The sequence below is a fragment of the Lytechinus variegatus genome, chromosome 3 (genome assembly GCF_018143015.1).
Source record: "Lytechinus variegatus isolate NC3 chromosome 3, Lvar_3.0, whole genome shotgun sequence".
In the NCBI taxonomy this organism is placed as follows: domain Eukaryota; kingdom Metazoa; phylum Echinodermata; class Echinoidea; order Temnopleuroida; family Toxopneustidae; genus Lytechinus; species Lytechinus variegatus.
Genome location: NC_054742.1, coordinates 53,735,069 through 53,854,653, shown reverse-complemented (window position 1 = coordinate 53,854,653; position 119,585 = coordinate 53,735,069). Strand labels below are relative to the sequence as shown.

General features: G+C 35.1%; 3 protein-coding genes across 3 annotated transcripts; 2 read left to right on the top strand and 1 right to left on the bottom strand.

Moving 5' to 3' along the window:
- Positions 1-1,791: 1,791 nt before the first annotated feature.
- Positions 1,792-22,355, bottom strand: LOC121411364. The gene is made up of 9 exons (XM_041604040.1): positions 22,301-22,355; positions 17,502-17,714; positions 16,165-16,310; positions 13,697-13,957; positions 11,684-12,346; positions 8,900-9,212; positions 7,602-7,815; positions 3,693-4,190; positions 1,792-1,985 (listed from the first exon to the last, which is right to left on the bottom strand). Exons 1-8 carry the CDS (start codon positions 22,340-22,342, stop codon positions 3,730-3,732), a joined length of 2,313 nt encoding a protein of 770 aa, XP_041459974.1. The 5' UTR covers positions 22,343-22,355; the 3' UTR covers positions 1,792-1,985; positions 3,693-3,729.
- A 7,607-nt stretch (positions 22,356-29,962) lies between these two features.
- On the top strand, positions 29,963-83,441 carry LOC121411363 (plexin-A4-like). The gene is made up of 17 exons (XM_041604039.1): positions 29,963-30,603; positions 34,477-35,492; positions 45,810-46,031; positions 48,699-48,827; positions 52,760-52,872; positions 58,750-58,867; positions 60,737-60,893; positions 69,836-69,932; positions 71,858-71,975; positions 73,893-74,012; positions 75,546-75,644; positions 77,025-77,121; positions 77,736-77,929; positions 78,601-78,749; positions 79,468-79,573; positions 81,036-81,179; positions 83,354-83,441. The coding sequence occupies exons 2-16, from the start codon at positions 34,539-34,541 to the stop codon at positions 81,156-81,158; spliced, it is 2,796 nt and encodes a 931-aa protein (XP_041459973.1). The 5' UTR covers positions 29,963-30,603; positions 34,477-34,538; the 3' UTR covers positions 81,159-81,179; positions 83,354-83,441.
- On the top strand, positions 81,261-114,083 carry LOC121412068 (plexin-A4-like). The gene is made up of 23 exons (XM_041604979.1): positions 81,261-81,265; positions 83,354-83,515; positions 84,616-84,709; positions 84,966-85,208; positions 88,035-88,220; positions 88,561-88,792; positions 89,784-89,923; positions 90,613-90,734; positions 92,310-92,375; positions 93,834-93,908; positions 94,600-94,666; positions 95,208-95,354; positions 96,392-96,539; positions 97,355-97,458; positions 98,471-98,564; positions 101,060-101,092; positions 104,187-104,284; positions 104,676-104,816; positions 106,239-106,414; positions 107,482-107,629; positions 110,740-110,880; positions 111,310-111,384; positions 113,478-114,083. The coding sequence occupies exons 1-23, from the start codon at positions 81,261-81,263 to the stop codon at positions 113,574-113,576; spliced, it is 2,796 nt and encodes a 931-aa protein (XP_041460913.1). The 3' UTR covers positions 113,577-114,083.
- Positions 114,084-119,585: the final 5,502 nt, after the last annotated feature.

The window sequence follows — 119,585 nt, the reverse complement described above, 5'->3', positions numbered from 1 at the left end:
AGTGCCTTACAGCCAATCAAAGTCAAGGATTTCACTGAAATTGTCAGCACTGACAATTTAGTCAGTGCTGGAAACTTTCATGAAACACCCATCTGTTTACATGGTTAGGATGACTTTAAAGCTTTGATATAATGGAGTTTAAAGGTAAAGTACAGTGTTGGTAAAAAAAATTGTAAAAAAAATTGATTTCCTTCTACCCGGTATTTCTAATTTTGGATAGACATATGAAGGAAAATAACCACCCAAAAAGGTTTGCTCTGAATATTCTAAGAAATCACATCATAAGTAGTGATTTTAGGGATTTATTGGTGCACCTGGTAAATTAGGCTAATTCACTTTATGATGAATATCTCAAGGATAAAGATGTTTCTGATCTTAGACAGTTTTTTCACATCAGGTACCTTCATATCCATTTCATTGAAATCAGTTGAACTTTACTAAAGTTATTAAACGGAAACCATAATTAGTTATTTTTGCATATTTATTGAGCTATGACCTTTAGACTTTGACGTTCATTCTCAGAAATCAAACTACCCTGTATTTTGATAACAGGTACCTTAAGCTTCATATCAAATTTCATGAAAATTAGGTGAACTTTACTAAAGTTATTGAACAGAAATCATGATTACCTATTTTCGCATAGTTAATGAGCTAAGACCTTCAACCTTTGACCTACATCCTAGGAAATCAAACTTAATATTGTATTTTGATATTGAGTCCCTCCATATCTAATTTTGTTACAATCTGTCACAACTCTCTCCGACTTCGTCGACCGAGGGGATAATAATACTCAAAATAGGTAGGTCTGTTGGTTCCTAAAAACCCTGAAACCAACACAAATTCCCGGTATAAATCTCAAACAGCTACTTTGTAAATTAAATTTCGGCCCGAGATTTAATTAGATGTCCCTGGTCTATGGGGGAAATGATAGATTTTTGCTTTTTTAAGGCACTATAAAATGAAAAATTTTGAATTTGTTCAGAGCCTTATTATTATGCCATAACAGTGACATCTGTAGCATGTAGAACCATCCATTTAAGAATTTTTAAGTCGCAAAAATGATGAACGATGCCTTAAAACGGACTAACACAAATATTTTGTTTGGACTATAGTAACTGCGCACATGAGTGAGAATCAATGCCGACTGGCATAACAAAAATATATGAAAATGTTATTTCAGAGATTACTAGTTTATTTTGTACTTCTACTCAAAATCGTTTCAGGAGCATGTGTTATTTAGGATACTACTCTCAGATTATTTGCAGATACATGTGCTAAATTTTCACAAATGCAAATACGTACAGCATATATCTACTATATACTACTAAATTTATATCCTATTGGACAACCGCATATTCAGCTTGAGTAAAGTGGGCCTTTGACCTGTAAATATGACATTTGACCCTTACATTTACAAATGTACGTTCAGTGATTTGAAGTATAATAGTCTTCCTATTTCAATACTACTAGGAAGTTTTAACTCAAGTTCTAGATGGAAAAGCATATCTAGCTTAAGTTATGTGACATTGAAGTTCAATTCTAACTTCAATATTTTCATGAAAATCTAAAATCTTCCTACAAAAATTTCACTCAACATTTCTAACTCGAGTACAAGTTGAAAATTGGCAATGGTAACAAAAATTCACTGAACTCTGACCCTTTTATAAGGCCTTGACATTTGGCAAATTTCTCTAAAAACTATGCCATGAAGTATCTTTGTTTCATACATGCACAGAATCTGTAAATTCTCCTGAATGGTATAGACTTAAGGTCAGATCTAGGGTGTGCGGCTCGACGGACCATCCAAAAACATGCCTTCAAATACCTTCATGTTAATTTTGAGCATATATAATCAGTGCCTCAATTTCAAATTTGTATCAAGATTGGAGACAAGTCACGGGCAACGCCACAGTTAAATGAGAGACTCTTGTGCAATTATAGGCTGGATGTTGATGAAAGAATTCTCATTTGTACCTTGCGATTGGGTGCTATCAGGGTTGGCGATTTTTTTGATTTTTTTAAAAAAATCAAAAAAATCGGATTTATTTGATTTAAATCAGATTTTTTTTATTTAAATCAGATTTTTTTGATTTTTTTAAAAGTTCCTTCGAAAAAAAGGGTAATTATCCCCCCCCCCCCTTACTCTTAGAATGACATCAATATTGATGTTATACATTTCACCCCTAATATTGTTCTTAACCACATATTTTGTAATTAAAATCCAGTAAAAATGGACAATTAAAAATAAATTTGAGGAATCATGTATCTGAACTTAATTATATCATACATAGGCCTATGAAGGAATATTCCATAGGGAATTCCCAGTGAGTAGAGAAAATTCCCTTCTGGGATTTTTCATTCAAATATTTAAAAAATCCAAGAGAAAAAATCCCTTATCAAAACTGCCAACAAACCCTTTGCCAATTACTAGTATTCATGTATATTGTAAGAGAAATAATTCAAATCAATTATTTTTTTCAATTAGTCACAGCTTTACAATAGTCAAAGAGAGACTACAACTGTATATGTTTAGGATCTTTTTGATAAAAAGCTCTTCTCTTGCTACAGATATCTTGCAAAACTCAGTTTTGGAGAACAATATAGGAGATAGCTTAGTCAAAGGGTGACTATACTACATTTTGTTACTGTGATTTTTTTTACATTAATCTACAATTTTCATTCCCATATTCTCTACAAAAAAAATCTGTTTGATCCATGAAGTATGAAAAAGAATCTACTTACTTTTAACTTAAAGGATAAAAACTGCAAAACTGCTTAAATTACAACATATGTATTACAAAAAGAAGTATTTTATTGTAAATGAGACACAGCTTACAACTGCCAATGATTGTAACTGAAGTACCTGCATCTTAACATTAAAATGCAGTGTTAAATGTTTATTCTGAGTTTTGCAAATTGTGGTTATAGAGCTCTTTCCATTATTACATGCAGATACAAAACTTCCATTATTTGTAGCACTGAACATAAAATGGGCTACAGTGACTTAAAAGGTTTATAAGAGAAAGCTTATGACTGTACTACATTATGTTAATGTGATTTTTATAATTATGTTATTTAAAACATCAAATGTATGATAAATGTAACAATGCGAAATAAGAGGCATGTTAAATATGTTGATTACATTCAGGTATCATTTTTTTTATTTTACATGACAGAAGTAGTTATGTGTAGGCGAAGGATCAAAACTGGAAAACTGCCAACAAACCTTTTCTCATTGACTTTTATATATTATATATTTTTTTTTACAAACTGCTCTCTAAAAAGTTGGATTATGTGAAAACTTTATGTTAAGAAAGAAATTGACTAATAATAACTGACAAAGAATGTAAAATTTCAGAAGAAAAACTCGACATAATTTACAAAAAATGAGTACGTATTGACAACATACATCTGTAGTTTTTAAGGAATTACCTGATTTTATTAATTTGATTTTAATTTGTTTTAAGTAGATATGAAGACTTTGTTGATCTTTTATTGATATAAAGTTAATTCAAAGTTTTTCAGTTGACTTGAAGAATTAAAACTGCATTGAACAAATACTTTGTCCATGATTTGTACATGTTTCAATGGAAGTGATTTAAATCAATGATTTTTTTAAAAAAATCATGGTGATTTAAATCGCGATTTAAATCACGATTTAAATCAACGTGATTTAAATCCGCCAACCCTGGGTGCTATACGATTGCATTGCCTTTGTTTTTTGTTTCTTCACTTAGCACTATGGGTCTTTCCCAGAGATTTATTCCGAGAAACTGCATGGCTAAGGCAGTGTGGTGCAGGGTTTCTTTGCCTGCTTGGTACCGGGAGTACTGCAGATGTAGAAGCACTTTGATTATGAGCATTAGCATAGGCATGTTCCCCCACATGGGAAGATTTAGTAGGTCGCCCAGAATGTAACCGCTTGCCTCCTCTTCCCATGTGGGGACGACGACGAGCCGTTGCTGTTGGTTGAACACCGATCTGGCCCGTACGTCGCATGCGGCCACCCTTTCGTAGAACTACTCCAGATTTACCGAAGCAGTGCATAGCAGACAGAAGACTTGCATCTGTCTTGATGTTTGTGTACGCCTGCACCATGGCATTCATCGCAGGCTTGAACACGTCTGGATATTTGTTCGCCTTTTGCGCCATATCGTCGCACATGGCATGGAACTTGTCCAGGAGATCATCTGAAAACAAAAGAGAAAAAAAAGAAAGAAATTAGCCACTTACACAAGCAAGAAGGTATTCCAAACTTAAAAGATGTTATTGGTTCAAAATTTGCCATGGCAAATGGGGTATGGGGCAAGGTATTTTCAACTATCATACAATGTTTATTAAGTTTGAAATACATCCCTCGTATAAATATTTGAAATATTCTCAGATTTGACAAAGGACCTGGATCATAATTGTACATCTGATGTTAGTGCTTTTGATTGTATACATTAATAAGCTCAACCTATAGAATAGGAAAAACAACAGGACATAAATATGTAGGATTAGTACTGGCTTTTGTGGATTGGGGCATGTCGCCCCCCTAGGAAATTTATGGTAAAACAGCACATAATCCTTGGATTTTCATGAAGTTCTCTGAAAATGATGATGAAAATGATATACTTTATAACCTAAAATTTTCGCATACAGATATTTTTACGGTTTTTAACTAGCACAAAATAGCGAGTTGTTGATTTCGCAATTTTGTTAGCATTGAAGTGGTAATTTTTGCAAGGTTATGGCTTGAGAAATTTGCAAAAATTTCAACCCCTACATTATTCAAATTAGAATGGCGACGGTTGTCATTTCATATAACAGACTCGTATGTCTGTGATTGTATTAAGTTGCTGCAGGTCACAAATACACAACCTACAGAAGAGCATGCAAGAATGTGATTAAGACATTAACAACCAGCAAACATGCAATTAAAGCTGGCATAACAGTAGGAAAAGTGACTGAAGTAGCACCGGCAAACATGCGACTAAAGCCGGCATAACAGTAGGGAAAGTGACTGTAGAAGCACCGGCAAACATTCTACTAAAGCCGGCACAACAGTAGGGAAAGTGACTGAAATAACTTGCAAGGCTTGCAAGGAGTGGATATTGTGCTCCATGGCTGGTAGAAGGTTCAGCCTCATCCATCTCCCAAATTCATCTCGTCATTTATCACCAACGTTGGTGTCAAAACCCTCAAGTACATGAAGATCTTACGGCAATTAACTAAGTATAAGAATTGCAGCTTTTTAATGTTGTCAATATAAAGTGCAACTCCCTGACGCTGTCACAACTGGAGTCAACTTAGCGTCACATCATCTGCTAAATGATAAGACAAACTTATTCAAGTGTGATTAAAAGTTGGGATAAAATTGAAAGTGATATTAGAATGGCAATGGTCTGTGATTGTGTTAAGTTGCTGCAGGTCACAACGCACAAATACACAACCTACAGCAGAGCATGCAAAAATATGATAAAGACATTAACAACCGGCAAACATGCGACTAAAGCCGGCATAACAGAAGGGAAAGAGACTGAAGTAGCACCGTTGGTACTAGAAGACTGCTGTGAAGGGAAACCTCTCAGACTGAACTGATTCTGAAGAGATGCCTGTGCATGAAGGCTTTCAAGGACTGGATTTTGTGATCCATGGCTGGTAGAAGGTTCAGCCTCATCCATCTCTGTATCTCCCACATTCACCTCCTCATCTATCAGTGAATGTTCCTCATTCACCTCCTCATCTATCAGTGAATGTTCCTCATTCACAGCTGCGGAGGATGAAGGCTGATCCAATAGCCCACTAAAGAAGCCAGTTGGAACATTGCACTTCCCTATTGTGGGAAAGTATACATGTATGTAACATGAAAATTGGTACCCAAGGCATGTTGCTTGTATACTATCATAGCTAGGGTTTAATTTCATATGTTGCAAAAATGAAAAGTCAATGTATTTACTAAACATTTATAAATTAGCACAATTCATTCATATGATGGTTGTGCAATCAGTGGGCGCAATAATTATGGTCCCCCTCCCTCAGCTGTATTAAACTATCAACTACCCTGCATAGGCCTTTTTCTGTAAAAAATACATGTTTATAAAAGTATACTATGACATGGAAATTGAGGTAGAGCTGGAAGAGCATTTTGCCATGACGGTCAGATCCAAAATCTGCTTGATATTAAAAGTTCCATCTATTACTAGAACTTAGAACTAAGAGAAAGATAAGAACAGAGATTGGAAAGACAAACAGTTTATTCAACAACTTTGATAGTTAATTAATAGATTATAGACATGAAAGGAGTACATGTAGACTAGTACATGTAACAGCAATGAAAACCCAAGTGCAGAAAATGAAACAAGGGGTATAAACTAGTTCTAAGTGACAGTTCTATTAAAGACAGAATATCACCATGGTCTGTAGGATTAACCCTTATTCCATTGGGATAGTTGGAGGACATGGGGCGGGGGGCTATTTTGGCACCCCCCCCCCCCTCAGAACTTGGCAATGAATGCACTAATCGACTTGAAAATTGGCACAGACTTTTAAAGAATAAGAATTTTAACATGAAATAAATAAATTCAACAATTATTTTTAATAATTAATATCTAAATATGCAAATTTGTGATGATTTTGGGGAAAAAATGATATTCCTATAAAATATTCAGAAATTATTTAATTTCTTCAGCTTTTCTTTCAAAATACTTTCAAATAATGTCTTTCATTGTGGGGTCATTCAATATCAATTCATCCCCCCAAAATTAAATTTTATACCCCAACCCCCTTAGAATGTCTTCAAATTTGGTACACATCAAATTTTAAAATGTGCAAAGCTTATCAAAAAAGAAAAAAAAAGTGAAATCTGCCCATTGGTTGCCGTGCTATGGCCCAACCTTTTTTTTGTGGTTGTTGTTTTAGCATAAATGGGTATGGCCACCAACTTTCAAACAGCCATTGCGCAGGAACGGGTTGACCAATTTTCATGAAATTGATGTCATTGCAAATAAAATGAATGGAGGAATTCAAAAAGTGCATTAAAAAGCGAGTTCACATTTTTTTTTTCATTTGATAAGCTTAACACATTTCAAATTTAATGTATACCAAATTTGAACACCTTCTGAAAAGGTTGGGTGTAACTCATTGGGTGAAGCCAGATGGAATGACCGTGTGATAAAAAATACTACTAATTTGCATAAATTATGCAAATATTTGCAAGAATCACAATATTTCATCATGTTTTTTATGCATTTTATTGTTTTTGTTGTTATGTATTTTTTGTTTTTAGAAACCTGTACAAAATGTGCATTTGTTTGTGACTGTCAAGCGATTATCGACCTGTAAAATCAGTTCTACACGGACAACTGGGGTGAATCATACATCAAAATATGCAGGAGACTCGAGAGGAAAAAGTCATGAAGTTCAAGCGCGAAATTGCGATCGGTCTAGATGTACCGCAAAGAAAAATTGACAGGGGGGCCATAATGCCCCCCCCCCCAATGGAATAAGGGTTAAAGTTGGTTTCTACGTAGCTAAAGACAAATAAGCAATTATGTAGGAGTTTAAAATTTTCAACAAACTCCCTTGACTACTAGAAGATATTTACTACATAACATTACCTGTAGCAATCTTGTACAACTGAAGCCTCATGTTCATGTCATTCACAGGGACAAAATTCGTGGAAGACTTCTTGAAGTGCTTGACCACAGCTGCCTGGTGCTTGCACGGGCCACCTGTTTTGCCAACTGGGCATGAGCAGTGGCCGATCATGGTGTCCACGTGGTAGTTAGTGTCTCCTGACTGGCTCTTAACCTTGAATTGGCTCGGTGAAACCTAACAAACAAAAGTAAATGAAATCTAAATTTGGTGCTAAATCCTGATGAAGGCACCTGGACCATAAAATATTCACAACTGCATCACCTGAAATACATTATTAAATACATGTATTTTGATAAAGCTAGTACATCCATCGGGTGCTCGTCAGCAAAAAAAAGTCATAACAACATATACAATGTATCAAATCACAAATTTTACCACTGTATCATACACATCATGTTTACATATAAGCATTTATTTAAATGCAATCATTGTTTCATGATTTCGACCCATGATTTCCACCTAATTGAAAGAATCAATTTATTTTGCTATACAATATATACATGAATGTTTGCATATGTATGTGTACTTCTGTAAACATCCACTTTTGTTGAGAACTATCACACCAGGATAGGGCCCTCAGTTGAACTCATCCCATTCTGAATACAGGATAGTCATGTTTCATGTGAGAAGACTTAAATATTAATTCAGTGTCCCTCATGCCAAAAAGATGACACCAATTTTACAAAGTTTGCATCTTTATGCTTCTTTAGTGAAACAATGTTGTTTCTGATAAATGTTTGCATTTCAGGAGTATCACAAACTATAGGTATGTGCAGGGTGCATATATCCTAAAATTCTGCCAAATATGCATAAATCATACTTTCTGCTGTAATTTATTACAAGGTCCTAGAATGCTAAAGTTTGGTGAAAATACTCTTTGTAGCATTCCAAACAATCGTATTAGAATTAATTTTTCATGTATTTTGTTTTTCTTTTTTTGACCTTTTCTTTGGGGGGGGGGGGCAAAGTCTATTGCAGAACCTTTTAAAAGAATAATTATGCTGAAACAAATTAATTTCAGCCAGTTCAACTGAAAATAATATCTTTACAGCTTGTGTGAGAAAACTCCATTTGCATTGACATTGAATATTACAAAATCATATTTTCATCATTTTCGGTCTGATGGATATTTTTTTTTTAATCCTGCAGTGTCGCAATGCCCGATTTTTTTTTTTAAATGGTTTTAAAACTGAAGATGAGCAAAACATTTTCTAGGCTACCCTGTATAAGATAGCAAAAGTTGGAGACTGCTTCATACCTGCTCGATGTTTTCCTTGGTGATGGTCCTATCTGGAAGCATGAACCTTGATGTCACCACATACTCCAGCCGACCATTGGCTACATCAATGAGGCGCTGATAGTAGTGGTCCTGGAGAAATGTGGACACAAAATCCACCAGCTGTGGGACACTAAATGCCTTGGTGCGCTCTAGAACTTTGTCTTTGAGGACCCTCATTGCAGCTTCACAGAAGTTATTCGTGTTGTTGCCCCGAATATTAAGGTCATTGCGCAGGCATATAGCCCACATGTTCTTTCGAGTCATGTAAGTCGTTAGATGCTTCTTGAATTTCCTGAAATGTTTAAAGGATAAATCCAAAATTTAAAAAAAATATACATTTGTGGAAAAAAGAATTCAGTCTGTCGCAACAACAATTTGTAACACTAGATTCTAATCATCAGGGTAAAAAATGTTATAATATACAAATTACGATTTCATTGTCATCCTCTCACGATATCATGTAAAATTTATATAAATATATTTTTGATAAATGAAGTCTAGATAAGAATTATTTGGTCATGTAATTGGCAATACACAATATACAGTTGGAAGATTATAGATCTTAAATCATAGATTAATTAACCCTAATCCCGCAGTACATCTAGACCAATCACAATTTCGCGCTTTTTTCCTCTCGAGTCTCCTGCATATTTTGATGTATGATTCACCCCAGTTTTAAGTGTAGATCTGATATTACAGGTCAGTAATCGCTTGACCAAAAAATGCACATTTTGTACAGGTTTCTAACTCCAGCTATCTTATAATCATTCATAACATTGAGTTAGAATTTTGATATTTTCATGTTATCAGTTTATTTCATAAACTTAAGATACAAATTCATCTAAAAAAAAATAAAAAAATAAAATACATGAGAATAAAAACAAAGAAAAACATAAGAAATAAGGAAATATTTGCATAACTTATGCAAATTAGTGATACTTTTTATCCCAATAAAAGACATGAATATGTTGAATTACATCATTTTAAAGTATTTTGACAGAAAAACTGAAGAAATGAAGTAACTTCTTATAAAATGATTTTAGATAAAAATAAAAATATTTTCCCAAATCATCAAAAATTTGCATTTTTAAAAATAAATTATAAAAAAAAAGAATTATATATATATATATATATATTTTAGATTCTTATTCTTTATGATGTGTTCTACCACTGTGCCAATTTTTGAGTCAATTGGTGCATTCATTGCCGAGATCTGAGGGGGGCCAAAATAGCCCCCCCCCCCTACAGATGTAGTAAGACCCCTGGTTGGTTTTAGTAAATTAGTATTTAATTTTTCTATAGTTATCCCAGATATGGAAAATATAATAATTTTCTATTTCTGAACAACTTGTTTAAAACCAAAGCTTTATTAAAGGACAAGTCCACCCCAACAAAAAGTTGATTTGAATAAAAAGAGAAAAATTCAACAAGTATAACACTGAAAATTTCATCAAAATCGGATGTAAAATAAGAAAGTTATGACATTTTAAAGTTTCGCTTATTTTTAACAAAACAGTGATATGAACGAGCCAGTTACATCCAAATGAGAGAGTTGATGATGTCACTCACTCACTATTTCTTTTGTTTTATATTGTTTGAAATATGAAATATTTTGATTTTCTCGTCATTGTCATGTGAAAAGAAGTTTCATTCCTCCCTGAACACATGGAATTCCATTATTTTAACATTTTGTGCGTCAGGCAAGGAGGTCCTAATCATTAAATTCGTAAAAATTGAAATATTGTATAATTCAAACAATAAAATACAAAAGAAATAGTGAGTGAGTGACATCATCGACTCTCTCATTTGGATGTAACTGGCTCGTTCATATAACTCTTTTGTTGAAAATAAGCGAAACTTTGAAATGTCATAACTTTCTTATTTTACATCCGATTTTGATGAAATCTTCAGCATTGTGCTTGTCTGATTTTTCTCTATTGATTCAAATCAACATTTTTCTGAGGTGGACTTGATCTTTAACCATCAATAGACGGGGGGGGGGTACCTTTCTTGCAATAATTTTGCAAAATGTTTGTTTCACGCATTTCAAGTCTTGCGCAACTTTTGAAACTACAAGTGTTTTTTTTTTAATCGGATGTACTGTCTCCATGTTACCCTAAATTATGTAATCACATGTCAGCTCAAAATTTGAGAATTTTAGGGATTGAAGTACAAAATTTCCATTTTGGGCAATAAAATGGTGTTATTTGCTTTTATAATACTTCGTATTACTGTAAAACCTGCTGATATTCAATACCAAAAGTATTCCAATTGAAAAAAACAAAAAAATACTTAAGACATAAAAACCAATAAAAAATAAATTATTAGAAATTTGTCATTTTTTTCTTCAGGACTTTGTAAAATAAGTTTGCAACAAAATAAAAACAACTATCCGCATTAAAAAATTTTCAAATTCAGTCTATATAAAATTAAAATGCAATTTAAGAATAAAATCAGCATGAATAACTTCCATAACAATTCAAATAAAAATGTTGCACCCCAAAAAATTCTTCTTGACATGTTCTATGTAGATGCCAAATTTCATAATTTTATGTCACTTGGCAGCCAAGATCTGGGGGGGGGGGTCAAAATAAGTTTCAAAATAGCCTGGGCTATCAAGGGTTAACATTTCAATAATTATTTGGTTTAAATAGATTTTGCCAGTGGCAGACAGGTAGCAGTTTTCCAACCATGTCAACTTCATTGCTAACATAGTGCCAACATCATTTTATTTACAAATGTAGGTCAGACAATTTTTCTTACACTGAGATGCTAGGATCCTGGAGGCTCTGCTGATACAGCTGCTCCAGCTGCTCGGCCGTGTCCGCATAGATGAGCCGCTTCATGTGCTGTAGATGGTTTGGCCTTTGATGTTTCTGCACACCATTTTTGGCATCCCAGAGCCACCTCCACGTCGCTTGTAAAACGTGGAAAACACAGAGCAGAATGGTGCTTGAGGGGAACATCTGTTGAAGGGCATGTTGTTCAGCTGCACAATCGTCAGTCATGAAGACCGCTGGACCTTGCAGACCTTTCCCTCCAAAGCTGTCATCAGAGAGCAGGGTGGTGTAGAGCTGCAGGGCTGCCTTGATGACAACTTCAGACTCAGAGGTTGTCACCAGCACACCAAGGGGTATCCCTCCGATACAGCTATGGGTCAACATTAGGAAGATGTTGCACCCATGCCGATCCATATTGGACGAGGCGTCCATGAACACCAACTCTCCAGAATGCTTGAGTTCCTCATGTACTCTTTTCATTAAGGGTGTACATATGGCAACAACTAACTGGTTGTCATTGACATCCATCGCCATGCATGTCGAACCTGCCTCTGCATTGAATTGGTTGATTCTCTCACGGAGACTGTTCAGCATATCTTCTCCACAAGACTCCCCATACTCCTCTTTGAAAACTTTGCGATACAACCTACAATACATACAAAGAGAATTAAACAAAAAAATCATGTATTTTTATATATTTAATTATGAAAAGGTAATATGACTAAATTTTTAAGACACTTTAACATTGGGGATTGTACAAAACGGATGTGGAATAAGCATACAGTGCAGTCCTGTGTATTATAGCCATGGTACTGCAATGTACATTGCTTGTAAAGTAAAGGCACGTACGTGCATTGCTTAGATATATCGCGTGATAAGAAGAGCACCATACTATCCTGTACAAATCACGCAATCCAAGGTAAACGGTCAACAGAGGGCACCCGGCGTTTGATTTTTAAAAAGCTAAGGGCTGGACAAAACTGTTTTGAGAGCTGAGATATATCAAAGAAACTTGGGGTTAGTTTTAAATTCATTTCAAAGCAATTAAAAAATGTAGGACTTTAAGATCTCAGAAATATCTTCAGTATTGTCTAATGTTGACTCAAGCCAAGTTCTAGAACGTTTCAAGAAGTGTCCAATTGAGAGCTACTACCTTTAATTGTTTATTTGATTATACCAGGTGTCCCAATAAAAAATGGAACGGTCAATTTTTAGGACTTTGTTCTATTCAAACAGTTGTTCTTCTCACCTTGCTCAATAGAGCATCTTCTCTTCTTTATAACAACTTCAAATTTGGTTGAGAACTTTTTACTTCATGATTTATATCTTATGCACTGTTATTTTTGGGCTTTGCCATTACTTTGCCCATGGTGGGTGGACCATGGACCCTCAAATAAAGGATCACTTGATTTTTTTTTTGCTCTGGTCAATTTCTCCCCATACTGTTTAAAAAATGTTTCATCCATTATAATGACACTCAGATTATCAAATTTGGTTGGAAACTTTTTATTTCAAGATTAATTTCTTGTAGATTGTAGTTTTTGTAAGTTATCTTGCCTCAAATCTCAGAAAATCGGGCAAATGCCGAAAATGACAGTCCATGAGACAAAAGAAATTTGATGATTTTGGGGTCATGCTGATGGGAAAAGGTTGCTCTATCCCATAAGATGAACAAATATTAACTGTTGAATAGAGCAAACTCCTGAATATCAACTTAAAGGTCAAACACAGTTTTGGTCAAGGTCATGTATGTGGTTGAAATTTGTTTTACAAGGAAAAATGGGTCCAAAAAGCTATAAAACGACGACAGTCGGCGATTACAGTGATAGAATCCAAATTACCCAACAAATTTTCGAATTAAGTATCATTCTCTCCTGTGGAGGATGCTTTATGCAATGATGTAAAAATATTGACAACTTTTAGCTCACAATGTACTGAAAATCCACCGTTCCATTATTTATTGACACATGACATGTATTAATACATCCTAAAATACCTGTGGGCAAACTGGATATCCGGACAGACAGCTCGATCTGCTGCCTTCACATGGTAGTCATCGCCGTGCTTCAATTGAAGGTCGAATTTCAGCATTTCTACTGCTTGTGTTGGCCCGTATTTTCGCTGAAATAAGTCAGTCAGCATTGCTTTAGTGGTTTCCGATACATCTCTATGCTTTAGAGCGTCTGCACACTCAACCGGATGGTTATGCATGTTGTTTAGTACAATTTGTGCCTGATAATCCGGGTGATCTTTGCTTCTGTAAAGATAAGTTTGATTAATTGATTAATATTACTCAATTATTTCCCTCTGTAATCATTAACAAATTTCAATGATATATGCGCAAGGGGTTAAAAATAAGTAAGTTATTGGGTTTTTATGCCTCCGCAGTCCGCACTGAAGGTGCCGGAGGCATTGTTTTCGGGTTGTCCGTCTGTCCGGATTTTTCGTTTATGCCATAACTCGAGTATTACTAGATGGAATTTTTTCAAATTTGGTCAGAAAGTCAAGTTGGATGTGGCAATTAACTGATTACATTTCCAGCGAGATCTGCTGAAGGTCAAAGGTCAATGAACTTTGTCTGGATTTTTCCGTTTATGCCATAACTCGAGTATTACTAGATGGAATTTTTTCAAATTTGGTCAGAAAGTCAAGTTGGATGTGGCAATTAACTGATTACATTTCCAGCGAGATCTGCTGAAGGTCAAAGGTCAATGAACTTTGTCTGGATTTTTCCGTTTATGCCATAACTCGAGTATTACTAGATGGAATTTTTTCAAATTTGGTCAGAAAGTCAAGTTGGATGTGGCAATTAACTGATTACATTTTCAGCGAGATCTGCTGAAGGTCAAAGTTTAAAGGTCAATGAACTTTGTCTGGATTTTTCCGTTTACGCGATAACTCAAACATTACTTGATGGAATTTCATTAAAAACTTGGTCAAGGGGTAAAGTTGGATGTGGCAATTAACTGATTAGATTTTCAGTGAGATCTGCTGAAGGTAAAAGGTCAATGAGATTTATTTGAACAAGGTTATAGGTCAAAGGTCAATGAGCTTTATTTGAACAAGGTTATAGGTCAAAGGTCAATGAACTTTGGATTTTCCCTTTATGCAATAACTCGTGTATTACGTGATGGAATTTCATCAAATTTGGTCAGGTCAAGTTGGATGTGGCAATTAGCTGATTAGATTTTTTGCAAGATCCACTGAAGGTCAATCACCTTTATCCGTTTGTCCGTATTTTTCCATTTACGCGATAACTCAAGTATTACTTGATAGAATTTCATCAAACTTGGTCAAAATATCAAGTTGGAACTTGGAAGTGACAATTAGCTGATTAGATATTCGGCGAGAACCACCCAAGGTTAAAGGTCAATGTTTTTCCGTTCATGCGATATCTCACGTATTACTCAATAGAATTTCATCAAATTCAAGTATACTTGATGGAATTTCATTAAATTTGGTCAGAAGGTCAAGCTGCCCATGGGGGGGGATCAGAACTCGAGTATTACCGGTACTTAAGTTTTCATCAAATGTGGTCAGAACGTGAAGTTGGCTGTGAGATCGAACCCAGTAGATTTTGAGTTTGACTGCTTACCGGGTGGGGGGGGGGTCAATGGGCAGAGGCATTCCAGTCGACTGTGCGCAGTTGAATATTTCTGGTTTAATTTTCATTATATTTTTTACACCATGTGGATGTTTATCCTGAGTTGAATAAGCTTCACAACTCTCGGTATATTATGTAAGACCCAAGTCTAAGATTATGGTTAATTAAATTCATGCTCATACTCTACATGTACATGTATACCTCATAGTTAAATATAATGAGAATGAACAGAGTGCACATCTGTATTTTGAGATAGCCAGCTTTAGAATTGTAATAAGTGACAAGAAAAAAAAAGCCCCATAAGTACTGTGCATTAAACACAACGAAGTATAGCTTGCATCATTTACATGTACATCATTAGATGCAAAAATAATAAAGAATCTGTTTCACACTTCATGTGGTAGTATGAAGAGCCTCAAAAATGGGTTACTTCATTTCAGATCTTGCCCCGAAGAATCTAGTTAAGAGTCTTTGAACGCAGATCACGATTATGTTGCAATATCTACAGGAATTGAGAAAACATAAATTGGAGATGTCTTGTGGCTCAGTAGATATAATTCCATAGACTCTCACCCCATCATGTTTGCTTGCTCTGGCAGGGGCAGGTTTCTGTTCCCATGGGCAAGGTACTTTATCCTCACTGCCATTGCTCTTGGTCTCCTGGTTACTTGTTTAACAAGCAACTTGCTTTCTTCGCAGCAGGTAAGATAAATCACATTAAATCTGGCTGGAAGAGGGAGATTTTAGCTAGAAGGCATGATGATGTGTCCCCCCCCCCAACAATTAAGGGTATATGACACTCCAGGAGGTTATTTTCTATAAGACATAATGAAAAAACACGAAATAGAATAAAAATATACCTGCTGCGTTTGTGTACTTCAAATTTCGACACTCTGATCTTCACCATCATGTCAGCCTTGCAATTGGTATTCTTGGATGCAACACGTTGTTTCGAATTTGTGGAGGCTTTCGCTGGTAGTGTATTGTGCTGGCAACGATAGGATTTCTGAAATGAAAAATAATTCAATAGATATGGTGAATAGAAATACATGTCAGTCCAAACAAATAACCAACTTTCATTAAAAGTTATTAAATCACATTTGTAGCCTGCTCTATCTAAACACCATGGAATTTGACATGAAGGAAGAATGTATTTTGATAAAAATACAGTAACTATTACTTCTACTACTACTTAAAGGGAAGTTCAGTAGTGGGTGAGAGGGCGCTTCAGGAAGAAAATTATTTCAGCATTTGGAATAGAAACTGCCACAAATATTGATGCATAATGATAACTTACAAATGAAATTGATCTTTGTTTGAGGAAAATCCATTCAGGAATGGCTGAAATATCAAATACATTAATCGAGTAAAAGACGTGGCCGTCGTTTTTTACTCGAATTCGAATGAGCCGTTTTAAAGAAAATCTGCACTATTTACACATATTTCGTTATTCTTGATTGATTTCAATACTACTTTTGTGTCAATACATGTTATCAATGATGCCATACAACAGCAGATACCTTTTTAATACTTTGTAAAAGATTGTCATTGAATCGATCATAGATGATCGATTACAACACATTTATTCAGTTTTGGCCCAAACATCGCTTCTAGAAGGAAAAATTAAATTACCAAATAGTTTCAAATGGTGTTTATAAGCAGTTTATCAATAAAATTTACTGTTAAAATGAGGTTTGGAGAAAATTTTGAGTTCGGATCCACTACTGAACAATCCCTTTAAAAATAATAATAGTAATAATAATAATAATAATAGTAATGATGAAAATGATGAAGATAGTGGATTCTTATAAAGTTTAACGTACTTAGAAATTAAAACAAAACATTCTTTATAATACTATGAAATTTATATTCCATTAAGTTTATTTCCAGTTACATATTTTCTTTATAATTTTTTTCATTATGGTATTAAGTTACAAAAAGGTATGTACACAGGTAGGATATTTTATATCTATAACATTTAGCCTAATCACTATTAGGCCTATATTTTTTCAGTGTCAAGTTTTGGGCTGCAATTGAAAAACACTACATCTTTAACAGGCATGATAGTGGGCAACAAGAAAAAAATATACAAAAGCTGGGGATCACAAGGACTGCCCTCATAGGGACCATGGGTTCAGTCCCTAGTGGGGGTCAGGGTCTCAGGGACATTAAACATGAACAAAGTTAGAGTGAATACCTTGAACAATACTTTAACTCCGTCTGTTGGAACTGTCCGCCTGACCCGCCAAGTCACGTGAGAAGTCTCTTGAAAACTTTGCAACCATTCTTCAAATTCTTCTTTGGTGCTCAGATTCAGCCACAGAGTTGTACGAAAATGAACTTCATTCTCATTGAAGGATTCAATTTCAAGATTACAAGCATGGTAAGTAATGCCACTGGGGAGGACAGCCTGAAATGTAAAATAAAAATCACAATTATAGATTATGTTTGTTTCTGTTTGAAGTTTATGCCTCATTCAAAGTTTTCTCCAAATTGCATCTTCATGAAAACAACAAGGTGTGAAAAAGTTCAGAGTCCCTAGTTAGAATCTACATTTTTCATATCTTGCCTCTTGAGTCTTGGCATAATTTTACATGAAAGCAAGTTAATATTCAAGCAAGTTCAGACTTCTTCTTTTTTTTCTGAAAGCATGCTGCACTTTAGTTATCAAGTACATGATCAGCATCAGGAACAAAATGGAGTCTTTTCAGTGTTTCATTCATTATTTGGTTAAATTGCAAGGTAGATCTAGATCTAGTATTAGTAGATTCAATTTAAATGCATTGAAATCAATGGATAGGATATGCTAGACAATTACAAGAACTCTTATTTAGCAATTTTAGAAAATTATGATTTTTATATTGTAGACTGCTTTTGCGTATTAGAGAACAAAATGGGTTGAATCAATGAACAATCGATTATAATTATGATCGATTCATATATTTATAAATTTCCTCCAAATACATGTATGGATACTTTGATAGTCAATTCAAATTTTCAACGATGTATTAGAAAATACATGTTATGATGTTTGCTAATGTAAAATGACCATAATCCTCACATATAAATGATTTAAAATTACCCAAAAATAGCCCAATCAGCACATACGTTTAGCATGTAAATAATGTTCTGCTATTTTCAAATCAGAATTGTCGTCTGAGGATTCTCGGACGATAATTTGAATATTTTTTTCTTGTTATATCAGCCATTTTTGGACCAATTTTCCTCAAATGGCAAAGTGTCTTTGTAAATTAATATTCGGCTTCAATATTCATAATCATAGAGCAGGTTTCCTACTATTTTGTATTTTTGTACCTGCTAGCTAAAATAATTTTCTTCTTTGGGAGCCCTCTAGTCTACCCTACCAGACTAGATCTACTGAACATCACTTTAACTTGTAATTGTATTGGCTTTTGCCTTGGCTTTAGGTTATCTAGAGACTATTTTTTTTTAATAATGTTTTTATTCTGATTTCATGAACAAATAGTTACATAACATTTCAATTTAACATTTCAAATCATATACTTTACACTTCATATTTTCACTTTTTTCCACTAACTTAACAAAATCATGAGTCATATCTTTAAAAAAAACAATGAAATCAGTTATTATAAAAATGCTTAAAGACCAAACTTCCCCCTCCCCCACCACAACACACCCAAAAACACATACACACACACACCCAACACACCACTGCCCAGAAGATCTGCTCACACTCATTATAAACAAATCATGTTTAAAAGTACAAAAACAATTCGATGAACAATTTTGAATATAACAAGCTCACGGGAGAGGCATTACATGTATTGAAAGTAAATAAAGACTTACAACTTAACCTTGTCACAATTTTACTGTTTCCCATTTTTGCAAGTGCCGCCCTAATTTCCCCATTTTAATAGCTATTTTCTTTTCTTGATCCTTATATTCTAAAATAAGTTGATGTATATCATCAATGGTTGGTAAAACCCCCTCCTTTCTAAATATAAATATATATTTTACCATAAAGATAATAGTATTACAACTTTTTATTCTATTTGTATTGCCTGACAAACCAACAAATATATCCCGCCAATTCAAGTCCTTTATTTCATCTAATTCAAATCGCTGTATCAAAGGTTCCCATATCAGTTTGACCTTTAAGCAAGACAAAAATATATATGAATATGTTTCCGTTTCCCGTTTACAGTACGAACAGAGATTATCTTCGACAAATCCAAATCTAAATAAATTAACTTTAGTGTAAGTTGCCCCATGCAGAGGCTTAAATTGAAATTCCCTGTCTCCCAATTAATAATGTTATTCTTGGTCTAAAAAAACATTCACTAATTTCTTTCTCTGTATAATTATAATTATTTTGTCCATCTCTTATCTGTAAATCATATGACTTTTGCAATTCTTTAATAATATATTCATATATTTTTCTTGATAATACCTCCTTAAAGCTAATTTCCCTCCCCAACAGAAGCAAGTTTATGCCTATATTATAATTAAGTCTATCTCACAAAATTGTATCGAACCTAAATCATTTCTCCAATCACCTGGAATTGCATGATATATTTCACCTATTGTGAGACACACATGTATCACATGTATTTTTTTTTTTCATATTGTTTTATTCTGATTCCATGAACAAAAATATATAACATTTCAATTTAACATTTCAAAACACATAATATTTTACATTTCATATTTGGACTTTTTTCACTAACTTAATACAAGCATAAATCATATATAACTTAAAGGAGAAACAATGAAATCAGTTATAAAAATGGTTGAAACACCACTCCTCCCCCCCCCCCCCCCCCCCCGCCCCAATCAAAAAGTCTTCCCTTGCACATTTGTGGAGGGCTATTTATACATGGAATACAAAGAAAGAACAAAACAAAGTAGACCCAAATCCAAAACAAACCAATTAACAAATAGATATACTGACACTAGGATCCCCTTAAAAAATACATATAATATGCCTAACACTTTTCCTTTCATGTATCAAATATTCAACAATGATTTAAAACTATATGAGATTACTTGGCTTGCACTCATCAAAAACAAAGCAAATCAAAAAAAGAAATCGACAAGTAAAAAAAAAAAAAACATCCCAAAGAATCACCCATCCCAAAGGAAAACTTCATTATCCCTCCCCCAAAACACACATACACACACCCTCACATACACACACTCACCCTCACACACGTACACACCTACACAGTCACTTTCTCCCAAATCACACCTGGATATCGCCCTCAGTCCTGCCATTTCGGTACATTCTCTCCCATTTTAATAAATGCTTGTCTAACTTGTTCCTTTTAATAGCTATTGCTTTTTCTTCATTTCGATATTCTACGACTCTCTGAATACTCTCTTCTTGAGTAGGAACTCTACCTTCTGACCTTGATCTAAAAATGATATATTTCATTAAAAAGATTACCGTGTTACAAAATTTCACTTCAAGATCGGATCCATTAATTCCCACATGTATATCTTTCCACTCTGCATTTTGAAGCTTTATCAAATTAAGTTTTTCAATGACCCTCTGCCATAAAGCTTTAACATCATTACAAAGCCAGAATAAATGTTCATAAGATTCCGGGTTATGTATACAGTGAGACACACATGTATCACACACACACACACACACGCACACAGTATGAAAGTTGAAACACAGTTTTTTTGCATGGAACTTGGATGGAAGTCGGCTCCCATGTAAAATGGGATTGGACCAGAGATGCCAAGTTCAAAGACCAGCTATGCGTGAGATTTTCTGTGAATCTGAGTAAGATCACAGACATTGTGTACAATGTATAGCCTATAGGCCTAGTATAGTATGACTATGCTATGGGGATAGGCTGTGACTGTGAGTTCCATGACAACAAGTTCCATGACAACATTACCAAAAAGGGAATGAAGACACTTGGCTTCTTAAGGAGAAACTTGCCCGGTAAGTCATGCTCCAAGGAAACCAAAGCTGCCTGTTACAACACACTTGTTCGACCTATCGTGGAGTATGCAAGTTGTGTGTGGGATCCCCACACCAGCAAAGCCATTTCCAAGGCAGAATCTGTGCAACGGAGTGCAGCTCGCTATGTGATGAACAATTACTCAAGACGATGTAGCGTCACAACCATGATTGATGCGCTTCAGTGGAAGACCCTGCAACATCGTAGAGCAGTGTCAAAGCTTACTATGATGTACCGAATCACCAACCATCTGATTGACATCCCCGACGACCAGTTGGTACCGCTCAACACTCCAACCAGAGGCCACAGCAAGAGATTTCTAATCCACGATCACGCACATCACTACTGAAGGATACGTTCTTCCCAAACACCATCCGTTTGTGGAACGGTCTACCTGAAAATGTGGTCATCTCACCATCAATCGACATCTTCAAGACACGAGTCAGAGATGTCGTCTTAAACTAACTCAAAATATGAGAACAATTTGTATATAGTGTATATGCGTTCGTTTTTGGACTTATTTTCATCGAGCTTTGCTACGAGCAACACGTTTAATTAGCCGATAGACAACCAACTGTTGTGCGACGATACTCCGTGGAGGTTTATGCACACTACTGGAAGAAGAAGAAGTGAGACAGAGAATTGAGAGGATGAACAAGTCAAGAGTCCAAAATACTTTAAATAGCTCTGTTGCAATGGACCTGATTGTCCTTGAAGTTGAAAATGATTGGTCTTAATTTGAAGTCATTTTTAAAAATTTTAGATCTAAAAAAAGTTAGAGCCTAGGGCTAGGGCCTAACTATAAAATTATAGGCCTAGCTATAGGCCTAGATTATAGTGCTAGGCCTAGGCTAGGGCCTAGGCTATACTATTACTAGGGCTAGGCCTACTACTAGATCCAGCCTATATCCATGATGATATCTGAATTGATAATTCGATCTCATTCTATTTTAAATTAAACTCACGTTAGATCTAGTTAGACCTATATTACAAAACTGCAATAACAAAACAAGAGTCAAGACAGAGAGAGTTAACATACCAGTACTCTTTCAGGGATAGTGACACCTTTACATTCAGCCATGCTTGCACTGTTGCAGCGTAAGTATTCGTACTATACTACGCTACTATACTATATAGTTAAGTTGAAGACGTTTGAAGTCCACGCGCATGCGTACTGCGTGTGTTCTGTGTAGCCTCTCGCACAAGTCGCTTCCTGGGTGAAATTCTGCAATTTTACGCAATAACGGTAGGGAAAAAAAATTGTGAGTTCCGCGCGATCCGCGGATCCGTTGTATGGTATCGGCAATCAATTTCTAGTGTTGCCAATGACAAATATTTCACGTCCAATGCTCTATCTTCCAAATCAGTTTCATAACAATTAAAGTATATTTTTTAACTATCTTTGACATATCTGTGTTTGAATCTCAAAGAAAGATAATAAAACTCCATAAACTCCACTACCGGTACTTTTTCCAGCCCCGGTTTCCAGCTTAGATCAAACTGAAATCCGACTCCCCAACGCGGTGCACCGGCCACGCCCCTCCTGTAAATATGAAGTTTTGTGCTCAGGGTCACGATCTTGTCAGTTTTTTCTTCTTTCTTTTCTCATTTTTCTTTTTCATTTTTAATAGAAAAGGAAGATAGGAAATGACAAGTCTTCTTTAGTGAAATGATTTATAAACCTATCCCTTATGTTGATAAGTACTTGTCCAGTTTAAGTGTTACTGCGTGGTTACCTTGGTGTGTACATGTATTCAGTGGCGTAACAGGCGGGGGCAAAGGGGCAAGCTGCCCCCCCCCCCCAGCGGATTTCACTTGGAAAAAATTTCGAGAAAGAAAGAAAGAAAGAGAGAGGGAGAGAGAGAGAAAGAAAGAAAGAAAGAAAGAAAATGTGAAAAGAAAAGCACAGGAAAAAGAATACAGAGAGAGAAAATTGAAAGAAAGCGGGAAAAGGAAGAAAAGAACATTTGAGAAAGTACAAGGTATCCTGAAATACTATTACATTAGCATGATTAGCAAGAGAGGGATATAAAATCAAATATGACTCAAGCAAGCAAGAATGTCGGGGAAATGGGAGAAAGAGGCAAAGTGAAACGAGAAATGAAGGCAGAGCCAAAGGCTAAATTGAAAAATCAGAATATGAAGAAACGGGACAAGAAAGTTAATAACACAACCGGGCTGCTGAATATTGAAAAATATAAGGAACGGGGAAGACAGGTGGATGAGCTTGTTAAACTTATGCATTAATGGTCGCAATCAGGAAAAAATCCTTAGCCAATGGCTAGTTATATCCCCTATAATTTAAACTTTACGCCTACCAGATTTACCATGAAACACCTTCTATCACTATAACTATACTATCGTGATAGGTCATGAAAAAGAAAAAAAATACTATCACATAACTAGAGTTTCATTTCAAAATCATTTCAAATGGCCAAATTTTTCTTGCTCGCAACGCTCGCTTGCAACTTTTTTACAAATTTACCACATTTGCTATATTGTATTGCCTCAAAATGTTTTGTTTATTATCCGCAACTGCTTTGAAGTTATGTGTTGTGTATGTTACCGCGGTTTGATAAAAAAAAATGGCCATCTGCAATGTTTAAAAATATTAGAAGAACTTCCGGGGCTCCGCATCAGTAATAGTACCACGGGGGAACGGGGGCGTTTGTCCCCAGTGGATTGGCCCCCTCTTGCTCCCCCTAAATTTTGAAAAATAAAAAAAAATGTAGAGTAAATGTTGTCATAAGCACTAAAGCTGATTCTCATCCATTCGCTGTTAGCTCCCAACAATTTTTGTCAACATAAATCTTCAGTTCATTCAAATTTCGCTAGCGCTACGGGCTCTAAAATTAAGTAAATCATCTGTTCACATGGGGCTTAAAAATCCAGTGTTAAAGTCAATGGCCCGTATTCACAAAGGTCGACTAAAGTTATACCGGGGTTAAATTTAGTCGGGGGTAACACCCGGGTATAAAGTTAGTCCACCGCGCTATTCATAAACGGTGGACTAACTAATCCATGGACTAACTTAAGCACCCGGGGTTAATTAACCCACAGCTGAGTTATACCCCGGTGCTAACTTTAGTCCATTGATTAAAATGACGTCAAATGACGCGTTTTATACCCCAGGTATAATTTAGTCCACCTTGTGAATTCGGGCCAATATGCTTCTCGCGATTAAAGTATTCATTATTATTTTTAGCGAGATACTTATCCTGCATGTGTAATCATAATTTTAATAAACCAAAGATTTTCAGCTCGCACTATACCCGGCTATATACGCACTCGCATTATTGTTTAGTTAGATAGCCGTCCACTTCATGATAACAAAAAGTGCTTATAAGAACGTCCGGTTATCCTCTAAGGATATCAACAAATTTCGGCTCGCGCTTCGTGCTAGCATTATTTATTCAGTGGTGAAATAGCATCTTCATGATCCAATGCAAACAGCTTGTCCCTTTTCAAGTCAGTAGTGCCTACATTTCAAATAACAATATTAGATCACGCTTCTCGCTCAATTATGTGGAGTACCGGTAGGCAAAAGGTGTGTTGATCCCCCCCCCTTGGTGCCACCACTGCCTCGGACCCTATTCTGAATAGCACTGGCCCTAAAAATTTCTACAAACGAGAACAAAAAAGGAAAGGAAGATGATAATATACGATGTTATTTTCTGAATACCTTGTCAAAATCAATCTCAAAGTTAGATTTTCATGAAAATTTTATTTTCTTGTCGCTCGCTCGGGACTTTGGCCACCGACCCTGTTATACGCCCTTGTGCGTATTATTGTGTATTTGTAGTTTATCACCGTACCGTATGTAAATGTTGATGTCACTGGAAGAAACGAATAAAATGATATCTTTAAATTACATATACAATACACAGACATTTAAAATGGACCCTACTTCGATCTCCGATCCTACTCAGGTACTCCATATAAAATATATATATGTACATGTATATATTTAAAGCTCCCCCACGTATTTTGGCGTAGAATAGATCTATACACAACAAAAAAAAGTAAGTTCCCCCTTGAACAAACATCAATAATTTCCGAACCAATTCGTGTTTTTGATATATTTTTACATGAGCGTGTAGGTAATTTTATAAGCTACCCTCTGAGTAAATGTTATGGACGTATTTTACGTCATGCTTCAGTGAGCACCGTCAGAAGGCAAAAATGTCACTTTTCAAAAGTCACAAGCCAATTATTATGACTTTGTTTCCATTTTATTGGAACTGATTCCTCATTCTCATCATGAAAAATAGTCAGAAGGCTTGTAAAAGGTACTTTCTAAAAGACAATACAACTTTTTTGGCTAAATTTCACGGTTGAATAAACACAAGTCCAAATTTGCTATAATTGGATTTTTAACACATTTTTATCAATCAAAGTGATAGAATATGGTGACAGTTATTTTGGGAATTAAGAGTATTTGCAACGATATTCATCTTTTCACGGTTCAATGAACATTAATTGAAAATAAAAATACGATTTTCAAATATCATTGTCAAGTATTGTTTCATTTTGGTAACTGAAAATGATCTTCTATCAACTTTTTCGTTATGTTCATGACCAATTAACATGCTTCAATGATTCAAAGGCGTTTAATTAAACATTCACGCTTGAATGAACATGTGGAATGTCATTAACTCTTTTTTACGTTATTGGAAAAAATGCAATTTGTAACGATGAATATCTGTCACAAACCTCCTTGCATGGTTCATTTGATTTTATTTTTATAGAAATTTCGATGTTTAATGCATCAGTGAGCACACAATATTTGAAAATTATGCAGATGAGAAGAAAATTCAAGGCCTTGGCCCCACTCTGTGCCGTATCGAATGGTTATTTTGGTGTGCGCACCTTTTGGATAGTGTTACTCTGAAGCCATGTGCGAAGTTTCATGAGATAACTGTTGGCAGAAGTAACAAAAACCGTCCATGAAACAAACCCTCATTTCATATTTGTTAAAATGTTGACTTCCTCTCTCATAGACTTGTGTACATTATGGGTGCATATGTTTAAGAATAAGTAACCCCTTATTCAATATGGTGGAACTTTTTTCAAGGCTGTCTTTAGCAATGTCATTTGGCAGTAATGTTTATCAACCTATGGGCAGAATTCTGTGCAAAAATGAAATCGATTTGTTTATTTATGGATGAGTGAGCACGCATCAAAGTGGTAAAATGGGTATTTTCAATGTCACAGACTCATTGTAAAGGGTAATAAGGTGAATATTGGGGGCAAATTCGGTTTCAAATGTGACTTTAATTGCTGTTGTTTTTATCATCCATCATTTCTATCACCACACACTTTCCGAACTTTTAACATTTTCATGGTTGAGCGAGCACATTCGAAAACTTAGAATGAATACTCTTTATACTGCATAAATGTATTCCTTTCCTAACATTTTCTTATGATCAGTTTTGTTTATGGACAAATCAGTGGTGGATCCAGAATCAAAACATGGGAGAGGGGCCTGCAATCTGGGGAGCCACCAATATTTTCAAACTTTAATACGACCTAACAAGTTGTAGAGGATACTACCCCAAAACCGCTATGATGATACATCACAATACAGGGGCCGCGGAACTGTTTTCAAAATGTGGGGGAGGGGCTGAGCCAAAGTGGGGGGGGGCTGACCATGCAAAAAATCACAATTGTATGGTCACTTTTAAATTTTTGTACATGCTTTGGGAAAAAGTGGGCCCCCCGCTTCCGCGGCCCCTGCAATATTGTGCTCACTCAACCATGAACATACGATATCAAAATTGTGCGTGGAGTGGCTAAATGATGGATATAGTAAACCAGCATTCACACCATAAAATGCACCTAAAAACAACTTTTGCCTTACTTTGTATTTGCACAATCTGAAAAACGACTCTTGTGACTTTCAAAAATGGTCACTTTTGATTCAATCTTTAATTACTCATGCATGACTCAACCGATCAATCCCATTTTCCCCCAGGAGTTGCTTAAAGGGGAAGTTCACCCTGAAGAAAACTTTGTTGTAAAAATAGCAGAGAAAATAGTAAAAATTATTGGTGAAGGTTTGAGGAAAATCCGTTAAAGAGTAAGAAAGTTATTAGAGTTTAAAATTCTGGATTTGTGACGTCATAAACGAGCAGCTGCCCCATGTGTTATGTAATATAAAATGCATGAATTTCAAATTTTGTATGGTTCCTGATGACTTAATTTTGTTTTCTATTCATGATCGGGTGTGAAACGATTTGTCTATTGATATACAAAAGTTACAGTGAAAACCATTTTCAATTTTCTGAGAAAATGACATTTCATTGATTTTTTACCATTCGCTATGTAGGAATGCTGCTCGCATATGACGTCACAAATCAAATAATTGAAATTCTAATAACTTTTTAATTATTTGATGAATTTTTCTCAAACCCTCGGCAATATTTTTTATTATTTTTTCTGCTATTTTTACAATAAACTTTTTGTCAGGGTGAACTTCCCCTTTAATGAGTGTAGAAAACCACCTACCAAATATCATCATATCTCAAAATGATTCCGTTCAAAAGTTACAGCAATTTGATTTAAATTAGGGGGGACTTACTTTTTTTGTTGTGTATATATATATATATATATAGAATATGATTCATATTTTCATGATAGGGTATCTTTCTTCCACGTATGACTTACCAAAGTTTGAAAAACTACCCTCTTTTCCTCTTTAAGAGTACAATTTCGATAATTTCGTATCTCAATTTTTAGTTCTTTTCATTATGTAGTTTGCAGCACCTGTAAAGGTAGAAAATTAGAATGAAAGAAATACCAGTAGCATAAGTATAAATGATGCAATATGGATATCTTGAATTTAAGAAAATAAAATGGAAACAGTTGTCATTTCTATCACCCAAAAATAATTAAGCGTGCAAAGAGTTACAGGTGGTTGCATAATTATGAACATTAATAGGGGCCGCAGACGATTTTGAAAGCGCCGGGGGGGGGGTGGCTGACCATGCAAAAAATCACAATCTGATGTTAATTTGTCATGTTTTGTCCACGGTCTTGGAGAAGGGGGCTGAAGCCTACCCAGCCCCCCCCCCCGTCTCGAAAACTTATTACAAAAAATTGAGACGTCGGGGCGACGTCTCAATTTGTGACATAAGGGGATAAAACGGAGCGGTATACATTTTTTGACATGCTTACAGGGGCGCTGGGGGCGCAGACGGTTTTGAAAGCTCCGAGGGGGGGGGGTGGCTGACCATGGAAAAAATCACAATCAGATGTTAATTTGTCATGTTTTTGTACCAGGTTTTGGAGAAGGGGCTGAAGCCCACCCAGCCCCCCCCCCCCCGTCTCCATTTTTTTTTGTTATAAGTTTGAAATCAGTAATAAGTAATAAATTGAGACGTCGCGACGTCTCAATTTGTGACATAAGGGGATAAAACGGAGGGGTATACATTTTTTTGACATGCCTACAGGGGCGTTTTTGTAAATGTGCTCATTGATAGGTTGAATAACTTCACATCAAATAATTAAAGAAATGTGAACACCTGTAGCTGTGTCCATTTGATTTTAATAAGGGGAGGTGAATGTGTCGTCTTGCAACCCAGCATCCCCTCACTAAACTACCTGAATCCATACACTGTAGCTCCATGCATGCTCTAAAAATTGATTGTTGAGAAAATACATGTAGATGTAATTTATTAAAGGTTCGAGGAAAATCTATTAACAATAGCAGAATTATGTGTTTCCAGAAGTTTAAGTGTATGACACCAGCCATTTTTTTAGTTCAAGATGACTAAAAATCATTTTCTCGTAATGAAGTGATATGTTTCAGATTCAGAACCGAAACCCTGACAAAAAAAATGCTGCAGGTTTAGAAGCATGGCTCTAATTGTCTTGTCTTTTCTTTTGCCTAGACACAAAGGCAGACAGACAAGAGTAGTAGAAGAAGAAGAAGCAGAAGAAAAAGAAGAAGAAGAAGAAAAGGAGGAGCAGGAGGAGAAGAAATATAAGAGAAAGAAGAATAAGAAGAAAAAGATGGAAGAAGAAGGGAAACGAAAAAGAAAGAAGGAAAAGAAGACAAATTGTTTATTCAACCGACAGGGGAGAGAAAAGACAATGCAGGCAAGATCAACCGTATAACCCCCCCCCCCGGGGGGAGGCGTATAACAACGTTTTACATTTTCCCTTGACTCTCAAGGGAAATATATTTTACAAATTTCCTCTTAATATGGACAAAATGATACATATCAATAGTTCATGTCTTTCAATCCCCCTGGACCTGACATTTACCAAACTCATTGATTCAACTTTTGCAGTGATACCTGCCGGTCTCCGAACAGCGGAGGAACTGAAACGAGAGAGAGGTCATCGGGGAGAGTTTCAATGTTTTATAGTATTGTAATAAAACGAGTTACCACTTCTACCCTTTCTGGTATACTGAAGTTGCATAGTTGTTTCTTGTATATAGTTATTTAATTCAGTAACAAGATTAAAATTAGATAAAAAAATTAATTCGAATTTTATGCACGTGATGCAAAATTATACTCTTTATATCATTCGACTTCAAGAACATGGTGAATATGATGATGAGGGTAATTCATAATGATGATAATAATCAAGCCCGGGAATCAAGCACTCCTCATATTGTTTTGCTTTTGCGCCCTCACAAGCTTTATTAGATAAAGGGATTTTCCCCAAGGTTTATGCGTCGCGCGTGGAGGTGGAAGTTCCGCTTCCGCAATACAGGTGAATTTGCTATTTTGGCGGTGTTTTGGTACTTTTGATGTGCAAGTGAATCCATGGAAACCATGATTAACCAGATGATGATTCAGAATATTCAAATTTAATCATTTTACATTGAACTGGAATTTCTCTGATCATTCAGATATCGAAATTCAAGCAACGAATTTCGTCTCTCCTTTATTTCCTGAGTCACACCCCTCCAGAAGTTTGGTATTGTCTCAATGCGGAAGTAAGCACGGTATTGCTCTGAGCGGTATACGCTGTGAGCCTAGCCTGTGTGTGACCGTGGTTAATCAATGCGCTGACTGAGAAACTTTTCAAGAATAGTTATAACTTTATAAAACCTGTATCCATCTGAAATAAATATCAGGATTGTCAAGCAAGGCCAAGGATTCAATGGAACAATGATTTTCTGTCGTGCATGCTAACGCCGACCGATCCGAAGAGCTAAACTAAAGGCAAAGCTGCAATTGCGTATAAAATCTTATTTCCAGATATTCGATCATAAGTCTAAGACTCGTTTTTGGTTGCATTCATGGCTTAGTCTTTACTTTTACCACCATAATTTAAGGCACCAAGTTCAAGTAAAGACTGATTTTGGAATCGGAGTCTAGTAGAACGGTAAGTCCAATTTGATCTTGAAATGTTGAATTCATAGAATCATCCTTTCGGTTTTAGTCCATGGCATAGATCCATGTTTTCTCCATGAAAATTTAAGAAAAAATATATAAGGGAAACACTTGGTTTATAATGTTGTATAGATCTGTCAAATATCTAGAGAAGGAACCCTTTCACTGCTATAGATATTAGCCTATGTCATGTGTAATTGTTCTTTCAATCTGAAGACATTGATTGGTAACATTTTTATTACAAATGTCTTATTAAACAACGATTCCTGAACTTTGTGTTTTCTGCATTCTGGTAAATTTATTTCCGGATTTTCTGAAGCACAAAAATGAATAATGATTTTCATGGTTTCATATTTATAACGTATCACAAAAGTAAGTACCAAATACAACAGCTCAGATCTTTAAATTGTCAATTAATGTGAATTTCAAACAATGTTTAAAAAAAACGCTGAATGTGCCACCCCATTTTCATGAACAATCTTCAGAAAATATTTTGAGCAATTGATACATGGCAAATTTAAAATAGCTCTCATAACTACCTCAGTTCAACAAAGTGAACTTGGCATTCCATTTTTTAGGCCTATAGGCTATGTCCTTGTCTAGTTCTGAAGTGCATGCATGAAGACACAGTTACATGATTTATGTATGTTTTAATTATAATCACTCTAAATTGACACCTCATACTTTATAAAAAGTATACATGTTAATTTCTATTAGCACCTGATTGAAAATTTTGCCAATATATTTTCACATCCATTCCAGGGGGCCCTTTAATAAAGCTGTTCGTAAGTTAAGAGCGACTGGCGAACCTTTTTTACGCGCTATATAATCACCAGTGAACATAACCCAGGGGCTCCCGGCCGCGTAGCGGTCGGGAGCCCAGGATCGTACGTGCAATTTGGCATAATCACCTGACAAGCGTGAAGTATGGTCAAAATAATTCTCCGAATAAATAGTTAAAACAGAAATCAAGCACTTACCACGATTATATGGATGATGGTGTAACGAGTGGCAGTTTTTCTGACATCTGGGCACAGACTGGAACCTCAAAAAACAAAAAGTTCTCTCCTTCTACCCCGTCTCGATCGGCCATTTTTGTTATGAATTGTAACAAAATGGCCGATCGAGACGGGGATAGAAGGAGAGAACTTTTCGTTTTTCGAGGGGCCAGTCTGTGCCCAGATGTCAGAAAAACTGCCACGCCCACTCGTTAGACCATCATCCATATAATCGTGGTAAGTGCTTGATTTCTGTTTGAACTATTTATTCGGAGAATTATTTTGACCATACTTCACGCTTGTCAGGTGAATATGCTATATTGCACAATTGTGGCCGGGAGCCCCCTGGGTTACAATGAACATTAATTTACCATAATTTACCATAGGAGAGGATCACCAGTCGTTCTTAAAGTTGCTCTTAACTTACGAACAGCTTTATGAAACACCCGCCAGGTAAACACACATTTTGCTATGTCAGGTTGTATCCCTGTATGATCCCGAAAAGTTGTTCCAAAGAGCTTCTTGTGCATAATAGTGATTGTATGTTAATTAGCTTAGTAGTATCTAATCCATGGCATACTGCTGATGTGTAAATCAGGGGAGCATTTCATGAAATGACTTGTCAGATGTTTTATCCAACTTATCCTGATTTATCTGACAGTTACCATAGTAACAGTGCCAAGCGGCAATCAGAATCAAGAAAAATTGTTCACAAAATGTTAAAAAATGTTGATAAAAAATATTGATGAAACGCTCCCCAGGCAAGATGTCCTGAAGATAAATAAGATTGAGCTGACTCAAGCTGAGTATTCTTACATCAAATCCAGCCTGATCACACATATTTTCTTATGCTGATTGTTTTGTGACATTTTATCTCTAAGGTTATTGGCAAATACTCTTAGAGCTATACAGAAATTTTATTTGAATTCCAGAGTGTCTATTTCATCTTGGAGTTCAATGTAGACGTTTGCAGCCTGGAATAAGTTGGTTGTTATTGCTGTTTGCATTAATTTTTTTTTCTCAGTTATTCTATTTTTTTCCTTCATTTTTTTTTCATAACAAACAAAAATAGAAGAGAGGTCAGTAGAAAGAGTACAAGTTTAAAGACAAAAACAAGGGAAAACCAATGCCAAATGAAACATAAAAAAGGAACAGACTAGGTGTAGGCTATATGCATTGGCTCATTTAGGTGTGGCGGGGTATACACACTAAGTAATACAGGACATGTATTTGTTTTGGTCATATAAACACTTCTGCAGTTATACATCAATGTCAGTTTAAATCGAGTATTATAGAAAAGCTAAAGGTATAAAAAAGAAAGAAAAAAAAGAAATACAAAGGGAATGAAACAAATGTCAATTACAAATATATGTACAAACTATAGTATTTGAATGTCCCTTGTATTCATCTTTCTCCTCTCTTCACATTATTTTTGTTCATTTTCATGTTTTTTCTTCTTCCTATTTGAAAAAAATATTTTACTCCGTATTTCTTTGAATTCTTTCATGTCATGTGCATGAAACCCCCTTACTAAACTTGGCATGGTGAGGATATGATAAAACATCTGTACTTGTTGAAAAGTTGAAAAAAAAATTGAGGCATGATTTTTAGGGGCTAATTTTCACAACTTACTGCTTAAATCTGCAGCATCAAACAAGCGTCAATATTACAATGAAAGGGGATTTCCAGGGCTCCTTTTTTAGTTTCTAGGATTCTTATGAGAATTTGGGGGGCAAAATCGCCTAAGCCCCCATGTATGTTTTCCCTGCTGGCATTACTAATCATTGTATATGTTAGTCTGAATATTTACATGTAGTTACTCTGTATTCATGTATATAGTATCCTGGACATTTCTTTCAAAGATCATATATTTTGAAGTCTGAATCATTCAAGAAGGAGTCAAACCCTGTTTCACTTTGTAATAAGGAAAGAAAATAAGATATACATGTATGTCATATAAATAACTATATTGTGTGGGTGATGTCAACAGTTACCTTGTTGGCATACAGACCAGGGGGGGGGTGTTTCACAACTTTAGATTTAAGTATTATGTAGAATCACACTTAAATGCTGATGCGTATACAATATGCAACGCGCAATCTTATACCCCTTTCATAAACCCATCCTCCAATTATCCGCCTAAGAGTAATGCGGATAATTCAATAAAAATTGCATTCACAAACTCCAAAAATAATCTGCACTATTTTTTACGAGCGCCCGACCTGAAAAAGGCGGATAATTGTCATGGCAACTGCACACACCCCCTCCGATGGGATCGTGTTGGAAAAGGGTGACCTTGTGACCGCACCATGGCAATTATCCGCATTACTTTGGAAATGCATTCATAAAGTCAAAATCTGGTCCCGATGCCGCTATTATGCGGATAATTGCAGCATCGAAATAATGCAGATAACTCTGGTCCCGCTCCGATTTTACGACCAAATTATGCGGATATTATCCGCATATTTGGGTTTATGAAAGGGGTATTATATTAATAAGCAATAGTGCAAGTCCTCTTGGCATGATCTTACTAATGTGGGCATTGAGTGTAGTTTCTAACTCAGACTTGAATCTTTGTGAAACACCCTTCGAATGTGCATACTACATGTAGTATAATTTTTTTTTGAAATTTAGCAAAACTTAAATAACTTTAATGCCATCTGATTTTCTTGAAATTTTTAGCAACCATATTCAAATCAGCTTTTTGTGGGGTGAAGAGGGGGGAGGGGATTAATTAAAGTATAAGAAATGCAGTGTAAAATGAACCAGTTATCAAAAAAAAATTAAAAGGCTTACAATATGATTATTTAAATACCATTAATTGTTATAAAGTTGTAAAATATGTCTGTAATTCCTCTTTCTTTCAGGTTGTTGTATGGAAGTTCAGAAGGCTCTTCTTGTCTAGATCAACCAGACATTGCTTATTAACATGGCTTCCTTGATGAAAGTAAGATGGTTGCCCTGCCTAGTGATCACTTCCCTGATATTGATAGGAAGAATAGGTGGAAGCAGGAACGGAGAGCTTGCATCATACTTTAGAGATGATTTCCGAGGTGAATCACTCAGCCAGATGGTGGTCAGTAATGCAAGCGGGATAGAGTTTGTGTACGTTGGAGGGGACTCCACTATCTACCGGCTCAACACAGATTTGAACCAATTGAGGGAGGAGGCAACCTGTCTTGACCCAGGATGTGATGCAAAGATTTTGGAGGTTGCTCCGTCTCCTGTTAATAAACTTATTTACTGTGGGAGTTCTGATGGGAAATGTGGATTCAGAGACTTAACCAGTCTTTTAAGTGATAATGTGGATTACATGCATACATTTGTTCAAGAAGGGATGTCTGTTGGTGTGGTCACAGAGAAATCAGCAAGAGAGTTGATAATGTTTGTTGCCCAATCACACTCGGCTGCTACTGATCGCCTTTATCCAATTTCCCAGACTGAACTGCAAGGTCCTAAAACCCTTGTTCTTTCACAATCGATACGACAAGTTGATGGCGATGCTACAGTAGAGTATATTCAAGGAGTTTCTTGGAAGAATTACTCCTACTTCATTGTACATAGTGGCAGTGAAAACACCAGACTTGGTAGAATCTGTGCACAGAATGAACAAGGTGACCTTGATGCATACTCAGAAATCATACTATCATGCCAGGATACCTCATATGACAGTCTTGAAGCAGTCGACATTGATCTGATTAATGATACTTTGTATGGTGTCTTCACAAATGGAACAAGTTCAGTTTTGTGTTCGTATGCAATGATTGATATTCAGGAGAAGTTTATTGATGCTACTTGTGGCTGTGCACGCTCAGAGTCTGATGATGCAGGTTGTGATGGAAAACGGATATCATACTTATCCAACTCAGAGTGCTTCTCAAGAGTAAGTACTATCTGTTTCCATTCAATCAAGGTACATTCAGATTATTTGTTTTTCTGTTTCAAACACAGGAAAAGGAAAACAGAAAATTGAGCAAACACGGTTTCTATTTTCATCATTTTAAACAGAAAAACGGTTGTATTTTAATGATTTTTATCAGGGAAAATAATTTGAAAAATTAAAAATTGGAAAAACAAACTGTTTTTGTTTTTTCATTGTTTTATCAATTTATTGTTTTCCTTTCTACTATTCATAAATTGAAAATTAAACATGTTGCTCATTCAGTTTTCCTGTTTTAAGTATGCAAACTTGAAAATTAAACGTTACTCATTCAGCTTTCCTGTTTAAAAAATGCAAAATTTAAAATCAAATACCGTTTTGATTTTGTTTTTCTGATTTTACTTTTACAAACAGGAAATTGAACAAAGTTCCGTTCAGATTTTCTTTTACCGTTTTTGCTTTTAAAAGTTGAAAATCAGAAAATTAAAGACCCCTCAATGCCGAGGGCAGATCTATTATAGTTTAGATACTATACACAACAAAAAAAGTAAGTCCTTCCTTAAACAAACATCAATAATTTCCGAACCAATGTGAGTTTTTAATATATTTTTACATGAGCGTGTAGGTAATTTTATAAGCTACCCCCTGAGTAAATGTTATGGACGTATTTTACATCCTGCTTCAGTGAGCACCGTCACAAGGAAAAAATTTCACTTTTCAAAAGTCACAAAAGCCAAATATCATGACTTTGCTTCCATTTATTGGAACTAATTCCACATTCTCATCATGGAAAATAGTCAGAAGGCTTGTAAAATGTACTTTCTAAAAGACGATGCAACTTTTTTATATGAATTTCACAGTTGAATAAACACAAGTTCAAATTTGCTATAATTGGAAGTTTTACACATTTCTATCAATAAAAATGATAGAATATGATAACAGTTATTTTGGGGAAGAGTTTCTTCAACAGTATTCATCGTTTCACGGTTCAATGAACATTTATTGAAAACAAAGCTATGATTTTCAAATATCATAGGCAAGTATTGTTTCATTTTAGTAACTGAAAAAGATCTTTTCTCAACTTTTTCATTACATGTTCATGACCAATTAACATGCTTCAATGATTCAAAGGCGTTTAATTAAACATTCACACTTGAATGAACATGTGGAATGTGATTGGCTCTTTTTTATGTTATTGGAAAAAATGCAATTTGTAACTATGGATATCTGTCACAAACCTCCTTGCATAGTTCATTTGATTTGATTTTTATGAAAATCCTGATGTTTGATACATCAGTGAGCACACAAAACTCGAAAATTATGCAAATGAGAAGAAAGTTAGAGACCTTGGCCCCACTTTGTGCCATATCGAATGGTTATTTTGGTGTGCGCGTCTTTTGGATAGTGTTACTCTGAAGCCATATGCGAAGTTTCATGAAATAACTGTTGGCAGAAGTAACAAAAACCGTCCATGAAACAAACTCTCATTTCATATTTGTTAAAATTTTGACTTCCTCTCTTATAGACTTGTGTACATTATGGGTGCATATGTTTAAGAATAAGTAACCCCTTATTCAATATGGTGAAACTTTTTTTCAAGGCTGTCTTTAGCAATGTCGTTTGGCAGTAATGTTTATCAATTTATGGGCAAAATCCCTTGCAAAAATGAAATTGATTTGTTTATTTATGGATGAGTGAGCATGCATCAAAATGGGAAAATTGGTATTTTAAATGTCACAGACTCATTTAAAGGGTAATAAAGTGAATATTGGGGGCAAATTCGGTTTGAAATGTGACTTTAATTGCTGTTGTTTTTATCATCCATCATTTCTATCACCACAAACTTTCCGAACTTTAAACATTTTCATGTTTGAGCGAGCACATTCTAAAACTTAGGAATGAATACTTTTTATACTGCATAAATGTATTCTTTTCCTAGCAATTTCTCAGGATCAGTTGAGTGTATGGACAATCGGTGGTGGATTCAGAATTTTTAAATGGGGAAGGGGCCTATAATCGGAGGAGCCACCAACATTTTCAAATTTTAACATGATCTAACAAGTTGTAGAGGAAACCCGTATGATGATACGTCACAATACAGGGGCCGCAGAACGGTTTTCAAAGTTGGAGGGGGGAGGACTGAGCCAAAAATGAGGGGGGGGGGGCTGACCATGCAAAAAATAACAATTGTATGGTCATTTTTACATTTTTGTACATGCTTTTGGAAAAAAGTGGGGGGCTGAAGCCCAACCCCCCCCCCACTTTCGCAGCCCCTTCAATACATTGTGCTCACTCAACCATGAACATACAATATCAAAATCTGGTCTGAAGTGGTTAAATGGTGGATAGTAAAACAGCATAACACCATAAAAGTCACCTAAAAACAACTTTTGCCCAACTTTGTATTTGAACAAACTGAAAAACGACTCTGGTGAGTTTTAAAGGTGGTCATTTTTAATTTAATCTTTAATTACTCATGCATGACTCAACCGATCAATCTCATTTTCCCCCAGGAGTTGCGTAATGAGTGCAAAAAACCACCTGTCAAATATCATATCTCAAAATAATTCGGTTCAAAAGTTACATCATTTTGATTTAGGGGGGACTTACTTTTTTGTTGTGTATAGTTTATTTTAAGCAGGAAAGGGGAAAACACATTTCTTTCAACTATAATATTGATATTTTTCTGTATTATGAATAATAATGATAATTAATAACAGTATATTTACCCAGGGTAGCCACTTTAGTTCCAAAAACTGTTCTCCCTTCAGGCCCTGCTATTATTATTATTATTTTTTTAATTACCGGTAAAAAAATGTCATGTGACAGTTGACACGAATAAAGGTACAAATAGATTAGTCATTTTTCTGTTTCAGTCACGAAAAAGGAAACAGAATTTGGTTCTGTGGTTCTGTTTTTAAAAACACAAAAAGTAAATCGCAACACGCTTTTCGCTCTTGTGATTTTGTTTTCGCACAATCGCACTGCATACATCAAAATTGCCATCGGCTCTGATTTGCTTTTCGTTCATCAATATTAAGGAATTATCTTGATAGAATTCAAAGTAAACCGACTTTATAGCATATATAGCCTACACTGGCAAGCCATGGGTGTTGATTGGTATTCGTGGTTGGAGGCTGCTTTGTTGTAAAGGGATTTTTGATTTTTTTTAGTTTGGGCGGAGGTCAGTGGCATAATGAGTCTAAAGTTTTAGGGGCAAGACATGACATGAAGGGCAAAACTTATTTTAAAATGCTGTGAGCGAGGGAAGAGAGCGAGCCAAAAAATTGCCTTTTTTAATACAAAAATAAATTTTTGTAACAGATTTTGAAATGATATTTAAAACATAGATCATATCAAATCATTGAGTTTAATCTGATGTTGTAAATCGGATCAAAGATCAGATCGAAAATCGGATCGGCAGTTAAGCTTCTAAAATCAAAATCTAATCGAAAATCAAATGGGTGATTTAATTTTGTTCACGGTCGTATGCATCTTTCTTACAAAGTCACAAAGACGAATGCATTGGAATGGAAGTTGCCAACATGCACAATCGTTTGGAACATGTTTTAAAAGGGTTTTGAGGTGTTACTGCCCTTAAAATAAACCAAGTGATTTTTATTAGAAGATAAACGAATGACGCATCCCCCGAGCAAAGTCGCAAATGAAAATAAAATTAAAATAATTCTCATTAATGACAGTTTAATGAACGATCAGCGGGACATTTTTGGGTGCTTGTGATTTGGAATTATTGGAATGATCTCTTGATCTTGTACGACGCATCATCTTAACTCATTGAGTGCTTCGTGCACGCTACGTATCCTACTATAATATGCCACACTCGTGCTCACACGCTATATTGATTGCTTTGTGCTTGCATTGTTTCCTACCATCGTCTGCTTCGTGCATGACTGCGCACATTCGGAATTACAATCATTGTTACGCCGTTTTGCATTGTATTGCGCATCGCATGCACGCCGTAATTAGCACTTTTGTGTGCAGTGCGAACTCTGCTTTCTGACAGATCAACTTACTCACGCGGTTTACATTCGACTTTTTCGAGTATTTCTACATTTTTTACAAGATATGGCTCCGCCTCTGAGAGGGAAGAGACCTAGGTTTTTTGATCCATACAAAACACTCCACAAAATGGAACTACTTGATACAACTCATATTTTAGCGGTAAAGATAATAACCAATCCATATATTGAGGACACCATTATAAAGGGTATGAAATTTCCTCCAACTTTACTACACAATATTTTGTGGATAAACTAATTGTTAGAGAGTTACAAGCAATTGTAATCATGACTATTGAAAGGAGTGAATACGACTCGCGATCCCAAAATCAATGTGGCACAGGGGGGTTTTGTGGCTGGCACAGGGGATTAGCATCGGATTAGCACTGTGGCGTTGGGTTAGTAGTGTGCGTGGCATGTTAAGAGTTAAAGTCGCAAGTGCAATTAAAACTTAGTAGAAGTCACAAGCACGCGCGAATAATTCAGATAATGTTGTTAAAATGTTTTGAGGAGCTAGCGTTTTCAGATAAATTGATTACTATAGAGAAATGAACTTTTGATATCCAAGAAGAAATATAAAAGAAGCATCTCCCGATGAAGTTGCAAAGACAAATACATTGTAAATTGAGGTTGAAGAGGAGATGTCTATAATCATAAAGGAGGAAAGAGAGTAATGCAATGAGCTCCGTCAGTATGATATTTAAAAGTTAACGGCAGCATCCGCTTTCACCACGAGGTTGAAGAGAAGATGTCTATCATCATGAACGATGTAAGAGAGTAGCGCAATGATGTTCGTCAATAAAACAACCTTTAAAAGATCACGGCAGCGTCCACTATCACCACGAAGTTGAAGAGAAGATTTATATCATCATAAACGATGTAAGAGAGTAGCGCGATGAGCTCAGTCAGTAGTACAATTCTTTATTGTCTCACCTGCGAAGCAAAGTGAGACTATAGGCGCCGCTTTTCCGACGGCGACGGCGGCGGCGGCGGCGGCGTCAACATCAAATCTTAACCTGAGGTTAAGTTTTTGAAATGATGTCATAACTTATAAAGTATATGGACCTAGTTAATAAAACTTGGCCATAAGGTTAATCAAGTATTACTGAACATCCTATCAGAGTTTCATGTCACATGACCAAGGTCAAAGGTCATTTAGGGTCAATGAACTTAGACCATGTTGGAGGAATCAACATCGAAATCTTAACCTGAGGTTAAGTTTTTGAAATGTCATCATAACTTAGAAAATATATGGACCTAGTTCATGAAACTTGGACATAAGGTTAATCAAGTATCACTGAACATCCTGCATGAGTTTCACGTCACATGACCAAGGTCAAAGGTCATTTAGGGTCAATGAACTTTGGCCGAATTGGGGATATCTGTTGAATTCCCATCATAACTTTGAAAATATATGGACCTAGTTCATGAAACTTGGACATAAGGTTAATCAAGTATCACTGAACATCCTGCATGAGTTTCACGTCACATGACCAAGGTCAAAGGTCATTTAGGGTCAATGAACTTTGGCCGAATTGGGGATATCTGTTGAATTCCCATCATAACTTTGAAAGTTTATGGATCTGATTCATGAAACTTGGACATAATAGTAATCAAGTATCACAGAACATCCTGTGCGCGTTTCAGGTCTCATGATTAAGGTCAAAGGTCAATGAACTTTGGCCGAATCGGGGGTATCTGTTGAATTACCATCATAACTTTGAAAGTTTGTTGGTCTAGTTCATTAAACTTGGACATTAGAGTAATCAAGTATCACTGAACATCCTGTTCGAGTTTCAGGTCACATGATCAAGGTCAAAGGTCATGTAAGGTTAATGAACTTTGGCCATGTTGGGGTTTTTTGTTGAATAACCATCATATCTCTGTAAGTTTATTTGTCTAGTTCATAAAAAAGGGAAATAAGAGTAACCATGTATCACTGAACATCTTGTGCGAGTTAGAGTAGTATTCAAAGTGAGCACTGCTGCTATATTGAACCGCGTGATGCAGGTGAGACGGCCAGAGGCATTCCACTTGTTTAAGTTCACAGCGGGGTCCGTTATCACCATGAAGTTGAAGAAAAGATGTACATGTATATCATAATAAATGATGTAAGAGAGTAGCGCAGTGATCTCCGCCAGTAATGTGACCTTTAATGCATCTGCTATCACCACAAGGTTGAAGAGAAGATGTCCATCACCATAAACGATGTAAGAGAGTAGCGTAGTGATCTCCGTCAGCAATTCACCCTTTCACCATGAGGTTAAAGAGGAGATTCTATCCTCGTTTATATCGTCACAGATAATACCACGTCTTTCTCCCTGATTTATGCGACTTCTGAATAGCTATCACCTCAAAAAAATCTTGAAATATGTTTTGAACGATCACTCGCTGTAACTATATAGATCTACACCGATTTTCTATTTCCGATTTTTTCCTTCAAGGGGCATGATCAAAGATCGGAAGGTGATCGCCGATTGTGTTAAAATTTGATAAAATCGGGAGCCGATTTTGAAATTGGTTACAGCCTTAGTTTAGTCCGTCCCACCTCTCACACCTTGCGTGAATCGTACTCTAAACACGTAGTGTTGACTGTTGAGGCAAAAAGTGTAAAATTCTTTATAAACATTTTATTTTTTTATGCCCTCGCAAATTTGACCCTAACACGTAGCTTTCCTAGCGAAATAGATGCCCTTTTTAGGTGGTCTGTCTTTATTATTTATTTATTATTTTTCACACCTATGTTTGTCGCCAACTTTTCTCTGAATTGGCTGAATGAATTTTGCTTATTTTTTCGTCATACTGTATATAGAGTCTATCATAGAGACGGCATACAATTTTTTTCAAGGTCATATGGGCATGATGACGTCATCTACGCGCCATTTTGTAAAATTATTCATTTGATCATATCTTCATTATCAATTATCAAAAATTAACAATATTTACATGACATTAACTTCAGGTCAAGGGTCAACTGTCAATGTCATCAAAGGTCATGTAAAGGTCATGACGCGCGCGTCAAAGATAAAAAAAATCCTCCAGTTGGCCCATAAAAATTTTGGGGGAAGTTTCAGGTCATTTTAAGCATTTCAAAAATTTGCGCGCGTAACGCCTTAACGCAATGCAGAAATACCGTTTTTTTATGTCATTGCATTGATAATAAAATTCTGAGCAATTTGATACCTTGATCAACCTTCTACGACCATTAATAACGAAATTAACACCCGTTAAAGTTTGCAGCACGTGTGCGCGCGAGCTCTCACTATAAGCCATATATGGGCAAAAACATGCCTATTGAAAATTCACTGAAGCTCTTTAAATAGTTGGTTGACCCCCAATTTTTTTTCATATTTCGATAGAGTATAAATTGCAGATTTGATTTCACATGACGAAAAATCTTGCTTTGAAGAGGAGTATACCCCAGTTTCCCGGGCAGTTTCCCTTATCATCAAATCTCTTCTCCCAGTACTACAAACCCTATTGCCCTCAAGCATGAAATTTAAGTATAGAAACACCTGTTTCTTGACCTCGGTCCGAAGATAATACACCCCAGCATCAACGGTCACAGCAGGGGGCCACACACGATGGATTGCAATGTGTGTAGTGCATGGAGTTCCATGTATACACGCGTTGATAGAAACTTTTTCTTCCGTCCTTCCTTCCTTCCTTCCTCCCTCCCTCCCTCCCTCCCTCCCTCCCTCCCTCCCTCCCTCCCTCCCTCCCTCCCTCCCTCGCTCTCTCTCTTCCTTCCTTTCTTTCGTTAAGACTGTATCATTGCGTGAGTGAACGGCATGCATCCCATATTTTCTTGCTGGATGGACAGAAACTATATGGGATGCATCGCGGTCCTTGCATGCTAAGCATACCGTAATTTTTATTCCGCTTACTTTCCTTATTTCGAGGTCGATTTTCTTCGTTCGAAATTGAAAATGGACTAGTATTGGATGTCTGAATGTAATATGCCTTTGAAAACGTGATTAATATCGAATACAATAATTTCATTCCGAAGATCCTTCTACAGGCAGACAAGTCTTACGTAATAGCACAGCTGTTGTTTATCATTTCGTCCTTGGCTCAACGCTCGTTTAGCTGGCCCGTGGTGGTGAAATTGAGACAAGGGGATTACCTGGCCAAGATGGGTTTATCGGGGTTGGAAATGTTGTTTGAGATTTTCCAAACGAAAAACGGGGTATCCGACCGCAGTTTGCAGTCCGAAGTGCGGTCGAGAATCAAACAGGAAATTTTCGTAATGCATGTCACCATTGTCCCTCAATTTGATCATGACATCATCAAAATGGCATTGGAAGTCAAAATATCCATTTTCCTTGTTATGACATCATAACAATTATGCAAATTAGGCTTTAACTCTGTGAATATTGGTCAATTTTCGCCCAATTTTCGATATGATGTAGCTTAGGTTTTACTCTTTCTGAATATTGCCTTTATTTTTCATTCGGATAAACGAATCATCCTGAAAAATTGCAAATAATAAAGGCATATCATTTTTCCTCATTTTGCGTGTAATTCGACATTCCTCTATTTCGTGAGCCATATCTCCATTTTTTCTTGTCAGTTTTCCCTGAGCTTTTAGTATGTTGTAGCTGAGATTCTGAGCTTTCGCGAGTGTCCCCTCCATTTTTTGATCAGATGCCGGGATCATGCTATTATTTCGCATGCAAAATTGGATTTGTAATTCTCAAATTTGCTTACGTGTTATCTCTATGGGGAATATCGTGGCTCAGTGGATAACGCACTTGACTTGCGTTCTCGGGGGCGCAGGATCAAGTCCTGGGGTAAACAAGACAATTTTTTTTTCATTTTTTTTCTTTACACCACCTTGTACATGATCCTTTATGATAATTAAAAGGTATAAAAGTTAAAATTTAGCAAGATAAAACAGATTATAATTACTTTTTTCATATCACATGTATTGTCATACATGTATATCAAAGAGACCTTTTTACAGTGCTTTATCATCTCCCGTCTTTCACAAGTATTATATACATAATGAACATTCCATTGTCATCATGAAGATCATATTGATCTGCATGAACATGGTAATAGTGATCATGATGGCGAGAATAAGGACAGACCACCTAATTCGTCCGCGTAACGAATTAAAATCTAGTCAAAAATTATTTTAGTGTTTTTGACGCCCTTATTACGTTACATAACATGCCCTATCTTGAAAAAGACATCCTTTTTACTTTTTTTTTTGTCCAGCATGGTATCCACTCATCAATGTAAGTGGCCCCCCCTCCCGGGAATGAACCTAGTATTTTATCTTCATGTGAATGGTGTTTGTAAATGATTATTTCATAACCGTTTTCAAAGTCAGCACTGCTGCTATATTGAATCGTGTAATGCAGTCGAGACTGCCAGAGGTGCTCCACTTGTTCCAGATAGTGTATGAACTATGAATCGTAGATTTTATTACAATTTACAAGGATCATTTGACCCTCTATTAGATGATGTCATAACGATGGTATCAAATTTGCAATAAGAATTATAAAAAAATCCCTATATTAAAGCTTGTGTATAGTTTTGGTAAATCCACCAAAATGCACCTATCACTATTCCAATTCATTGCTAGCTAATATGAATGGATATGCCCTATAACAATTATGATGTGGAGGATATGAAATGAAAATGTGTTTTACAGGATAAATTTTGCGATTTTACATGGAAATTTAAATTGATCGGGTCACCCGATCAAATTAAAATATCTGTGTGTTTTGTCTTTCAATTAAATCCTATTCCAAATCATGGAATGGGGCTGAAACTTTCAAGATATGTTCTTTGTCTGTAACTTTTGGATATCTAATCACTAAATTTATAAGATAAGTGCTTAAATGCCCATTTTTTTAATTTAAAACAAGCATCGCCGAGAGAGGGCGCTATATATCCAAGATTTGAATATTTGAAATTTTCTCAGAGAAGTGCAGTTGGAAAAATATCTAACGGTCTCTACGCTTCAGTAAGACTGTCATATTAGATGATATTCGATTATGAATCACATTATTGACCCTTTACCAAAGCTATACACAGGCTTTAAGCTCATTCCCATTGGTTATTAATCAAAGATTCTGAATATTTACATGTATAATATAATGAGAGTCAGAACGATTGGACCATATTCTAGACCAATGTGTGCATGTAACCATTGTTTATCTTAACTGTGTACCTCCTTTGTATCTACATGTACATTACATTATTAAACAATGAACGTAATTAGAACTGCACACTGTATTATGAAATCAGGACCATATAAAGAAGCACAAATTTTCACTTTTGTCACCAGGTTAATGATAGAAATGGTGTTAAGGACTCTCAGTGTGTATCCCTTGGAGATCAAGGTCAAAAACTGTATCAATATGCTGAGGCCAGAAGTGCCCTCAATGGAACTGTTCTAGATTTTAATCTTCCTGGACAACATTCATCTCTTGTCATCTTTAATAAAGAAATCATCACTGTTGCCTTGGTAATCACTTCATCATCACCATCATCTGCTACTCTCAACAAGGTAATGTCTTTTTTGTCTTCTGATCTTTTTTTTTTTTTTACTTTTGGCTATATCAGAGCTGCCAAGTAGTACTGATTTTCCGTATTTAGTACTGAAAATAGAGAAGAATACTGATGGTTTCATGCAAAATACTGATTTCTTAAGTTTCAGTTTATGTGTTGACCTATGGTATTCCTGTGAAAATACTAATTTCCTCACCAAAATACTCATTTTCAGCCTTGAAAATACTGAAATGTTCTTGTTCAGGTTGGCAGCTCTGATATATAAGAGTAAAACCTGTACCAGGGGTCTGTTGCATAAAACTTTTTACCTGAGAAAACTCAGGTTGTTTTTACCAGAGTTTTTGCCCTGTGTTAAAGTCAAAGGCAGATATCAGACTAACCTTAGTTTTCAGTTTTTACCAGAGATTTCTCAGGTAAAAAGTTTTATGCAACAGACCCATGGTGTATGCGAATGACTTGAAAAAAAGAAAGACCAATTAAAGTTACTTGTGGTATTAATTCTCTGTATTAAAGTGATAGTCCGGGCTGAAAATATTTACATAGAGTAAAATTCACTGAGCAAAATGCTGAAAATTTCATCAAAATTGGATAACAAATAATAAAGTTATTTAAGTTAAATTTCAGCAATATTTTTTGGATATATTTTTCATGAATATTTATTAGGTGGGCTGATGATGTCACATCTCCACTTTCCATTTTTATGTTATTACATAAAATCATATTTTTTTCATTATTTCATACTTGTGTGAATAATTTGTATCTCTTATAAATGAAATAAGTTGCAGCAATAAATATCTAATGCACTAACTCAGTTGTCAATCCAATTTTTCTAGTTCTTGAGGAAAAAAATTGAATAAACCTAATTTCATATAATAAAATACAAAAGAACAAGTGAAGATGTGATATCATCAGCCCACCTAATGAATATTCATGACGACTGTTTTCACAAAATATTGCTAAAATTTAAAATTCAATAACTGTTATTTGTCATCTGATTTTGATGAAATTTTTGGCATTCTGCTCAGTGAATTCTACTCTATTTATTAACCTATAAATACTTTCAGCCCGGATCGTCCCTTTAACTGTCAAGTGAATTTGGCTGCACCTTATATTTGTTGATCCTGCAAATTAGCTTGGTGGTGGATGACCCATCCGTGCACATTCTCAGCACACTGATTTCCACGGGTTAAGCTTAGCCCACTTCGTTTTCACACTACATTTTATCAAAGTGGGCTAGCACGGTAAATACATGTAGTACGGTACTATCTGGCCCTGCAAAAAAGCAGGGTTAGCTGGCTTATTGTGGTGCTAGCACCACAATTGCGGTGCTAAAGCCCCTTTTACACCTTCACGGAAGCAACACGGATCATCCCGGATTGTCAATCCGGGGTCATCCATGTACAGTCCGGGACTAACGTGTACACTCCGGCTACTCATCCGGCGCCATCCTTGATCCCCTACAGAAATTTAAGCGTGCCGCTTGCTAGTAACTAGCATGCGACTAGCAGGGCGCTCGCTTAATAAGCGAGTGCATGCTAGCGAACAGTCCCTGCTCGCTAAAAGATCGCTTAACTATTACTCTGCATGCATATTACACGCTTATTAAGCTAGCCGCATGCTAGTTACTAGCATGCCGCAAGCTTGCGCAAGCTAGTCGCACGCTTCCCGCAAGCTTGGAAATTTCTGTAGGGGATGTACCGGCATGTCCGGAGAAAAATTGAACATGTTCAATTTTTCATCCCGGAGTACACGGACTGATAATCATCCGTGTTCATCCTTGTAGCCTCCTTGTACATCCGTGTAGCTACCGAATGCATCCGGGAGGCTCCTTGTAAGAACCGGGTGATCCTTGTTGATACCGGCTTTATCCGGGGTCAAATGTTTGTATTGTTTGCGTACATGAACAAAGGTCTGTATTCATAACCAAGCATGAGCATGCTCCAGATGCTGCAAAAAGGGACGAAACTTCATTCTAGCCAGTACAGAATGTGAGCAACCGTGAAGGTCCGTGTACATGTAAAGACCCAGTAACATCCGTGATCATCCGGGTATTCCGTGTTGGCTCCGGGAGCATATCAAACAGGATCGCTATTGCTACCTTGCCTATCCTTGTAGACTCCGTACTTTTCCGTACATATCCGTGTTAATAACCAGTTAACTCCGTACTCACCCCGAGAATGCTAGGAAAATACAAATTTGGCACCCCGGATCATCACGGACTGAGATCCGTGATGATCCGTGTTGCATCCGTGAAGGTGTAAAAGGGGCTTTAGAGATGCAATGTGAAACCAAATCAGGCTAAGGAAAAGTGGGGCACAGCATTAGCCTATCACAGAAGTCAAAATTGCATGTTTATCACGCTCTGCATGGCAAAATCATCAGCTGTGCAATAGTCCAAAGTTTAAGCATTTACCCTGCTAAGCAAATAGCATGGGGTAAAAAAAAAGAAGACTGTGTGAAACAAAAAAAAAGATTGTATGGGGTTAAGGAAATGCAGTGTGAAAAGCATATATGAAAAGCACATCAAACTTTGATGAAAGATAATAAGTTACAGTAATTTGATGTTTAGGTCCAATGAATCAGTGATTCTTCAACAAAAAAATGTAATTGTTGGCAAAGTACTTTTTTTAAATAGCAATTGTATCTTTTTTTTTGTGATAATTAGATTCATATACAATCTGACAATAGTGGAAGACGTTATGAGATGGTTGAACTTGATACTAATGGTGACCTCCTAAAAGATGCTTATATCAACAATGAGAGTGAGGAGCTCTATATTCTGACAACAGGAGAGGTATGTTCCATTTCAATTAAAGGACAAGTCCACCCCAACAAAAACTTGATTTGAATAAGAGAAGAATTCAACAAGCATAACACTGAAAATTTCATCAAAATCGGATGTAAAATAAGAAAGTTACGGCATTTTAAAGTTTCGCTTATTTTCAACAAAATAGTTAAATGAACGAGCCAGTTACATCCAAATGAGAGAGTTGATGACATCACTCACTCACTATTTCTTTTGTATTTTATTATATGAAATATGAAATATTTTGATTTTCTCATCATTGTCATGTGAAATGAAGTTTCATTCCTCCCTGAACACGTGGAATTCCATTATTTTAACATTTTGTGCTTCAGGCAAGGAGTTCCTAATCGTCAAATTCGTAAAAATTGAAACATTGTATAATTCAAACAATAAAAAACAAAAGAAATAGTGAGTGAGTGACATCATCGACTCTCTCATTTGGATGTAACTGGCTCGTTCATATAACTATTTGTTGTTGAATAAGCGAAACTTTTAAATGTCATAACTTTCTTATTTTACATCCGATTTTGATAAAATTTTCAGCATTATGCTTGTCTGATTTTTCTCTATTGATTCAAATCAACATTTTTCTGAGGTGGACTTGACCTTTAAATATGGATTATCAATCTTGATTTATTTGTATATCTCATATGCATATCCAGCAGGAGTAGATAATATTTTTTAGGTGCCAACTTTTAATGTGCATAAACAATATGGCCCCTAAAATGGTATTACTTCTAACCCAGCTGGATATGCCAATACTTTTCTATTACTGATTTATATAATACCTGGGCTCCATAACACAAAGGTTAGCGATTAATCGCTAAAATGAAATGGCCTATCATATTCCGGTGCCCAGGTCATTTGTTTGTCCATTTAGTGAGAAGAACTCTTAAAGTTGAGAGAATCTTGCACTATTATTATGACACCAAGAGAATTGATGATGTAAGGGGACTTTAGCCACATGAAAGGGGGTAGACCTGTAGGCTTTAATCAGAAAATAGCCCATATTTTATTTTGTGCAGTAATACAAACATGTCAATCATTGTTACAATTTTGTGAGTCCATGGTCAGCATTCTAAATCGGATTATTTTGAGAATGAGAAACTGTATTTTACACTAAAATAAGATTTAAAAACCTCCCCAGGCCAAGACTGATCTAAATTTCACCCTGAACAGACATTTAGCTCAGCATCAAATTCATTGGGATATGAGTTAACAAAAATTGTTGCAGAGACAGGAGGCTGATTTTTGTTGATTGGTAAAAAGATATGTAGGGAAGGCGGGGTAAGTTGAGCATAGGGGCAAGTTGAGCCACCAGTCCCAGGCCAATAATGAATGAGTCAGACATTGTGGTGGTGTCATGTATTGATGACCCATAGCATAACCCCTAACCCCACCACATTGTTTTCAACTTTGAAACAAAAAGTAGTTTTTTAGAGGGAAAAATATGAATTTCAGCCAAAAAAAGTAAAAAAGAGTGTGAAATAGATAAGTGCATTATAAACACACACTTCTTTAAATATAATAAAGACATGACAACAGCATTATTAGTCCAGGTATGGATCTTCATTCTTGTCATAGTCTTTTATATGATGGATGCATAATAAATGTGTGGATACAAAATTATCGCACTAAGCTCGTACTGGGGTAAGTTGAGCCAAACAGCATGGGGCAAGTTGAGCCATGGTAATTCCTATGGTAATGTATCTTAAAAAAACAAACAGATCATAAAAATCGATTGAAATGCTGGCTGAAAGGAGCAAATTTACATGATTGCTCTTTTCCTTTTAAAGGATGTTAGTATTTATAGAGAATTGGCACGTGAAAAGACTTTAAACAAAAAATTGACATGCTGGTTCTCCCTCATACATTTTGTACATAATTTTTGTGGCTCAACTTACCCCAGAAGGTGGCTCAAACTTACCCCATATATGGGGCAAGTTGAGCCATTTGACATCGTTTTTTTCAAAGGTCACGATGACTTTCAGTGTGGGGATAGAAAGTTATATATAGGTGGAAAATACTTCAGAAGAATTAAATTTCAAGGCAAGGTACTTATTTCCAAAGGTTATTAATCATATCAATTCTAACATGCAAAAAGCAAAAACTGTCACAACTTACCCCGCCTTCCCCTACTGTGTAATCATGTGTCTGCAAGTTAAAAAGAAAATGAAACCTTTAGAACAAGGTAGCTTGTGCAAAAACATAAAAATCAAAGAAACAGATGAACGAAAATTTGGGGAAAATGAATAAATATTAAAGTTATGAGCATTTGAAGTTAAGATTATTATTGCAATGTAGATCTTCCCTTTGGCAATGCAACAAAGATGAGCGATATCACATGTGAACAACTTTCCCATCACTTTTGTATATATTTCACTTAAACTGCCTCTTATCACATTTTTCCATAGATCATGCATGCTTTTTATATGAGGTCATGTTATACACATTTTCAGAGAATACATTATGGATAAAGAGTTTGTATCACCATAAGAAATAGCAAAAAGAGACATTTTGGGGATATTTTTTAGTCCATCAAAGGAAAAGTTATTCACATGTGACATCGCACATCTTTGTCGCATTGCCAGTAGGAGGATCTCCATAGCATTTAATAGTGATCGCAATATTCAAATGCTCATAATTTTCTCATTTGTCTGATATTTCTCAAACTTTCTTTGATCTTATTTGATTTTTCTGTTTCCACACAAGCCCACTTGTTCCAAAGATTTAATTCCCCTTAAAAAAAAAACTTGTGGCACAGTGTATTCTTAAACATTGTGCAGACAAACTCCTGGCTTCATCATTGTGAATCTGTCATTGCAACTTAAAAAAATCTATAGACTTATATACTACTGTATATATTGCATGTTTCTTGAAAGTGGATAGATTTGTCTCTTCATATCAATGAATGAATGCTGTAGTGAATGAGCTGTCCCACCATTTCTAAAGGAGGTATTTGTTGTAGATGAACGTTCCAGAGATACTGTCCGAAGATATGTTTCAAAGTTCTATAGATGTACATGTAGATGTTTTCATAGATGACAGCTGCTGTCATAAAGACATTTGCAGATGCACCTGAATGGAAATGAAATTAATTTTAGATTGACTAGAAACAACTGAATTTAAAGTATGCAATGACACTGCACCAATCCAATTGATTTTCCAGGATGAGATTCCGTATGTGATACAAATATATATAAAATGTGCCTCAAATGTGTGCATCATACTTCCCACCCAACATTTTTTAAACGGTCTAGAGAATTGAAAAGCACAAAATACGCAAACTTCTGAAAAGAAACTTTATATATGAAAATTTTCTCCACTATGCCTTATATGTGTTTTAAATCCTTTGCCATTTAAATGTCCCTTAAATCTTTTTTTAAATAGAAAAATGATGAAAAATTATCAAAAACACAATTTCGAAGTCTTTATATCCTCAAAACAATAAAATATGGTCAAAATAGTCATGAGTGACTTTGTCGTTTTCCCAACTTTTCCCATAGAAAACACGTTCGGTAATACGATACCTTTTCAAGTGACAAAAATATTTCACTTGCGAAGAGGGGTTTGATTGGAAGCTGATGTCATAAAAATGAAAAACAATTTCGGCAAAATTTCTGCATATTTATATTTTGTAGGTATTTGTGTATTTATGGTGAAAGTTTGGTGAATTTTATTGGAATAATGTGTTTGATATGATCAAATTCATGAAAAGTGTAATACAATCCACTACCATACAATGTAACATTACAAATTTTGCATGAATGAATCTGTCATGATTAGATATTCATACCTTCAACAGCTCTTATGAAAATGTGTATTACCATCAAGCTGATGTTGTCAATATGTAGATGATACAAAACAATATTTTTTTTTCTATTGAGATGGCTGATTTTTCATATCTTTTCTGGTTAAAGGTTATGAAACTAGCTGTTGTCAACTGCAGCCAGTATGAGACCTGTGGTGAATGCCTTGGCCCATCCAATGATGAAGGAGACCCTTTCTGTGGATGGTGCATCTTTGAGACAAAGTAAGCATCCTTAAGTATCGTCCTTGTGAAAATAAAACCACTTTGTTAATGAGAAAAAGTTATGCTGAAACCTGTCATACTGTATATGTATAACTTTGCTATTACTTTAAAAAGGCACCCGATGTTATATAAAAAGTAATGTTTGAAGAAAAAAAAATTCTTTCCAGCACCATTTTATACCAGTTTTATGTGGCAAGTATTTACACTGAAATGAATGAGAATAATTTTTGTGAAAGTATGAAAATAGACACTGCAGAAAATATTCACTGAGCTCCACTGCAAATGCAGCTTTCAAAAAGTCATTATTTTGTGTTAACTAAAATCACCCAAGCTTTTTAAAATGATACAACGAAGTCTGCTCATCAGAGCATGAATTTTCACTGCACAAAATTGGAATTTAATAATGCAGAAATTGATTCTATTATGATTGATTGTGTTCACATATAGAAAAGTAATCAATTATTTTGTAAATGTAATATTTTTCCGACTCATTGTTAAGTACTGAATGTGTGCAGTGCTCTTTGCTAATGTAGGCCTACAAGGAGTGCAGTCTCTGGTTCTCATCACTGTTGTAGATAATGAGCATCATGAATTGTCAGAGCAACAGCCTCCTGTTTTATCACTTAAAACATCCCGGAAAAAGAATAGACCAGTTCGTAGTTACTTCATGGACAATTTTGGTCAAATGACCTTTCATTTCTTTCATTATGATAGGCAGATTTCAAAGCAAGATATTACGTAAGCTTGCCTTACATAGCAGGATGAATAAATTTAATAGACCAGGTGACTAGAATAGCACACCAATGAACACTTTATGAAGGTATTTGGTGCATTCCTATTTTGAAAGGATATCATAGCATGTTGCACAATGTACTTGGCAAACTGTGAAATACCAGTCGTTCGTGGATGCATTGTTGTTTTTTGTGGATGTAAATGAAAACCACTATTCAAAAGAATATATGAATAATCAAGACATCAAACTTGGTGCTTATCTGATTAGATTTTAAACCACCATGTCACTTTAGTACAAATGACCTTCCTCTGATCATGCGCAGAAAGGAACTACGAACTGGCTTATTCATAAAGTATCATTTTTTGTCTCGACGCATCGCAGAGCGAGTATAGGCACTGCTTTTCCGACGTCAGCAGTGATGGCAGCGTCGTCAACATTGAAATCTTAACCAAACGATTAAGTTTTTGAAATGTCATCATAACCTAGAAAGTATATGGACCTAGTTCATGAAACTTTAGTTCATTAAACATAAGGGTAATCAAGTATTATTGAAGACCCTGCTTGAGTTTCAGGTCACATGACCAAGGTTAAATGTCATTTATAGTCGATGAACGTAGATAATGTTGGGGGAATCAATATGAAATCTATAATTTTTATGAAATGTCAGAACTTTGAAAGTAAATAGATCTAGTTCATGAAACTTGGACATAGGAGTAATCAACTATCAGTGAACATCCTGCGTGAGTTTCAGGTCCCATGACCAAGATCAAAGGTCATTTAAGGTCGATGAACTTTGGCCATATAAATTGCCATCATAACTTTGAAAGTTTAAGGATAATTTATGAAATGTGGACATAGGGATAATCAAGTATCACTGATCATCTTGCACAAATCTTAGGTCACATGATCAAGGTCAAATTATTCTATAGTCTTTTTCAAAGTCAATCAGCACTGCTGCTATATTGAATCATGTAATGCAAGCGAGACTGCCAGACGTGCTTCACTTGTTTAAAAACCAAATTAACAAGTACATGATCAAGAAAGATTGATGTGGTGTCATTCCAAGGAGTTTGCAGTGTGTAATTAATCCTTCTCACAGGGTTTCGCTTGAGTGCTAAGTGCTTCATTTTAATTATATCATAATGACATTATATTTTGAATATCCTGGCTTGTCATGCTTCAATGGAATCTTAATTCGAATGAAAGTATTTAGCCTGATTATTGTGAAATGGAATGAGAAAAAAAATTGTACAGTTCAAATTATGTTCTGGAGGTCTCCTGGTCATGATTTTTAGCATGATGGAGCAAAACACTTGTGGTTTGTCATCCAATTTGGGCTTGATTTGTGATGATTCGAGATATATAGGCCAAGCTCATTTCATCCCTCCCCACTAATAATAACGAATATAATAGAAATAGATATAAAAAATATGAAAAGCTTTTCATTCATATATATGTTGAAGGGATTTAAAGTTGAAGTGAATTGCCTGTTGTGAATAAGCCATACACTATTAAAGTAGAAATAGACTGAAAATCTATTTTTATTGAAAGAAAAAGGACCTGAGTTGGATATACAGCAGAAATGGAGGACAAAAATAAAACTAGAATTTTAATTCGTCATGAGGACGAATTAGGTGATCTGTCTCTGATTCTCTTGATCATGAATATGATCACCATGTTAATTCAGATCAATATGATAATCATGATGAAAACCAAAATATGTTGATAGCTCTTGCAATTCGGGAAATGAGGTGAAGCGGGGGTTGGTTATAATTATGATGAAATGGTAATAAGCCAATCTCAACTTACCGACAGACAATCATCCAATATATCAGAAGTGTTTCAATTATTGTATGATCCCAATATTTGACACAATATACGCAAAATCGCACAGATATTATTACAAACCTAATTTGGCTAGCACAAACCGTATCTTGGATTTTTCTCTAGGTGAAATGACAGAGAAAAGGGGTAGTACGGACTTGAAAATGAGATGACGTAGAAAACACAATGTATGAAGTTTGCTTCAGGTGAGATGATACCAGCCCACAGAAGTACATGTAGTAATTTGAAGACGTTCTCAAAACATGTGCCTCTTAGAGTAGAAAACTTTGATAAGTGTGTCAGAAAGGAAAGTTGCAGTTGCAACCGTCTTGTGATGATGTAAAAAAAACAAAGAGATAGGGCAGAGAGGGAGAAAGAGAGGTAGAGAGAGAGCTAGTACCAAATAAGAGACTTTATATATAGTGAGTCACAGGTCAAAGGTGAGTGTGCTGTGTAAGATCAAATACTGACATATTGCCAAGGACTCTTTACACATAAGCAAATTAAGAGGATCTCTAATCCAATTTTGCAAGTGAAATTAAGGCATAACGCTGGCATCTGATCGGCAAATAAAGACAACTTCGCGATAGCTTACAATCTCAGCTACAACATACTCCAAGCTCAGAGAAAACCAACAAATAGAAATGGAGATATGGCTCGCGAAATAGAGGAATGTAAAATCCAGTTTTGAGAAAAAGTCATTTCCCATAGAGATTGCACACAAAATGAGCGAAAATGACATGCCTCTATAACTTGCCATTTTTCAGGATGATTCGATTCTTAAAATGTAAATATACCCATCTCAATAGAAAGAGTATGTCCTCAGCTACAACGTAGAAAAAAACTGAGCAAAAATTGACCAATATTAACAGAGTTAGAGTCAAATTTGCATAATTATGATGACGTCATAAGTAGCAAAATGGGAATTTTGAGTTCCGACGCCATTTTGATGACGTCACGATAAAATTTCGGGTCAAATGTGACATGAAATCACATCTCCCATCCATACTCTATTCGAATATGAAAAAAAAAATGGGGTCAATGGACTATCTTAAGAGCTATAATGAATTTTGTATAGGCATGTTTTTGCACATATATTGTCTATGGTTAGTGCGCGCGCTCGTGCTGTAAACTTTGATGGAGGCTAATTCCTTTATTACTTGTCGTAGAAGGTTGATCAAGGTATCAAATTGTTCAGAATTATATTATCGGTGCATTGATATGAAAAAAATGGCGATCTTATGTTTTATAGTGCCGCTACGCGCGGGAACGCGCGCGTAACTGTGCGCGCGCGCAAATTTTTGAAATGCTTAAAATCACCTGAAACATACTCTACTTTGGTCAAAAAGCGATTTTGAGCATTTTAAAATTTTGACGCGCGCGTACGCGCACGTCGTGACCTTTACATGACCTTTGATGACATGGACAGTTGACCCTTGACCTGAAGTTAATGTGATGTAAATATGGTTAATTCTTGATAATTGATAATGAAGATATGATTGATAATGTGATTTTACAAAATGGCGTCTAGATGACGTCATGATGACCTTTTGACCTTGAACTTGCTTTATACACATCACATGATAAGTCCCCATATCTGATGATATTTTGAAGATAATTGATGATGTAGATTTGGAGATTTTGTGCTAACAAGAAAAGGGCGGAAAAATAAAAATAAATAAAGAAATAAAGAAAAAAGAAAATTCGTACGAAATTAATAGTTGATCTGTCGATTGACAGATCACCTAAAAAAGTGTTACGTGGAAACACACATAAAATAGGAAAGGGTAGAAGAGATAGATTTGTTCCTTGATGCTTTTAATAGCACCAATATGGCGGCTCAGCTACAGCTGGGGTAATAATATGATATCAAGTGCATTTGAGTACATGCACATAAATGATAATGATGACGGTCTATTTACCCAGGGAAACCACTTGAGCTCTGAAAACTGTTCTCCCAGCAGGCCCTTCTATTATTATTACCACAGATTTAGTTTGGCTTCAAGCATTCAAGGAATTTATTCCGGTACCCATTCACTTCACCTGGGTTGAGTGCTGTGCAGCTTAATGTGGATAAATTTCTTGCTAAAGAAAACACACCATGGCTAGGAATCGAACCCGCATCCCTCAGATTGACAGACGAGGGTCATAATCGCTAGAACTCAACGCCCCCCAATGGACATACTATTGTTATTTTCATAAGCCCAATTCACCTTTTTTTTTGAGATTTGTTAGCAATGCTATGAATTTCCGAAACACTAAACAAAAAGAATCCATCAAGCCTCTTTAAAGTCATGCTTATGGACCAAAATAGTGTTATTGAAGCATTGTCTAATGTACTTTCTAGGAGAATTGGTGAGCTGTCATAAAGGTTTTTGAAAAATATACAATAGATTCTCAGAATAATGAAATCAAATTGTGGAGATGAGATTTGATTAAATATATAGATGCATTGTATGAGCAAAAGTAGAGTGTTGAAAACTGATGTTGGTGTGGAAATACTTGCACCAGCCAAAATGCAAACTTGAAATGGGGATGATGAATGTTAATTCAGCTACATTTGATTGATGGTCATTCTTGTAAGCTAGGATATTTGGATTTGAAGGTTGGACACCGTTCTCAGTACCTTCCTAAAACTAGTTTCTTGGAAACTAGTTTAACGTGTAGTGAGAATGGCCGAAGCGATCTTGGAAGCGATCTTCCAAACCAGTTCAGAAAACCACCTCGGAATGTAGTTTTCAAGATCACTTTGCCGTGTTAAACTGGCTTTAGCATAATACCTTGGTCACATTTGATCTACGGCGGCCGTACGGCGAGTCGACAACAGCCGTTTTATTAATTTCAATTCAAACCACCTTATGTAGTTGATACAAATAATGTTGAAACGGCTGTTTCCGACTCGCCGTACGGCCGCCGTAGAGCAAATGTGACCATGGTATAAGTGAGGACACAACCATTCTTCAGGAAGCGATCTTCGCACATTTTGAGCGCGCTACTCCACACGACAGGTCTAGAATGCCTACTCTGCGGTTTTGAATTTTGTGCGAAACGTCTCACCCCACTGAGAGTATTTCCATAGCAACAAGATCGCTTTACGTGAAGATATTTTGAAAATCAATTTTGTGTGATCAAGTGGGAACGTTAGCAAAGAGGTCTTCCAAACTGGTTTTCTGAATCGGTTTCCAGTAAACTAGTTTTTAAAAATGTAATGAGAATGTAATGATAACGAGAGGCAATAATTAATGGTCTTAACACTAACTCCAACACCATTACTGTACTAGATGTCACCCATGATTGTGTATTTTATGTTTGCAATGCAGGTGCAGTAGAGCCAGTGAATGTGGTGACGCTACAAATCGACTTCAGTATAATGAGGACTGCATCGCCATCAACAATTTAAGTTCAGAATACCAGGAAATAGGTGACAATCCTCAGATGGTAAGTGACCCCCACCCCTTTACAACAACTAACTTGAGCCAAGGCACAAATGAATATTACTCTGAGTAAACATGCTATATTGTTTTTTAAAATGATGATGACGCTGATGATAATTATAAAAAAAGTTTATGTAGCGCTGAGCTGTACATGTCAGTGTTTATGGCATTTCAACTAAATACAATGTACATTGAATTAGGAATAAAATAAAAAAAGTACCAGAAATTCTCCTGAACATGCTCAAATTATCAATGAGAAAGTGAAAATGTGTTTTCAGTTTCTGTTGATGAAAGTTTGGGTAATTGGACAATGATTGAAGAGCTTTAATCTTATAACATGAATCCTCATCCATGTTTTATTGTTGATTGTGTGTGTGGGATGATATTTCAAGATAAAGCTGCACAAACATCATATTTACTTGAGAGAGATATGAAACAAACTCTACGATATGAGATTACAATCAGCAATAGGGCTATCAAGCTTATTGAAAGAAGAAGAAACACAATTAGTAGTATCATTTCAGGTTTCAGGTTAGATAATTGAGATATTTTGGATTTGTGTAGATACCATGACTTCTTTAATGTGAAGATGCAAGCATACATCGAGTCTTTAACAAATCATCCAGAACTGTGCAGTATTATGCTTTTATAAATACTGATTTGAGCAAAATAGCCTATGCACTGTTAGGCCCATGATTTTATACAGATATTGCCTACCTAGAGTTTGAATATAACATTTCCTCTCCCCGACGGAGTTATATTTTTCCCAAGGGATTATATTTTGCCCGAAGCGCGCAGCGCTGAGGGAAAATATTATCCCGAGGGAAAAATATAGCTTCGGAGGGGAGTTGAAATGTTATTTATTAAAACGATAGACCAGGCAATATCTGTTATATTATATAGTCTATGTGGATTCGCCATCAGAAATTGCATTCATCATCTGGCTCAAACCCGAAATTCTTGCTACAGCTCTGATCCATCTACGTCATAATAGATTTTTTTTTGGAAAATACATTAAGCGCGTTCTTCATGCAATCGACGCGTTAACATTAGCGCGTACATCATATAAACTACCTTGGTACGCAACTTGTATGCAGCGAGTGACGTCACCTTAGTGAATATAACGCCGCAATTGAAAATACAACGCAGTATATTCCCTAAAGTGACGTCAAAACCTAGAATATAACAAATGCGATCCTCGCAGCTATGGTCACGTGATGGCGTATTGACCTATCACTGATTCGAATCTACATAACCTATGTAATATAATAAAATAACATAGTTTGTATCAAGTAAGTTTTTCACTTCTCATGGTGCAAACAAAGAACCTGGGGCCCGTTTCATATAGGACTTGCAACTGTTGTAACTTTGCCATTATGGCAACTACCATGGTAACAGGGCTCAGCAGCCAATCAGAATCAAGGTTGTCATGGTAGTTGCCATAATGGCAAAGTTACAACAGTAGTAGCTCTTTATGAAACAGGCTCCTGGTTGTACCTAGTCTGTAAGTTTGTTAATATGGACACCTGGGTCATGCACCATCACAATGAGGACCTTTCTATTTTCATCACCTTGACCATGTGTGGTAATACCTCGGTCACATTTGCTTTTTGGCCGCCGGATGGGGAGTCTAAATCAGCCATTTTAACATTTTTTTGTGCCAGCTGCATTTAGGTGGTTTGAATAAAATTGCATACAATGGCTGTTTTCGACTCGCCGTACAGCTGCTGTAGAGCAAATGTGACTGAGGTATAAATATCAGATGTCTGGTCATAGGATTTTGATAGTGTATTGATGGGATTTGAACCCTTTACTTTGTGGTTAGCAGTCGTGATACTCATTCACTTTCTGGACTGTGTATTATATTTTCTAGGTCAGCTTCGATGTCTCTCAACTGCCGATTCCAGTCTCTGATTCTGAATACACTTGTCGGTTTGATGGAATTGAAACTGACACAGATGTTAATGGCATGAGTATTAACTGCTCGACCCCCGCAGTAGGTGATAGGCCTGAAATACAAAATGGTGAAAGTAAGTACATCTTTCAATTCTTTATTCTTGAATTATTTTTTTTCTCATTCCACAATAAAAGACATTCATCTTGAGAAAATAAGTACATAATGACAATAATAACATTCACTGTTATACAAAGTAATAGAATAATGTGAACTATGAGGAACCTATTAAAAAGCATGGCTCATGATCATATGTTCCCATGCATATATATTCTTATTTGATTTCAATAGCTTTTATTCTTCAAATTAGCAGCATTGGAATTTTTGTTTCACCAATGAACCATTCTTCCTAATAAAGTTCATTCATGTTAATTTAAGTGATATTGATGGAAAACGGTTATTTTTTATGTTCTCATTCTTTCTGAAAAATTCATAAATTTGGCAATTCTTTTTCTTTAAACTTTTTTAGCATTTCAAGAAAAAGTATTGATGCGATTGTCTCAGGCATATTGTGTGTATGATTATGGCTTATAGAGCCCAATCACAATGTGTGGTCACTATAAAACCATCTAAATATTCAAAATTGGAATGTCTTTGAATGAGTTCAATCATTCCTCTTCATTCTCAAGCTTCTCTCTCTCTTATTTTACTCCTCCTCTGGCTCTCTTCGTAGACTGTAACTTTATAATGTGCTTTCATTTTACTGTATACACCATATAATATTTTGCTTCCATATATTTGAATGACATTGCTTCAAAACGGGGAATTTACAATCCATTATTTTGCCGTGAATTTTTATGTATAGTATTTGCATTTTCGTGCTCTGTAAGCATGAAATTCATCAAGCAGGAACTCACTACAAACTATTCAGCATATACAAAATATGATATAATTGATATATATATATATATATATACATATACATCTTCTTAAAGGACAAGTCCACTCCAACAAACACTTGATTTGAATAAAAGGAGAAAAATTCAACAAGCATAATACTGAAAATTTCATCAAAATCGGATGTAAAATAAGAAAGTTATGACATTTTAAAGTTTCACTTCATTTCACAAAACAGTTATGTGCATATCTCGATCAGTATTCAAATGAGGGAACTGATGACATCACTCACTATTTCTTTTGTAATTTATTATATAAGATATTTTAATTTTCTCGTCATTGTCATGTGAAATTAAGTTTCATTCCTCCCTAAACACGTGGAATTCCATTATTTTAACATTTTGTGCTTCAGGCAAGGAGGTTCTAATCATCAAATTCGTAAAAAAATTCAAACAATAAAAAAACAAAAGAAATAGTGAGTGAGTGGCATCATCGAATCTGTCATTTGGATGTAACTGGCTCGTTCATATAACTGTTTTGTTAAAAATAAGCGAAACTTTGAAATCTCATAACTTTCTTATTTTACATCCGATTTTGATGAATTTTTTCAGCATTGTGCTTGTCTAATTTTTCTCTATTGATTCAAATCAACATTTCTCTGAGGTGGACTTGTCCTTTACGTGCAACATATTGAATTATCCACAGTTATTTCACATAAAACAAGGTTTTGTTGTATCAATATCAATTTATTCCATTATTCATTATGTTTTGTTAATATAAAAATATTTACTTTGTATACTTTATTTATTTCAATACAATCACGTACCATTCCATTACAACGAAGGTGCGGACGATAGGAAACTTTTTTCAAAAAATTGAGTAATAAATCTCAAGGACCAGAATAGTCCTGACTATTTGAGTGCTGCAATCGATGGTCCCTGTCTGAACTATACACGTACTTGATATCATCTTATCATTAAATGAACTAGATTCTCGAATAGTGCACATTATCAGGTTAAAGATTACTTGTTTTCTGTGTTCTGTGACACTGCACACTGTGTGTGAGCGAACAGCTTACCAAGATAATAATCCAGACGTGCTCCTCATAACACTTGATATTATATATATCATTTGCAAAAGTTTGAGACCACCAGAGTGTTGTGTATAATAATTGAAATAAACTGTTTAAAAAATTCATTAAAAATTGACCTAATATAATTTGTTGGAGTTGATTCTCTGTTTGATAAGATTGGTTAAAGGGGATTTAGTTTATAGAAATTGTCAAACCTTTTGTTTTCAAAAGTATTTTTACTTTAAAATATTTTTTAGAGAGACAAAAGGGGCCTAAGCTTTCGATCCTAGCAGAATCTTCGTCGGAGGCAAAATGACAAACATATAAAGTGAAAATATTTTTAAAACTAATTTACCTTTAACCATTCAAATTAATCACAGAGGCCCGTATTCTGAAGTCCGTTTTAACTAAGACCATGGTCTAACTCTGTGCAAAAATTATGAGAAGCCAAAAGTGTCAAATTTTTGTCTCACCTGCATAGCAGAGTGAGACTATAGGCGCCGCTTTTCAGACGGCGACGGCGGCGGCATCAACATCAAATCTTAACCTAAGGTTAAGTTTTTGAAATGACATCATAACTTAGAAAGTATATGGACCTAGTTCATGAAACTTGGCCATAAGGTTAATCAAGTATTACTGAACATCCTGCCTGAGTTTCATGTCACATGACCAAGGTCAAAGGTCATTTTGGGTCAATGAACTTAGACCATGTTGGGGGAATCAACATCAAAATCTTAACCTAAGGTTAAGTTTTTGAAATGTCATCATAACTTAGAAAATATATGGACCTAGTTCATGAAACTTGGACATAAGGTTAATCAAGTATCACTAGACATCCTGCCTGAGTTTCACATCACATGACTAAGGTCAAAGGTCATTTAGGGTCAATGAACTTTAGCCAAATTGGGGGTATCTGTTGAATTACCATCGTAACTTTGAAAGTATATTGGTCTAGTTCATAAAACTTGGACATAAGAGTAATCAAGTATCACTGAACATCCTGTGCGCATTTTAGGTCACATGACCAAGGTCAAAGGTCAATGAACTTTGGCCGAATGGGGGTATCTGTTGAATTACCATCATAACATTGAAAGTTTATTGATCTGATCATCTGACTCATGAAACTTGGACATAAGAGTAATCAAGTATCACTGAATATCCTGTGCGAGTTTCAGGTCACATGATCAAGGTCAAGTGTCATGTAAGGTTAATGAACTTTGGCCAGATTGGGGGTATTTGTTGAATTACCATCATATCTCTTTAAGTGTATTGGTATATTTCATAAGACATGGAAATAAGAGTAACCAAGTATCACTGATCTTGTGCGAGTTATAGTAGTTTTCAAAGTCAGCACTGCTGCTATATTGAATTGTGTGATGCAGGTGAGACCGCCAGAGTCATTCCACTTGTTTCTTAAGTTGTATGTTTCTTATGTTTACTGTGCTCTTTCCTGATTCATCGATGATACAGACAATCATGTATTTATACTTCCTACACAATTATGAATTATTTGAGAGCCAAATGAGGTGAAATATTATATCTCTACTGTTAGTGATTTATATAACAATTGGCTATCCACACTTAAACCGGAGTTTAAGTTAAAACCCGACTTCAGAATACGGGCCAAAATCAACACAGGCCAGTTTCAATGAAACAATTGCAGTATATTTCAATTATATGCATGTGCTATACACACAAATATTCAGGTGGTGCTAAACTTTTGCAAATGATGGTAGTGTGGACTATTTCAGAAATAATGAATGCAATTTTCATCACTGGGTCCGAATTATTTTGATATGGACTATTTGAGGGTGAATATTTGAAAGCATTTTATTGAAAGGTGTTCAAGACTACAAGGAAATAACAGGTCTATTAGCGTTAATGATAAGCACTAAAGTATATGTCTAATTTACTGTTAACATTTCTGTTTAGTTGATAGGGGATAATTGATTCCTACATGTAGTTTTGAAATAAAGACATGAATATCTGAAATCATAAACACTCATGATGTTTCAAGTTATAGTGCATTAAATATGTTCAAGATATTATATTACATGGAAACAATAACAAAATATGAATGTACATGTACTTCACATAGATAGATTGTATTCATCAGAGAGGTTCCACTTTTCTCTTGATAAAATGTAGTTTCACTTTTACACATTTCTAAAAGTGTTGTGATATCTCTTTTATTGAACACTTGGTATCAAAAGGTGTTTTTATAATCTTACATGAAAGCATTTAGTTTGTACTCTGTTTTATGGTATTCTAATTTGTATGAGTGTTGAAGAGTAATGGTGGCTGTTTAGTACTGAGTTATTTTATGGTAATGATAATATTGATAATGATAACTCTGTAATATGTTATTGAAAAAAAAATAATTGAAGGGAAGGGGGCTTTTTTTGCAAGAAAGTTTCACTTGTCTGTATTTTACTGATGTCATTTCAACAGAAACATGTTCTTTGATAAATTTAGATTTTTTTTTTTTTTTTTGCATCCTAAACAAAAGTAAGTGGTGGAAAATTTTCCCGACACCGCCCGATTTGTAATAAGAATTTTCAGCTGTTGCCAAATAAAAAAAAATGATCAAAACCCTGACTGCATCATCATGTCCAGCGTGTGGACCAGGGGCGTTGGAAGCCATCTTGGAATGGGGGAGGTGGGAGGGGGGGACATCACGGCGCCCACATTTCAGGGGGAGGGGGCCCTGTGACAAATCAGTCCAATATACAGTAGTACATGCGTTTTCATATTCAAATAAAAGTCCTATGAGAACTCTGAATCCTTCATTATCCTTTCAATCAACAGAAATATTCAACAAAAAAACATAGACTATTTCCACTCTAGGAGTGTACTGATGCCATCCTCCCAATTTGGAATCAGTCATAATATTTTAGGAACTTTGGCTTTGATTTTCCCTGAATCCTCCCTTCATGAGGAATCCTCTATGCTCATTGTATAATTGCCATTCAGCCTGAAAGGTACTCATTATTTGATTAAGATTCACTGGTATATTTGTACTATTGTTATATCTGTGACATAGTTCAGGGCTTCTCCCTCTTCATCTGATTTATAAATCATCAGTTCCTCTTTCAAAAAGTTGTACAGGTTTTCGACTTTTCTTCCTTATCCATGCGTGTACATGGAGGTGAAATACATGAAAGAATGTGATATTCTCAAAAGCCAATGAATTGACTAGTAATAGTAATTTTGGTGTATTTTGTTGTTTGGTGTATTTTGTTGTTTGGTGTGTATTGTTTGATACATGTACATATTGGTTGACAAATTGTCAAATGTATTTCAAAAGCTAGACTATGGTACTGTCTCACAATTGGGGTCAAAGTACAGAATGAATATGAGTAGACATTGTACTATTGTGGGTGTAATTAGGGTCAAAATACAATCTATGTTAATAGGATAAATTATGTGAAGACGTTATTATGTTATATTTCAGTTTAATACATGTATATCCTGTTCTTTTAACAGGAAACACAAAAAAAACGAGATCATATATACAGTTTGATTAATTGCAAGACTGGAGCAAATGGGCTCTCTTTACATGCTTTTCACAAATAGTAATCTTTCTAGATTAGGTTGACAGGCATACTTATATTTTCAATTAATGTTCATATCTCTTTTTTACTCTACAGCGCATATCAAAAAAAAGTTTACACTTTGAAAAAATCCTGTAAAACTATACATTTGTAATATCCTGAAGATTGTTCCACATTTTATGATTGGTACAGGTCCATTAAAGCAAATGACGATATAACTGTCGAAAAATATTTCCGCTTGAGTGAGCACCACTTACTTTTGAAAAGTTAGTGAAAAATGATTTGCGCAGAAATTTGAAATAGTTATGCGAATAAAAGTATACCTTAATCATGAAGAACACATGGAATTTAGCTGGTAAAATTGATTTGAAGATATCTTCTACATTGTTTGACTTGTTTCCTTGCCCAAAACACTTCGAAGGGTGTATTTCACCCCACCCCACTCCCCTACACACAGAGGCCATCGTGACGATATTTGCTTTACACTGAGCTGTGTTTTGCATGGAATGGCTTAAGCTTGATTTTCATTTTGTTAATCATTGCTAAGCATGGGAAAAGTGCGGAGAAACAAGTATTAAATGAAGAATGAAATGTAAACAAACTTTCAATGATAAAAACTTAGTGAAAAAATGCTGGAGATGTCTGATATAAACTTTTGTTCAGATTCAGTTATGTCCTCAGATCCAGCTGGCAAAAATAAGGTAAAGGTTGTGCTTATTAAGTGTTGAAATTTCAATTTGGGTGGCAAAATTGTTACAAAATGCTTGAATTTATCCGTTTTATTCCAATTGACTAAAAGTGCAAGGGAAATGTATGATGAATCTTTCGTAGTGTAAGTTTGATTTCGTCCTTTCCCCTTGACACAGCATGAAAACGAGCATTTCTGCGCAAACAGATTTCTGCGAGCTTTACAGAAATGGACAGTGCTCACTCAAGTGTAACATTCTGTCAAAACTTTTACTTTCATTGGATAGATGAGACCCAAACCCAAGATTATATGTGAAAAAATTACCCGCATGTAGTATATTTTTTAATTCCCAGGGCTTTTTCAAAGTGTAAACTTTTTTTTGATACGCACTGTATAGCTCTACTCTTACTCTATTCTTATGATACCAGTTGAACTTGTACATAGATATCACACCATGGTGACTATTAAAACCAGTTTGGTCTAATCGTTTAGCACAATCGTCATTTAATCTATGATAGGCCTATATTACAGTATCTTTGAATTACCATTATTATTATTATATAACAAGTTTGAGCATTTGGTACTCTCAGCTACCAATTTTTAGCATTTAGGTTTTTTACTCTGTTGGAAGTATATAAAGATGACACATTTTGCCAGCTGGTAATGAATTCATGTAAGAAAATAAAACAAATAATGTACAGATTTAGATTTAGGTTTTTATGTTTGTTGCAATGGATCTCAGGTATGCAGCAAACGTTACCTTTTGCAACATTATAGATACCAGTGTTTTTTCTCCATTGTCTCTGTAACCATGGACCTACCACATGATGTAACACATACTTACTGGTTCATTATGTGTGTAGTGTTATACACTGTATAGATATTATTTGTCTGAAGTTCAGAACTTGTAGCAGAAAGACATTGGACACTTATGAAGTTATCAAAGTCCATGTACAATGCACGTGGAACAAAAATGTTTAAAAAAATTTAATCTCTGAAAATATCATTTCCTTGAGTCCCAACAGGAAAATGTCACTTCTTGTCATGTTTAAAGTTCAAGTCTACCTTTATAGCATCAAGCTCATTGAATGGAGAACATCAAACAAGTACACCATCAGAATCTATCAAAACAAATATCATAAATGATAAATATATAGGCTTCATTGAACAGTGATTTGCATAATGTGGTGGGTATGCAGATGAGAGAGCCAATGATTTAACACACTTGTTATCTTTTTTTTGTATTTTATTGTTAAGGCCCAATTTTCCAATATCCTAAAAAGCAAGATCTTGGTTCTTCTGTTTCTGTTTCTGTATATGGTGACTCCCATGGGAACTCGACAGGACAGTTTTGGTTTTGGTAAATGCCAAGCTGGAATTACCTAGGAAACATTTTACATCTAGGTTAATCAGTCATAGTGACTGACCTTGTAGACGACAGATATTACTCTTGGGCCTTTTCATCAAAGGCAGAGTGGAGATTTGAACTCACAACCTTGCGATTATGAATCAAATTCTCTAACCACTAGACCACATGACCCGTGTTCTTTGCTTGAAATAATAAAAAGCTATTTTATTAATAAATCTGTAATGCAGTTCATATATGCAGATATAAATGTCAATTCATTAATACATGCTAAATATTTTTATATTTGCCCCCATATTGTGTTTTCCTCAAATCCTGTTAACTACATGTTCATCTCATTTTCTTTTCATTTCTCTTGAAAAGTTTGGGAACTGATGGTCTGATATTATTCATCCTGCTATTATCAACTGACTATTAACATCTGTGATTCCCAGCTAGCTTCTCCCTTTTATTCATCATTGAATTCACATTACATCATCAATTTTTTTCTGTTTTATTTTGTTTGTTATTTTCATGCAAACAAAAATACTTAATTGATAATTTGCAATGATCCATACTACCGATAATCATTGAAACACCCCTAATTTTCTATAGAATTGGTGTCTTACCACGTTTCTATCAGCTATACATGTAAAAACCCAGTGACACTGGTAGCATGGCCATATTATACAAAATTTCAAATTTTTCATATTTTATGGATGATAGAGAAACCTACAATTAAATCACATAATAATGATTCTACATATCTTGAGGAAGCAAACCATATTTCAGATAATTAGAACAAGAACTCAAAATATTTAAAAATTTCATGTAAAAGATTAAATGAATCACCATCAATTGGCTCAATTTATTTCCCCATTGCCCTGAGTTTGTGTGCATTTATATTGGTGTTTTGTAGAACTAATGTATACTGTGCTTTCAATCGCCACAACTTCCTTGTTTACATGATATTTTGGCAAAATGTTCTGTGTTATTGCTTGTGGATTGCCCTGTATTTATTTAATTAAGTTGATGTTAGAAGTTGATTTCCCTAAAGAAACCCAGTGAACTATACATGTATATTTCCCCAATAAACTAATCATTTCCTGGAAAGATGACTCATTTTAAAGTGGATGTTTTAAAGTTGAAATTGAAATACTTTATGAAATTGAAATGTTTATTTAACACTCAAGAATATTTCTTTTCATGGAGGCTCATTCAAGATAAAAGGGTCAGTTAAGATTAAAGGGTCGGTAAAGTATATGGATTTTGCTAGTTTCTGTTCATTGTTATTTAAGAAGAAAAAAGGTTATCTTGATTTTGCATTGACAGATGGTGAAATGAAATATACATATTTCAAAAAATCTTTTGTATTCCCTTCTCAAATTCAAAGTAATCACTGACAAATTAAAAAAACAAAAAACTGCAAAATCTAAAGTGCACAATCTTTAAATAGAATGATATGATCTTATTATAAAAGATAGTTCATGGATAAAGTATTTTAATCTCTTTTTTCCTTTAGATTCTGTTACCATGGTGCTTGGTGTTTATTCTAATTCTCAAGATGTTATCATTGTCACAGCAGATTATGACTTCTTTAGTTGCTCAGCAATAAAAAGGTATGTATACACAATGCATATTTTATAAGTAATTTTATGAATAATCCAACTTAAGTTGATGCTTTCTGTCTTAACATGCTAAAGGTGCAAAGACAATAATTCACATATGAAAGCAAAAGCAAAAATGAATGTTTTTATAAATATTCTTTGAATTACTGACCATTTCTCTTTTTTTTCTGTCAAAATTTTCTTGGTTGTTTGTTGTTTCACATTATTGAGCATTCATTGTTTTCTGGATATGGCTGTCCATGATAATTTGATGCTTTTTGGACCATTTCTTTTCTTTTTCTTGACCATAAGTTTTCATATTTGTGGCATATTTTTGTTCATTATAAAATATTTGACAAATTTCCTTCAAACAGTTTATATTTGGTTCATATTCCAGTGATGCCATCTGATACCTGTTTTTAAAAGATTTAAAGAGCCACTTGGTGGATCCACTTCATATGATTAAACCTCATCAATATACACTCATGAGCATCACAGTATACATGTTCATGGTAATGAATATAAAAGTGGCAAGGATATCCAATCAATAGACCCAGTTGAATTTAAATTTGATTCATATAATATATATATATTGACTGATGGGGTGTGTAATATAAACATTCTTTGGACCGCCGAATTTGTATTTTCCCGAGGGGTTATATTTTCCCGAAGCGCGCAGCGCCGAGGGAATATATGATCACGAGGAAAATATTAATACTTTAGGTGGTCCAAAGAATGTTTTGTTTACACATCCCATCAGTCAATATCTGTTATATTAGATAGCCTCTAATGATGAAGATAAACTTAGGCCTAACGATGCGTGTAGCATGTTTATGATATTCACAGTAATTGATTGAGCTGGTATAGATCTAACGTTAGATCTTGATCTATAGATATCTAAGTAACGTTAGTCGAACGCAGTGAATGACCCTTTTCTAATCAAATTAACTTTGTTTAGGCCTAGCCCTAGATCTAACTCTAAGTTCGAGCCCAGTCCAGGTCCAGGACCCAAGGCAGGCTGATAATGAATGGAAACATCTAATCCACAAGAGGGCGCCATACACATAGAAAAATATATTCATGGACCGGTTGGTCAATATCATCATCGAAGGTGGACTGGCTGGGAAAATACATTGATTGCGATCATATCACGTGACGCACTATGGACCAATCGCGCTTGGCTATCTGTCTTGGCTATCTAATATTTGTGCATATGAAAGTGACAATACCTGATCAGGATTTGGAGAGTTTGAAAATTGAGTGTGTAATAAATTTATATGTGGGGCATGTTACATAAAAAGTTACAACTATGAACATATATAGATTCTTCTCATTCATCCAGTCAGTCATGTAAAATATGAAGGAAATGATAAAAAAAACTGGAAATATCAGCTTACTGTTGAGACCAGATACCACTTTTCTTTCTTTGGGCAAATGACGATCCCAATAAAGGAGGAAGCCCTTGCAAAGTTTGAGATTGTGCAGATTCACTGAACGCGCACTGAACTACTTCTCTGCACACTGAACGCGCACTGAACTACTTCTCTGCACACTGAACGCGCACTGAACTACTTCTCTGCACACTGAATGCGCACTGAACTACTTCCAGCATGCGATTTGAATCATGATTCTTCTAGCTTGAGGTCGCATAAACGCAGCCTTATTGACCATTCATATATATTGTTTTCATAGACTATTCATTCATTGACCGTTTGTTGTTTCTCTTTGGGGTTAAATATTCAATTTCAGTGTGTTTCTTAAACATTCATTGTTTTCCTGCCAATTTGTTGTTTGGTCTCACTCATTTGCTTGTTGCATCTTTGACCCCTTTTTCTTGATCATTTTTTGTTGCATTTTTCTGCTTACCCACTTAAGAATTCATTGTTTTTCTTGACCACTAATTTGATTTTTTTTTTGTTTTACTCGATATTTATTAGTTGTTCAGAATGTACGTCAAGTAAATGGGGCTGTGACTGGTGTGTATATGCAGGCAGATGTACATTGAATGGGGTCTCCAGCTGCACCGCAGATGGTGAAAATGTAGTAGAAAATGGAGTAAGTAGAACTTGCATAGAGGTTTGCTTAAACACAACTATAGACGATGTGATCTACAGGTAACCACAAGACTATACCTGTTTTACACACCTTTAAACCACTGGAAGAAACTTTGCAATTAAAGAAAAAGTAGATTTTGACTGATTGGTAGTAGAATGAAGATACTGTTATTGTATATACCTGTTATGATGGTATAGTAATGTTTTGATAAAATGTGTCTGCATTTATTTATTGCTGATCTATTTCTTTTTTATTGTTTTTTTTTTTGCTACAAATTAATAAAATAAAAAAAAGAATGAAAAAAAGATAGATATAATTAAACAAAGAATAAACCAGCTATTAGGACTGAGGTAACTCTTAATTATGTATCTCAAATTGACAATTTGGAGACCAATCGCTGTGCCCCAGCCACCCAACCCACCTATTGGAAATACCACATCTGTCAAAGGATCTCAACTGGCTCTTCTCACATCACGCTCATTACTTGGTCCTGAATGCTCTGTTTGATACGCATGCTGTACTACCTGTAGGTGTTTCGTAAAGTTTGTAAATTTACACACACGTTCAACTGGAACATTTTCTTAGGTCCTTGAATCAGTTACGTATGGATACTGTACATCACTTAGCGCAAGAAAAGGTCACCAGACATGCAGTTTTATGAAACACCCACCTGGAGCCCGTCTTACAAAGAATTGCAATTGATCCAACCAATCACAACTATGGAAAGCCAGCAATGTCAACATCTAAAATACATGTTTGTTCAAAATGTTTTGTATGATTACTTATATTCATACATTCACTGTTTTGCTTGACAATTCAGTATGCTTCTTTCTGTTATAGCAAACTTCCCTCCAAGATATTGATGGATTTCCATATACTTGAGATTTATTGGATCAATCTTAACTCTTTATAAGGCAGGGCCGAGTTCCCTGTAACATAAAGCTCAGGCATTTGATCATGGGCTTGTTTTCTGTGATTGATTCCATGGACTATTGTGTATGATTTTGTGTTTGGTCAATCTTAAAGGACAAGTTCACCACAAGATGAAGTTGATTTGAATAAAAACAGAAAAATCCAACAAGCATAACACTGAAAATGCATAACACTGAAAATTTCATCAAAATCAGATGTAAAATAAGAAAGTTGTGGTATTTTAAAGTTGTGCTTAAATTCACAAAACAGTTATATGCACATCCTGGTCGGTATGCAAATGAGGAGACAGATGACGTCACTCACTCACTATTTCTTTTGTATAATATTGTGAGAAATATGAAATATTCTAATTTTCTCCTCATTGTCAGTTGAAACAATGATTAATTCCTCCCTGAACATGTGGAATTAGCATTGTTTAATACTATATGGTTGATTCAAGTTGGTCCTATTTTCAAATCTGTAAAAAATGAAATATTGTATAATTCAAACAATAGAAAACAAAAGAAAAATGTGAATGAGGGACATCATTGACTGTCCTGTCTCATTTGCATGTCACTGAGTTGTGCCCATCACTGTTTTGTGAAAAATAAATGAAACTTTAAAATGTAACTTTCTTATTTTACATCCAATTTTGATGAAATTTTCAGTGTTATACTGTATAGTTTGATTTTTCTCGATTTATTCAAAGAAAAAATTTCTGGAGGGAACTTGATCTTTAAGCTTTATGCAATGGGGACCCTTGTGTAAAGGCCTTGTCGTGCGTGCGACTTGCAGGTAGCTTATTTTTGCTACCCTCGGTCACACGCAGGTCGCCTGCATTGACAGAAGCGAACCCAAGTCTGATTTGAACGCAGAAAGGTTTTGAACATGCTCAGGACTTTGTTGCGGATGAGTTACGGGCAACTCATCTACACGCCTGACTAGCATGTAACAATGTGACCGGTCCTTGAGTGTAACACCTTGCTTGTTTTAATCTGTGTACAGGAGGAAGGATCGTGTCCTCGATTGGATGATGTGTCAAAGGAAATCTTGATACCTGTTGGTCTGAGACGGGTTATACATCTTACTGGCACCAACCTTCCCAGCACCACCAATCCAACACAGGTGAAAATCACTGCCATATTACAAGGCAGACCCTACATTCTCGTACACAATAGCATGTAACAATTAGGATTTTTTTAAATGGCTAGTTGATGTACATGGCTACAAAGAAAAGGGTATCAGAATTGCTTAATCAAGGAATAAAGTCTTTTTTATTCAACCCTGGATATGTACAAAATGTGAATATAATATATCCAATGATGAAAACTGAACATTTTAAGCATTTTGAGGTGGGAAAAACATAAAAAGAATTGGGTTGGGTACACTTACATGGAAAGGGGTGCGATTTGAAAGTTCATGTATGAAATTAAGTGTCCACCTTGTAATGACAGTCCCCCTATGTGAACTAAACTCTGAAAAATTCCACTCATGTCAGATATGTGCACAATTTTACACTATCTTTCAAGAAAAATATTGGCTGACTTTTGAAAAAGGAAAATCATGTGACAAGTAAAATGGTAAAAATTTGATTATGTGACTGTCACCAGAATTAATGAAAAACATAGCACTTTGAAACTTTATATTGTTCCGTGAAATGTATTCACTTTTCAGATGTGTTTCATTTTTACGGAATAGTATACTTTTCACTTTTTTGTTTTGATAAAAGCAACTTTTTTTATGTGAATGGATGAAGTTTTACACGGGAATTGGTGTTGATATTTATTGGTTGTTGACATAAATTGAATTGTAAAAAAAATCTTCTGTAACCAGTGAAGTACTCCTTCACTGGTGCTTTAATAACAACACTGTATTTTCATTTTCCTGGTTCTATTTGAATAACTTGGCTGTTTGTTTTATTGTACATACGATATATTTCCTTATTAATTTCTTGTTCCTTTTATGAGGTTTGGTATCACTTTCATCAGATACGCACACTGTAATTTTGAATATCCAGGATTATAAATGAAAATAATGATATTATAGTAATAGTCAGGGTTCTTTTGCATTATCATGAATGAATTGAATTATCATATTGATGAGATGTTTTCCTCCAACTTTCATTGGCAACTCAGGTTTGCTAGTCTCGGTTAATCAATTTATTAGTGCACAATGGTATTCTTGGACTCCAAGAATACCATTGTGCTTTTCGTAAAGGGAAAAAGGGGTGTCATGGTCTAGTGGTTAAGACTATTGTCTTTCAATCTGAAGGACATGGGTTTGATTTGCAGCCATGGCATGTTTTCCATCGGCAAGAAAATTACCCACGTTGTGCTACACTCAACCCATGTCAGGTAAATAGGTACTAGCAGGAAGAAATTCCTCAAAATGCTGTGACAACCAGAATAGGTAGAGTAGCTCAGCTGGGGTAATATAGGAGCGCCTTGAGCACCTAACAATTGGATACACATAAAACAAATCCTATTATCCTTTTTTTTTCATTATGATTCGTATACATTAGGAACGTTAATACCTATCAACACTCAAATAGGGAAAGTACAATTAAAAAAACATAAAGAGAACAATAATCAATGCTATCCCCATAGAATCAATAGATTGCACCAAAGAATGAAACAAACTCTTCATTTCTTATTATAGGTGGATTACAAGTGTGTCCTGAGCAGAGATGGAATACCATTCAAAACGGTTTCCGTAAGCAATGTCAATAGCACATTTGTGGAATGTGAGGAAACAGAGGTAAGCACATGCATTTCAATTGGAAAGACCATTTGAATTTACCTTCACCACTCATAAAGTTTTTAGCAATGTTTAAATTTAGGTGCTTTTTAAAAATTTACCTTCACTGCCCATAAAGCTTTAAGCAATGATTAATAGTTGCTTTTTAATCATGTTAATATGAGTGAGTTTCATATCTACCCAGTTCCCACTGATTTTAGGCACTGAGGAAACTCTTTAATTGTTTTATAATTTTTCCCTCATTGGACATTCAGAAGATACATATGAATGAAACTCTGTGTGTTATCACTCATTCACTGTGTATTATACATGGCAAGTCCGAAAAATACCTTTCGATTTTTTTTACTACTAGTAATACAGAGAATGAATGAGCAATTGTGTTTTGTGTGGATAAAAACTGAGATGGCTTTGAGAGGATAGGTACTTGTCTTGTGAATTGGTGTGTTATCATTCAAGTGGGCCTATATTACAAGAGTGCATTGGTCAGAATGTTGCATTGTGGGTAATAAACCTGGCCAAATATGAGAAGTTAAGGACTCGAGATGGGGCTATTACGGCTGCTGGTTTGTATGCCCTTGAAAAAAAATGATGGTTTCTACCCCTACCCCTCCAACAATATTGTCATTAATCAAGGATTTTGAATAGGTCTGTCGTGATTGTGTATGCTTAATGTTATTTAGTTTTTCACTTTTTCAACTTATATATACCATAAACTCAATAAAGTGGAGAGGCATCAGTTTATGGGCCTACATGTATGTTGACGTGCAAAAGAAATCCATTTTCTCAGGTCCAATTAAGCCAATTTTCCAAATACAGCAGTCTTTTTTTAATCATGTATATTAACAAAAAAATCTTAAAAACAACAGCATCTGTAAAAATGACATTTATTTTTATAATATATTTATTCTATTTTGTTTTCATTGTTTTTTCTGTTCATATTTTCATTCAATGCTTAGTTACCAATAAGTTTAGTCATTAATCCATTTTGGGGTACTACATTATATTCCTCTTCCTTCTTCTTCCTCCTCCTCCCCCCCCCCCTCCTTGTCATCCTCATTCTTCTCTTTCTTGTTTTCCTCCTCTTCTTCCTCTTCCTCCTCTCTCCCCCTACCCCTCGTCATCCTCCTCCTCCCCCTCCCCCTCCTCCTTGTCATCCTCATTCTTCTCTTTCTTGTTTTCCTCCTCTTCTTCCTCTTCCTCCTCTCTCCCCCTACCCCTCGTCATCCTCCTCCTCACTGCCCTCCTCCCTTCCTTTTCCTTCTCATTTTCCTCCTCTTCCTTACCTTTTCTTTTTTCCTCATATATCTTTTTCCCTTACTCCCATCATGTTCCTCACTATTCCTATCTCCTTTGTTTTCATGATGTTCTCTCAACTCTCAGTATGATTACAATTCAACGGATGGTCTAGAAATACAAGTCAGCATTAGTGTGGAGTACTTGTCAAGCGGTGTTTTCATTGATAACAGAGATAATACAGGTATTTCTTGCAAACACTATAAAATGGAAGTCTACCCCACTTCAATTTTTATTTAAAAAATCAATCATGGATAATGCAGAAAATTTCATGAAGATTTGATGCAAAATAAGAGTTATGACATAAACAAAATAATGCCAATTTTCACAAATTTGTGATGTGCATAACTACATGATATGCAGATTAGAGCTAGAGTCATATGGTGTAACGGCTCATTATTATATATATTTTTCTAGTGTGAAATATAGAATATTTCAAGTTTTTCCTCATTATAATAAACAAATTTTTATTCCTCTTGAAAGATGTGGAATTGCCATTGTTTTTAAACTATCGTTATTCAATATTGTCAAGTCTGGAAACATTGAAATATTATTTTTAAACAATTTGTATATTGCACTCCTTATGCATATATCCTAATTAAATTATATTTGGAGAAGTCGTAAAGAAGATATAAGGGGTAAAGTGTACTTCACTTCTGAAATATCCAAGATATCCCTCATAACAATCTGTGAATTGCTGCTGAGTTTAATATAAAGTGTAAACTTTGAATGAAGAATGGTACCAATAGGGACAAATTTCTCCTGATAATTTTAAACATCTGTCTTCTGTCTATTCAGTCACCTTGTATAACTGCGCTGTGAATGGAATGAGCTGTCGTAGTTGCGTGACACTGGAAATCAGAGATGTGCTTGAGTGTGGATGGTGCGAGGGAACATCAACCTGTCAAGTGAATGTCGATGATAGACAGTGTGGGAGCAATTTCTTGAGAAGAGGAGATTCTACCAGTTGCCCAAATGCTGCAATTACTAAAGTGAGTATTGGTATTATAGACCTAAATGCATATGATGTCATAATATCATAGCGCCCTCCCTCTAAGGATACAGGAATACATGTAAACTGAGTTGTCAGAGATGTGCCAGCTACAGATCACCAACGCATGCGAGGCAGTGGTTTCAGCCTCTAAGATGGCAGTCTATTCATAGCTACTTGCTCTATGTAATATTCAGATTTTCTTATGAATTCTGACAATCCCATTTGGTCTCTGACTGAATATGCATACTTTTAGGGTAAGCCAGGATTAAGTAATGAGGGTAGCCAACATAAAAGCCAAACTCTATTGCAGTGAGCAAACAGTTTTTAAAAAGTCTTTGAAATTAAGGTAAATTATTATCACCATAAAGATTGTATAGTTGTATGAGTGATGATGGTGTTAGTAGTGATGGTGGTAATGGGAATGGTGGTAGTGGTATGGTGGTAGAGGTGATGATGATGTTGGGGATGGTAGTCGTGGTGGCGGTAATGGTGGTAGTTGTGACCAATTGTAGAAGTGGTAATGGTGTTGGTTACAGTTTTGTTTTAACCATTGTCATTATCACCATAACTATGAGGAACATTGAACTTGGAACTGTAGAGCAACTTGTACATGTAACATTCATCTAATCAATTCAAACATTTAATGTAAAAATTGAATTAATTTTATAGATCTTCCCAGTCTCTGGTCCAATTGAAGGGAATACCACACTGACAATCAGCGGAACAAACCTTGCTGCACAATTTGATGAGATTTCTAATATCACAGTGGCAACAGTTGAATGCATTGCTACCAACCTCACCTTCAACCCTGGAACCAGGTCAGTCAGTTTATATACGATATGTAAAATATTTAGCCCATCGTTGTTAAAAATGACAGATGTATTTCATGAAGTGATGCATGCTCATAGACACCCTCCATTCATTGTGTGTGCATGCCAGCAAAGCATCGAGGTGACATGCTCAGATGAAAGGGTCTGTTTCCCCAGCCTAGCTTCTCTATTGGAACTAAAAACCATTCTTATTATTTTTCAAATCAAGCTGTCAATATCTGCTATCTCAGGATCAGAAGGGGATAAATACACCCCCCCCACCTTCTCTCTAGCCTGTATGATTTCAAAATTTTTACAGGTTTCAGAATCGAATATTTAACTAAGATGACAAACATAAACATTCATCCCGTTCTCATTCATATTTAAATTTCTGTTCAGATTTCAACCAGGGCTCTGTAACACAAAGGTTTGAGATGAATTGCAAATATGAAAGAACCGCACTCATTGGCTCCATTTTAATATTTTAAACGGAGTGCACATTCGACGATGATCTTGATTGGTCATTGGTATTTAGCAGTTGATTGCAAACCTTTGTGTTATGGAGCCCAGATCCCCTTTTAGCCTTACATATTTGTATCATAGATTTGATACATACTACCTACTCATGAATGAATAAAAAGAGAATATTTCCCTCAAAAAGAAATAGTTCTTGTCATCGCAGCAATGATAATGGCAAAAGTTCTTCTTGTTTGATTATTGAGAACAGCATTGACTGTGTGACTGGAAGCTCACATAATGAGACTTTGGAAGGACCTGTAACTGTTGTGTTCAGCTTTGGGTCTGATACGTCAGGTGAATCCTTCTCATACAAGGTAAGCATATCAATTTGTTATTACAGGAACCAGTAAGTGTTTAAAGGTTAACCTTCATAAAACTTGAGTTTGTTGCATTTTGAACAACTGTTATGCTTTTATAAACAATGTATGCATGAAGAAGGAAATATGCGTTTCCCATTTCGAATCATATTACTTGATTCCCCAAGACACATGTAGGCATATGATATCATTTATCTTTGTATAAAAGGGAACAGTGTTATTTACCAGCTCTGCTTTCTGTTTGTTTCTTTTTTTCCTCATCGATGAATTTTAGTGATTATGGATTTTTATCTTGAAATATACATAATGTATGTTTTAAAGATTTGGAAAATAAAATTGTTTTAAAACTTTAAAAATAAAGATTTTAATCCCATATAAAGACTGGAGCCTTGTTTACAAGTTTTTAACATTTTGCATGGTAAAAAAAGAGATATATTCCTTCATAATAATGATAATAGTGATAATGATGATGATGATGATGATAATAATAATAACAATAATAGTAATGATAATAATGATAAAAAATAATAATAATAATAATAATGATATTGATAATAATATAGGATTTGTATAGCACCCATATACACCTTGTTAGGTGCTCATGTAACTCCTATATTACCCAGGCTAAGCTAGTCTACCGATTCCGGTGCTCACAGCTTGTATATTATTATTTACGTTATTATTTCATATTATCATAGTTTTATATTGAAATGGAAAATGCCATTATGATTGGTTGAAGTTTTGTTATATTTCATAAAGCCCTGATCATGTGACTGTGTTTTCAAGAGATTATTATGCTGTTTTGAAAGATTAGGTGTAGTCCCATATATCGTTTACTATGATTTACACACATTGTTCCCCAGCCTTAAAAAAAAAAAATTATTGATTGAAAAATACATGGTTGGAAAGACCAAGAAAATTGCTTGACATTGGTATCTTTATTTGTACACAAAAAGAATCTGAGAAAATATCGCGAAAGAGCTGCACGCTTGTGATTTCGGTTTGAACGGTTTAGATTTTCCCTGTACAAAAATGCCACAGGGGATACAACAACTCTGACCGTGACCACATGCAAAGTCAATGCAGTACCAAAATGATGGTTAGCGCTGGCCGTGTATTTGCATATTTCATGAAAGTGCGCGCAGCAAAGTCAGTGCAGTACCAAAATGATGGTTAGCGCTGGCCGTGTATTTGCATATTACATGAAATTGCGTGCAGCTGTTTGCTTTTTCCCTACAAATCTCAGAAACTAAAATAGATTGCTGCCTAGAAATTCAAGTGTGTTTAGAATAGGACTTTCACCTTCAATTTCTGTAAAAATCTCAAAATCAATTTTATTTTATTTTAAACTAAAATTTACTGATACGACACTTATAATGAACAACGACGATATGTCTATTATATACACGATGCGTTTATTTTTAAATGGGCTTCATGTTCCTACCCGGTTACTTTTCAGAACCCTAGTGTAAGTGAATTCTCACCTGTAACTGGGATAGCAGCTGGAGGAACTGAGCTTGAAATCAGTGGAAATGACTTGAATACTGGAAAGAGATATCAGGGTTTTTGTTGGGAATGCTGAGTGTAAAATCACAGAGAACAGGTTAGTTTATTTGTCACGTAGGTAAGAAATATTTTTCTTGTAAATGTAGAGTATGCTTTATACCCACTTGTAATTGTGAACATGATGTGATTTTAACAGTATACACACTAGAACTACAACTGTAAATAGTCTAGGAATATTCCTATAGAATATGTGAAATCTGTTTCACCAATAGCTAATTTAGGGATATTACTATTTTTCTATTTTTGTTACAATTTTTTGGGGGAAGAAGGCTTCCAAGGTTAGCAATAGACAAAAGGTCATACATCCATTTGATAAAGACAAAAGGTCATACATCCATTTGATAAAGACAAAAGGTCATACATCCATTTGATAAAGCTTGTCAATGTTGACAAGTTGTGTTTCTATGATAGTCAGAATAATGACAATCAGTGACCAGTGTTTTCAGCCAGTGCTGAAAAAGCTAAAAAAAAATTACAGAAATTGTCAGAGTAAGACATTAAGCCTGTTCACGATTGTAAACTGCGCACGAGAAAAAAAAGGTTGTTTGAGATAAACCATGAAGGTAGCTTTAAAATTCATTGACATAGGCATTTGTGATTTGATGATTATTCATGTATTCCTTTCAAAATATTCATTTTATCACATCCAAGCTGAAGAGTCAAATGTGCCAAAGGCAGACAATAAAACAGATTTCCAAACTTTATCCCTGATGTACTATTCTAGTCACCTGGTCTATACCATGCCTTTTGTTCTTAGAATTTGAATACTCTACCTGTAAAGCTTACGCAACATCTACATTTGAAAATGATAGTGCTTATCCTAATGAAAAATCACAAAGGTCATTTGAGAAAAGTTGATCATGAGTTAACCGTGAACTGGCTTATTATATTCTCAGTACTGGCAACTTTGATGAAAAGTTTTCCAAGCATGATCTGCTGTACATTAGAAGATAGGGATTTATGAGGTGTAGCATGTTTATGATTTGATATTAAAATGGTTTGCTGCATGGTATATCCTGATCGTTGTATCATCTTCTTTTATCATTTTTTAAAACCAATAATATAAAATGATGTAGTGTAATATAATAAATATATATAATATTATACAGATATTGCCTACCTAGAGTTTGAATATAACATTTCCTCTCCCCGACGGAGTTATATTTTTCCCAAGGGAATATATTTTGCCCGAAGCGCGCAGCGCTGAGGGAAAATATTATCCCGAGGGAAAAATATAGCTTCGGAAGGGAGTTGAAATGTTATTTATTAAAACGATAGACCAGGCAATATCTGTTATATTATATAGTATATGTGGATTCGCCATCAGAAATTGTATTCATTATCCGGCTCAAACCCGAAATTCTTGCTACTGCTCTGATCCATCTACGTCATAATAGTTTTTTATTTTAAATACATTAAGCGCGTTCTTCATGCAATCGACGCGTTAACACTAGCGCGTACATCAACTACCTTGTTGCGCAACTTGTATGCAGCGAGTGACGTCACCTTAGTGGATATAACGCCGCAATTGAAAATACAACGCAGTATATTCCCTGAGGTGACGTCAAAACCTAGAATATAACAAATGCGATCCTCGCAGCCATGGTCACGTGATGGCGTATTGACCTATCACTGATTCGAATCTACATGACCTATGTAATATAATATAATATTATATAAAATAATATAATATAACATGAAATAATATAATATGATATAATATATACTGGCAATACAAATTAGTATAATCATAAAGCATTGTGACATTGAAAAAAAGAGCACAGAAAATAATAAAAGTAGGCCTATTGAAAGTTTAAGGAGAACCCTTGAAAAAGCAGACCATGTAAGGTTAGTGTCTCTTTTGTGCCAAGTAAGTGATCGAGTACATAGAATATCTTTAAACTAAAAAAACAACTTTAAACTGAACAATAACAATAACAACTTATTATAATATAATAATTAAATGTACTACTGTTAGGTGAAAAGAGCAAACAAGAATATAATTCAGTGATGATATGATTGATGAAGAAATGAAGAAAGAAGGTACATGTATTACAATAAATGTGTTATTCTTGATCTATGTAAAATTGATATAAAAAAAATCCTCAAAAAATGTGATATACGCAATTACTTGTCACTCCAAAGTATAGCAAGGTATTATTGTACATGTACATGTGTAATTAAATATTGATGTTTTATCATTTAATTTAGTATAACATCTGAGCTGATAAGATGTTTAACTGGATCATCTATTGAGGGCAATTTTTCAGTTACCGTGAGCTTTGATGGAGCAGAGAGAGTGTTGCCTGGTGTATATCTGTACGCACCTGATCCTTCTATTGAAGATTACACACCCAAGGAATCCATCATGTCGTAAGTTTTGAGAAAAATAATAATAATGAATTATTATTCTTGCTCGTATAGTGCTTAAGGCCCGGTCTCACTGCACTTACAGATGCAGAGAGGATGTAAAAGGCAAAAGTATCTTGCCATCCTGGAAAACGTTATGTGTCCGTTGTGTACTCTTTGCATCAAGTTTCATACGCTCTACAGTATATCCATTGAACATCCGTCCACTGTGATTTCATTGTTCACCCATTTTGTCCATGGTCTTGAGCAGATAGAAATTTTGCTTGTCTGCTGTATCTCTTATGAATACGTTTTGTGTCCATTTGCTAGTGGGACCAGGCCTTCAACACTTCCTTTACTGAAGCAGTGATGCCGCATAATTACCCTGGCCTTAGCAAAGCAGATGTTATGTGTACTGCAATATAAGGAATAACTTCCTACCAGGTGCCCAATTATCTCACTGGGTTTTAGTGCAGCACATTGTGGATCAAATTTCTTGCTTAAGGAAATAACTGCATGGCTGGGATTCGAACCCATGATCTTCTGTTTCAAATTCCGGATACTAATCCACTTGGCCACAACCCTCTTCAATCATATTGTTTCTAATCTTATAGTTTTACTCTGTAATCAGGGAAGAAATACATTTAGCTGCCATTTTGTCACTTAGGTTCTATGCTTTCCAAATAAGATTTTGTGTGACTGTAATAGCATCTTTTCAGGAGGGCTTCTACTCCAAGTAGGTTTTTGATAATTCAAGGTTGTAAGGGTCCATGAGGATTTTTCGCCTGTCATTATTTTAACATTCCCATGGAAGTTGTGATTGCCATAGAACAGCCCACATTGTGAGAGGCCATTCAAGGAATGTTTTTATCAAGTATTGTGCAATCATTGGTACCAAGTTTAGGAATATAGAGTGAGACATTGTCTTTGTGTAATTTTTAAACACATGTCGACCCCAAAAGTCTCAATTAGTGAGATTTTCCACCACCTTCTTTGTGATGTCAATATAAGTGCTATCCTTTCTCAGCTATGGTTCAGAGTAACAGCTACATCTAGAGTTTCTGTTGATTTGAAAGTTAGTCTCATTTCTTTCACCATTAGTAATTTTTTATCTCTTTCTTTAGTGGTGGAATACAGCTGACTGTGACTGGGACAGGGTTCTCTATTTTACAGACTGCTGAACTACAACTAACGTCCAGTGACACGACAATCATTGAGGTAAAGAACTGGCCAATGATAAAGAATTCATTGTTTATATGAAATAATAGTAGCCCTAGTCTCAAACATGAATAATAAATTAATTTATCATGTATGGCATCAAAATCAATGTAATACAGTGGTCTTTAGAGTATATCTGAGACAATGAGACAAAATAAGACAAAAGTAAGAAGGAGGAGACTAAAAACACTAAAATAAAACATACATGTGATACAGGAAAATAAGTATTAATATACATTGTTTTGTTGATTTCTAGCAGGAATGCGTTATAATCTCTGATTCAGAGATTAACTGCCTGACTCCAAACGTGACTGCATCAGACCTGACACCAGCCTCATCACGCCGCCGAAGACAATCTACATCTACCGATGTAGGAATTTCTTTCATCTTGGATGGTCTGGTTTCCCCAGCTGATGATGATCTGGCATTTTACCCTGATCCTGTGTATAACACAAAGAATGTTGTCATCGGAACCGCCGGAGAAATAGTGACACTTACAGTACGTACTTCATCCTGTTGGAGTAAAAAAAAGAACGAAACATTGATTTGCCTCTAGTGGTAACTTCCAGGAAAAGCCTTTATTTTAGGGAGAGGGGGATGTTGAGCCGTGTTATAGGGTGGCAGCATAGCATAGCAAAGGGATACTATAGGTGCTGCTTTTCCGACGGCGGCAGTATCAACATCAATCTTAACCTATAAGGTTAAAGTAAAATGTCATCATAACTTAGAAAGTATATGGGCCTAGTTCATGAAAATTAGACGATGATACACCAACCTGGTGGACTGTACTTTAACGGATGATGATGATAGACAGTATTACTGAACATCCTGCCTAAGATTCAGGTCACATGACCAAGGGCACAGGTCATTTAGGGTTAATGAACAATGGCCATGTTGTGGTATTTATTGATTTCCATTATAACTTTGAACGTTTATGGATCTGGTTCATGAAACATAAAGAGTAATTAAGTATCACTGAACATCCTTTGTGAATTTCAGGTCACATGACCAAGGTCGAAGGTCATTTACATGTAGGGTCAATAAGCTTAAATTATGTTGGAGAATCAAAATAAAATCTTAGCGAAGGTTAAGTCTTTGAAATGTCATAACTTTATATGTATATGGCCCTAGTTCTTGAAACTGGGACATGAGAGTAACCAAGCATCAGTGAACATCCTGTGTGAGTTTCAGGTCATATGACCAAGGTCAAAGATCTTTGGCCATGTTGGGGTTATTTGGTGGATTGCCATCACAACTTTGAAAGTTTATGGATCTAGTTCTGGATCTAGAAACGTGGACATAAGGGTAATCAAGTATCACTGATCGTCTTGCACAAGTCTTTTGTCACACGATCAAGGTCAAATGTCATTTAGGATCAATGAACATAGTATTTTTATTATCATATGAATGGTGTTTTTTGTGAATAATTATTCTATAGTCGTTTTCAAAGTTGGCACTTCTGCTTTATTGAATCGCGTACAGCTTGAAGTTCAGTGCCTTGTAAATGCTATATATTATTTATTATACCAGCCCTTTTATCACCTTGAGGTCTTAGTGAATGTGCGATAAAAAGTCCTTTCTTGGATGAGCTTATGCCGTGGCGGGGCGTATGTCATCTGAATTTCGAAACTCATTAAATATGCTAATTTATACACATTTTTCAAAATTAACAAAAAAATGCTTCTCCTTTTTTGTTGACCGATTTTGATTTTTTTTTGTTTCCATCTGCTGGAGTTTATGAGGTTTACCAAACTTTTACATAGAATTTTGAAATTTTGACTAGAAAATTATTTATGCTAATATATGTGAAATTCATTCATAATCCCCCCAAAATGCTTCTTCTTTATTTGTTGACCAATTTTGATTTTTTTTTTCATCCATCTGGTAGAGCTGCATGAGGGTCACCAGAATTCAACACAGATTTTTGAAATTTTGACTAGAAATTATTTATGATAATGTATGCAAAATTTATTCATTAATAAAAAAAAAGTTGCTTCCCCTTCATTTGTTGATCAATTTTGATTTTTTTTGTTCCATCTGAGATCTTCATGAGGTTCACCAAGGTTCTACACAAAATTCAGAAATTTTTACTAGAAAATCATAATATGCTACTTAATACGAAACTGATTCATAAATCACAAAAATTGCTTCTTTGTCATTTCTTCATCAATTTCAATTCTGTTTCCTCAATATATGTCACCAATATAATTCACTACAGTGTCAACTAGGCTGAAATTGTGTTAAATTCTGTTGCAAAGATGCCAGATGAGCACCACATCATTGATATGCTAGTTTCCACCACTATCCTCATAATCAGTCAATTTTGTATGATATTTCTTTTTAATTCCTTATTTCTTATGAATCCATGTGTTTTGAAATGGCAAGGTTGGAAGTACTGTGAAGATTGAAAATATTGAAGATACTGTAAGTTACCTGCAATTCAACATGTTTATGGTAATCATGGTGGCTCAGTGGTAGAGCACAAGCCTCATGAACGGGAGGTCGTGGGTTCGATCCCTGGCCGAGTCATACCAAAGACATTCTAGGCGCTCAGCATTTAGATTGGAGAAGGGTAATAATAGCATATATCATTGTCTCACCCACCAGAGGTGAAGGCGAGACTTAGGGATCCAAATTTTGTCCGTCGTCCGTCCGTCACAAATCTGTAATGACACATAACTCCACAACCGTAAGTCGCTTTTCAACCAAACTTGGATGGTAGATGGAATTGGGGGACCTGCATGTCATGCTGCAGTCTGAGGTCACATGATAAGGTCAAAGGTCATTATCAGGTCAACGTTAAAGTTTACATGCAAGACTCTCTCTTATGACACCTAACTCTGCAACCGTAAGTTACTTTTCAACAAAACTTGGATGGTAGATGTACTTAGGCGACCTGCATATTTTGCTGCTGTCGGAGGTCACACGGTAAGGTCAAAGGTCATTTTCAGGTCAACATTAAAGTTTACGTGCAAGGCTCTATGACAAGTGTTATCCCATCCCAGTCATTTCACAATGAAGTTTCAATATAATTCTCTTGCGTGCCCTCGCAAATCACGATATTTCTGGTTATTTTTCATAAGTGGGCGAGACACAAAATTGCTTTTGCCTTGTGTTATGCAGGGCCTGCTGGTAGAGTAGTTTCCTAACTAAAGTGGCTACCCTGGGTAAATAAAACGTTATTAGTATTATTATTCATACTTTATTTCATTCCATTTCATTTATTCCACATTAAAACCAAAAAATCACAGAAAAACAAATAAAGCATTTTACCATGTAAAAAAAGCAGAAATATGATATTTCTTTCTTATTTCTTTCTTTCCAGGGAGAAAACCTCAACATACCATCAGAGAACATTGAGGAGTTTGTGACTGTTTGCATGGGTCAGTCAAAGTGTGAGGTGACCGAGGCCACATCAACTTCATTGAATTTCTTGTCTCCTGCAGAACAACCAAGGAATGGGATATGTAAAGGGAATGCTACCGATCTCCCTAATGCCATCAATATTGTGGTTAGTTCCCTTATTTTTGCCAAAACGTCTGATTATAGTGAAATTCCCAACTTACCCTAGATCCAAAGAACGTCCTAACTCTACCCTATAAGCAGTTTAGGAATTTTGTTTTTAGGGCTACTTTTTTGAAAAATTGAATGAAACAATGCAATCAGTTTATTAATGTATGTATAAAACTGTAAAATATCAAAGGGCAAGGATCGTTACAAATAATAGCAATGTGACATCAATGTTAAAGAGGAATAAAATACAAGTAAGGGTTATTATAGAAAAAATCATTGGACTACATTTATTAGCAAGGGAACCAACATTCTGAATTGCTTGTGTCATTTATCGTCAGGTGTTTCATGGGGAGAACATCAGGCAGTACATAGGCAGTGCCACCTATGACACGAGCGGTACTAACATTGCTATCATCGTTGGTGCGTCCGTTGGAGGTGTTGTCTTCTTCAGTATTGTCCTCTTCCTTGCCTTTGTGGTCATTGGGCATAGGAACTACAGAGCCACGATCATGAAGACTGAAATGGAAATGGAGAACCTTATGAAGAACTCAAGGAGAGAGGTCATGACAGGTATGTGATCAGCCAGGGAATCATTGTCCTGGACCCCGTCTTACAAAGATTTACGATTGATCTGATCAATTGCAACTATGGACAGCCAGCAACATCAACACGTATTATGCATGCTTGTTCAAAATATTTTCTGGCTATGATATAATATTCATGCATTCATTGTTCTCTTGAAAATTCACAGTGGTTCTCTTTGTTTACAAAGGACATTGTGCACATTTCCTGTAGTAAAAATTGTGACACTGATGGATTGCCATAGAGTTACGATCAATTGGATCAATCGTAAGTATTTGTAAGATAGGCCCCTGGAATCACATCGCAATATGCTCCACATTATTTTTGAAGACTGCTCCACAAAAAAAGTCCTTTATCTAGCAGATTTTCCCCTAGGACTATGCAGAGATAATAGTAGCTTTCCTCTAATGTGGAAAGCAAAATTACTCACTGTCACTCTCGAGCATGCAGCTAGCACTGGTATATCACTCTATGAAGAATCAGTTCATAAGGCGATTTGTTAATGAGTTGACTGTTAAAAGCCTTCAAAATCCTTGCATCTTATTCACTGGGGGAGAATTTTTCATTGAAAATAACTAAGAAGATGTTGCATGAAAAACCCCCAAGTTGCCGGATTCTTGGAACAATAGACCTTAAGCGTGTGACATCATAATCTCCTAACGCCCTCCCTCAGAGGATATAGGAATATGTATAAACTGAGTTGTCAGAGATGCACCAGCTGGAGATCACCAGTGCATGCAAGGCAATTGGCTGCAGCCTCTAAGATGGCTGGGAGATAACATCAATACCTAAGGTCTATTACTCTTCGGAAACGTTAGCTGTAACCTCCACATGTATTTCTTTTGTGATGGATTAATTTAAACTTCAAACAATCTTTTCAAATGAAACTAGATAGTTAAGAAATCAAATTACATATATGGAGGAATGATTCTTTTAACTTGGGAAGTAAGATATTCATATTCATGTATTTTATATTTAGGTTTCTTCATTGACCAAGAGATGACTGATATTGAGGATCAGCTCAGGGGGCTAGGTATGCCATTCGTCAGCAACCATGACTACATGAAGAGCATGTTATTCTTTGGTTTGGATGTCAAGCCAGATGATCAAGACCCAGAGGTTAGTCATTTACATTGCACGCATCACACATAATACATGTCATTTTCACTATCATTGTCTGCAGTAATGCAGACAAATTAATGAACATCATATTTTACTTTGCTTTGCTTGAATTTTATTAGTACATTGGGTGAATTCAAGTTTGGTGTTCGGTGTTGGTGTTGAGGGTGTAAGAAGGCTGCTGAACCGAGCTCAAACACCGAGCTTGGTTCAGAAGAACGATGTTGATTGCATTATCGATAGCCTATGATGTCACGTAAGCTGCTATTTAGTTTCAAAATTTTCAGCAAACAAAAGGATAGAATCTAGATTAACACCATTTAAGAATAACAGCATACATGTTCTAAATTTTGGTACCTGTGGTTTACAGTGGCATGTTCATACTGCATACATCTTTCACCTGTATATTTTCCTCCATTGATAGGTGCATATTGTTTGTTAATGCAAGTTCTGCAATATAAATTCTGCAGCAGATGCCTTCCATTTATACAAAAATCTGTACCCCCCCACAAAAATAGTTCAGATTCTCTGAACAGTTTGGTATTAGACTGTTTATTACCTTATCACATAATTTTGAAAATAACTGGTAAGATTGGATGTGTACAAAAACTATTTGGAATATTCCATTGTGATAGTATTAACAGTGCAGATTAGCTGGACTTAATTTCTCTTTTGCATTGACATTGTAGCTACCAAGCGAGTCAGAGGAGATGGCTATGATTGCGTTCTCTAAACTTCTCAGCAACAAAGATTTCCTGCTCATTTTTATTAAAGCACTTGACAAATGCAGGAAAATCACTACAAAAGAAAAGTGAGTAGTTGTTTCCTGATTTTTTATTTGATGCCCTATTTACAGTGATCTCCCATAAGACCCTGGGGCCAGTATTCTGAAGTCGGGTTTAATTTAAACTCGGGTTTAAACTTGAGTTGTGTTTTAACTATGGATAGCCAATAGTGGCATAAATCTGTAACAGCATAATTTAAATGTATCGGCTCATTTTTATCTCAAATCATTTTAACTGTTTCGGGAGGATAGACAAGATAGCTTTCTTCACCATTCACGAGCTAGCAAAGAGTACAGTAAATATAAGAAAAATACAATGTAAGGAAAATTTTGACGTATTTGACTTTCCATAGTTTTAGCACAGAGTTAGACCATGGTTTAAGTTAAACATGACTTGAGAATATGGGCCTGGGTCATCTATCTAGTGTGATTCCTTGTTGACTCTTCTGAACATTGGCAGAGGAGCCTTTGGGTGACCGTTTGTGGGTGTGGGGGCATCGAGGTGTTGTGGCTACGACTCTTGTCTGTCAATCTGAAGGGCGTGGGTTCGATTCCATGCCATTGTGTGTTTTCCTTCAGAAAGAAATTTACCAACATTGTGCTGCACTCAACCCCAGGTGAGGTAAATGGGTACCAGCAAGAAGTAATTCCTCAAAAATCTATGCGCACCGCAATGGATAGACTAGCTTAGCCGGGGTAATATATGAGCGCCTTGAGCACCTAACAAGGTACTCAAATCCTATATTATTTTATGATTGCATGATATTGTGATAAAGTAACAAACTCTTAGCAAGTACATGTAGTGTTTGTTGTGATGTTACAATAAGCCTACATGTATTTGATGTTGCGGTACATTCTGAGATTTCACCTGAGAGTCACCCTAGATGCCCTATATTGCTGCAGAGTCACTCACGATCATAACCTTTAATTTCTCGGGTGAATTTTAACTGGAAATAATTTGGGAGTCACTCTGGAGTCACCCCGGTGACTATAACTTGCTCGGAGAGAGATAAAGGACTGTTTATTTTTCAAGTCTGCAGAGCGTAGACTCTCATTGATCCATAAATTCTTCTATACATTTAAAGCTTCATTTTATTTGTTGCAATCAGATACATTTAAATTAGATATATATATTTCATGATGTATCAATTGCTATGATATTGGAAGATTTCATGATAAAGAGGCTCTTGATTGAATCATACCAAGTTAAATTGAAGACGATTCCAAATATTATTCAGGATAGAATCAAGCCAAGTTTTACATAATGGGAGATAGATTTCTGATCTTTTTTTCCTTACTGTTAATTGCATGTCTTTACATGAAGAGTATATACTGAGTTTAAGAAGTTAATGTAAGAAAATATTTGAAACTGGTCATGGACAACTAGATGACCGTCATATATGACATTCCAGGAATGGATTAACAAACTTTGATGCATTTTTGTCTAACATTTGATGGATTAAAAATGAAAAAAAAAAATCTATCCATCTCCTTCTCATAGACCTACACGTTTACTTCAAATAATTTAATCAAGATTTTGATACCAAATGTTTATGAAAAATGCAAATTACCTAAATAATCTTGTTCACCTTTTGTTAACAGGGCCAATATAGCATCGCTGCTCACGGTAGTTCTAGTCATGGAGAAGAAGTTCAAATATTTCACAGAGTAAGTATGAGAGTGTTTACTCAATGGCCTGTATTCTAACTTGGTTTTAACCCTAATAAGACTGGGGGCTGATTCTGCCCCCCCCCCCTCGACATTTTTCATGATAAATCTGCTGCGCAAAATTTTGGACCGCTTCACTTGCTGACTTTCTATTTTCAAGTCTCGCGCAACTTTTGATACCAAAAAAACAATCCCCGAGTACATGATTTCGGAATTATGCAACACTTTGTAAGTGCATACAGACCAAACATTTGCTTAAAAATTTGAAATTTGTGTACAAATACAATGCAAATAATGTTTTTGACCAAAATTCATGAATGTATCATTATTTTTCATTCACCTATTAAACTCAATTAATTTTATCTTGGTTATGATAAAAATAAAGTCCCTGATAATTTCCATCGAAAAAACAAAGAAATACATAAGAATTTAAGAAAACAATAAAATACATAAGAAAATAATTGTGATATTGAAGTTTTTAAGCACATATGATCAGAATCATATAAAGAGTGTGTGAACAAAAAACCACCATTTTATGAGCCCTATTTAATTGATTAGAGCACAATTTCTATTTTATGCATAAATTAACATAATTGATTAGAAATGAGATTTTGCAAAGAATATGATCTTCCAATTTTGTAGATTATGCCATTGGCAATGTGTGTACCGATTTTCGTCGTGATCGAAGGTCGAGGACATGCTGAATAAGCCCCCCCCCCCCCCCGTCTTCTTAGGCATCAAAAAAGCCCAGCCTGAGTAGAGTTAATTTATAAATTCAGACAATGGTCTAACTATGTGCTGAAGTTACGGGAAGCTAAACATGTCAAAATGTTGTTTACATTGTGTGCTTCTTATTATGTGTACTTTGCTCTTTCCCAACTCCTCAGTGGTTAAAATAATTCTTAATTATCCTCCCCAGATAGTTAAGAATGATTTTGAACCTCTACTGTTAGAGATTTAGTCACAATTGGCTATCCATAGTTAAACCAAAATTTTAGACCCAACTTCAGAATATGGATCAGTGGGTATTAATCCCACTGTGGCCCTATCCTTCTTGAGAAGTGGGAACCCAGTAGGACGTGGAAAGTCAAAATGGTATGCTTAGCCATTTCAGTGCGCTTACTAGCTATTCATGGAATGCTCCCCAGGGAGTGGAAAATGTATCCACCTGCGATATATTTTTCTATCTTATTAACATTGATTTATACCCCAAAATATAGTGTTCCAATCCAATTTATGACATGATTTAAAAAAAAAAGAGTATAAAATGAAACACATTTACATGTAATTGTTACATGTAGATGTACAATGTAATGTAGAATCTTACAATTCTATCCAATATGCATGAAAAGATATGTTTGATATCTATAAGTTTTAATTATTCTGATAAAGATCACATAGAACACCAATTTGTTGAATTATCCTGTAATCAAAACTGTTTATATCTTGGTATTGCAGTGTCCTGACAACTCTAATGAGTGATACAATAGGAGAAGCAGCAGACAGACAGAGGCTAAAACAACTATTTAAAAGGTAGATACACTACTGATCTGTGTATCGCATTGTAGTGATGATGGTGGTGGTGGTGATGGTGATGATAATGATGATGATGATAATGATGATGATGATGATGATGATGGTGATGATGATGATGATGATGGTGATGATGATGATGATGATGACGATGGTGGTGGTGGTGGTGGTGGCGTGGCGTTGTCGATGATGATGATGATGATTATGATGATGATGATGTAATGTTGATGATGATGATGATGGTGGTGGTGGTGATGATGGGGATGATGATGATGATGATGGTAATGTTGATGATGATGATGGTGGTGGTGGTGGCGTGGCGTTGGCGATGATGATTATGATGATGATGATGTTGATGATGATGATGATGGTGGTGGTGGTGATGATGGGGATGATGATGATTATGATGATGATGATGATGATGGTAATGTTGATGATGATGATGATGGTGGTGGTGGTGATGATGGGGATGATGATGATGTTCATGATGGTGCTGGTGGTGGTGATGGGGATGATGATGATGATTAATTTCTTATTCTATCATGTTCAAACTATCCCTGTCTTTTTTTTTTCTTTTAATTCTACTTTTAACTTGGATATGATTTCTTCGGATTGCTATTACTGATTCTGTTGAAATTTATTGATTGCTGCAAATACTACAGCAAGTATTTTTTTGCCTTTTTATTTCTAGGACTGAATCTTTGGAAGATAAAATGCTCAACAACTGGATTGCTTTAGCTATGTTTAAGTTCATTAAGGTAAGTGTGTACATGGAGTATACCTACTTTATCTGTGAATTATTCATGTCCCTATCTCATATTTAGTCTGAGTGATATGTTCATCTCACAATTACACTTTTACAGTTAGATTGTATTCACCTATTGGTATACCCTTATAATGGTTTTATTTTGGTCAAATATATTTTTGAAACTTTATGCCATATTTATGAAGAGAGTGCAAAAATAATGCATTTCAGATGATTTGTTACTTAATAGAGTAAATTTATATAACACCCTCAAAGAGGAGGCTTTCATTGTGGCAATATTGCTGTATTCCTGCATATAAAACATTTGTTTCTGAAACTACTTGTAAGTTGAATTTGGTGTATATTTTATATTCCAGTGAGATGTATATACTGTCATGTTGTTCTATAGTAAGAAAGCAAAAGATTCTAATGCATCCTCAACTTTTTCAATCGTAACCTTTCTCTGACTACGGTAACCATAATGAATTATAAAAATCTCCACAGCAATCCTAAATATTTCCTCTCTTTTTTTTTTGTTGTTTTTTTTTTGCTAGGAATCTGCTGGTGAGCCGTTGTACAAACTCTATCAAGCTATCAAGATTCAATGCGAGAAAGGACCTGTGGATGCCCTGACTGGACAGTCTTTCTTCTCACTCAACTTTGACAATCTCCTCACAGAGAGCCAAGAATTTGAAGAAGTGGTAAATGTTCTCACTATGAATGGCAATTTGGATCCTAATGATATGATTGATTGAAATCTAATCACATGACCAGTCATTTATTTTGCTAGCAGGCAAATGTTTGTTAATGACTGGTACCAGTGACTAGTGTCTATTACCCAGTCACTGATTTAGAGATTTAGAGATTTATTTATTAATTAACTCATTGTAACCATGACAGTTGGATTATTGACAATGCAAAAATGAAAGTGGTACAATTAAATACACAATTACAAATCAATTAAATACTTCAAAACTAGTGAGAAATACATAACAATATACACTGTACATCAATATCAAAACAAACAGGGAAATAATCAGTATGAATAAAGAAAGGCCAGGGTAGACGTTCAAGGAAGGAGAAATATAAAATAACAGAAAAGGAAAATGGGATGTGAAGCAGCAGCAGGAAATGGAAAAAGAATATCTATTCAAAGTTGACAAAATACTCACATGAAACAAGGGGTGGGGGCAAACAAGCTGAACCGCATTTCTTGAAACGGATGCATGAATGGTTTGAATGGTCAAACCAAATCATCAAGAATAAATTAGGATTGTTAATAGGCAATTGAAATGAGAGAGAAGGAGGAAGAGATGGGGGGGAAAAGTAATGAGGAATGTGAGAAAGAAGATGAAAAAGGAGAAGAAGAAAAAAATATGAGGATGGTTTATCATCAAACAAGGACTCACATCGATATCTTGTAAAACATGAAATAAACATCATTTTGATTGGAAAATAGAGAAAATTACACTCACTAGTTACCTTTGAGACAAATAATTGATTCATTGTGATTATATGGCTTTTATTGTGTATAGTAAAATGGATAGTTTCATTTTTTTTTCTGAAAAAAAGAAACTTGTTCATTGGACAAATAAATGACTTTTAAAGTTTCCTCTCCAATTTTGCTTTAATCTATTTCTTAACCTAAAACCTTCTTCCTTCCTCTCTCTTCTCTCTCTCTCTTCTCTCTCTGCCATTGTCTCCACTTTCCTCCTCTGTTCCCTCTTCCGCCCTGTAGACTTTGAATGTAGAAAGTGAGTTGGGACCTGAGGAGGTGAGGGTGTTGGATGTGGACACCATAACACAGGTCAAAGAGAAGATTCTAGATGCCATGTACCGTAAGAAGCACACCAAGTATCAACGCAGCGCTCGAGAGGTGGATCTCGGTAAGCCATATTGGTTGGGTTTACAAAGATGTTTTGACTTTAACCATACTACTAAGTTCAAATCTGGGGGGTTTAACAATGTGTGATGTGTAACTTACAATCACACTTTAATTCACAGTTTGGTGCAGTATAAAATGCATCGTAACATTGGTCAATCATGAAAGAGGACAGGCATTATTGTGTAGTTAATAAATAATAGCTGGATTTATAAAGAGCACTTTGCCTGAGGATAAAAAGCGCTGCTGTTATTACCAAGGCTTTAGCTGCACTGCCCATACATACACTCAAGCATTAGGGGAATTTCTTCCTACAGGATATCCATTCACCGGATACCCATTCATCCACCTGGGTTGAGTGCAGCACAACATGGATACATTTCTTGATGAAGGATATCATGGGAATCAAATCCATGTCCCTCTGATTGAAAGACGGGTCATAACCATTAGACCGAGATGCCCCCACAGTAGTTACATGTAGTAGTAAGGTTATGCATTAGATACCGTGTGCGAGTTGTCATATAAGCATGACTCTATCACACTTTTTTTTAAACACCCCTCAAATGTGCGCTCTGCTTACTCATCCAATAAAAGTACAAAAGTGAATTAAGCTTGTGGTGAAATACAGACTCTATGCACCTTTAGCCCACCGTTACTTTTACCATGGATCCTAATAGAGGATCAATGCTTTTACAGAGAAAGACTGTTTGTATTGAGAAAGGTATGATGAATTTTAGAGGGTCAATTCTAGTATGTTTTTTTCTTTGTTGAGAAATGTCTGCTTTATGTCCACATATTTCTTGATTGTTTTGGTTGTAGTTTTAAGGAGTGGTCAAACCGGACAGCTAGTTCTCAGTGACTATGACACATCATCACACCCATCTATGGGCTGGTGTGAAGTCAATACCATCAAGCATTATGGGGTGAGTTTGTACTGTAGTAATGATAATAATAATATGTCCATTTATATAGTGCAGGTTTTATGTGCATATACTGAACTGTGCTTTGATACTTGGTATCATATCATTACCCCGGCTGTAGCTGAGCCGCCATATTAATAGGCGCTAAAGCGTTCAAGGAATAAATCCTACCGGGTACCCATTCACCTCACCTGAGTCAAGTGCGGCACAATGTGGATAAATTTCTTGCCGAAGGAAATTACGCCATGGCTGGGTTTTGAACCCACAACCCTTTGTTTCAAAGTCCGAAGACTAATCCACTGGGCCACAACGCTCCATGTACAATGTTGACTATCATATAAAAATCCCAAGTATAGTCAAGCATTGATCAACAGGAAGTACCGGTATGTGTTACATACATTTGATTACCCCCATCTAAATCAAAAGAAGGAGGGGGAATGAGTAATTCCTCTCAACATCTTTGCATTGACGCTGTATGAAGCTCTTGCTGGAGTATTTTTTTCAAAGTCTTGTATATTTTAGAGCAAATAAGCAACCTTCTGTTCCACTGTTCTGTATTTCAACATATAATTTTGTAACTGCATGTTGGACAGAAAACTGTTAGTAATTCATGTACACATATAATTCTAAACAAATTGTGTTTTCAGGTATAATTCTTAAATGTGTGAGTATTTTGCTTTTATTATGGGCAGATTATTTCAAAAAGAGAACAAAAAATTGTGAAAAACAATAGACGGTGGATATAGAAAAGTAATCTGAAGTCATATTTTCACATGAATTCTCCAACGTGGAGTTATAAAAAGTCTACCCATGAAGATTTTCATTCTGATTTTATAGATGGGTAGTGTTTGCTGTTTTTCTTTCCCTAAAAATTTCCTTTTTATTTAGAATTTCTTCCAAATAAACATTGTAATTTCTAATCTGAATATTAAGAGGGTTATCTTAATTAATGATAATGAATAAAAAAATATTTTGTATGTACGTCTAGCATTATGTTATGTCTTTTTTTTTTCAGATTCCAACAGGATCACGGGTTGGTCTTACCGACAAACAATCTCAGCCTAACTCTGATCCTGTACCAATGAATGATGCTGCCAATAACCTGTTCAGTGAGTATATGAACGCGAGTCAATATTCATTTCATCTTCTTCACGCAACCCATTGTAACAATGGAAGGCCCTTCCTAAGGTTATATGTGTTCAAATGTATTATAAAATCTTTAAAGATATTTTCTTAAATCCAAATGATAAAGAAAAAATATTAGTCAGTTATTTTGGGGAGTTCATGAAATAAAAGAATTTGTTTCTTCATTTGTGACCAAAAATGTCAAAGTAAATGAAAGGGAAAAAGCAGTGAGATTAACATACCCAAACTTATCCATCAAGCATACAACTTAATGCATGTTTTTAATTGTAATTTGTAAATGAAATAGAATTGAGAAAAAGAACTTTGCATTCAAGTTTTCCTTTTGCATGACATTTTCACTTAGCATTCTAATATATTGATTAATTGATTAATTTTGTTTCAATGTTGTGGGTGAGAGAAAGAGGCATTTTGCTGTTTTTGTTTATTGTTTTTTAATTGCAATTTTGATGTACACATTTAAGGACAAGTCTATCCCAACAGAAAGTTGTTTTTTTAATGAAAAGAGAAAAATCCAACAAGCATAATGCTGAAAATTTCATCAAAATCAGATGTAGAAGTAAAACTTTAAAATGTCATAACTTTCTCATTTTACAACCAATTTTGATGAAATTTTCAGCGTTATGCTTGTTGGATTTGATTCAAATGAACATTTTTCTGGGATGGACTTGACCTTTAAGTTTATGTTGAGAGTTGCAAAATAAAGAAATAAATTGAAATTGGGGATAGAGATAAAACTTATACTTGTTATTTAATGTTTTAATTGGATTTTGATGTACACATTAACATAATGTTAAAACTCGCAAAATAGTGAAATAAATTTAATTTGCGATTGGTAATAGTGAATGTTTTGATGGTAAGCTGTTTGGCTGGATATTGCTTTTTGATTAAAAAAAAATTTCTATGCGTGTATTTGAAATAAAATTCATTCTATGAAAAGCTTTTTTCATGGAGATATTGTATGTAAAGTGGAGATTCGATGTCATGTTAACATATATGTCAAACTATATCATGAACAAGGGGGGGTTCTCGAATTATAACATGAAACGTATGTGCCACACCAAAATAAAAAATAGGGGGCTCTTGAACTAAATCTTGGTCTTGAATGGGGGTCTCCAGAATGGCTCTTGGATCAAAGATTGCTAAAAATGCAATGCTCTGAAACTGACCACAAAAATAGGGGTCTCCTTGACTCGTTATCGTAGCATGGTAGCACACCAGAAGGAGAAACACAAATTTGAGGATCTTTGGAACAGAGAAAAATAAGAATTTCTATGGCTTTCTAAATTGGTGGTGCTCTGGAATGGAAATTCAGGTTGAAAATTTGGGGCCTCAACATACACATCTTACATTTATACTAAGTAGCTCCCACCCCCATCCCCCCGATCATGATGTCATCCAGGTGAGAGGAATATTGAAGATTTCTGGTATTGCAATGAATTTACAAAATGTCTCTTTGCTCTCAACCTCCCACATACTAAAAATTTTGCATGAATATTTAGAAGTCAAGTGGCAAATTGTATATTTTTTTTTTATTTAGCATGATTATGGCCTGCTCGTTTCAACCTCCACTTTGCATGGCATTTCTCACACTTAACAAGATATGGGATTCTATTTTATAATGCATAGAGTTCTTTTCATGGCTCCAAAACAAGGGAAAATCGGGTACTATCTTGCATCTTCCTGCGTTCAGAAATGAATAAATTCATCATAATATTTGAAAATATCAAACTGAAGGGATGAAAGAAACTTTTATTTTTTTGTAGATAGAAAGGTGCTTGGTGGTATAAATTTTGAAGTTTGAAATCGAGAGACACTGAGATACACTTCATATTTTTTGAATATGCACTTACTAGAATCTATGACAAGGATATGGCCAACAAGTATCGGATTATATCTCATACTTGGATAAGAGGAATACTGGTGCCCCTATTTTTTACCAGTCATCCAACACTCAGATATTTTTCACGCATTTCAATATTGTGTCTTTTTATTGAGATTCTGATCATTGAATAAAATCTTAAATATCTACATTTTTTTCATTATGGGAGAATGTATTTTATACTGGATGTCTGGTGTGGTGGGGTGTGTCAGCTGCAATTTTCTGCTATTTGATGTAGCAAGACAGCTGAGGCCATGTTTATAGAGGGGTTTTTAAACAGACGAGTCTGCCAAAGTAAAAAAAAATCTGATTTTGCCAAAGTAGAAGAAAAGAAAGATATGCTTTTTAATATCTGGTTTCAAAAATTACTCTCTCTTATTTGACCTAAAGAAGGTGAACTTCTGCAGAACTAACTGAAATTTTGGGATTGGTTTTATAAAATTTTCATTCAAAATGTTCTTTCAGGTCTTTTCCAGAATTTATACCATACCAAGCACCTTGTCTTTAGAGATATTTCAAATGTATGTAATGTTCATGGAATGCATGTTTTCTTTTATTTTTCTTTCATGTTTATTGCAGCCTTGTTTCCAGAATTTCATAAGCATTCTAAAGGTTTTAAAAGCTATTCTTTTTTAAAAATTTCTTTGGAGTGGTTGTTGATTACTGATTTCTATATTCTATCTTGGCCATTTCATACATTTTCTTTCATATTGTGGTAAATTATATCTTTCCTTGTAATGTGACTAATTTTAACATCATGTGCTTTATGGTGGTGGAATTATATTCTTGCTACATTGTAGCTATTTTTGTGCTTATAGTTAATATAATACCAGTATGTTATTAAAGGTAGTCTAGGCTGGCATCAAGATTGATAGGAATGAATATAGCAAAAAATGCGTACATATATATCCTTGTAGGAACAAAGGAGGCCTGATTAGATCTTTGTGGTCTTAAGGTCAAATGTTGATAAAGCTAGAGGTCAATAAATAAATAAAAAATACTCATTCTTGTGAGAAATAACGAATTATAAAGATGGATCAACTTCACATTTGAAATGCTAGGAGAGATGATGTGTTCAATCTTTCAGGTCATAAGGCCAAATATCAAAGGTCATAGATGTCATTTTATACTTTTGAATTTGCACATTCCTCTGATAAATGAAGACCCCTTAGATAGACAGGAACTTCAAACATGAATTATATTATTATATGAGTGTGACAATAATCTGATCACATATTGGTTAGTGAGGTCAAAGTTCATACATAAACATAGCACATTCTAATGATAATTATCAAAAGAACTATTGATTGGGTTTAATTTAAATTTTACACGTATATATGAATTTCAGAGTGACAGTGATCTGATGTGATTTAAGGGTCACAATGTTAAAGGTCACAGTACATTATAGATCCAGTATAATTAAAATTCTTCTCTTATGAATACATATACAAATGAGAGTAATGATCTTGTGATTTGACAGACTTTTTGTCCTATAAATTTCAGATCAGGCATGGCATGGGCATTGATTTCAACTGTGCTCAGTAGATAATCCATTTGATTGTTTTTCATCTGATTTGGATGATTTGTTTTAAAATGATCTTTCCTTATTTCATTTTATTTTTTCTATCTATATTCAAATCAACTTGATCGTGGGATGGACTACCTCTTTAACTGAAAACGTTGTCAATTCCAACACTAGACCCCATTTACAGTCACAGGACTGGACCATTCTTATTGCCATGGGAACATATAAATTTTGTTGGGCAGTCTGATTAAAAATTCTAGTAAATAACGGAGATGTTCATCTTAATTGCCCTTTAATGTTAAAAGAAAAATGACTAGAGGACCCATGTACCTCGGGTGAAGATAACATCCTGTGCATATCTTGGGCCCATTGCTTAGAATTTGCTATGGTAACTTCCATGAAATGCTTGATTCTGATTGGCTGTTGAGCGCTGTAACCATGGAAGTTACCATTGAATGATAAAGTTACTATATCAATAGCTATGTATATGCAACAGGCCCCTGGTCAGAGTCACTCATGATTCAGAAGACCACATCAGAAGGTAGACTTCATGATCAGTTCAGAGGATTGCTTTGCTGGTCGTTTTGTGTGTTCATCCTAGTTCTAACAGGGAACATGACTGTAAATGGGGTCCAAAATGAAGCGCTATAGTCTTGGGGGCTTTGTCACATAAAGGCACTATATGCAAGTCATCCAAATAAGTGTTTTAATTCAGGGACAAAGATCCTTATTTTAAATACAAAGACCCATTTACTTGTCTTGATACCCAAACAAGAAGTTATACGGAAAATTTCTCAGCCTTTATACACTTATGAAGTTGATCACGTGACGTGTAATATGTTCCTGATAATTTTCACATACCATTTGTTCTGATTGCGGATTATGTTTCAGCCCTGAATGAGACATATTCCCCTCCTTGCCACCTTCAATTAAAATTGTATTTATATGTTTGTGTTTTCATTTAATTCTAACACTTTAACTAGACAGGATATATTCCAATGAGCCAATCTGAAGGCAAGTTCACTTGAAATTCATCTAGTCTTTTGCTTCCAAGATTGTCAGACTCGAGTCTATTTTTTCTGTTCATTAATGTAGACATACATCTGTTATGCTGATCATTGTAATATTAATTGAAATAGCTTATTAGAATGTTTGTGGATGCATGATTCAAGTTTTTATCGTGTAGCCATGAAATAGCTCTGATTGAACAAATTTAGAAATTCATCACAGAAGAGTATATATGCAGTACTTGTACAATACTTTCATTTATATATATATATATATTCATGTAGCAGATTGTGGTCAAATTGTTCTAACTTTACCACCTATATACTATGTTAATATTTATATACACACACTCTAATTCCTAGCTTTATATGTGCATGTGCCTAAAATGCTTGATTAGATAACTCATTAAATGTAGTCACAGAATAGAGAAAGGATTTGCACCAAGTTACTTTGCTATCACAGTGAAGGTAAATTCTTAACCGTGACTTCCAGCTTTTGTCTGTACAAGGATTGTGTATTTTGTGTTGTTTGTTGTTGATACTGAAACTCTGTCAATCCTGCAATCTGACTGCACCTCCTTCAACACTATTTGAACACAGTGCAATAGAATTTAGATATGATTGATACCAGGTCAGCTGAAATTTTTGAATTATTGCACAAAATCATAGTTTCTTTAGAATATGTCTTAGTGAATCTGTGATTGTTTTAGAAATAGGAAATGCTAACATGTAGAAGCTTTTCACCAACTATGTATTATTTCAGTGGGCATTTATCAGTATAGTAGCAGATGATTTCTTTGCATGAGATAAGGTTATCCATAGATACTATATAAAAATTATACAGAAAGGATGCTGTAATGGTGATGGGATCTAATTATGAACTGAGTTGGATTTATATTTTTTTAAAGAGTTAAATCCATATTCAAACTCAAAAGTCAGATGAACAATTTACGTGAGGTGTGACTTTAAACTTGCACACACAAGGGAAATTGTTTCTTGATATTTATATTATTCCAAAATATTCTTTATTTTATTATAGTTAAGGAAATGTTTAAAGTAAGTAGTTTTGTCAATTCTTTAACATTTCAAAACTTATTTGAAGAACCACTCAAAGACAAGAATTTTTATCAAATATTCTTATGAAATGACCAATTGCTCATTACTTTTTTTTCAGATGATACTAATCGTCAGTCAGTGCGTGTAACTGGTCACCATGACTACTCATCTCATGATCTTGAGCAAGGTCCTCAGGGCCTGAAATACTTTCACTTGGTAAATATCTTTAATGAATCTAAGATGTTAGTCTCAAAAATTTTTAAGTGGGTCATGATTTTTAATTCTTTTTAAGTAAGATTAAAAAACACATTATTTTTAATGCCTCTATTTCTCATGGGTAAAGTTGATTGAGTGGAAAATCTATTATGTTAATGAGCTTCAATTTTCACAACAATAACAGTTCCACAATTGTGCTTTCATAGCTGAAAATTAACTTCTTACTAGATGTGTACAAGGCCTATCACTTCTTTTGCATTTTACCTAGGTGGTTTTAAAATATGGATGATTTGTAAAAGTTATATATGTATGTATATATATAGTATATTTGTATGCATGAAGAAAATGTATTGTGGTTAAAATGGGACTGTTCTTGTGTTTTTGGTCTTAGGTCCAATCTGATGATATTGAGGAGGAGGAAGAGAAGGAAGAAGGATTCTGCGACAAAATGCAGCGTGTATTGTGCTTTAAGGGTACGCAGGGAAAGCGCAAGATTCGAGAGATCTATCTTCAGAGACTAGTTTCTGTCAAGGTGAAGAATCTTTATCTTTTAATAACATATTGGAGTTAAATTAGAGAAAAATCAACACAAAGATAGTTTTGGCTGCAGCCAGTAGATGATAATCATATTGCTCAAATTGCAACTGAAAATTAAACATTAAAAAATTATTATGATGTTAATTGCTTACTCGACACCAACTCATTGAGTAATAAAATGAACCTGTGTGTATGTCAGCACAGTCCTTATCTAAACAGTAACATTGTAAATCAGTAATTCCCGAAGTTCCGAAATCACAAATATCATCACATTTTAAAAAAATATTGAAAAAAATTGGAACAATTTGATTTGAGTCAGCAGTCATTTCAATGCATTGGTTCATATCCCTTCATTGTCATTATAACAGTGATGAAAGATTTATCAACAATTTCATTTTTATATCCCACTGCTGCCACCATAACATTGATGATGACAGAGTCAGTCATTTATTGGGTTCATATCCCTCCATTGTCATTATAAAAGTGATGAAAGATTATCAACAATTTCATTTTTATATCCCACTGCTGCCACCATAACATTGATGACAGAGTCAGTCATTTATTTGGTTCATATCCCTCCATTGTCATTATAAAAGTGATGAAAGGTTTATCAACAATTTCATTTTTATATCCCACTGCTGCCAGCATAACATTGATGACAGAGTCAGTCATTTATTCGGTTCATATCCCACTGCTGCCACCTTAACATTGATGACAGAGTTAGTCATTTATTCGGTGCATATCCCACTGCTGCCACCATAAAATTGATGACAGAGACAGTCATTAATTGGGTTCATATCCACTGCTGCCATCAAAACTGTGATGAAAGTGTCATCAGCCATTTCAATGCATTGGTTCCTATCCCTCCATTTTCATTATAACAGTGATGAAAGAGCAATCAACAATTTCATTTCATGGGTTTATGTCCCACTGCTGCCACCAAAACATTGATGGAAGAGTCATCAGCCATTTAAATACATTGGGCATTTCCATCCATTGTCTTTATAACAGAGATGATAGAGTCAGTCATTTCAATGCATTGGTTTACATCCCACTGCTGCCACCAAAACAGTGATGACAGGGTCATGGGTCATTACATTGCAAGGGTTCATATCCCACTGCTACCATGATAAAGTCTAGTCCATGATTTCTTTGGCATTGATTTATTTTGGCACTTCCATCATACCCATTAAAAAAAAAACACTGGATAAGTAACATTTATCCCAATTATTTTGCCCTTTGTATTGCATGCAGCCGAGAATATTTCTCCTCAATTCAAGTTGACACTATGTATTTTGTACAATGACTGTATCCTGATGATACAAGGTATATATTTATTACAGAAAAAACGCAAAACTATCTTCTCAACACCTAACATGTTTTTAATCCACTTTACTGGTACATTTGTTCTTTACAGCAATCTATCAACAACTTTGTGAATGATGCGCTAGAGGCCATGTTTACTATCCAGGAAAATGGCTATGAGAACAACCTGAATAACATCCCCTTTGCTCTCAGATTCCTCTTCAATTTCTTTGATGAGGAGGCCAGTCGATATGATGAAGACGAATCTACTACCTGGAAAAACAATATGTGCGTATCCGTCCATTCTTGTTTTATCCGACAATTTTCTCTGTATTTTTTTTAGAATTGTAATTACAATTTGAATTGTCTTGAGTAAAGACATGTTTGTCAATATTAATGTATCATAGAAACTATTGAATTTAGGTGGTGTTTCAGAGTTTAGACCTTTAGGACAGTTAATCTACAATGTGGGTTTATTTTAATCCCTAATAATTTGTACCTTTTCTACCAAAATTAACCTTAAAAATATGGGTATATGGAAGACTGAAGGTGGAATCTTCACAATGTGTTGCATAATAGTACCTATTTAAAGCCCCCTCACACCTGACCGAATGTAGGCAGATGAAGGGTGGCCAATGGGAAAAATGTTTGCGATTTCAACTAATTCAGATAAAATTTCTGTCAAATCATGCAACCAGTGACTATTGTCAAATTTTATCAACAAACAGTAAGCGAAGGATATTGATTTTTTGGTTCACCTCTTTGAGTAAATTGCAGCCGAAGGTTGATATAACCCAATAAGACGAACGAACAGTGAGCAATGGTTTCATATGGCGTGCGACTGGAAACGAAGACAAGGGAATAGATCGGGCGTTCTTGTACGTTTTTGTCATCGTGTTGCTTTGTTAAGGGTTCTTTCGAGATCAGTCCACTTTGGCAAAAGCGCGATGAGGGACTATGCGCGACAATAACACACGAACGATACACGACTAAATAAGAGATGCAAATTCAAACAAATGACCAACGATTTTTCAATTGGTCGGGAAATTTTAAACATATTCAAAATTTCTGCACGAATTGCATAATCGCAGGTGTTAGTTCAGAAGGTGTACTTACCCAAGCACGAGGGGTAAATATGATTTCCTATCACTTAGAATTGAAAACGCTTTTTCAAAAAATGCCTTTCGCCTGCCATCGCAAGGCATATTTCAAGCAATTCGGTTAGGTGTGAGGGGGCCTTTATCACTAAACAAAAAACTTTCCTGTAAAGTGCTATTATATATTAAAACCCTCACATGCGTTTTGCGTCTCTCATTTTCTAGTATTTTCTTCTGTATTTAATGAATACTCTGCAGCTTGCCTCTTCGTTTCTGGGCAACAATCCTTGCACATCCATCCTTCATCTTCAACATGCGTCAGTCGCGCACTGCTGATGCCTCTGTCACTGTCTTGAATCAGATGCTGGATAATGCAGCCAAGGGAGTGGTCCCTAAACTAAAGATGGTGAGATTTTGTACCAACAAATTTGTTAGTTGAATTGAAAAAATGTTTTGCACAACACCTGTTTTTTTAGAATCTATTATAGGTTAATGTTGATGTGATGTGATGTGAAGGTTTTTAACTTATTGAGAACTGTTAACTCCTAGGATGGGATCCTTCTTTTAAGATGTTGAGACTTTGTACCATCATCTTTTAAAGCCATTTAACACTAACCAAATTATATAGAATTTCAAAGTTCAGTAGATTATTTTCACGGAGGAGAATGAATAAATTTTCATGAAAAAAATATTACTAAGGGAGGAGGCTTTTAAAGTTCAGAAGATGAAAAATATTTGAATCAAAATTTTGATTTTATTCCATTAATTTCATATTTAAGGTTGTGAATACAACATGACAATTTACTTGCAAAGGAGACCATGATTAGACAATTTTTGTTGAATATGTACTGGAGAGATGTGAAAAGATTAAGCTTTCAACATGTGGAAAGTAGGAAGACCAGCAAATTAAGTCACCAAATCCATATTGCATACAAGCTTTGGAACATCCACATGTAGTTTGAGGTTCTAAATCTTTTTGATGGAAAGAAGTCAAAGCATCTCCCATAACCACTCCAAAGGACATGGGTAGGATCATTTCTCTCTGTACAGAAAAATAAACGACAGCTGTATGTATGTACCATTATAAGTGTATATGCAATTGTACGTACATCTCAGAGAAAGATTCTTTGTCGTCGGCAATTTTGAACTGCAGCCAATTCAAGGGCTGAAGCATAAAGGGTGTGGACTCACATCCAATTGTTTCAGCATTCAGAACTCAGCATTTGCAGCAGTGTCATGTGAGGATGGTGATTGGCGTCAATTTCAGTGCATGGATTTGAATGATCCCACCGCTGCCACCATAATAGTAGTAATGAAAGAGTCATTGACATTTTAATAGCATACATTCATATCCTGCAACCTATCTATATGCCAATTATGTATATTTTGTAAGCTCTGTGTGTAAAGCCTTGATTTTACACTTTTATTGTAAATGCATGCACTATTACATCTGATGTAGAATAATTTTCTTTTTAATTTCATTACTGTATATACATACATCTGCATTTGTATTTTCTGTTTTTTAATGTTTGTAGCCACAACGTGAAATGCATGTCGATCTTCAGACATATGCAAATTGTCAAATTATTGTCAAGGTAACAAGAACCGGTCAATTGTGCTCGGGCAGTTTTGCTTTCAACACGATGACACCAGCACTGACAGAATTCAGCAGGCTTTTGCTTTTTTTATCAGCACTTTCCCTGGTTGTTTATTTGGGAAATGTCAAATATATTGCCCTTAAAAAAAACATATTGCCTTCATCTAAAGACTCTGGCCAATATGATTCTGATGCAGGCAACATATTTGATGTTCCCCTCAAGGCCAGTCAATATTATATAATTATACTTTGTCTCATGATCAAGAATTGACCAATAGTTTATCTAGAATACTTGTGAATATTCATAAGAGGGATATAAAATATATTTTACACTCGCTAACTTGCACTTCATATCATATTGATGATGATGATTTCTTTTATTAGTAAGTGTATTGTTATTATTACTATTATTTTCATTTTATTATATTTGTTATAATTATTATTGTGGTTTGTTTCAGATTTATCATCATAATTATCGATATTATTTATTGTTCATTGTTCATCTATCACTGAATAGTTCAAGTAAGAATAGATATGAATTGATTTTTATTTTTTACTTCATGAACTTAGAATTTAACTATCTCTTTAAGATTGCTTCTCCAGTATAAAACTTGTGAGCACAGATTCAGTAGAAATATAGACATGATTACTTTTTTGTATTGATGCACTAAAGGCCTGGTCACACCGCCCGAGCGTTGTTGGAGCGGTCGTGGAGTGGAGAGAAAAAAATCATCACCGCTCGCTGCCGTTCACCTTTTTCGATTTCGATTGCTTTTTTTGTTTTCGATTTTTTTCCCCAATTTTGTGAGCGAAATTCGACCTTCTCTCCCTACCGCTCCACGACTGCTCCAACAACGCTCGGGCGGTGTGACTAGGCCTTTACATCAGTCCACAGTAAGTTAATTTATTTACCCAAGTTCACACAATTTCTTATCCAGGTAATGCAAAATATGTGCTGTATATCTCTTCCAAGTCAAATTTCTCTTAAATCAAACAGATTTATGTGATCCTAATGTATTCCACTTTGGCAAAATTTATGTGTATTTAGGCTGTCATTGTTGTTATTCACATCTCAAGATTCGCTCAATATTTACCCACACTCAGTTAAATAGTATTCATGGATTCAATTCAGAGATATGCTTGATGTGTGTAATGTTGATTGAAGCCTTTGAAGGATTGGAGGGTATTTGCTGAAACGGGCTAAGATTCTGTCAGGCTGCATCTCTGAATAAAGTTTACATCTGCAAATGATTTAGTTAGATATAAGAATGATGAAATTTTGCATCATTTCTCTTCAAATCTGTAGGGTAAAGGATTGTTTTAAAATATTAATTTCTTATGTATTGTGAGTGATGTTTTGAAACATGCATTTCCTATTTTATTGTGAGGGATTGCAATTTTCTCACCCAGTATTCTCACCCAGTTTCATGCAAGATGAAATCATAGTGAAATGATACAGAACAAATGCATTGTTTCTTCGATCTGCCGATGTTAAGATGATTTACAGTCACTGGCGGATCCAGTGGGCAAAGTCAGCCCATGCCTCCGTTTTGAGAGGCACAATTAAGATTTGTAATGTAACAATAGAATTAAAACAGAAGTATGCCCCCTTTTGAATGTGAAGATTTTTTTTTTTGCCTGTCAAATTTTTCCTTGGGAATATGTGCACCCCTCGTTTGTAAAATCCTGGATCCGCCCCTGTTTACAGTAATATACCTCTTGCACCTCTCATAACCTGACTTATTATTTCTAACATTCTTTGCAAGTTTCAAAAATTCCTTTCCAATTGTACATTTTAGTTTTTGCTGTATACATCTATATAACACTAGATGTTATCTATTTGTAGTATTTTGCATTCATATTTGAATGCAACCCTTTAGATTGCAATAATCATTTATCATTCATTCTTGATTTTCCAGAACTCCTCCCCAAGTAGGCTTCTGTTTAACCGCGAGCTGCCTTCACACATTGATCTCCTTGTTACGTACTACCACAACATCAAACAAAGCGGAGGACTAGAAGAAGTAGACTTGAAGGAAGAATGTTCACGTATTGACGTAGTGAGTTATGATTATTTTCTTTACTCTCCAGAATCCAAAATTTGAGAGAGAAAAAAAAAACATCTTTTTCTGCTGCATTTTCAATCATGTGATGTTTCTTATGGGATAAGCTTTGCTTCCACACAAATGTAGAAAATATACTTGTTCCTTTAAAATTGAAAGAGGTGTAAGACAATGGCAATGATTTTGGTGGTCTTTTATATGCTTGATTTTGCCTGAATACAGTGCACAATGTTAGCAGAGAGCTAAGTATGATTTCAGAGGGGATAGTATATGATATCATGATATAACATTTTAATCATACATGCATATATTTAGTTGTGAGAATGGGCTTGTCTTTGGAATGGTAAAATGGTCCTTTTTATTTCAGGATGGAAGTCATGAAGTATATGACTAAAAACTGGACATCAATCATTGTTTTATTTTCAGGAATTCACTGGATTGTTCAGCCGTTTGACGACACTCCGGAAGCTCTATGAAAGTATTCGTTCACATGAAGAAATAGTAAGTACAACAGAATTTTCTTCACAAATTACATGAAGATGTATGTAAAGCCAGGAGAATTATATTCTGAATAAGGCAAATGCAGCCTGCAAACTCTCCCGTGATTTGGGGGGGGAGTGGGGAGGGGGGAACGAACTGATGCACACACAGTAAAAAAAGTATGATATGAAATTCAAGTTAAAATCATGTGTCTTAGATCTAATAATCACATATTCTGTGTAAACTATAGCACAGGATGCTTTATGAAAACCATTCCCCTTTTATAATATTTTATAACCATCAAGGTCGACATTCAACCAGCCTAGTTGACAATGGAAACATCTTTCAGAGCTATTGATGTTTATTAGTTTAGATGTAAATTTCATGTGTTACATACCTGTATATTCTGGTCTGAAAAGTACACAAAGTTGACTCTTGGAAGGTTGTCTCAATCCGACTCTTCTTTAAAGGATCCACACAGAAATGAGAGAAAATATCTCTGGGACACACTGAACCAGTAGAAATAATTTATGGGACACATATACTCCAACCAATAGGAAGTATATATGGTACACACAAAGACCAATAGGAAATATCTATGGGACACACAGAAACAAATTGAAAATATCTATCTATCTCTTAAGAAAGGCTTTCACAAATGCAACAGCTATCATACAACAGAAGCAACTAGTAAACAGTGTAAGACTATTTTGCTTGCATATGCTAGTGCGACTGGCCTTTTGTTATCATACGAGTGCTACATGAATGATTGCTATTGGTTTCACACCATTCTCAATAGTTGCATGACCAATTGCATAGTCATGAGAGTCGACATGAAGCAAGGTGAACTATCGTACATCATCATCAATCTAAAGATTTAAATCAGGTTTTTTGTCCCCGGAAAGGGGGTGGCTGGAATCATTTCGTGTGGGTGGCCTTTTGTTCACATGCGAGTGTTGCATGAATGATAGTAAGTGGTTTCACACCATTCCCAATATGTTGCATGACCAATTGCATAGTCATGAGAGTCGACATAAAGCAAGGTGAACGTTCGTACATCATCATCATCAATCTAAAGATTTAAATCCAGTTTTTTTGTCCCCGGAAAGGGGGTGGCTGGAATCATCTCACACTTGCAGCAATCGCCCTACCCCCCCCCCCCCCTCCACTTTGTTCAGTGCATTCTCCATGTCTCTTTCATGTCTTTTTTGGCCATCCCCTACCCCTCAAACTTCCCACATTCCAGCTCCCTACTCTCACCCCAATCGTACAAATGAATGAAATCTGTGTCATTGTCTGATCTAGGTCCCCATTTCATAAAGACTTGTTATGGTAAAAAATGCACAATTTTTATGATAAATTTACCATCAGCCAATCAGATTGAAGAAATTCAGTAGCTTTTAACTGCTATTGCAAATTTGTTATTATAACAAGTCTTTATGAAACGGGATCCTGATGCGAGTAAATCAATCACACTTGATCGCGTTTGGATTTTGAACATGGTCGAACTTCAGAATTGACCAGTCATGACTACCTAAAGTTCACACAATTGCCTACAAATGGCCAATGCCTACAAATAACTTCCCTTTCTTTTTCGTAACCCTCTAGATGATGAATTAACCAGTGCTGCTCAATTTGCCAACAAATTTGGTTTTCGTAGACAAACCTATAAAATAAACCTAGAACATAGCGCACAAGTTAGAATTATTGAATGAATGAATCTTTATTTTGTTTCAATTCCGATATTAAACAACATCAACAGTAAATCATTGCGATACAAGTAAATAGCAAAGAACAGAAGTAAATATTTACAGGCTAATATACATAATACATGCACTAATTTTTACGGAACATTAGCAACACCCATGAGACAAGATGGAAATGAAATGTGGTGGCCTACTAAGAAGGTTCGCTTGTGGGCCATAAGAGCAAATATATAATTCAGAAAGTAGCCTTAAATTTTCATTATTTTTGCTTCCCCTTTGCTCCTTGTCACTTTATCTTCTTTTCTGTGTTTTTTTTTCTCTCTCTGCTTCTATCTGCCCCCTCCCTCTCTCTTCCCTCTCTCTTTCTTTTCCTCTCACTCCCTTCCAATTTTTCTTTATTCTCTGTAGCTTGTGGAGGCCCTTGAGAAAGATGAAATATGCAGTCAAAATCACTTTGCCAGCAGCCTTGAGAGAGTGGGCAACACTTTGTATCAAACAGAGGATTAGATCTTACCTGTACCTTTAACACATCCAGTGGCATACCAAAGAGGTTTCAAAAGGTCAAATTGACGTTTATGTTTGGTATGTGTGTATTTAATGTCAAATGTAATTGAATAGATTTTTCCCAATTTATGCCCATCAATTATAAACTTTCAAACTAATCCTTTGTATTAATAGGCCTACTTGATTATCTTTTTTCTTTCTTTTTTTTTCCTGACAAACAAATATCTAATTGTTATTTGTTATAAGTTTCTTTTCAGTTAAATATATACAGACTTTGTGAAATTTGCATTTATGCTCAACTCAACTGACTATGCCATTTTGTTCATTTTTCTGAAGACTAAAAAAGTGAAGAACATTTATTGGAATTTCATTTTTAACATAAAGTTACATTTGCATTAGATACTTGTAAAGCATGATAAAGGTAAATTTAAGAAATGCAGTATATCACATTATTTTTGACCCATCAAGTGTTTGCTACTGTGCCATGTTTGCTTCATATTGCCTGCTTTCTCAAAAAGTTGAAAAGGACCACATGTTTTTTTAAGTAGAAAAGACATGTTTATCAGAACCAGTAAAGTTGTACATTTTGTCACGATTGTTGACTGGAGGATGAAGGGACCAAATGCACTACAGAGTAATAAATACAAATTCTTAATTCGATATAAATAATAGACTATTCCATATCAAATGGTATAGAGGAATCAATAAAAGGATGACGAAATTGTCCTTAGCTCATCTGCCATGCGATTGTTCACTATTAATCCCGTATCCATTCAAGTAATGCAGTGAAATATATGTTATATTGATTTTTCCATTCTGGATGTGCAATTACAGTATGTATTGATTGCTTGTATCGATGTTTTTTATCGAGAGATGAACTTTAGTATGGGAAAACATACTTTGAAAAATATATTACAATGATATACATCTGTATTTTAGTTCACATAATTTTGTTTGTTTTCATCTCTTTTATACAAGAGAGTTATACTTTTATTCAAGACAGCTGGCATCTGTTGTTTCAACTCTGTTGACAATATATGGACATGTACATATATGTGTGTATGTACATAAACATGATTTTCATGTGGTTTTTTTCACTTATCATTCAGAGTTTGACTTTGTGGGTGCTCTTTAAGTGAAATGTGTACAAGTCTCTTGTATGATGGGAAGACTCATCGAAGGAAACTTGAGAAAGGATTTTTAAAATGTAGTTTGCTTTATTTCACTTTTTTGATGTATGATCATATTATATCTTTATAATAAAAAGAGTGCACCATAGATATGGCATTGAAAGTATGGCATTTTTTGTGCCCCTCCCCAAGATTGGAATTGTGTTTTGGGGTGCTTGATAAATTACCTTAAGACAATTGCCCCTTATTTGTGAACATTCTGAAGAAATAGACCCCTAATGTAAGAGATCCGTCATCCCACTCTGTTTTCAAGCAAATGTAATGCTGATATGAAGTGAATTTCAATTCTTCTTCAATATGAATTATTTTGTTTTATAATTGAATTGCTGGCAGAGTGTTAAATTCTATACTTTGTTTTTTTTTACTGATTCTATAGTTTGGTCGCAGTTTATCTGTTTATTGATTATGTGTCAAATTCAATTTGTTTAATTTTACTATAGAATCATATGTTTATATCATATGTAACCTAAAAGTTTTCTCTAAAACTTTTTTTTGCATCAATAAAATGGTTCTTCTGGACAGTTTAATGTACTAAGTGAATAAAAATATCCTTTTCATTACTAATTACTTTTGTAACATCTTTTTTCAAAATACTATTTTCATTGTTGTATATAAATATACTCCTGAATGAATACTATATACTATATGAAGAGTATACATGTTTGTTTTGCAGTTTAATATGTAGTATCATGCAATTGGTACTTAAGATTATAATAATATTACATTACTTCATGTACTTGCATTTGTATACAAATATATATTTTTGTATATGTCGCTTGCATTGTTTTTGTATATTTTGTATGTTTCCTATGAAATTTGGAAAACTAAAATTTCTACAATTGAAGAATATATAATAATCCTGAAATAGGTTATTACATTAAATCCCAAGACCGACTTTATAGAGCAGGCAAAGGGTTATAGAATTGTGATGATTTTCTAGTGTTGTTTTACTTAATTGTACTTGATTAATTATATCTTAACTGAAATTATGTGCTTGTTTAATAACCTAAGTAAACCCAAACAATTTTTGTATCCAGATGTGTTTCTGAAAATGACCTTAAAGATGAAACCATGATCAGCACTATTATAAACGGTGGCAGAGTGATTTTTATCAGGATAGATGGAATTTAGTGTTTTAGTTTTCCAAAATGTCTTCCTGAAATAATGAAGAAAAAGAATATATGTGCACTGAGGACAGCTTCATCAGAGGGAAACTCTCATTGGGGCCAACTTTCTTGGAAGTAACTTTGCCATCCAATGGTATCTTCCCAGGAATCCTTGATTTTGATTGGCTGATTAGCATCGTTACCATAATATTACTTTTATGCAACGGGGTCCTGGACAGACTCCTTCGTTTCAAAAGAAGTTTTCCTTCTTGTACCAATTAGTAAAGAGGAATGGATAAGTCTTTAGTCTGTTAAGAAAGCCTTGGGTTGATATTCAAGCACAGCCCAAACGTCTTTTGTCCAGACATTAATCTGCAAGTGCCTCTCTCCACCCTGGTGTTAAAATGATACCCAGTAAGATGCAGGTGCTTTATATGTCATTGGATTGTGAGTATTAGAGACTTAACTGATAATTGCTGGAAATAAACTTCAGGGAGTAGAGATTGTCCATGGTGGCAAGCTAGAATTCAGTGACTGGGTTATATATTTGTGACTGGGTTATATATAGTGCGGAGAGACATTTTATGTTCCAATATATCAAGCGCTACATAAAAGCAATTTTTACTACCTAAACATATACATAGCTAGCATTGAATGATTTTAGATGATAACGAAGGAAATCTGTATCCATACAGACATATATAACTAGTATTGGTGTTAATGACCATGCTTTGTACATATAAGCATACAATTGACAGTTGCAAGAATTATACAATATGGGTGCAGATTTAATCAAATTTACTTTCTTCCACATTTTCTGAATCGCACTGACCTTATGAACAGCAGTTTAGAATTCTCGAATTTGGCTAGTAATTCCCATAATATGGAGAAGGCCATATAAGAATGTATTTACACAGGTGCTTGCCAGTTAGATGATTGATATTGTATATTTACTCACATTGAATCAGATGCAAATCTCCATCTCTGCCTACTGGATTGATTTTGATGATAATGTTTTGAAAATTATCTTACTCTTTACTCCCAGTAAAGCATTGTTAGATTATTGATTTTTTACTACTTAGTCTCTGATGTATAATCTACTGGCTGTGTTTGAGTTTATCTACTATAATGGGGATGGGTAACACTCAATGTTTTTTTTATAAGTATGATGCATATATATACTCAACTCAAATCGACGAAGGTTTAAAATATCAATTTGTTGATGATATATCATACTATATTGATGATTATCCTGCTGAATAAAGAAAATGATATCACATTCAATTTTTGTAAATTAATGATAATAATAATAAGCAGTTCTTAGATACGCATAATACCATATAAATACTCTCTATGCATGTAGAAGAATTGTTGTTTTCTGTAGGGCTAATACATGTGTTTTTTAAAGAGATATGTTTTTAACACAGATTTGAATCTGTTAAAATCTGTAAGATTTTTAAGGTGCACACTATGACTGAAAATAAGTTTGACCGTAATTTTTGCCAATTTTACCAGATATATCAGTACTTATACTATTGAATTGATTTGTATTGGATCTCAATGCGTTTGGCATGCTCTTCCTATCAATGAAATAAACAAATGTATGTGTATTTCTGTGAATTTTGTTATGTTGTCTCCTCTATCATGATCGATCACTGATATTAATTGCAGAAACTTGAGAAGAGTACCAGCTACAGTATATACTCCACTATTTTAAATTTCATAGATTGGATCTGTAAATAGTCATAAAAGAAAGTAAATTTAAAAAATCTGAAATGATTGTGTTGATTCATGCAATTAACATGCAATACAATGATATATTTTTTTTAAATCAACTTTTAACATGGGTGAGGGTTGAGGCGTCAATGCCCCACCCCAATATCATCAGTATGTAAGTGATAGAATCTGTAGGCATGCAGTGGCATAATAAGCTAGTATTTTCAAGGATCTGAAGATTTGGATGAAGCGCAGAATTCCTGGTGATTTGTTAGCCAACAATATTTTATTATGAAATAAACTTTACAAAATAAATAACTCCCTTTTTCAAATACCATAACCTTTAAGCGACACCTGTTTCAGAAAAAAATGACTGTTATGATCTTTGATAAACTACCAGACGACCCTATTTTCATAATTCATGAGTGACATAAGAATATAAACATATGCCTTCAAATCACGTTATAATTTAGATTTGGCGCCACCATCAGGAGTTTGCGACAAAAGTGGCTAGCTTCTTCCTATATGTCATACAATTCTCTACTTATCTTGTCTTCTTTGAGGGAAATGCCGTTCTTGTTATAGATTGGGGCTAAAAACAACATCTGTAATAAGAAAAAATATACATATGCCACTAGGGAAAATGAAAAGGAACGTTGTTGAACTGATGCAGGATTCTTGCTTATCTGGGTCCCGTAACACAAAGGTTAGCGATTGATCGTACGCTTGATTTTCACGATTGATTGTACATTGTAGTCAATGGAATCAATCGTAGAAAAATGTTATGCGATCATTGTTAAGTTTTGTGTTACGGGCCCCATGCAGGACTAGGCATTAAAAAGAGGCTCTGAAAATCAAAAAAATCAAACGTATAAGATATAATTACGGCCTATTGTAGTTGGTCGTAAAGAAAAAGAAAACACCATATAGGCCTAGACCAGGGCATTGATGTTGTATATATAAAACTTGGAAGTGATTGATCGTACTGATCAATGCCATGGTGATGATTTTACCAACTGATTACATCGATTATTAGGTGTGAGCAATATTAAAATACAAAGTGATGTGATAAACCGCTAATCTTTATTTCGAGGTTCAGTCCGCATGTAAGATTTATGGGTAAAATCGGATAATGCCGAACTCCATATTCGATTTTTTTTCCCCCCAATATGTCTACATTGAAACTTCTAGTAGTTAAGTTCATGTTACAATGCCAATAAACATTGTCATGCGTAATTCTTTAACTAGGGCATGTTTCTCTTAATTCAAACACTGAAGATGAAAAGTTATAGGCCCAAATTAAAACAAAAAAGTTGAGTCGTTGTGATTACTCCCACGCGTCACATGCAGATAATGACCTTCAATCGACATTCTGCCTGACATTTCATTATAAATCTCGCAAATTATCGGTGCTTGTTTCTAAAAGCGATCGATCTATAGGAGTGTTCAGATTAAACACTTTATAATGCAACAAGACCATGGCGGGAGAAGACGAAAACTAGAATAGGTGACGTCGCTTTATCTCAAACGAGCCACAGAGATATACAAACCAGTACTTCTCTTTTTGAAACTCTTGTTTTTTTTTTCTTTCTTTCTTCCTTTCTTTCTTTTTCCTTTTCTCCTTTTTAAAATAACTTTTCACGCAACTTGAAATCAACTCGGGGCGGTGGTCCTCTGATCCGTACATGTTTGTAGCGCGACGCCCCAGTCATAACACAAAACATCCCGCTCTTTTCCGTATTTCGACATTAATTCAAAAAAGGAACGAATCGTTTGCTTCATCTGCAACAACCATTTGCACAGACGACTTTGATAACCATACGGCGAATCATTAATTTCCAATCTGGAGATATCTTGGTAGAGGTAATTTTTACCCACGCAGGAAACATTAATTGGAGTCGTTTGGGATTGCCGTCATCGTTACATGTAATACCTTATTTTCGCCTTTTCCTGATAACACACCCTCATGTCATTGATTGACTTGAGATATACACTTGTAA

Coding starts and splice junctions, on each gene's coding strand:
- LOC121411364 (XM_041604040.1), bottom strand. CDS start 22,342: ATGGCTGAATGTAAAGGTGTCACTATCCCTGAAAGAGTACTG. Junction 13,958..16,164: donor GAAGTACACAAACGCAGCAG/GTATATTTTTAT, acceptor TTATCTTTACAG/AAGCAAAGATCACCCGGATT. Junction 12,347..13,696: donor GATATCCAGTTTGCCCACAG/GTATTTTAGGAT, acceptor TATGTATTGTAG/GTTGTATCGCAAAGTTTTCA.
- LOC121411363 (XM_041604039.1), top strand. CDS start 34,539: ATGGCTTCCTTGATGAAAGTAAGATGGTTGCCCTGCCTAGTGATCACT. Junction 52,873..58,749: donor TGGTGCATCTTTGAGACAAA/GTAAGCATCCTT, acceptor TTTGCAATGCAG/GTGCAGTAGAGCCAGTGAAT. Junction 69,933..71,857: donor AGTTGCTCAGCAATAAAAAG/GTATGTATACAC, acceptor GATATTTATTAG/TTGTTCAGAATGTACGTCAA.
- LOC121412068 (XM_041604979.1), top strand. Junction 89,924..90,612: donor CAGATGATCAAGACCCAGAG/GTTAGTCATTTA, acceptor TTGACATTGTAG/CTACCAAGCGAGTCAGAGGA. Junction 92,376..93,833: donor AAGTTCAAATATTTCACAGA/GTAAGTATGAGA, acceptor TTGGTATTGCAG/TGTCCTGACAACTCTAATGA.